The sequence below is a fragment of the Orbicella franksi genome, chromosome 4 (assembly GCF_964199315.1).
Source record: "Orbicella franksi chromosome 4, jaOrbFran1.1, whole genome shotgun sequence".
NCBI lineage: Eukaryota > Metazoa > Cnidaria > Anthozoa > Scleractinia > Merulinidae > Orbicella > Orbicella franksi.
This window is the reverse complement of record NC_138148.1, coordinates 1,087,141-1,230,855: the sequence shown is the minus strand read 5'-3', so window position 1 is coordinate 1,230,855 and position 143,715 is coordinate 1,087,141. Positions and strand designations below refer to the sequence as shown.

Below are 143,715 nucleotides of genomic sequence, written 5' to 3'. Positions count from 1 at the left end.
TTGGGATCCGCGCGCACCTATGATATGAGACAATTTTTCTATTTTTAGAACAAATTGCGCCATCCTGACGTCATATATCCGCGCGGATCCACGCACATGTCAGGGGCTCTCGCGTGGATGTTGTCACGTTGCGTGATCAAAGGGTGAGAGTTGAGAGACCTTGAGGGATTATCTTGCGCATTTTTCACAGCGATGGCAGGGAATAAGGCAGGGAATACGAACCAGGGCGCCTATATGTAGTTTTATGCTCTGAGCTAACAGAAAAGGTGGGTTTTTCAGGGTCGAAAACAAGACTTCAATCTCGCGCTGGGAATGAATAATATGATCTGGTCGCGCTAGTTGTAAGCTTACGCGTATGTTTTTGCGTTTGTTCTGACTTAAGAATATAGCAAGAAAACTCTCTACTCTGGTACCGAGTTAATTTGTGAGTTTCTCAGACAATGGTTAATCATAACCAAAACCTGTTTTGATGGTTTCTTATTGCTTCTGCTTGTTTGGTGAGCTTGCAAAAGTTTTTGAAGGGAAATTCTGAAGCGTACAATTAGCTCATTTGCATAGTGCAGCGCGTGCACTTTCAAGTCCGAGTCGGTGTTTTTAATTGTCAACAAATCTTGACAAAGATTTCTTTCGTTATCTTTTGTGCTGAGATGCTGCAACAAAGTTCACGAACGCAAAAAATCCTACTAACATCATGTGGGTTTCTTCAACATAAGCATAGTGAAATTTTACACTGCGAAAATGAAAATAAACAAGGAGTTTTGATAACTCGATCAACAAAATCGAAATCGTTATTCGAAGTTGATTAAAGAAAGCGTCAACGTAACTTTGCTGATTATTTCTGCTGTATTCACATATTTTCAGCTTAGCTTTTAATATGTTCTCAAACATTTATCAATCTTAAACATATTAAAAAACCATAGAATTATTGTTTGAGTTCGATGTACGTTTTCACACGAAAGTGCCTCACAAGTACAATTTGTCATGTTTGCTGACTGTACAAAACAAGCATCGGCGGGCGCTCTCATTCATCGACAACAGTGAATTTGGTGGATTTTTACACGAATAAAACTGAGCAGTATCTACGGACGTAAAGTTATTGGGCCTTGATGAAACAGCAAGCGTTGCTTACAATTCAGGCGAAACTCAAACTGACCAAACTAGCAATTATTTTGTTTTACTTTTCAGTCGCGATAGACTGGCAAATTGCTCGCAAGCGTGTGACAAGAGGAGCTAGGAAACTATGAAGTCCTAAAGCTCTGCTATATCTAAATATATCCAGCTAGTTTTTTGCTGTGTCATGGAAAAGCTGTTTATCTTCAACATATGTGAAATTTAAAGTGGAGTAATGTACAGTTCATGTAAAAGAAGCATCCGTCGGAACACAACTTGGTCAGCGATATATATAAGCTTGAAGCGGAACATACCTAAATTCGACACTGTCTTACTTCACTCAAACTGAAGCAGCTTACGACGAAAATAGTAATGGGCCAAAAACATGAAAAATTTCGGAATTTCGGACGCCATTTCCCCCGCGCGACATCCGCAAAAATCCTCGCAGCATGTACGCGCGTGTGCCGCAGGCGATGGCGCAATTTGTTCTAAAAATAGAATTATTGTCCCATATCATGGAGACAACCCCAATACTAGAAATGGCGCGCGCTTGCGGTCTCCGTCCCCGATTATGGCTCCTGTCCCTACTCATTCTATGGTGGCTATTAATGTGTGAACATAAGTTAATACAGGATCATAATTTCTTGGTAGGATTATACTCTCTTGGTTAATGTCGTTAAGTTCGGATGGAAGGGCTCAAATATAACCCGAACCCGGGAGCTTTTTTAAGGGCGAAATATCTCGATTACAGCTAAGCAAAGGAACCATTTCGACACACTCCAGCAGTAATATCTTTCGTATCGGAACAGCAATAGCCGCCAACAATGGTGAGAAACGCCATCACCTGGTGACCTTTGTAGAGTCTCAGCACTATGGTCTCAGTGATTAACTTAAATCTTGCGTTCAAGTGATGTAACGCAATCCTAATCCAGTTTGTATCGAGAATTTTTGGGACGGATTTCCCTCCCCTCCCCACCACAACAGGGGCAAATTACATCATGGGCGCAAGCACGCAGTCATGTATTCGCCGTATAGATTCGAAGTGTGTATGATTTTTGCAAAGCTACATTTATTATGATATTATTATTATACCTTATTATCATCAAGAAAGAATGTTTTGCGGCTCGGCGACGGCAAATGGCCATGAGTTGTGGTAAGAAAACAAATCGTCCATGTAGCCCGGAAATGGCCATGATGTCCCTCCCCTCCGAGGGGCACAAACATGGCGACTTCATACAAAGCTCTGTAAATTTGAGTGAAACACATCTCCGAATAACGGGAGAATGAAAAACTGCACAGGCCTAAATCTTGGCGAGGTTGTTTTTATATCAGTCATCTTTCATATCCCAGTTTCTTGACTTAATTTATCGAATAGTTATGATTTTTATTTTTGATGGCGTGACACTGCAAACCAGCCACTTGCCACTATTTGCCACTATTCGAGACTGTTCGCCACTATTCGCACTATTCGTACTATTCGCTATTCGCTATTCGGGACTATTCCCTGTTCGCTATTCGCGACTATTCGCTATTCGCTATTCGGGTTTTCCAGACACCCCAAAACGGGTCCAGTGTTTTGTGGTCAGAATGGTAAATTCATTTTTTTCATTTGTGAAAGCAAGATGTAAATTGGAGCAATGTAAACAAATATAAACACTGAAAAAATTTAAAAACATTTGGCAAAGCACTGTCTTGCAGGGTCGCTGGTCAAAACTTTATTTTTTCAAGGAATGGTTACTACAAGTGTTGGCGATCTGAAATTGAGTTCTAAGTGTCGCCAACAGTTCAAATGCCTTTCCTGGAAAATGTTTTGTCCAGTACAAGTTAGTACTTCATTAATTAAAAACACTTTTAACGCAGGCTTCAACCTCACGTGCAGATCGTTATCTGTCATTCGATCAAACTTAGTTTTCTATCGCACCATTTAAACGCCACCAAAGTAGACCAAACATGCAAAGTACTCGCTGAACGCACTGCTCTAATCTTTGATTACTACTAGTTTTATACAATATACTCCTTTATCACCACATCCATCGCAGAATCACAATAACAGAATTAAAAACTAAACCTTAAATCAATTGCTATTGGAAGCGGATTGTTGGAAGCAACAGTTTAAACGCTCGCGTGTCAGTGTTTCGTTACCGTGATAATATACAAATTAGTTGGAATTTCAAAGAAAATTCTCAGATTTTGGTGGCGTTTTTCAAAGCGCCCGCTGAAAAACCCAGGCAAATGTTTGTATCTCGAGCAAGAAGAATATCTCGACACTTTATAGCCATAAAATGAGCTCGATTCGAGCCCGGCCACATAACGAAAAGTCTTTTTGCAATTATAGACTAAAACTTGCTTTACAACAGCTTTATCAAAGGATGTGCTTTTCACAGTGACAGTTATCATCTGCAACCGAAAAACAGACAAATATAGAGTGTCAAAAACTTCTTTTAATATTAGTATCTAATTCCCGAAGATATAATTTTAACTATTAATGCGAGGACGTTTTTGCAACGCTATTTTTTGCCAATTTATTCGGCCATTTTTTGGCCAGAAAGAGCGTGAAATCCATTTTCGCAAATATTCCTGAAAGTAGGCCGTATTTAGGAAACTGAACCCTAAAACCTTTGAAAACTCATAAATGCCTCTCTATAAACTCGAAAAAAGGTAAGTTAAATTTTGACCGTGGCCACGCTTTGCTCGATTTTTCTGTGCACTTGCTCTTAATAATCAAGTATAAATATTACATCCTGAATTAGAATTGGAATTCCCAGTTTTGATGTCTATTTACATTCTGATGATGATCTTAAAGACTTAGTGTACATTTTTACCTGGATATTTATTGACTCACAGGTCATTTGTACGTTTTTCCGTATCGATTTTACGTTTTTCCGTTTCGAAATTTTCTGTTACTCTTCGCGTATTGCGAATCGAATTGAAAATCGAAAAGTTGATAACTGAGAAAGAAAAATGACTCTTTAGAGGCTATTTGAATTTTTTGACTTTCGCGTTGAGAAGTTCCAGAAATTTCAGAGACCAGTTGATTAGAAAACAGCTGCCATACTTGCAGTTCTTCGTGGAGATTTTTAGCCATCTGCACTGCTGTCGATAGTGCTACACCTGAACAACAGCCAGTGAGGTATAAATACGTTCACTATGTAAGGTGTACAATCATTGACGTCACAAGGCAGATTTGATTCAGATATGAGTTACCTTGGTGAAAATGCAAGACAATTCTGACTCAGCTAGTGTTTCCAAACGCGGAAAACTACTCTTCTTGCAACCTCGGCAGAGGAATAGAACCCCTTTATTTGTTGTCCTCTTCTTCACAATTTCCTTTATTATCGTCTTTCCTAGGACGCTAATATTAAAACGTGAAATTGGAAAAACTGAATTGTCGAAACTGAAATCTAGAAATTTATGTCGACAGGTGGTAAAGTTCTGCATTCCACTTGGTAGTAAGGAAACACTGCTGGCTCAGAGAAGGGACTTCAAAGCAAGAAAGTAAACGAAAAAGAACTCTTCAAAGGTGAGTAAATTTTATTTGGACATTATCATATTAACAATAATCACGTGCATCGATGTCATCATGTGGGCCTGTATCAGTTTGCAAAATTCTATTTTTTTGTTTCAAAAGCAGAAACAAAAGAATGTTTCGTAAACAATAAAAATGAAATGCAATTCATTCATTTTCCTACAAATAACATGGGGCAGAATTTCTAGAGCAATCACCGCTGTAGGTATATCTCCCGTTTCACGGAGGTAGAGTTTCATTCCTCCAAACTTTAGCAGAAAAAGTAATACTTAATTTCTACATGCAGCATTCTTAGCATAACATGATCTTTACAAAGCTCAGCGACCAGAAGAATTTTAAGTGTACCAGTCGATTCAACTTTTGAACCGTTAACGGCATTTGGCAGTTTTAAATCAACTCACATCACTGAATGCCTTGTCGATCAGATGCCAGTATCATTCAGGTGAAGACTTCAACGATTTGGCATCAGTTTAAGTTCAAACCCAAAGATGCAGCGGCCACTGGCTGGTAACTTCTTTGTCTTTGTTCTCTAAATTGAATTATGGTAAACCAGAAATACTAATTTCCGTAGCCGTTCATTTTTCTCGCCGTTTGCTCGCACTACATTTCTTTCTTTGTGAGTTCGAAAAGTTTATTCCAACCAGCGAAAGGTCAAGGACGAAAAGCTTTGGCAAACGATCGTTTACTGGCTAGCGAAAAATGGAAACGACTACACCCTGACTATAAATAGTCTTGTGTTAAAATATTCTGACGTTGGTCTCCCGGAGATCTTCGCAGTCTCTCATCGACTGATCTTCTATCTATCTAATGCTAGCCATGTAGACAAGCCGATCGACTTTTTTCTACCTCTTACTCACGAAATCAGTCTGATGGTTCATCCTGTTCTCATAACTTTGCTTTTACAGTTCAACTATCTGAGCCAAAGTACTCTTCCTTACAGTTTTCTCTCCCATAATGGGTTGTGGCAGACATCGTCTGTATAGTCCAGGCCCTCTAGTATGGATGCTGATTAAAATCCATCTGATCCTAGGTCTTTTTGGTGTCTATAGTTCTTTCTTTGGAAAGAAAAGTCCAACAAGGTCACAAACAGCACTTGTAATAACCCAAATTTACCAATGATATTTAAAGAGGAAACCCCATCAGCCTTAGCTGGTTTTCATGAAGGTTCTCTATTTTGGTCGAATTGGAATTTGAAGATGATGGTTTTGGTGAAGGGAGGAAAGCTTGAGAGCACATGCATGGAGAAAAACGCTCGGAGCAAGGCGAGAGCCAACACCAAACACAGCACATATGGCACCAGGTGGCGATCAAACCCAGGCTACATTGCTGAGAGGCGAACACTCTCGCCACTGCACCATCCCTGCTCCCCTCTATGTACAATCCGTGATTTTAAATTCCCTCATGCACGAGGTACACTTGCAATTGAAATTTATAAATATGACGGCACGCATCATCTGAATCATGTTTTGCGCACGCGTAATGCTTTAAAGCCAAAAGATCCTCCACGAAGAACCTTGATATATGCTGTGAAAGGCTTTTTGCAATATGTAAACAAGATCGTCCCACTATGCATGCTGATTCGAAGATAGTGTCTCGATAACGTCTCCAATGGCAAATGTCAGATCTATGCATGACCTTCCTTACCGAAGCCTGTTTGTTTCTTTCAGTCTCACATTCCTCCCCAATGCTTTTGGAATTCTTGTCAAAAGGACCCGAGTGAACACTTCGACATTATTGACAGTGGAGTGATTGCTCTCCAGTTCATGCGCTCCGTGACATTGCCTTTCTTTACGTGAGATTGTTGACATAATAGGGCCTCTCTGTCAGTCTTTCGATTTCCTGTTTTCTTGTCAAATGTCTTCAAATAAATAAACGGATACGTTTGTTGTTGTTTCAATATCTGTTTCAGCAGTGACCAGAATCTCATCAAAGTCAAGGTCTTACTTTTCTTAGGCTTCTTGAATACCTACCTGTCTTTAACCCTCTTTAACGTAGTTGTGTCTATGTCTAACTCTGCCGTATTGTCTCCAATATGCGGGGAGGATTTCATAGGTTTATGTTTAGTAACTGAATCTCTGATTTATGCACTCCATCGTCTCATTTGTCATGAATCGTATATAAAATAACATGCCATCTTTATCTCCCTTTTCTATCATCCTTCTCTGTTGCAAGACGCGTTTGGGAGTTAGTGCTTCCAAATCAGCAGAAAGTTGTCCAGTGCTGCTACTCAGCGATTCTACCAGCCATTTTTGCAAGGATGAGATATCTGTACTCTATTTGTACTCTATTTTAAGATTTTTGAAGATCGTTTTAAGATCTTCCGCTACATGTGGCTGCCTGCCGTAGTCTTTCACAAACAACAGACATGTGAGCTGCTTTTGGTTAACCGACTCCAATCTGCTCGGACAAACTCAGGCCTACATGCTATCCAATCTTATCGTCTTCGGTGGTTCTCTTAGGTTACTAAACCAAAGTCCCAATGAAATAACCAATTCCAGTGAAGAAGCGAGCTCGAGGAAAAAAGCTCACTGTGTCAAAGAACTGAAAAGACATCCCAACATTTTGCTAAACTTCGGTTCCTCGGAAATCACAGCATTCTTTTCAGAAACTAATACGTCTAGTCACGGAAGTCATTCTGTCGGTGATCGTACTTACACAACATTCCCATCTCATAATGGTTATCTCCCAAGCAAGCAGATTATTTGTTGATCTTGGTGTGTTGATCAATGTCATCTTATCCAAGAAAGTGACTGAGTTGCTGATCTAGCATCTCTTTCACATACTTCATGACGTTTCCTGTAATCATTCGGCCATGTGCTCCTGTAATGCTAATGGTAAAACGGACCCGAAGGGGCCAAGTCCTGTACAGTTTCGATATCTTACGGCTCTCACTCTCTACCATCACTACCTTTCTTGTATACTATCTGAACCTCACAGACATTTAAGTTGGCCCTATAAGGTGTGTGTGGATGACGTCACTGGGAGGAACTTTCAGGAAGCTCGGTCGGAAGCTAAGTTCGAGACGTTTCTAAGAATCAGAATAAACGGCTTTATAATATTATACGCGTAATTGAGTTAAACATACCAACAACCATAACCACCTCAGTAGGAAGCGTTGTTTATTGTGTAAAACTCATTCATTGAAATACGGACCGACAAGATACCGAAGCAGATTCAATGTTTAGCTATCACAAGCTTTCGACTGCTGTCACAGCGTCTTCCTCAAGTAAATGTGGCGGGAATCTATTTGTCACGCGAGCTTGGGTGAAACAGGTCACGTACCAAAATTCCATGTACGGGGCCGGAAGTTCAAATCTGCGGTCTCGATTGAGCATCAGGGACTGGCACAGAATTTCCAAGGCATCACGAATTCTCCTTCTGAAGTTGTTTTCTTCTCTAGCTATGGCAGCCGCCTTACTCTCTTCCAGATTGTGGCCTCTGTCCCTAAGGTACGGAAGCCCCAAAGGAACATCCACTTATGAAAAATGGGAGTTCGTTTTTCGAGATTAAGAATTTGCTTTTTCGAAAATGGGAGTTTGTTTTTCGAAAATGTGAGTTTGTTTTACGAAAATGCGAGTTTGTTTTACAAAAATGCGAGTTTGTTTTTTTCGAAAATGGGAGTTTGTTTTAGGGAAATGGGAGTTTGTTTTTCGGAAATGGGAGTTTGTTTTACGAAAATGCGAGTTATTTTTTTTTAAAAATTGGCGTTTGTTTTGCGAAAATTGGGGTTTGTTTTTCGAAAATGGGAGTTTGTTTTGCGAAAATTGGGGTTTGTTTTTCGAAAATGGGAGTTTGTTTTGCGAAAATTGGGGTTTGTTTTTCGAAAATGGGAGTTTGTTTTTCGAAAATACGAGTTTGTTTTTCGAAAATGGGAGTTTGTTTTCTCGAAAATGGGAGGGTTTTTTGATGATGAAAATGATTGACAGGCCAAACACGACTCCTATTGGTCAAGATAGAGCTAGCCAATGGCGTAATGTACTTTTCGATCCTTATTTGTTTGAAGATCGACCTCGTTATTTTGTGTGTCTGACGGCGTTTCAGTGTAAAATAGGGTTGACTAGCCTTGACGACTTCTACGGTTCGTGATATTTGTACATTTGCCGTTCTCTGTTCGGTCACTCGAACCGGCTTTTTCTTTTTGTCGCTTCACTCGTGTTTATAATGATAAAAATGATCGAGAGACCAAACACTACTTGTATTGGTCAAGATAGAGCTAGCCAATGGCGTAATGTACTTTTCGATCCTTATTTGTTTGAAGCTCGACCTCGTTATTTTGTGTGTCTTTGACGGCATTTCAGTGTAACATAGGGTTGACTAGCCTTCACGACTTCTACGGTTCGTGAGATCTGTACATTTGCCGTTCTCTGTTCGGTCACTCGACCCGGCTTTGTTTAGGTCGCTTCCCTCGTGTTTATGAAGGGCACTTCATGTTGTGTTATAAGGAGGAATTTTAAGTAGCGTTGAGCCGTTAGATCGTGCTATGGCATATTTTTATAGGTCATTGGTCTGCATGATTTCCGCTGTTATCTGCATGTCACTTCGTCGAGTTTGACACCTCTGTAATTTGCCATGTGTTTATACATTGTTTTGGCTCATTTCTATGGCAAGCTATGTTTTTAAATCTCCAAGTATTTGCTTTTAAGGACCAAAATACGAAATTTACCGTGAACATGTTGCTTACTTGCATTCTATATTGTCGGACGCCGGGCCCGGCTGTGATTAAAACTGTTTGTAAGTACAGTAGTAGATTGTTATCACGGATATCATATTTGCCCTCGTACGTTTTTCTTCGGAGACGCCGTAGCTTTACGTCAAGAAAGCTATACGTTTGTCTTTAGACATTTCAATGTTTTTTTGCAGCTATCTGATCGAGCTTATGTTTCTCAAGCTCGATGTATATGTCTAATCCTCCTTTGGTCGTTCTGGCACCACATGATTCAAATGTAGCTGTTTACGCGAAAACAAATGAGGATCGAAAAGTACATTACGCCATTGGCTAGCTCTATCTTGACCAATAGGAGTCCTGTTTGGCCTGTCAATCATTTTTATCATCACTCCCATTTTCGCAAAACAAACTCCCAGTTTCGAAAAAACAAACTCACATTTTCGCAAACCAAACTCCCATTCTCGTAAAACAAACTCCCATTTTCAAAAAACAAACTCCCATTTTCGTAAAACAAACTCCCATTTTCGAAACACAAACTCCCATTTTCGTAAAACAAACCCCATTTGTGTAAAAAAAACTCCCATTTTCGAAACACAAACTCCCATTTTCCAAACACAAACTCCCATTTTCGTAAAACAAACTCCCATTTTCATAAAACAAACTCCCATTTTCGAAACACAAACTCCCATTTTCGAAACACAAACTCCCATTTTCGAAAACAAACTTCCATTTTCGTAAAACAAACTACAATTTTCGAAAAACAAACTCCCATGTTCGTAAAACAAACTCCCATTTTCGAAAACCAAACTCCCATTTTCGTAAAACTAACTCCCATTTTCGAAAAACAAATCCCCATTTTCGAAAAACAAACTCCCATTTACAAAAACAAAATTGCCATTTTTAAGAAGTGGATGTCCCTTTGGGGCTTCCGTACTAAGGTGTTCTCCAACCGCGGAAAGTGTCAATCTAGTATTGTTGGAATGTTCCTGTAAGCGGATATTAAAAGGTCGGGCGGTTTGTACAATACAGTTCACAATCAGCACACTCTAATTTCTAGATGACGTCACACTTCCTTCCGTTGTTTGTGGGATCTTTAGAATATACAAGCTATGATTTGAGATCTATCTTGATCTATACTGGATAGCTCTTTTCACAATCAGCACACTCTAATTTGTAGATGATGTCACACTTCTTTCCATCGCATGTGGGATCTTTAGAATGTGTAAGCTGTGATCCGAGATCTATATTGATCTATACTGGATAGATCTTTCCACAATCAGAACACTCTTATTTGTAGACGACACCACACTTCTTCCATCGGTTGTGAGATCTTTAGGATGTATAAGCTGTGATCGGAGATCTATATTGATCTTTATTGGGTCAAAATGAGCATTAGTTTGAGCGAATTTTTTTAGCCGACAATTTCTTAGCTCGCTTCTCTATAAATTCTCTCTAATCTTGTAAATCATCGTTACGATGAGCGTACATTTCATATTGTTGTGGTGGAGCCTTCCCCAAAGCATTCTAGAGTAATTACTAATTGTTTAAAATGGGTGAGCTACCTTTAGCAGTGGTGGTTGTTCCTATCAGCAGAGAGTGACTGTCTGGAGCAGCTGTATTAAGAACATTACAGAGAGCTATTTAGTGGTTTGAGAGGCGATTTCACAAGACATAGCGACAGTTACGGTGATTTTGTATCAGTGGTGACTTAAGTTTTATATTAGTAATATTAGTAGCGGGAAAAACGTTAGTTTTTAAAAAGCTAGTTTAAAAGTAAAATGTATTGTTTAGAATTGGCTGCCGCCCGGTCTTGTAACTACAGCTTAAAAGTCTTTTACTACCTATCGTTCAAAACATTAGTCGGGTTTATGGAAGTGTTTCCTACTCTAGCTTGTCTTTTGGTTAAGGTCTATAGTAACAACATAAGAGAATGTATGACAACCTTGTTCCCAGGGCCACTCTCCTTTCGAAGAGCGAGAAAAAAACTCGGCCTGATCACAAGTTACTTTGATCAAACAGAAGGCGATTGTAAAGATTGTAGGACAAAAGGACTGTGTGGTAGCAATATCCTCAGATCTCAAGGCAATTTAAGACTGAAAGGTACGTTTTAAGGCTTTAAGGCTGTATCGTTGTCATCCTAAAACCTTCCACGGCTCTAAGACTGTCGGACTAAAATATACCAACAGGGAAATACCTATAAAGTAAGTATGTAACCTTTATTAATGTGTCTAATACCCTTAGCTCATTAGCTCTATAACGTTACAAGTAGTCAAATTAACATGTCAATTTTCAACATAATTTGCACAGAAATTGAACAAAGCAAATCGAAGATTATAGCTAATCATCTGCAACATCTTAACATTGCCAAAGAAATGGGGGACAGGGCTGGAGAAGGAAGTGCTTTCAAACAAGCCATAGAGTACCACATGCTCGATCTTACCATTGCCAAAGAAGTGGGCGACAGGGCTGGAGAAGGACGTGCCTACGGCAGTCTCGGCAATGCTTATCAGAGCCTCGGTGATTTCAAACAAGCCATAGAGTACCACATGCTCGATCTTACCATTGCCAAAGAAGTGGGCGACAGGGCTGGAGAAGGACGTGCCTATGGCAATCTCGGTAATGCTTATAAGAGCCTCGGTGATTTCAAACAAGCCATAGAGTACCACATGCTCGATCTTACCATTGCCAAAGAAGTGGGCGACAGGGCTGGAGAAGGACGTGCCTACGGCAGTCTCGGCATTGCTTATAAGTGCCTCGGTGATTTCAAACAAGCCATAGAGTACCACATGCTCGATCTTACCCTTGCCAAAGAAGTGGGTGACAGGGCTGGAGAAGGACGTGCCTACGGCAATCTCGGCATTGCTTATCAGAAGCTCGGTGATTTGAAACAAGCCATAGAGTATCACATGCTCCATCTTACCATTGCCAAAGAAGTGGGCGACAGGGCTGGAGAAGGACGTGCCTACGGATATCTCGACAATGCTTATCAGAAGCCCGGTGATTTGAAACAAGCCATAGAGTACCACATGCTCCATCTTACCATTGCCAAAGAAGTGGGCGACAGGGCTGGAGAAGGACGTGCCTACCACAATCTCGGCATTGCTTATCAGGGCCTCGGTGATTTCAAACAAGCCATAGAGTACCACATCCTCCATCTTACCATCGCCAAAGAAGTGGGCGACAGGGCTGGAGAAGGAATTGCCTACGGCAATCTCGGCATTGCTTATCGGTGCGTCGGTGATTTCAAACAAGCCATAGAGTACCACATGCTCCATCTTACCATTGCCAAAGAAGTGGGCGACAGGGCTGGAGAAGGAGGGACCTACGGCAATCTCGGCAATGCTTATCAGAGCCTCGGTGATTTCAAACAAGCCATAGAGTACCACATGCTCGATCTTACCGTTGCCAAAGAAGTGGGCGACAGGGCTGGAGAAGGACGTGCCTACCACAATCTCGGCATTGCTTATCAGAGCCTCGGTGATTTCAAACAAGCCATAGAGTACCACATGCTCCATCTTACCCTTGCCAAAGAAGTGGGCGACAGGGCTGGAGAAGGACGTGCCTACGGCAATCTCGGCAATGCTTATCAGAGCCTCGGTGATTTCAAACAAGCCATAGAGTACCACATGCTCCATCTTACCATTGCCAAAGAAGTGGGCGACAGGGCTGGAGAAGGAGGTGCCTACGGCAATCTCGGCAATGCTTATCAGAACCTCGGTGATTTCAAACAAGCCATAGAGTACCACATGCTCCATCTTACCATTGCCAAAGAAGTGGGCGACAGGGCTGGAGAAGGACGTGCCTACGGCAATCTCGGCAATGCTTATCAGAGCCTCGGTGATTTCAAACAAGCCATAGAGTACCACATGCTCCATCTTACCATTGCCAAAGAAGTGGGCGACAGGGCTGGAGAAGGACGTGCCTACGGCAATCTCGGCAATGCTTATCAGAGCCTCGGTGATTTCAAACAAGCCATAGAGTACCACATCCTCCATCTTACCATTGCCAAAGAAGTGGGCGACAGGGCTGGAGAAGGAGCTGCCTACGGCAATCTCGGCAATGCTTATCAGAGCCTCGGTGATTTCAAACAAGCCATAGAGTACCACATCCTCCATCTTACCATTGCCAAAGAAGTGGGCGACAGGGCTGGAGAAGGACGTGCCTACGGCAATCTCGGCAGTGCTTATAAGAGCCTCGGTGATTTCAAACAAGCCATAGAGTACCACATGCTCGATCTTACCATTGCCAAAGAAGTGTGCAACAGGGCTGGAGAAGGAGTTGCCTACGGCAATCTCGGCATTGCTTATAAGAGCCTCGGTGATTTCAAACAAGCCATAGAGTACCACATGCTCCATCTTACCATTGCCAAAGAAGTGGGCGACAGGGCTGGAGAAGGAGTTGCCTACGGCAATCTCGGCATTGCTTATAAGAGCCTCGGTGATTTCAAACAAGCCATAGAGTACCACATCCTCCATCTTACCATTGCCAAAGAAGTGGGCGACAGGGCTGGAGAAGGACGTGCCTACGGCAATCTCGGCATTGCTTATAAGAGCCTCGGTGATTTCAAACAAGCCATAGAGTACCACATGCTCCATCTTACCATTGCCAAAGAAGTGGGCGACAGGGCTGGAGAAGGAGGTGCCTACGGCAGTCTCGGCAATGCTTATCAGAGCCTCGGTGATTTGAAACAAGCCATAGAGTACCACATGCTCGATCTTACCATTGCCAAAGAAGTGGGCGACAGGGCTGGAGAAGGAGGTGCCTACGGCAATCTCGGCATTGCTTATGAGAGCCTCGGTGATTTCAAACAAGCCATAGAGTACCACATGCTCCATCTTACCATTGCCAAAGAAGTCGGCGACAGGGCTGGAGAAGGAAATGCCTACGGTAATCTCGGCCTTGCTTATCAGTGCGTCGGTGATTTCAAACAAGCCATAGAGTACTACATGCTTGTTCTTACCATTGCCAAAGTAGTGGGCGACAGGGCTAAAGAAGGAGCTGCCTACGGCAATCTCGGCAATGCTTATGCCCGTCTCCGGGATTTCAGGAAAGCGACTTGGTACTGTGAGCAATCTCTTCAAATTGCGAAAAAAACCGGAGATAAGGCTTCAGAAGGGCTTGCGTATGGTTCCCTTGGCAGCATTCGACTAGACCTTGGTGATGTGTCAGGAGGAGTACAGTACTGCTCACAGTCTCTCGAGATTGCCCAGAGAGTAGGAGACAAAATTGCCGAAGAATATGCGTATTGTAAACTTGGTAGAGCTTACCAACGTCAAGGTGATTTAGAGCGAAGCATAGAATGCCACAAGAAGCATCTTAACATCGCCAGAGAAGTTGGAGACAAGTGTGGTGAAGGATGTGCGTGTTATTCACTAGGCTGTGATTTTGAATTGTCGGGTCGTTTGCATGAGGCTCTGGATCATTATCGTTCCAGTGTAAAAGTGCACAATGACATAAGACATCTTCAAGTCGAAGATGTGTGGAAAGTAAGCTTTCGTGATATGCGTCATCCTGTGTACACAGCTTTGTGGAGATTACTGGTAAGGCTTTCAAAGATTGACGAGGCTTTATGTGCGGCTGAGCAAGGACGAGCACAGGCCTTGATGGACCTCATGAAGATACAGTATGACCTTCAACTACTACATTCTGAGTTTCCTGGTGATGAAGAAAAGTTTTCAAACTTGGCAAGCCCTACGTCCACTCAAACGGTTTTTGTGGCACTCCAGGGTAAAACAATCAATTTGTGGGTCCTATGCAAGGGAAACAATGTCCAGTTTCGACAAAACACGGTAGAAGAGAGAGATGCAGTTTGCTTTATAGAGCGGTTGAGGAAAAGTGTTCTGAAAGAAAACCAGATTCGTGGTCGTTCTTTAGATAAGCTGAGAAAAGAATCTCCACCAAGCCATTCATCTGATCAAACAGCACAGTTGACACCAGCCACAACCAGTTCTTTGCGTGTTTTGTACCGCAGTATTTTTCAGCCCATCAGAAGCATGTTAAAAGGGGATGAAATAGTCATTGTTCCAGATGGTCCACTACACCTTACTCCTTTCGCTGCGTTTTTGGATGAAGCTTCAAGATACCTGAGTGAATCTTTCAGGATCCGTATAATCCCCTCGCTGACCAGCTTACAGCTGTTTGAAGATTGTGCTGGGAGCTACCACAGTAACACTGGGGTGTTGCTTGTTGGCGATCCATGTTTGGAGCAGGTTACAAACATCTTTGGTGAGCCCATTTTGCCACAGCTGCCACATGCCATGAATGAAGTAAAGATGATTGGCGAGATTCTAAACACCACCCCCCTAACAGGAAGGGAAGCAACTAAGGAAGAGGTGCTTAAAAGAATCACCTCTGTTGCCTTGGTCCACATCGCAGCACATGGCGATAGCGAACATGGTGAAATTGCTTTGGCTCCAAACTCAACACAGAAGTATATCAGTCGAGCAGAGTACATGAAGCATCACATGCTGAAAATAGCTGACGTGCAAGCTGTTCAGCTACGAGCAAGGCTTGTTGTTCTTAGTTGCTGCCATAGTGGCCAAGGAGAGATCAAAGCTGAGGGTGTGATTGGTATTGCTCGAGCTTTCCTGGGTGCTGGGGCTCGTTCTGTTCTAGTGTCTCTCTGGGCAATTGATGACAAGGCCACTTTGGAGTTTATGAAATTCTTCTATCGAAACATTCGTGATGGAAACAGCGCCAGTGTGTCTCTCAACCGGGCTATGAAAAGTCTCAGAGAATCAGAAAAGTTTAGTGAGGTGAAACACTGGGCCCCGTTTGTACTCATTGGCGATGACGTCACACTGGATTTTGGAGCACTGTAAGTAAAATATGTTTGAAAGCTCAACCGTTGTTAACCCCTGCTATTAGAGATATGTGAGCTTTTCTGTATTTCTGTGTTCCTTTCTTGTACACCCTGACATGTCAAAAAGCTGGTCACTGTTTCTAAAAGAAAAATTCAACTTTTGAGGCAATGCCAAAAATATATATACTTCCCAGTACGTTAAGAAGAGTATTTTTCTATTTATGTTGTATTAATAATGCTTTCTGCGACGTTTGACGCGCGTTTGTCCTCTTGTAAAAGTAAGGAGATAATAATGTAAGAATAAGATAGGTTTTCGATAGTCCCGCAATATATTCGAAACGCTGGATGCGTTACTTTTGAATAATGAATAAGATATCGGAGAAAGCTTTCCATTCTTTTCAATATTGTCCTCCCAATCTAGTCGCATAGTGAACATCACTCTGAATACTCCGCGATCTGTTGGTGCAAAACATTCAAAAGCAACGAGATAAAAGAGAAGAAAAAGAAGGAAATGAATGCAAGCAATTATGGCTGCAAGTGTGCCCACTCATTCCACTTCATTTCTTTTTCAGGACTGAGATCTGAGCAGCCACGAGGAAAGAAATATTCACCAGCAACCAAGGAATAAAAACGGTCACTGACACTGTTCACTTACATTTTTTGTTCCCTGATGTTTTCTTTGCCTTGCGCTTCTTACAGTTTTAAAATCACTAATCAGAAACGATAACTTACACATGACATCAACTGGTGAGATGGGAATGATTATAGAGCTCGGGGGGCAAACAAGAAACAAAAGAAAAACCTGTTAGTCTCGAGATTAGTGTGATAAGAGGAAAAATCAGTACACTAAGAGTGAATTATAGCGAAATCGAACGGTTTACAATGTGAATTATTCTTTACGGAAGTAACAGCTGAAACAGCCTTCTGTATGTCTTGAAACTGATTTTCTAACTTTCTAACTCTTATCCATTATTTAGCCATATTCTGCCTGGGGTGCAGTGTTTGTGATTTCTTTTATAACGTAAAACGTATTTAAGCAGTGCTGAAACACCAATTTTTCTCACGTGATTGTTCATGCCACGATAACAAAGTTTTGAAGGGTTGTTGTACCCATATTTGCCTTTTTACTTTAGTTTCTTCTAGAGTCTTTGCAGTTTTTTTTGCGTCCTGAAAGTATTTGGAGTGGCGGATGAATTTAATATGTAAGATCTTCCCGGTACAAGTTATACTTTCCGAGTCACTAGCCTTCCTGAGGATCCGGCATCGTGAAAACCCAGGCAGAATCTATGAAAATAGTGTTAGAGAAACAGCAAGCGTTAATGTTAATCGCTTTCGCAAGCAAAATGAAAGAATGTCTTTATCATTTAGAAATTTTTTGAAATTAAAAGAACCACCGTGATAGTGTCGCTTAGCTTTTCACGTTTACACAATAGTTGTTTTGTTTTAGTTTTTATTAGTTTTGGATAGCGAAGAGATCGTCATTATTTCTTAGGTTCACTCCCTTTGATCAAAAAGAAAGCGAAACACACTGACCTTTAGGCTTTGGCCTTCCGCTACACAATTACAATGATTTATTTGATTGTTACAAGCATCTGCCGATCAAGAATCGGACTCCAAAGTCATCTCAGAAAATGTTTAAGGAAATGTACAGTTACTAACACACGCTAAAATTATGGACTAGATTGTCCGATAATGCAAATATAATAATATAATACAAGAATTATAAACTATGTTTGTAGGGAATAGGAACAGAATTTTAAAGCATGTAAAGAAATAGTAATGACACTTTTTTCTTTACTGGTTTTTCCTGTGGTTTCATATATTTATGATTGTCAAGATAGTCTTATACAATAAGTACTTATATAGCTCTCCCGTTTTTTTACGGATCATAAGATATGAAGTAGTATTTCGTTGTCAGAATGGGCCAATGTACATGTACATGTACATGTACAATGTACAACTTGGTCTATATCCGGTGATCCAACTAATGCTCAAGGGTTGATCATGTGAGAATTTTAAATAAAGGGGCCGCTTTAGCGTGCTTGGAGAAGCAACCAAAGCTTAGCAAAATAAGTAAACTATCACTTACTGGTGAATAAATTCTTTCAGAAGGAATTCTTCTCAAAGTTGGGCAAAACATGGTGTGCTCTTCATTCTCGTTGAAATTAAACAAGCTCCTCGACAAAGGCCCGGCATCTCTTTGTTTATCTGCTCGAAGATCGAAGGAGGCAAGTTTCATTTTTCTTTTTGGCTTTTCCATTATTTTTCAATAAATTTGGACAAAGAAATGAAATGCGATATCACTAGCCATATTCAAGTTTGACAGTGGCCCGGCCAGTTCACAAATATGACAAATTAACGTAGCTGAGGGAATTTATCAAGTGTTGTTATAAATACGTTTAAGTTGTGATCTGAACTAACATTATCTTTAACCGTCTGGTCACTAACTCGGTGCTGTTCAATAATGTTAAATGCTTTCGGTGCCTTTAAGTTGGAGATGCTCATTCAATTTGTGTAAGCCTCTGCTTGAACAATCGACCGGCCATGGAACAAAGGAGAATTTGAAACGATACACGGTTAGACAATGACCAAGCCACAACCAAGCCCTTTGTAGAGAACAGCAAGGTAGTGAAGTGCTGACTAATTTCCAAGTCTTGATGATGACAGCATAACGGCGGGCAGACTGAGAGATTCAGAACAGAGCCATTTTAAAACTTTTTTTATTTGAAAGCTTAAGCCCCGACCAAACGATCGCAACATTTCAACGCAACATATCGCAACATTGTTGGGAGCAACGTGTTGCGTGCGTTTGGCCACCCTGTTGCAACGTGTTGCGACATGTCGGGTGTTGTTGGCTCAAATTTGAACCTGGTCAAATTTTTCATGCAACATTTGTGGATGTTGCATGATGTTGTAGCCGTTTGGCCAGGTTCGTTCAACAATGTTGCACCCGGACATGCGCACTTGTTCGATTTTCATTACCCAACATGTCGCAACACGTCGCAACAGGGTGGCCAAATGCACGCAACATGTTGCGATATGTTGCGTTCAAATGTTGCGATCGTTTGGCCGGAGTTTGCAAATGCTGGGCCAACAAAATTGGGATATGTTTTGTTGAAATGTTGCGATCGTTTGGCCGGGGCTTTACATTAGAATGTGAAGGTTAACCAAGAAGAACTTTACCCTTCCGTCTAAGTGACTGTTTTCTGACATTGCCGCACTGTGTATAGCGTATATCGAAATGCTATAGTTATTGAATAATTACTTAGCTTTTCTGACTGTGGACATGTTTGTGGAAGCTCCTCACAGCCTTAATTAAAGAAACAGGACGTTAAAAGTTCTTGCTAAGCTCAGTGATAGCATTACATTTACAGAACATTAGGAGGCGACGAGCTGTTCAATAAATTTCTTTTGTGAAGAAACTTGAATTTTTTCAGATGTATGTTAGCTGTTTGTTAACCCAAACATGTCCACAGCATGATAATAAAAGGGTTAAGACGAAATCCGATAGAAAATCGAGTAATTTCAGTTTTTAGTGGACAAAAGCCTTGTCACTTAAGGTATTTTACAGTCGTTTTTACATTTTTTGGTAGCCAAAGATATAAATAGTTGACTGAAATAACACCGAAAACAATTTCCAAAGGAAACTCGAGAAAATATGCTTCAAAATTCAGTGAAATTGTGCAGTTACAGGTAAGATTTCATCATCATCAGTTTTATTTCACCAGTACTTTGAAAATTTGTTTTTGACATTTGGTGTTGTTAGAAATGATTTATTTTGAGAAGATATCTACATAGTTGCACAGAAGCTTGCGAAACGATGCCAATGATCTCGGTACAAAGTTTTTGTCCACTTGTTACTCGAACTTCCGGTGGATTCCTTCGTTATATAAGTAAAAGGTAGAATTGATTGTAATTTAACATGGACAATCAGTTATAATCAATCATATATAGTTATAGATAAAATAAACCGTTGCTAATTGTCAGGATTAAATTAAATTGTTGATAAATTAAATTGTCCAACTCTCTGTTTCACGCGAATGTGGAGAATTAAGCGCTTTTTGACCAAGGGTAATGGTACGACCATGTAGCGAACAACAATTTGAGATAAAACTTTGAAAAAGACGCAAAAATTATTTGACTGTCAAAATTATTCAAAATACATTAGACCAAGTTGCAAAAAAATCTGTCGACTTCGTTTCATGTTTGTCTGGTTTCATGGAAGCTGCGAAATTTATAAGAGATTCGAATGAGTTAAAAAAGGCGTTATAAAAATTCTTACAGAGTGCAAAGAGGCCTTGGTACGAGTTAAGCGCTTCCGCGTGTTGCAGGATCAGTGTGGAGAGCGGCTTTCCCTGTAAGTTCGCGTAAGAGATAATGACAAAAGTAAACCACTCAATCCATTTTTTTTTCATTCCTTTATTCACTTTCATCCTAATTAACAAGATTGTATGCTTCTTGTGATAAAAGCCAAAAAATGGATGGCGCGAAGGCCTAAGGTCGAGTTTAGCTCTAGTTTTTTGTTAAATCCCAGCAGGATCTAGAAATAGCCAATTTTATGACACCGATTATGCTCACGTGGACAGCCCAAGGGGCTTTACAAGCATTTTTATCTTCCACGAAAACATCCACACGACGCGCGCGGTGAACTCATAAGAAGAAGTGGGTAGCATCTCTAAAAAATAACGTGAGCGGCATTATCTTGAACATAATGCCTATATGGAGAATTCACTGACTTAACTCTTTTACCCTTGATTCCTTCTTGGTATTATTTATCGGGTGAATATCATGCAGTAAATGTCACGGACAAGTATAACGCTAGTAGTTATAATGACCTTTTGCTCCGACCACTATATTTCTAAGTTATACCTAGGGTGGGATCCTCATGGTAACAGTTTCATTAGACGTGGAAATTGTGAACGTTTTCGTTTTTGCTGCAATTTGAGTGCGCTTGTATCTCGATTTCAACACTCGCACGTTCAGGCATTGTGTAATTTTTTGGGGGAAAGAGGATCACCCCCTTCAGTCCTTAGGGACTTTGCAATAACTAACAGTCACTCCGTCTGATGTAACCGTTTTATTTCATTTGTGAATAAGAGGAAAAAAGACCGACTCCCCGTGCTTACCGGTAAGTCAACTGTTTGAAAATTCTTAACAAAACACAACGGGCTTCCCGCAGCTTCTACCGAACATTGGAAAACTGTTTGATTCTTGAACCTGGAATGATTTTGAGAAACAGACTTTGCTAACTGAACGAAGGATTTCCAAACGTTTACTTAATGTACGTATTATCTTCCCTCCAGGCCGATTAACCTGACCATGCGGGATATGAATTATTCCACGAACGCTCGTTGGATATGAGATGATAGATAGCCAACGCCGATTTGGTGATAATCATCTCATATCCAACAAGCGCGAGTGGAATAATTGCTTTATTGAAAACGTCCTAAAAATAAAGAAAACTGAACTAAAATAAAAGCAAAAAACCCCAAATAGTTACGCCTATGCCGACCATATTTTAGAAATAAACAATAGCCTCCATTTGTGTCTATGCACAATTCTAATACATGTTTTAAAGAGTGGACGAAGGACATGAGAGTTAATCTTCCGTACAGGCATTTTTCCCAACGTCATCTCTCGCCCGTTTATAATAAACATGGCTACCAGTTCGTCGGGTGGATAATGTTGTAACGTGCGTTGTGTGTATGTTTTATGTTGAAGATGAAAATCCTCGTAAACCCGCTTGGGCAATCCACGTGACTTAAATCCGCGTCATAGGATTAGCTACTTCAGACCCTCCTGGGATTTCGGAAACCTTGAGAGATCTAAAAATAACTAGAGAGGGATTACCTTGGAAACAAGGCCTGTGTGGAAGATAAATTCTCTAACTCTTCATCCGCTCTTCATCTTATAAAATAAAGAATGTTTTAAATCTGCATGAGTAAATAAATAATGAATATTCTGCTTTTTATAGTTTTCTGTAGTTGAAGGAGCTAGGTCACGGTCGCGCATGCGCGTGTTGTCACGAAACAGTTTGAAAGTTTTAGCCTCAAAATTTCAAAATCGTCGGCGAGGACGTATTCGTAACTTTATCGGAAAATATCTTTCCCATCCTTGAGTGGTCTATTCTTTTGATAGCGGTTATAAGTCAATTGATTGTGCTAGAGTATTTACATGTAGATTTTGGCTCGTGTTCGATGTTTTGTGAGTGAATTTTCGTGTATGTTGTGATGCAGTGTGATGTCTTCTCGAGGCGGTCGGCGATCTGCAAGTGGTCGGAAGAGGATTTACACTTCAGTTTCTGAGGGAGTAACGTTTTGGCTTTTATTCTTCGTCAGTATCTGCGATGATTTATGGCGAATATTGGAGTGATTCAGCGTTCGCTGGCCACCTTCTTTCCCTAGAACGACGAACGCAAGTACCTTTCGTTTATCTCTCACGCGCAGTTTGCCACTTTGCTTGTATCGTTTATCTAGTCATTTTACATGTTTCCTATTCTTTTGCCTCTCAAATAAAGGAAAGTAAGTCGTAGAGGAAAATACGAGACGAGAGAAGATACTGAAAGATAGCCCTTCCGCAAAATGATCCGCACATGCGCAGGTCGTGACGTAGTTCCTTTAATAATAAGTTCCTGTTAAATACATTGTTAATAAATACAATAATACACCAAAGGATAGTTAGCTTTATCATTCAGATTTCCGTAATGTCAGACAGGGACCGCGCAGGGAGAGGGCCTGGAGAGGGGGTGGCTTTAATGTTGCCAATTAATGTTACACCAACGATAATTGGAATTTTTTAAAGAGGACAGCCAAAACGGAGGTCTTCGAAAACTCTGAAGCCGAAATTCAGATGCTTGCACGTTCTCATCCGTCTACCCTAATACGTTCTGGAATCGATGCGTTTTCGAAACCTCATCAAACGTGTTCACACCATCGTTTCAGTAACCGTCACTTACGAATGTGCAAACATCTGAATTTCGACTTCAGAGTTTTCGAAGACCTCCGTTTTGGCTGTCCTCTTTAAGACGATATAGGGCTCCGTTTTCAATTGTCTCCTGACTGTAGACAGCGTTTGCAAACGTTTACGTTTTCGCTGAAGAGGATGAGCGTCTGGAACGAATTAGTGTGGACAAGGCCTGAGATTTTAGAACAAACATATCCCACGAAAACACGGAATTATTACAGGCAAATATATACTCTAAATCCGTGGAATACAGCGCTTTGACCACCAAGAATTTGCTGCATTTGGTAAGTTATTTTTTGATTGATACACCGTTTACACAGCGTTAGTTAAATCCCGCTGAAAGAAAATCGTTGGGTCCCTGGTTTATTTACAAGGTTATTTATAAAAGGGGAGTTACAAGACAGTAAATTTCTTTGGGCAAAGTCAGATTTTATTTTGAATTTACAGGTCGGATAACCTGTCGGAGAGATGAGCTCGACGCTGGCGTCGTCTTTGAATGCATCCAGCAATGACGTCTTTAATTGTTTGTTCACCGAGGAGCGTGTTAAATTCATTGAGGTCCGCCAATCGATTAAACTGTTCATTTCGATAGTGAAAGTTGAAAGTGCTGTACCAGTTGTGGCGATCCTCGAACAGTAAAAAGTCTGCATAGTTCTTTTCTTCGGTTGTTTCTCGAAGTATGCCTGTTAGGATTGAATAGAGTTAGTTATTAAAATATTTCAAATAAAACTGTCCTTCTGACAAGTAAATAAAGTCTGTTTTCGCGCCAGATATTACAAGTAAACATACCATGGTTGAAAATTTCAACTCGCAAGAGGTAGCCCTGTTGCCGTGTTATATCGTTTAGATAAATGTTACTTATTTTTTATTATTTATTTCAATATATGTGGTTCGCTTTCGTCGGCGTAGTTAACTTTATTTTCAGTTTATCCCCAGTCAATAATTACCATTAACTAGAGATAAACTGAGAAAAAAAATACCTATTTGAAGAAAATGGACTACTTATAGTAGAAATAAAAAATAACTGAGCAGTGAAAATTAACTGCAACATGTACAAAGCGTGCAGTAACTCAGAACAACCGAGAATCCATCCGAGTGGAAGCGAGGAGAGCTGGAACCTAGTAAAACCAGCGCCTTAAACTACTTGGACTCCCTGCACTTACCCTGTTCGAGGCGGTCGGGCTGGAAAACGAAAAAACGGCGAATGGAAAAAATAAAGTTGCGGTCTTTGTTTCCACTAACCATTTTTCCTACTAACCCAGTTATTTGTGCAGGTCTCCGAATAACCGAGCAGCTGGAACTGGTTACGTTGCCTTTATGTTGATATGACGGGATTTATGTTAATGAAAATTTCACCTTGGTCAAGCATTTTGATGGCGTTAGAGACGATATAAAAGTTCGAAGGAATATCAGTCTTTTGTCCTCCTTTTTGTACTCTTCTACTGTTTTTGATCGCTTGTAGTGATTTTTAGGCCCTTGGGAGTCTTGAAATCAAGTGTGTAGCTCATTTGGTACAAAGAAACACACTTTTCGCATAAACAAAGTTTTCATAAATCCAGCTTTATATAGACACAACAACAATAACGACAAAGAATCAAGTTGGTGCGATACCTGGTTTGAGTTCTATTTGCCAGCACAAAATGAATAACGATTGGACAAGTTGGATCTTGTGGATCTTGAAACACGTAAAATTCTTTCATTCCATGCCTTTGGTACTGCAATTCTGCTTCAATTGGAGGAAATTTTAATTTGTTCTTTATCGCCCATTGTTCTGCTAATAGGAGTTCCTGATATGATACACAAAAATATATATATTTCATATTATGGCCCTCTAGAGGCCTTATGTGCCACGAGGCACAAAGAAGCTAGGTAACAGGTAACAGGTATTATGGCCTCTAGGCAACCATTGGGATCGTTAAGTAACGCTCTCCTTATGTAAGGATAATCGTTACGTGACAACCCAAGTAACGGATGCGAAGAATGCCAAACTAACAAGAATCTAAAACAGTGGAGAAGCCCTGCTTATGGCCCCGTCAATTCAAAGTACGCTCATCCCCACCCACCCGCTCCCCCATCCCTCCGGGCATTGGTCGTGCATTACTCATCTTTTTGAAAAAATGTCTGCCAATGCCCGGGACAAGGTCAAAAACTTTATTTTGGTCGTTGATGATAGAAGAATAATCTTGTCCTAATTATTATAAACCTTTGGAAAGTAACAAAACTTAACAAATAATGCAACAATTAGCATTCCATCCCGTCCAGGATTGAAGCCCTAACATACTTTTGTGGCTGGTTTTGGTTTTCTTCTAACACTGAAATTAAAGCATAGATGTCGCAAAACGGAGGCCACAAAACATCCAGCCAACCAATACGATTAATGCTCGTTACACAAAAATATTATGGCTTAATTTTACTGAACAACACAAACAGAATCACCGAAGTAAACGGCGTTTCAGTGGGTCGACCTCGTTTTGAAATACATCTTTACCTCGAAGCAAAATTCAACATCTCTTTTCCTCACACTGAAGTCAAAGGAGAGAAACACATCCACATCCCTCTCAGGCCTCAAAAGGGGAGGGTACGGGGAATTGAACACAAGCCCATTGTCAACCAAGTAGATGCGACGAGATGTGAGCGCAGACTCGTCAGCGGTTTGTACTTCCTCATCAACTTTGCCTGTGATATACATTGAGAAGATTAATATTCGAGCAGCATTCCACATCAGCGCTCATCGGCACTATTAAGTAACCTCAGGGGGTGGTTGGGGGGGCCTAGAAGAAGTTCGTGAATACCGCCCATAACAACGTCACTTGATACAGTCTCTTGCAAGCGAAACAAGCCGAGCTTGCGCTCCTCTTCCTCGTATTCAGGTTTCGAGGGTTGCTGAGAACAATGGTGCTGACGTCATTACTTGCAGACCGCGAAGAAAATTGTGTACCAGACCTGCTCGACCAGCTCGAGTCTTAAACACAGCAAGCTTATCCACAAGAGTTTCAAAGAACCGCCCAAAGAAACCTCCATCATCATCGTCATCGTGTTTCTCTTTAGTTTCATCGTTGCTGTCGCTGTTGTTGTTGTTGTTGTTGTTAGGACCGTCAGTGACATAATTGTCATCTTCATCGTCGCTGTCACTGTCCTCAGCGTCGTCGTCATCATCTTTCCCGTCGACTGCATCTCCTGTATGAGACAGTGAGATAAAAGGTGAATTGACATGCCTGTAATGAATACTTGGCCTGAAATTCAAGTTCAGAAACAGGCACGTAATCTGGAAAATCAATTGGTGATGAGTGAAACTAGGAAATAATTTCTCGTGCATTTGGTCTACATTCTTGTTAGAATTTTGGCAAAACGCAAGTGAAATTATTTCTTAATTTCAAGAGTATACAATTTTATTACCTTTAATATCATGTGTGTTAAATAACGTTTGCAATCGTGGGTTTTGGACTTGTTTATTGAACCGAGAAATTTCACGCCAAACGTTATCATGGCAATTTTGTAATTTCACACGTGAAATTATACTGATTAGCGCTGAAATTTCGCGCCAACATTAAGGAGTAAATTGCCACGCATGATTTTCTATTAGAACAGTAAGAGGGGTGGTAGCCTAAACACCGTATTGTTCAACTCCTAGTGGTCGAATGGCGTCGAGTGGTCTAGTGGCTTCCAGTGGTCGATTGGCGTCGAGTGGTCGGCGTTAAAACGCTGGCCATAGTCATTTTGTTGTGTTATTGGGTTAGACATTTGCATTGCCTCAAACTGCGCACGGTTTCTCCCTGATGACAAGATTACAAGATACATCCTTAAATATAAAACTCACATCACCAATGTTGTAAAACGCTTGACTTAAGTTTCTAATCAGCGGGGATGTACCTGGTAAACGAGGGTTCTGCGCGAGATTCACTTTGGCGCATAGTTTGTATGTCAAATTTTTAGCTTAAAAGAATGAAGTTTAAGGGTGCCGCTCTCCATTTTGCCAGACCGACCGGCAGAGACCAGTGGATTCCCCGAGGAAAACTGGAACGACACTTTTCGATCAAACTGGGCCAACCAGGAATAGTTCTTACCATTTTTTATTCCTTTCCCGAATTTCCTACATAATTGAAATCTACTGAGGAGATGTAGGGCAATGAACTGGTTTTTCAAAATGGACCGGCAAATATTTCGGTCCAACCGGTGAAGTGGACCACCTCCAGAGGTCGGGTGGTCCGTATATTCCGGTCTGACCAAACCGAAACGGACCTTTTTATTTGACTACCCACCGGAATCTCCGGAATATTTGGCATAATGGAAAGCACCCTAAATGACATACGTAGCTCTTCTCTCAGATCTCCTTCGTTACTCATCTCGTCTACTGTATCACTGGGAAGTTTTCTCTCACGAAGTACACGCTGGAGTAGTACGGTAAAGGCACTGCCCCATATGCCTGCGGGCAAACCAGTAATGTTAACTTAACAATGTCCTCTCAAGCTTCGTTTTTCATGTCCCTTAGCTTTTCAGATCTTAGGAGGGTTTTTTCCTTTATTTTTTCCCGCGCGAATAACACAGTAGTTTTAGACAGATAAAGGAACAGCCCTGCGGAGAGCCTCACGCGATTCGAAATGGACAATCAACAAACGAAGCCGAAAAGGAACTTAATTTGTTTAACCGACCGAGATATTCATTTGAGCATGTTCATTCGAGGACGCCTCTAAAATCAGTCCATATTTGTGACAAGGTGCAGATCACCAAAGTTTGAAACACTAAACTAATGAGTGAGAGAGAAATTAATCCGTTTTCATTCCTCCACTTCCAGCAATTTGATCTTAAATTTTAAGGGATTAAGGGATTTTGATTGTTTAAAACAAGTTGGGACTGACAAATTACAGCACATGAAGATATAAATTAATAAAGAAACAAGATATAAAATGAATAATTTCAATATTAAGGCTAATGGTCTGAAATTAGGTTGACAGTATCCCTGAATGACTCTAAAAGAGCCACTACCTGTAAATGTGAATCCGACGACAGGTCAGAAAATTCGAATTTTCTTTTATTGTGTCAAAAAGACCCTTTTGGTGAACTATTTTCAGAAATATACTTAGGGCCATTTCTGAGGTATGATGTTAACAATTATTGCTTACATGTGTGATACACAATGTCAAAGAAAAATTTTTTATGAAACATGTCGAATTATGTTCATAAAGATGACGTTCTCGCTCGGTCGTGTAAAAATAGCGCAAATAGTCAAAATACCCTTTATAGTTTTTCGTCTAGAGCGCTTAATTTTTACGGGCCAGACTAGCCATTAAGACATGGTATGCCCATAGCATAGCTCTTTCTTTAGAACCTCTTATTTGTCGAGAGATTCGTATACTAGAAGAGTTATGACCTTCTAAAACTAGTTGAAATTTTACACGTAAATTAAATTGCGACAGTTGTATTTTTCAAACGGCCTGAAGTAGACAAAACGTATTTACTTCAAGATGGCGTTTAGGTCAGGGGAATGATCAAAGTGTAAATTACAAATTGTTTGAGTATGAAATCCAGGTAAGTTCCCTTCTTTCTGTACTGGCCTGATGAAAATGTGCAATTTCACACAAATTCCATCGGCCATCTTGGTTGATTGAGTGGTATTTCGAATTTTCCCAGATATATTTCGCAAAAATGTGAACTCGCTGGAACTTTTAAAGTATATTTCTGAAAATAGTTCACCAAAAGGGTCTTTCTGACGCAATAAACGAAAATCCGAATTTTCCGACCTGTCCTCGGATTCTCCATATTTACAGGCAGTGGCTCTTAACTGTCCTATTTATACCTGAGTAACAAATCGTAATACCAGTTCGATAGCTCACTGCTAGTGCACATGCATAGGACTATAGAAATATTGCTCCTTCTTCAGAGAACTGTTTCAAATCTGCAAGGAAGGATTGTTATTTTTATTTTTAGCGACTCTTCGTTTAATCCATAATTACGTCCTTTCAAACCTGTATTTATATTTTTGTTTTCTTTTTTGGGGGCATTTGCTACCGGTCTTATAAAAAAGGTGTAAGAATCGAGTCATATTTCAGTGCAGTGGATGTATCCTACTCTAAGAGACTATGATCTAAGAAAACATATTCCCGTACCCCATGGTAAACTTTTCAAGCTGTTTTGAGCTTCAGGTGTCTTTCTAAAAAATAGCTTCGTAGTATGACCACGCGCTAAAATTAGATTTATGGTGGCTCAAGACAGTTTCCAGCGTTTAGATTTTGCTGGGTCGTTATGACCACTCTTTACCACTTGAGGCTACAATCATGGTATCAAAAAACTGCCCAATCATTGGTGAACACGATGTTATCATTTTTGTGATGCAATGTGTTACCATAGCAACGGTATGAACTGCTAAAAATACCCTTAATTACAGCTTTAGGGGCTTATAGTTCAAAAACGGCACGGTAAATTTTTTTTTATATTATTAAATTTTAATAAGCATGATAAGACACAACTTTTGGCAAAGTTTTAAAAAAATCTGTACACAGGGTTCGGAGCCACCTTAATTTTTTGAAAATTTAAGGTGGCTCTGAACCCTATGTATACACTTTTTTTAAACTTTGCCAAAAGTTGCGTCTTATCACGCTTATTAAAATTTGATAATATAAAAAAATTTCACCTTGTAAGTAGTGAAGTGGCGGTTCTGGATATGATGTCACTAGTTTACCGCAGAAAAACTTGCTTCCAAAGAATTCTGTTTTCATGAAAGTACCATATCTTGGGATGCCTATTTCGTACGGCGAAAACTCGAGCCATTCTGTAAGTAAAAGTCGAAATTTTAAAATGTTTCCCGGTTGGTCTAATGCATAGATTAAAATCATAGAATAAAAATTTTATGACGAATTTTATTTGCTGCATCTTTTCGCTAACTCCCAAGTAAAGTCGGCATCCAGGGAAAGTTCATTTAAAAATGGTTGTTGTAAAAATTTCCACCTTATGTTTTTACTAACCCACGGATATTCTTTAAAGTTACTCGGCAACCTGGTTACCAAGGTCCACTCCTTTCAAGGAAAAGAGGTGCCTGGAACTCTATTTCCTTGTGCCACGTGAGTTTATTTTTAGTTTGCTAATTTTCGCTGTCATTTCAGTTAAAACTTGATATAATAACTATTTTAGCGCGAATAGCGAGTTAATCTTCGTCTTATTTGTATATGTTTTTCATGCACGGACTGGAATATCGTGTACAAATATGACATAGTGAAAATGTGTAACAAGAAACTTTTTTAGAGTGATTTTCACTCGAGTGTCGAAAGCAATCAAGTGGCATTTGCTTTAGTCTTGCATTACTACGCTAAGTGATTGGCTTAAAAACTCGCGCCGCTTTGACACCCAATCAGAATTTCAAAACCAATATTGGTTTTGGAATTCTGATTGGGTGACGACTTACATCTTTCAGAATCGTCTCGCCGACCAGGTAACCAAAAAAGTCAGTGAAACTAATAGGCTGTCCTCGGCGTTTCTTGTCCATGATAATTTTGAGATGTCTGTACATCCAAGATGGCGTAACCATCAGCCACATCCAATTCTCATCAATGTTTTCTCTCAAGGTGTCTCGAACCACTCTTGGATGTACATGGGGCCAGTCAGGATGAGAATACAACGTGGACAAGTACCTTATAGAGATCGTAAAACCATCATTTATAAACACGAGAGAGACAAAACAGACCGGCCTTCATTTTAACAGTAGAGCGGAAACAAAGGCGCTCATGAAATATATTTTGTTTTCAAATGCGGGATTAGATCTCGAATTTGCCTTTAAAATGTGAATACTTTACCTAAATTTTAATTACTAGACATGAGAAATCTAAAGTGCGAAGTAGTGCACAGTGGTGCTTTGGGACCCTAGAGTCTCTGTAAGATCCCCAGGCTTAATAAAGTCATGTTGCCATAAACTAGGTTGCACGTTAGTTATTCAGTGGAAAACAGAATGATGAAGTGGCTAGGTTCCTAGGACATCGAGCAGGCCACGTGCGGGCTTTAATTTTAAGAAAGCAATTTTCCATCAGTCCTGTGCACAAACGTGGTATTTCGGATCATTTCACATGGGAGGCTGCCATGAAACTTTGTCTAATGCCGGTTTACATTTGTCCCATGAGCTTCAGTATCAAGAGATGATCACAGTTCTTCTTCGTTACTTTCTAACATGTAGACTACTTACCAAGCTGAACCTGACAACCCTGTTGTGTACATTGCGCAGTCTAACACGCCCATGTCCCTCAGAGCACAGAACACACCGCTGAGTGACACCACGGCACGAAAACCTCCACCGGACCCCAGAATGGCGACATTAGGCATCTGAGAATCAATCAAATACAATGTTCTGCAAAGACCTTCCTATCGACCATTATTTATTGCGTATCGAGTAGTTTATTGCGGCCACTTTCGGTGCATTCTGAAATGGCGTCTCGAGAAGCTGGCATTCGCAGATGGCATGTACAATATTTGTTTTTCTTTGCAATACATACCTTTTAAGGCTGTCACTGCCTATTGCTTAAGCGTTATGTTCCATAGATGTCTTAAAAAATTTCCCACTAGTGTGCAAATCCCCCCTCCTAAATTCGTCGCATGAAAAATTGGATAACAATCGTCAACGCCCGGGAAGGAGGGACTGGCATGTGAAAAGGTCGGGGATAATCGTCGCCCCAGGGATGTAATTTACAGATTTTCGTCTCACTTAAGGTGTTGTGACTTTCCAGGAGCGAAGCCACGTGTAGATTATGCCTTAACAGGAGCTTGAACCACTCGAACGCACATTGCAATTCAAAGAAACCAGGTTACAGTAAAATCAATAGTTAGCGTTTATTGGAAGGAGCGATGAATCAACAATATAGAAATCAGGATAACAAAATAGAGATGAACTTGTGATGTGAAGTCGTAGTGACGGTTATGATTGTGTGGTTCGAACTAAAAGCAAAACGATACAAAAGGCTTATGTAAGCTAATACTAGTTAAGATACAAAACATAAATCAAGGATACCGATGGAACATAAATCTTAAACTATAACGACACGATTACAACTAAAACATATGTAGCAAAGACTTACTTTGATCTTGCTCCTGCGAGGGTAGCAATGGTAGAAACGATAGCTTAACACGATAGCGATGATAGCGATAGCATAAAATAACAACGAAAACGTAGATGGCGTAACTAAACTGATAAAAATGTGGTGTCTCTAATTACTTGATTCCAAAGGTTATATTGCGAAACTTGCATTGATCACAGCAATCACAGCATGAATAGCAAAACTTAAAAAATGTAAATAATCGTTAATAAGTAATAGTTATTTAAACAAAACAAGGAAGAAAACGAGTTACGAAAGTAACATTCCGGCCCCTTTAAAGGCGGTAACAACAGGCAAACGTCTTTAACTAAAACACTATAATAAAGTCCTTATAATAAAAAGAAGAAAAAACAAAACAAAGTTCAGTTCATTTCTGATTAGCGGCCTCCAATAGAACAACTTTATCTATTGGTCTGGTGAGAACGGATGTTCTCGTCTTCACTTTTAGACTCCGTACTAAGCCGTCATCTCGGCTCTCATGAACCTCTAGTACTCTTCCAAGTGGCCACGAACCGCGGGGAGTAGATTCATCAAGGACCAGGACCACATCATTGACGGCGAAGTTTCTACTGGCTTTGTTCCACTTCTGTCTCTCTTGTAGAGCTGGCAGGTATTCGCGCATCCAGCGACGCCAGAACACGTCAGTTAGGTACTGAACATGACGCCATCTGCGGCGCGAAAAGCTGTCGTCTTTGACAAATGCTCCCGGTGGCAATGTGGGACCCGACCGCAAGAGTAGCAGGTGATTGGGTGTTAGGGCCTCTGGATCCCTGGGGTCATCTGAAACCTTGGTTAATGGGCGTCCATTGATGATGGATTCCACTTCGCATAGCAAGGTATGCAGCCCTTCGTCGTCCAGCGGTTGGTCTTGCAGAAGTGCTTTCATCACCTTACGGGTTGTCCGGATACATCTTTCCCAGACGCCGCCGTGACGCGAACCAGCTGGAGGGTTGAAAACCCATTCGATGTTCTTAGCTAGCAGGAAGTCATGAATCTTCTGCTGATTCCAATCTTGGATGGCTTCTCGCAGTTCCTTCTCGCCTCTGACAAAGTTACTGCCATTGTCAGATCGTATGCGTTGAGGTTGGCCTCTTCTCGCGATAAAATGCCTTAAAGCATGGATGAAAGAATCGGTGTCTAGGCTATGAGCAACTTCGATGTGAACCGCGCGAACTGCCAGACAGGTAAATAGGACACCATATCTCTTTACTGTACTCCGTCCACGACGTACAAGCAGGGGACCAAAACAATCGACTCCAACATGGCTGAAGGGAGGTTCGGATGGGCAAACTCTGTCCTCGGGCAAATTTGCCATCTTCTGTTGTCCCACGGATGCCTGTGTCCTCTTGCAGTGGAAGCATCCGTTCAGAACTCGGCGTAGGGAGATTCTCGCTTGAACAATCCAATATCTCTCTCTAATCATTGACAGCGTATGCTCAAGACCAGAGTGACCACACCGTAGATGATAATGACGAATGATGAGGTCGGACACGTGATGCTGCTTTGGTAGTATGACTGGATGTTTAGCATCTTCACTGATCGTTGAGCGTTGGAGGCGACCTCCTACACATATGAGACCTCTCAAAAGGATTGGGTCCAATTTGCATATGTGGCTTGATTTCTTCACGCTCTTTATCTTCAGGGGGTTTGTGGCTTCAGAGGCAGAGCCCTGTAAAGATAGCAACTCGTTGTTGAAACAGCGACTTTGGACGACCTTGATGATTTCTCTTTCGGCTTCCTCTAGCTCATGGACCTTCAAGGCATCAATCTTCTGATCGTGGTGGGACTGCAGCAGGTCTCCTTTCTGTCTTCTGGTGACGGCATTTCGCAGCCGATTTCTGTATCGGAGTATCCACGCCACGAACCTCTTTAACGAGTACCACGACGAAAATCGCTTGAAAACTTCCACAACATCGTAATCTGGAGGACAGGTCATGGTTGCAAACGTGGCAGCAACTTCTTCTAAAGGTTTCTGTTTGATCTCCTCGTAGATCGCAGCGGGCATCTGGGGCCAATTTTCTTCGGACAGCCAAAGGAATTCTGGACCCTTTGTCCAGCGGTTACTTCTGATGATAGCCTCGGCTGATAAGCCTCTTGAGGCGTCGTCAGCGGGGTTCGTCTTTGTTCCAACGTAATGCCATTGGCTTGGGATGGATTGCTCGCGGATAGCAGCGACTCGGTTAGCCACGAAGGTTTTGTACCTTCTTTCACTGTTAGCGATGTAGCGCAGGACACAAGTGCTGTCCATCCAGTAGAAGGAGTCGTTGATAGGGAGTTCTATCTCTTGGCGTATCATTCTGTCCAGCCTCGTGGAGAGCACAGCGGCAGACAGTTCCATTCTTGGGATGGTTACTGGCTTTAAAGGTGATAAGCGAGATTTTGCCATAACAAACGAACAGTGAACTTCGTGCTGGGCATTTACGAACCTGAGGTAGGAAACAGCACCATAGGCCACCTGAGAGAAGTGGTGGAGTTGGCAGGAACTGATATCGCCAAAATTCGGAGGCTTAAAGCACCTATCGATAGAGAACTGCTCCAGTCTAGGTAGCTCTTCCAACCAACTCTTCCAGCATATTAGATCCTCTTCAGGTATTAAGTCGTCCCAACCAAGTTGCTTCCTGCAGAGGTTTTGAAGGAGAATCTTTGCAGAAAGATGGAAGGGAGCCACAAAGCCGAGTGGATCGTAGATCGAGCTGATCACGGAGAGGATTCCTCTTCTGGTGGGTGGTTTATCTTTGGTAGCAATTTTAAAGCCAAACGTGTCTGAAGTCACGTGCCATTGTACCCCAAGGGCTCTCTCTGTAAGGGTGTGGTCGAAGTCCAAATCTCTGACGGACGCTGCCCGATCCAACTCAGGGACAGATTCAACGACCTTGCGCTTGTTTGACAGCCACTTGGTTAGCAGGAAACCTCCTCGTTTCAAGAGTTGTGATAACTCGCTCGATAGATGGATAGCATCTTCTTCTGAATCAACGGATTTTAAGCAGTCATCCACGTAGAAGTTTCGCTCGACCGTTCTTACAGCCTCACTGCTGAAATCTGCTTGATTATCGGCCGCGGTCTTTTTCAAAGCAAAGTTGGCACAGCTAGGGGAAGATACAGCCCAAATAGATGGACGGTCATCATGTATTCTTCTGGCTCTAGATCCAGATTTCCATCAGGCCACCAGAGGAAACGTAACGCACTGCGGTCTTCGGGGTTCACACGAATCTGGTGGAACATCGCTTCCACGTCTGACATAAATGCTACCGGATCCTGGCGATATCTTGTCAATACTCCGACGAGGGAATTTGTAAGATCCGGCCCCTGTAAGAGTTCATCATTGAGAGACTTGCCGTGGTACTTGGCGGAACAGTCAAACACGACACGTACCTTTCCCGGTTTGGCTGGATGTTGGACGGCGTGGTGGGGGAGATACCATGTCTTGCCTTGTGCTTCGGCTGGTTGGGCTTTAGTTGCGTATCCCTTTTTCAAGAGGTCTTCGATGCAATCTTTATACTTGGACCTCAGCTCTGGGTCTCTTGATAGGCGCCGTTTTAGCAGCTTAAGGCGATGGTCGACAACTGACCTATTGTTCTCCAAACAAGGGGGGTCGTTCTTCCGGGGTAGGGCAAGCTGATAGTGGCCATTCTCCAGATTGATAGAGTCCCTCATTAACTCCATGGCGTGCTTATCGTTCGCTGACATCAATCTAGCTTCACTGTATGCTGAGTCGTTGAATTGCAATGTGCGTTGAAACACGTGTTGTTCACTTCAAGTTATGCAATAAGCTATCACGTTCCACAACACGCGCGTGGAAATCCTACACCGGTTATGGCCAACAAAGAAAGCGAACAAACCACAGATAGTGAACATGAATCACTTCCAACTATTTCTAGAGTCAGGCTAGAAAATGTTACTCTCGACTGGGACGGAGTTCGATCCGAAAAACTCCTACAGCTTAAAAGAAGCAGAAGTTCTAAGAAGGGAATTCTTACTAAGGCCCAAAACGAAATAAAAGGGTTGATGCTGAATTCTAACAATTACAATCTAGTAAAGGACAGAATCGAAGAATTCAAACAACTCTTACAAGAGTTTAAGGAAGCCCATGCCGCTTATCATTCTCAACTTCGTGACGAAAACGAAATTAAAGAGTCGAATGATTATTATGACGCCGCAGTTCTCTTAGGAACGGATTTGGCACGCGATGTCGGTAATTGGATCTCGTCAACAGCTACTGAAACAAGGTTACTACAGGAAGAGTTACGCCCTGAGGATTCAATTAGCAACGCCGGTTCTCGTGCCAGTTCAAAGTCATCTCACCGCTCGAGAAAAGGTTCGTCGACTGGTTCCCGTGCAAGTTCTCGCGCAAGTTCCCACGCGAGTTCAATTTCAGCCGCTAAGACGAAGGCCGCCGCTAAACGAGCAGTTTTACAAGCCGAAGCCTAGAACCTTGAAAGGTTCCAAGCCCTCCAAAAGGAAGAGCTAAGCATCCAGCAACGAAGAAGAGCTTTAGAACTCCAAACAGAGATCGGAAAGGCACAAGCTGAGGAGCTGATATACGCAGAAGCAGAGGCAGATCACTTGGCAACCCCTAGATCTTTAGATCCAGCTGCCAACCGGCCTACATACTCCGAAAGCGCAGTAAACGGTTGCTCATCAGAATCCCGACCGCCAATAAACGAGCCGACATTGGATAAGACCGATAGTAGGCCCCAGAATTTTACTGAAGTTCCTAAAGTTAGCAAACCTCTCAATCCGAATGCCGACAGTTGGCCATGCGATGACCTGAAGCCAGTAGTTAAGCCGTCTTCTTTGCTTACTGTTAAAGAGGAACCTGCGAAAGAAGCTTGTGGCCCGCCCGACACGTTTCTTGAAAGGTTGTTAGCTACTCAAAGCCAGCAGAATTCCGTGATGCAACAGTTACTCCAGCGACAACAAGAGAGCACACTTGCCCTGACGCTCCCTCAGCCAGAGGTGCCTACTTTTAGCGGAGACCCTATTGAGTACTGGGGATTCATACGAGCCTTCCAAAACGTAATCGAAAGCAAAACCACCAGTGATAGCGCAAGATTATACTACCTGGTACAATATACATCCGGAGAAGTACAAGAGTTAGTGTCCAGCTGTTTATCAATGAAACCTGAGGAAGGATATCAGGAAGCTAGAAGTCTACTTAAGAAACGATACGGTCAAAGCTACCGGATTGCTACTGCCTACGTTAACAAGTTAACAAAGGGACCACCCATTAAAGCAGAGGATAGCTCCGCACTACGGCGGTTCTCGATTCTGCTCACTAGCTGCAAGAATACTCTTAAGGAAATCGGCTATCTTAACAAAGTGGAGAATCCAGATACCCTAAAAATGATCGTTAACAGGCTGCCATATGGATTGAAACTGAAGTGGCGTGACGTCGCTGACAGGATCACCGAAACGGAAGAACGGGAAATTACCATAGAAGACATAGATAATTTCGTTACCTCAAAGGCTCGAGCTGCCACACACGCCATCTTTGGAAATGTTACGAAGGACAACCCAGTACCTCCTGGAGGATCGAAGTTCAGAAGCAAGCCACCCCTTAAGGCGTCCAACTTCGCCATCGACGCGGTCTCACCGCAGGAAACCCACACACCAGTTAATGGTAACAACCAGAAATGTCCTCTCTGTAATGCCCGACATTGGCTGTTCCGTTGCGATGAGTTTAAGAAGAAGTCTCTGAAAGACAGATTTAATTTCGTCCGCTCTAAGAACATTTGCGATAACTGCCTTGTGCCTGGCCACTTCTCCAACTCTTGTCCGAAAGAGAGCTTCTGTCGCGTAACTGGTTGCAATGTCCACACCAAACACTCCTCCTTCTTGCATCCCAAGAATAATGGACCAGCTGCTAATATCGCTTCCGGAGCCAGCGGAGCCAGTGGTACAGGGGCTACACAGCAAGTGGACAATCAGAAGGTTCACAACGGCTTTGTCGATGGAAGAAATGAAACTCTAGGTCCACACAACGAACAAATTCGAACTGATGTGACTTTCCAGGAGCGAAGCCACGTGTAGATTATGCCTTAACAGGAGCTTGAACCACTCGAACGCACATTGCAATTCAAAGAAACCAGGTTACAGTAAAATCAATAGTTAGCGTTTATTGGAAGGAGCGATGAATCAACAATATAGAAATCAGGATAACAAAATAGAGATGAACTTGTGATGTGAAGTCGTAGTGACGGTTATGATTGTGTGGTTCGAACTAAAAGCAAAACGATACAAAAGGCTTATGTAAGCTAATACTAGTTAAGATACAAAACATAAATCAAGGATACCGATGGAACATAAATCTTAAACTATAACGACACGATTACAACTAAAACATATGTAGCAAAGACTTACTTTGATCTTGCTCCTGCGAGGGTAGCAATGGTAGAAACGATAGCTTAACACGATAGCGATGATAGCGATAGCATAAAATAACAACGAAAACGTAGATGGCGTAACTAAACTGATAAAAATGTGGTGTCTCTAATTACTTGATTCCAAAGGTTATATTGCGAAACTTGCATTGATCACAGCAATCACAGCATGAATAGCAAAACTTAAAAAATGTAAATAATCGTTAATAAGTAATAGTTATTTAAACAAAACAAGGAAGAAAACGAGTTACGAAAGTAACAGGTGTGCGGGACGAAACAGCACTATTTTAAGCTGTGAAGATATCTTTTAGGGTGCGGGTCGACGGAAAAAACGCTGTGTCGTGTCCTTTTCAAATTGGTATCTTTTAGGAGTCAAAAAAAAAAAAAATCGCGCTATGCACAGATTGGTCTCCTTTAGGAGTTTAATTTAAATTTTACGACGTGCTTCCCCGACCTTTTGACATTAAACATTGGAGTCCCTTGCCCTCTGGCATCAACTTACAAAACAGTTGGAATGTGAACTGCTTGACGAGTCGCTGACGAGGACCGTAAGGAGGCTGAGTCACCTGTTTAAGCCACATTTAAAGCTAATTCAAATCTCTCGAATTGTGTCACCGTAGAATCGGCAAAATTTTATCCATGGCCAACTTTTTCTAGACGTCAATCACTGTAATCTAGTGGTTTGGGAAAACTCAAAAGTCTGCGGGTAGGACTTTCTTAGTTATGAATCCTCCCACACTCACTCATATTGTTGCTATCCAAAAACATAGCAGCATTTTTCCATGATAAGCATTTTGATAAGCAGGCATGCTTAGCCATTCAGTCGCAGCAATGGTGGTATTATTAAACCCATTTCTACGTTTTCACTTACTTCATCTATTGTTTGTGGTCCGCGATCACCAAAAAATATCCTCATGGCTTCAAACACAAATTCTTTCCTTCTCAGAATAAATTTCTTCTCCTCCTTGCAAAGGTCTGTACTATAACGCATATCTGTCGGAGCGGTGCTACAAAAACAACGTAATTAAAATTTTGGACACTTGCTGTACCGTTGTTGAGCATAGACTATTTAGCATCGAAATAGTCCTTTAATAGAAATATTTTCTTTTGGCCGGGATATCTGTAAAGAATCATCATCTATGTGTGTCGACTCAAATTAGTATGCCAAACACGACTTTTCCGACCCAAAAAGCAAAGAAAATTTGAAACCTTACCAATATTCCACCTTTATTTCCACGTCAACTGTGGACACCTACGTTGAAAGTTAAAATCAGTCAGCTTTGAATTACACTTACACAAAACCTGGAATGGCGGGAAAAGAAACCCACAACTCTACCTTACGAAATGTGAACGTCTTCGCGCAAGTCTTGCTTATTTCCAAAGTTCCAAGATCGAAAGTTTCTGTCTCCACGAAATCATCACTTAATATGTCCGACTCCATCAGTGTTATTTCTGAAAAATAAAAAAAAACGGAAGCTCTGTAAAGTTGGTCGCCGACCAATAAAAGAACCATCTTTGCTGGCTGAGTTCACCATCTTAGTTTTGAACGCCTGAAAGAGCCTGGGTCGAGAGTCTCAAGAAGGTTAACCGTAATACATGCCAAAATTTAGCCGTTAGGCGGAAAATTGGAAAATTTTAACTGTTAGTCGCAAAATGGATAGATTTAGATACGAAAGTGAAAGTCTCGAGATCTGTTATCAAGACCCAGATTTTGTGTCTTGTTTTGTGACTTGTGAGCTATATTAGTCTACAATTCTTTTAATAATACCTTTTTCCGTCCGGGAGTGCTCCTAAGACCTTAAATATGTTTTACGGTAATCAAAATATTTATTTTTATTTTTTTACGCAACGCTACGCTCTTTGTAGAAAGGACCCTCTCTCAACAGAGAGCAAGCATAGCGTTACGAGGTTAAAAGGGGCCAGACTGGACTATAAGCGTTCTCAGGAGCAATGACAGGCGCCGTATTTCTAAATTAGCCACTTACGTAACAAGTTCAACTGTTCCGCATCGAGATAAAAATAGAAAGCTTCATCCCATACTGGACTGTTAGTGTTACGTTGAACTTTTGTTCTTCGTTTGCCGTTTGGTGACGTTGGAATTAACAACTTGACATACGGATCTGGGGTATCAACTATCGAAGAAACAGGAAAATATAATAGATATATTAGAGCGTTAAAAATAAAAATTACAGCAGCGTTTTCTAGTAAAAAGAAGATTAAAAACTATGAGCGCGTGACAGCCTGACTACTGTCTTCAACGGATAATTAGAGAATGCAAGAGAGAACGTGAGCAAGTCAAATTGAAGAATATCAAATAAAAGCAAGGAAAGAATCGTTGTCACTCAGAATAACGTTACTTAAACTGTGGAAATGTTTGTTTTTTAAATTTCTTAAAAGATTTAAGACTGAAATCACGAAGCCACAATCAAGACAGTATTATCTGAAAATAATAACGAACAAGAAATAGAATATCAACCAAAACTTCATTAATTCCATCCGTTGGTTACTGAATTATGTAAAAGTAATCGTATAAATGCGAGCGCCACTTGGAAATTCTCTCAAAATTTACGAACTTTAGGGTGAGTCCAATTTGAAAGAATTTCAATAGTACAAATCGGGGAAATCCCTAATTGTTTGAGCTTCGTACGATTACTACCAGGAAAGATCTTAGTCAACTTTCTGGTTGAAGATATATGATATTTGTTTTCTAGATTGACTGAACAAGAGTCAAGACTATACTTACGGAAGTCATCAAATGAACCTAGTGTGATATTGTGTCCTCGGAGTACTGTGATTTTCAGTAATAAACATGGACAATACGAAGCCTGCAAATTAAACAGCAAAAAGAGTTTGTTAAGACTTAGACATCAGGGTTACAAGAAATCTCTTTGCTTGATTGCTATTACTTATTCGACGTTTTGACTCTGTCTAGCTCTCTATGGACTTCATATTAATGCCTATACCAATCACAGAGGTGATATTTATCTAGGAAATAAATGGCAACGAATTTTACATGGTTGGGTCGATGAAAGTGCTAAATGTCTTAAATTGAAACTGAAGTCGGACTCGGGCCAGACTGGACCAGATTGCCGTGGCCCCCTTTAGATTTCTTAGCATGAAACAACTATGGGTATTACTTCCCTTGAATGGAGAGAGACAGTAAGAGCTGAGTGTCGTGTTCAAGAATACAACGACCGGAGTCCATTAAGCTACTCATTTTTAACCACGCCTGCCTACTATTGACAATGTTAAGGACGTGTTCTATTGGGGTCAACCCAGTTTCAACCGCAGCCGGTTTGGGTTGATACGTTTAACGTTTCTCAGTAGAACACTTTTCCAACCATTTTCGGTTGAAACGCGTTAACTCCTGGCACTAGTCCTTACGCGAGCTACAATCGCGCGAAATAATCACGCAAATGCTTTTTCAACCGTTTTAACCTGGTTTGAGGCCGGTTGAAAAAGTTGATCAATCAAACCAACCGAAAACGATTTTTCTCGAATAGACCACGAGAAAACCCAATCAACCACCAGAAACGGTTGATCCCAGTAGAACACGACCTAAATGTTTATAAGAGTGAAATTAAACTACATGGTAGCGAGTGATTTGCGAGAAACAAAAAAATGGAAAAACTTGATCTTGAAACGTGCTTTTGTTAGCGAACTCATCACTCGCCTCCAAATTCCGCGCGGCACAATTAGTCTTTTCGATTGCGTGAGAAAAGAAAAACCCTTCATAGTTCTATAATCAAATTATTGTTAGGACGATTTTAAGCTTGAAGAAATTGTACGTGTAAACATTTAGGAGAAGAATCTGGCTGCTTTATATCGTCGTTTAGCGATCTTGTAGTCGTGATCGCCTCGTTTGCCTCCAGAGATGAAGGGCCTGGCCCTCTCTCATCTGAAACAAATGTCTCAATAAAATCAGAAACAGTTTAGTTTCAGAGCTTTCCTGATGCGCACCACAGGAGTAATGGAGCAGCCGATTACTCTCAGCTCCAGCATCCTGGCTCAGTGGTTTATATCTCGCGAGGCATATAATAACAGCTTTATATAAGTGACACAACAAAAAAAGGTTAAAATTATTTACAATTAAATAAGTAAAAAAATATCAAACTTGATCGAGGTCCTCAATATTTATTTTGTTTACGGTGTTTATTTATGGTGCATTTCTCCTTTGCACGGGACCTCCTCCAATTTTTTTCTCTTTGGACTCATTGAAGAACGCCGTCTGATTATTGACTTCATTGGGAGCCTAGGAAGCTTGGGCCCGGCCGTCCACACTACGGACACCGGAAGAATTTAAAAACGCAACGATCACTGGTCGTTTTATATTTTTGTTTGAGGAAATCTCGGCCAGGGAAATCACGTGGTTCTCCTAATCCTATCGTGTTCGAAAAGCTCCGTTTTAAAATTTTTCCGTCCACACGAAAACTCAAAGCCGGCGTTTTCAATTTCCTCCGGTTGGAAGAGCGTTTTCGAAAATCTCCGTTTTCGTGACGGATTACTCTGGACCGCAGGCCTAACCGTAGAAATAAAGCTGTATGCGTTTTTAAATTTCTCCGGCGTAGTGTGGACGGAGTCTGGAGCAAACCACAACGTCAATGAGCACTACCAGACAAAACGTTTCATGAGCAAAACAAAGGCTGCACAAGTGTGTTCAGTAAACCTTTGTACATTTCATAGCCATCCTCTGCAAAACAGCGACGCAAAATGGCCGCGAACGCGAAAGATGATTCGAACTACTGATTTTTCGTATTTCCATTTAGAACTGAATGCTGTCATTACATATTTAGCCTGAACGAGGTTGGCATCCTGGACAAATTCAATTTTACAAGGCGTTGTCCTCGGCGTCACCGTCGTCATTGTTAAGATCCCTATATTTGCATCTCGGATGCTGGTGGAAGGTCGATACACTTGTTTAACGACTGAGGTCTGTCATCCTAAGTGGCTGCTTTGTGCTTTGCTCATGTTTTATCCCAAGACCAGTCGAACGCAGGTGAGTAATTAGTGTATCGTGTAAAAACCGTAAAAAATTACATAAATTGCAGCCCTTTACCAAGTTTCTTTTTTAATTCAGCGATGAAGTTGTCGAGCATTTCGGTAGGAAGTTTTTCCCTCCTGTTGAAGCAATCTCGTTTACGTTACTTCGCCGATGGAATACCATTTTACCTTCCCCATTACTACACGGCAATCGTTTGCATCTTCTTCTTCAGTATAGCTTAAGGTTTTGAACACTAAAAGGCCATCGTCATCAATAACGTCCTTGAACATGGCGAGTTGATACTCGGGGCTTTCCCACTCCAAACCAAGTAATTATTGCAGTATTTCTCTTTCCATAGCTTCCAGCTCTCGGGGATCTCGCTACTTAATTGACCTCCGAGTCTGAATCTTGCAGAGACAATGATCTCTGGTGGAATAACATTGAAAATTGTGATGCTTTAGGCGGCGAGGCACCGGAAGTTGTTTTCGCTCGTAGGCATTCGTAGACGATGGACGCTGTCGACGAATTTGAACTACCCTTTTGCTGCAACATGTAATATTAGATGGCAGAGGGGACCTTAAACGAACCTCATCAATTAAGGCTCAATCTGGTTACTTTAACTCAAGATACACTAGGTGAACGCGTATTTTAATGTAAACCTGCATGTATAGCATAAATTAAAAGCCGTTTCAGAACATAAGCGTGCATATGAAGACTGTTTGGCGAATTAGCATATTATAACCATAACTTAAGGTACGTCGGCCATTTTGAATAATCAAATCCAGCCGATGTCAGAAACTCGTTTGTCCAGTTTGCCTATGACGTCAGTGCTTTCTCATTGGCTCTCAGCAAAGCCTTTTGTCCTTTCGCTTTATAAGTACGACACCACCCGGATGGTCGGGCGGCCAGTTAACTCCACCGCAATATAGACATCTCTCTTAATCTCTTTTAAAACAATACCTCCTGGGTATATCCAGTTTTCTTCCTCAACCATCCCCCTAAATACTCCCCCAATATCCCCTCACAGCCTACACTTTATCGATCCCCCACATATACCTACACAGCATACATTTCATTAAACCCCAACATATACCTACACAGCATACATTTCATTAAACCCCAACATATACCTACACAGCATACATTTCATTAATCCCCCACATATGCCTACACAGCCTACATCTCATTAAACCCCAACATATACCTACACAGCATACATCTCATTAAACCCCAACATATACCTACACAGCATACATCTCATTAAACCCCAACATATACCTACACAGCATACATTTCATTAAACCCCAACATATACCTACACAGCATACATCTCATTAATCCCCCACATATACCTACACAGCCTACATCTCATTAAACCCCAACATATACCTACACAGCATACATCTCATTAATCCCCTAAATATACCCACTCAGCCTACTTCTCATCAATCCCCCCAAATATATCTACACAGCCTACATTTCATTGATTCCCCCACATATACCTACACAGCTTACATCTCATTAATCCCCCACATATACCTACACAGCTTTCATCGTATTAATTCCCAACATATACCCAGACAGCAATACATCTCATTAATCCCCTATATATACCTGCACAGCCTACATCTCATTTATCCCCACATATGCGTACACAGCTTTTATCGTATTAATTCCCAACACACACCTACACAGTGCACATCTCATGAATCTCTAACATTTACCTTCACAGTTTGCATTTCATTAAATCGTTGCTAGAGTCATTTCTCGTTATATTCAGTGGTTATCAACTCATGTAGAACCAAGTGGTCTTAAGATATCTAGGAACAAGTAAATTGACTATCGCTATTCAAATTATCCGTTCACTTGAAGTCTGGGAACAGGCTCCCGGTTGGGGTAATGGGTTTAGTGCGAGCTTATAGAGCCGAGAGCGGAATGGTGACGAGGGGAAGCGCAATTCGCGAAATTCTTTTTTTTCGCGCTTATTGGCTCGCTTCTCTCGCCGGATTTTTTTCCGTCCCCGCTGGATTTTTTTTTCCGCTTTCGCTGAGAGCCTGTTCGCAGGCTAGTTCATTTGCCGTGCACTCAGCCGTTCGAGCGGATACCGTAAGGAACGTTTTCGCGTGAGAGGTCACATATTTGCCGATGCATTTTTGTGGTTGAATCGGCAAAGTTCTTTTAACGACGCTTTTAGGGTGGAGAAGTAAAATTGGCGATCTACTTACATCTTTTTATGTGACGCGTGATTAGTGAAAAAAATTCTCCGTGATGCGTGATTTTATAGAAAAATTCAGCGTGATGCGTGATTGGTACCCAACCTGCGCCACCCTCTGGGAGGGCATGTATAACCGAATGCAATATACTTTTTAAAGTATATTGCGTGGTTTAAAAACCATCTCATGTTTTAGACGCCTTCGCCCACAGAAACATTTACTGAGATAATATGATTCACTGGTCTAGAGAATTTTTTTCTTCATATAAGAAATATTTAACAATCATCTTTATCTTTATCTTGGATCAATTGCAAGGTTAACAAGGCAACAAGTACAAAAATTAAGAAAAACGAAATAGAGAAATTTTGGACAAAGTTCACAAAAGACAGACTTTTCGGTACAACTGTACTTTACTGAAAGTTCATTGTTTTCGAATTTATTGCTTCCTTTCACGGTACAAGGAGTAATTAATTTGCTGGTATCCACATAAACACTCAGGCCCTCGAGAGAGAAACTCTGTGATTTGCAACAGGAGCATTGTAAGACAAAGATTTACGGCATAATCACATGACTCCAAGCGCCTCGGCCGTCTTTAACTCTACGACGAATTACTCGATCGGTTGGCACTTGATTTAAAGCTTTAATTAAGTTATTTTCTCGTTGTTTCGGTGGTTTTCTACTGGTTTTCAATACAACTAGGTCTGGAAATGTCTACACGAGAATGTTTCACTGTTTGGGGAACAGAGTTCAGCTCCCGGCTTCTGTTTAATACAGTAGACGAAAACTGAGTTCCATTATGCCAAAGCACGATGAAAGCCAACAAAGAGATGTCAAAAAGCTGCCAAAAGCTAATAAAAAGGAGATTGATAAATTGGCTGCGAATTACAGCTCACTGATCACTTCAATGCTAATTGAAAACTTGCATACTATCAGACGAGAAATGATAATTTGCATGCTTGTTCCTTGTTTACATGGCTCAAGTTTTCATAAACTTCAATAGGCACAATTTAATTTTCACTCCTATTTAGCATTCTTATCTCTTCCTCCTACAGTGAAAAGACAACTTAAAGTAAGACAAAACTGACATTCTAACTCACACCTTATTTAACATGCAAACCGGCCCCTGTCCCGTCCCGATCGCCTCGCTCATTCTTCTGTTTCGCGCTCGCCGAATGTTTCTTTTCCCTCCTCGCCAGGAGCCTGTTCGCAGGCTAACCTTATTAGGCCCGAGTCAAACACCGCACTTCACATGAGCCGAACCCAATTTAACCAAATAGGCTCATGTAGTTCGGCGTTTGACCCAAATAAGTTCGACTGATTTTATTTGGAGCGGCTGAGGCGTTCTTCACGCCGGGCCAGCCGCGAATAATGCCTGACGACCGACTTTGGGTCAAACGCCGATCTTCACCTGAGTCGAACCAAACGCATAATCAAGTATAACCAAAGTCGTGTTCATGTATGAATGGTGTAGCGGTTCGGTTCGACTGAATTAAGTTCGACGTTTGACTCAAACAGGCGTTCTTAATTATTTGAGTCGACCCAAATTGCCATTAGGCTCGGCTCATGCGAAGTGCGGCGTTTGACGGAGGCCTAACATGTTTTTTGTTCATTCGGCATTGAAGAGAGAGAAGGCGGCTCGTCATTGTTTTACCAATACTAGAGCCACCTTAAACCTTTACTAATACTAACCTTAAGCCTAAACATTGTCTTAGTGTAGTATTTTAGCCTAAAACATTGTCTTCGTGTAGTATTTAGGTCTAAGGTTAGCATTAGGAAGGGGCTAGGGTTGTTCCAGTATTGGTAAAACAATGACCCGTGACCTGTGTTTAAGACCCGCCGAGTGAAGCGTACCCCTCAAGACTACTTTAATGAATTGACTATTTGAATATTAAACCCGCTAGTCGTTTAAAGAATGCAATAGTGAATTAATTATTTAAATGTTGAACTCGCTAGTCATTTCAAAAAATCAATATTAAATTGATTTTTTGAACGTTAAACCCATTAGCCGTATATTTGGAACGACTAGTGGGTTCAATTTTCGAATAATCAATTCGTTATTGCATTCTTGAAACGACTGGCTGGTTCAATATTCAAATAATCAATTCATTAATGTAATCTTGAGGGGTACGCTTCACTTGGTTTGACTGTAACATCTCGTAAAACAAGTAAACACCTATACTGCTAAAGAAAATACACCGAAGGAAGGTTTCGTGATGAAAAGCTGCCTACGGATCATAAGCTTTAGGCGGCTTTTTCATCACGAATCGTTACGTAATTCTTTTGTTTTAATTCAATCTCTCACCTTGTGGATTAGAGGGCAAACTTTCTTCTTGAGGTTGCATGACTAGCACTTTTCGATGCTCTTCTCTGCGATCTGCGGGTTTCACAGTTCCATTTGGACTTGATACATGAAAATTATTATTGTTAAAACGTAGAGGTAATGCGTCTTTGATGAAGAAATGAGAAATTTTCCGCTTTGATGGACTAGACCCCATACGGTTGAGTTGCTTCATAGAGTTTTTAAATGAATTATTAGCTGAGAAGACATTTGAACCACTAAATCAGGCACCGTTGTAAATAGTTTGACTGTCGCAGAACACTCAACTGCAAACCGTCGCAAAGTACTCAACTGATGCACTGAAAGTTTGCTAAACAACTTACAGCGATGATGACGTCAGAAAGGTCTATAAGAAATAACAAGTATTTGAATACCATGCTTGGTTGCGTGTTGCTAAAAACAAACAGCAATGCCGATGACGAGCGGCGTTTTCACTCACGTAGCCAGCATTCATCCAAAGTTATTGGAGAAAAAGAAAGTGTTAGTGTTTATATTGGAACGACCGGAACAGAAATATGGCTGCCGTGACGTCATGTGAAATGGCTCTAGACGTGGTTAACCCAGTATAATGGTAAAAACAAAAAACTATCTTGATAGGTCTCTTTTATATCATGCCATAGAAATGAAAGGCAAATGTGCACAAGACACGCTGTTGTGATAAACACGAGAAAACAAAGCACGTGTTATAAAGTACGATATGATTTTAAACTTCCATAACGTCTTCATAAATGACCTTTGAGGTAAATAACAAGTAAATTTAAATGTACTAACGAAAGAAAACGAAATTACCAGTTCGCTAAAGACTTAGAATACTGTATAGAACAAGAAAATAAAGTGACCAGCACAATAAATCTGACCTACGCGTAGCGCACGAGGGAGGTTTTGGGTGTGATACCGTCGATTATACAACGGCTTTTCTATATTCTGATTGGCTGTATTTTCTATGGTATGGTACAAATAAAGATGTTTTTGCATACTTGTAATATCCCGACTTTAAATGAAGTTTTCACTTCAGTTCAGTTCATTCAAAGACGGCTGATTTCAAAGATGCGCTGAAAGGATGCAAAGTCACATCAGTCACTCAGGAGGCGCGAATTCATAGACTCGTTTAAAAAGACGCAAATTCACATCACTCACTGAAAAGGTTCCAATTCACAGACTCGTGTAAAAAGGCGCAAATTTACATCACTCACTAAAAAGTTGCGAAATCAAAGTGCGCTAAAAAGTTGCGAATTCACATCGGCTCACTGGAAGGTTCCAATTTACAGACTCTTTTAAAAAGGCGCATATTCACATCACTCACTGAAAAGGTGCGAATTCACCGACTCGTTTAAAAAAGCGCATATTTACATCACTCACTGGAACTGGTGCCAATTCACAGACTCATTTAAAAACGCGTAAATTTACGGGCACATTCAAAAAAGCGCAAATTTACGGACACGTTAAAAAGCGCAAATTTACGGACATGTTAAAAAGCGCAAATTTACGGGTATGTTTAAAAGCGCAAATTTACGGACACGTTTAAAAGTGCAAATATACGGGCATGTTAAAAAAGCGTAAATTTACGGACACGTTTAAAAGTGCAAATTTACGGACACGTTAAAAAGCGCAACTTTACGCACAAATTATTAAGTGCCAGTTTACGGACACGTTAAAAAGTGCAAATTTACGCGCATGTTAAAAGGCGCAAATTTACGGACACGTTAAAAAAGCGCAAATTTACGGACACGTTAAAAAAGGCGCAAATTTTCATCACTCACTGAGAAGGTGCGAACTTACAGACTCTACAGACTCGTTTGAAAAGGTGCGAATTCTGAAAAGGCACTAGCTGTAAAGGCGCGAATTCCGGGTAAAAGAGCAATTCTACATCATTCATTGAAAAGGTGCCAATAGGCCATTTTCGAGTTATCTTGTGCCTCTGTTTCAAAACGAGCCCTAGTGCAAAACCTTTCCAATGAAAATAAGTTGATTTGGTTGAAAATGGACTTTTAGATGGAACTCATTTTCATAGGAATGGTTTCGCACAGAGACTCGTCTTGACACTGAGGCAAAAGGCAACTCGGAAATGGCCAATGCACAAGCTCGTTTAAAAAGACGTAAATTTACATCAGTCACTGAAAAGATACACATTCATACTGACCATGTATCGATTTATTAAGTGTTGTTATAATATATTAATATTATCATTTTTCTTTACTCTTACTTTTGTGGAAAATGTAGAACATATTTAGAGTCGTCTGTATTTATTTGTGATCCTGATTGGTCCATGTGATTGTCTAAATGAAGGTTTGCCTCTATACCTTGGGTTTCTTGTTCATAACTCGGCCTCACTCTGGTTGACTTGCGGAAGAACACAAAAGTAAATCCTAGATGTATAACTGTGCCCAGCAGAGATAAAACAATCACACAGACAGTGATAACTTTAGAAATCCTTTGATCCCACCTCGAATCGCTTGTCTTTGACCACGAGAAAAACAGCGAAACCATAAGAACGTTTTCAGTTGTAAAACACAGGTAAAACAGTGATGAAGAAACAATGGATCTGCCAAGTTTTATGTCGAAAAATTTGGAATTTAGATCTTTGACTTTGAATCCCAAATACACAAAAATGTAGCAAGGCATGAGAAGACAGGCAATCCACCATACTTCCTTCTCGTTGAAGTATTCATGGTTTCTGTAAAAGTAGATGGAAATACAAACAAACTCATGGAAAGCCAACACTGCTGAAGTGACCCATTTAAAACCCACAAGGAAAGTTACGATTGACAGCCCACGTGCGGCAATGAGACAAGCGTTGTAAAATGTGATGGCAGTGAAATGGGTTAGTGTTGCCTGTTTAACAAAACTGCTATATTCGAACAGAGTTAATACCCAAACAAGGTTTACAAATGTTACAGTAATGGAAATAATCTGCAAGGCGGAGATTTTCTCATCTTGAATAATCGTCACGTAAATCTGAAGAATCATTTGTGGCATGTTTTCCAACAGGCCTTCTACAAAATGGTACACTTTTTCCGCTCTGTAGTCCTGTAGAAGTTTCTCATCTTCGACAAGCCAGCCGTGATAACTCCAAACGTCATCATAATTGCGTAAACAGACAAGAAGCAGTTTGATCTTTAGAAACCCTGATCCGCATGGATTGGCAAAGAATAGAAATTGCTTGACCAGTGTGGTAGCTGTTTCTTGTCTACATCTTTGTAAAAAGTACGCTAGAGTTAACAGGGCCGATGGCAACACCGCAAACGCGACGCAAAAGCTGAACCAGATGAATTGGCGATGTTGATAGTAACTTGTTGCTATCAATATGTCTGTTGCTACGTCCGTGCAAGTCAGGACAGCTCCAAACGAATACTTGATTAACTCATACTGGCCAAGTCGTACATCATTGCCTGACATGTCGCCATCAAACTACCGTCCAGTGATTTGAACTGAGATGCCAGTTAAGCAATTTAACTACTACATCCTATGTTGTGATCGTCACCTTTTAGTTCTCTGCTTGTCATCCTCGTAATTACGAGAAAAATAATTCGCAGTTTGCGTGACAGAATCAACAAACAATTTTGGATTCAATTTTGATATTGGCGCAGCAGTTGATCGTTGTCCTGTATCGCAATAGTTATCTCGATCCTTCACCAATCTTGATCAAAGGTTTGTTCCAATCATCGCTTAGTCATCCAGTGTGCTATCTTGTCCTTCCATTTTATAATTCATAGGACTTGAGATTCTGGGCAAATATCACGGCAAGGCCATTCCTAAATCTCTTTTCGTCAGTATGTATACGCTTAGTGCGAGAGTTCAGACCAGGACAAAAAAATACTTATAAACCTTTTGATTTGGAAAAACAGATCTGTCAAAAGAAACCGATCTGACAACGGAAAAATTGTGCACATGCAAATTTTGATCGTTCGGACGTCAAAGTATTTGTTTACCATCAGTAGTTTTCAATAAACAAAACCCCCACCGGGTGGGAGGCGGGGGTGCGGAATTGCCCTTGCCAAATATCAACGCTCTTTTACCTTGGTTTGCTACAAAGGCATTTAGAATATCCATTATCCATTAGGTTACTTTCGTGGTCAAAAATTGAAGTATTGGTTACTTTAGCCCCAAAGTCAGTCATCTCCTAGTGACTCTCCCGGTAATGCTGAGCGAGGGGATGACTGACATTTTAATTTTCCACATCACGCAACAAAGATACACAAAAGAGTACTCACACGGATCGGGTCGGGAGAAGAAGTCGACTACATTTCAACATGGCCGACGAAAGATGCTTTGTGGCCTTCACGAATGGTGAAAAAAGGTTCATGTTTTGAATGGGATTTTAGCCTGGATGCAATGCAGAATGAGTCAAAAGGAACTTCTGTTGCCAAACTACGATGCATCTAACGTACAGCAAGCCGGAAGAAAATTAAGTAATCCGTCTCAAAGAAGATCGAAAACTTTGCAAATGGACGTCATGCATTAAAATTATGAACATGTTCAAAGCTTCGAGACGAAGGCGATCAACACGAAGAAGGACTGAAACGTATAGCTCTGGTCCAGCTGTTTTAGGAAGCGAACGAAGTTCTGTGGAAGACAACACTATTGAAAAGACTGGTCCCCAAAAATGTTGTGTTAGAGGTATCCTTTTAAGACTAAGTAAGCTCATGACAAGTTTAAAATTTTTGGTCTACAATCTCAGCTAAACGTCCTAATTTTTGTCTGTTATTCAAAATATAGAGCCCATATCGTAGTCTTTCAATAATCAACATTATTATACATTGTAGTCACCATCTGTCTTCTCATTGGCTAAAAGCCTACAATTAATTCTGGGAAACAGCACAACCTACAGATTATTCATTAATCTGCTAGCAGATTAGTGAATAATCAGTAAGTTTCGCATACAATGCATGATTTCCAAGAGCAATGTCAAGTTCACTTGAGAACATGGCTTGTCAAAAATAAACTGTGTTCGGTTCGATAATGCGTTTGTCGTTATTATTCAATAAAACAATTATGAGATTAGGTTTTTGTAATAGCCGCAATAATCAAGGTCTTGGTTAGTGTTATCAGCCGAAGCCGAAGGCTTTGGCTGATAACACTTACCTCGACCTTGATTATTCTGACTATCACAAAAACCTCATCCAATAATTGTTTATTGTTATACCTCCCAACTCAAATAGGTTTTCTGATTGGAGGAAAATGTGTCACATGTCATGGGTCAAAACCCACTAACTCCCTAGGGCGAACAAAACTCACTAACTCCCTTGGGAAACAACAACATGAACTTTCGACTCACATGTGATCTTTCTTTCATTGCAGCATTTTCTGAAAGAAATACAAAATCTGTTCTCTGTGTTACTGTCAAGATCTAAAACCACTTGTTAAAGTTTGTGAGAACTTGAATAAGCTGTGGAAACACTGGCTTGTCGACTCTTGTTCTCACAGGATTTGTCATTCTCACAAACTTCCACTTGTGTTTGTATTTAACAATTAGATATTTATGAGCTTGAGATTTCTATGAGGTGACAGTTGATGAAGCTGAAGGCCGAAATTATCAATTATCATGTCATAGAAATCAAGAGCGAATAATCTAATCATTTTAGTAGAATTCTAACAGTTTTTATTTTTAAACATTAATCAAAATTTGTAAATAGAGTGGTTTTCAATTGAGTGTCAAAAGTAATCAGGCAATTACTTAGGTTTTGGTTTTGGTTTTGGTTTTACTACGGTTTGAGATTTGCTGAGGAGTCTAATTGCTAAGTAATTGGTTTGGTTTTGGTTTTACGAAACTTAATTGAAAAGCGCTCTAGTCTGTTATACACATCATCAAGTGCTATTGACACATATCATTCCTTTACTAGGAATAGAAATTCCAGGGTTTTATTATGACCCAGAGAAAAAACGTTACTTTAAAATCACCAAAGATCATCCAGGGAAGAAATTGGTTTTATGTCACTGTGGAGGGTGGAAAGATGCAACAACTGTCAATCATAACAGAGTAATACCCAGCAATATTAAAGTCACCAAAGTGAGTATTATAATATTTCTTTCTGTATCCTCTAAGAGTCAGTATGGCAGGCAGGGTATTGTAATAAAAATTTAAAAAATAAATTAAAACAAAAATTGAACTAATAAGGTAGAAAAATGTCAAGTGTCATTTTGTGAAAAATCACAACTGTTTTGGGGCAGCGACTAGGAGTATTTCTACTTCTCCCTGTATGAGATGCTAAGCCATCCCAGGAAAAACCCCAGCAATTAAATTTGCCAGTACCCATTTATACACGTGAGTAAGAGGTGCTATAAGAGTTAAAGTGTCTTTCCCAAGAACACAACTTACACAATGACCCCATCTAGGATTAAACCCAGACAACTCGATTTGGAGACCAACATGCTAACCATTAGGCTTCTCAGGGGGAGAGTAGTTATAAATACTCAATCTTAGTGGTTTGTAATGTGTGCCTTGTTAATTTGAATACTAGAGGTTGTATGGTAATAATTCTTATTCTGATTCATATTTGGACAGTAAATGCACATTAATTTGATGAAAAGATGGCCATTGCAGTCCAAGGACTGGTAGTAATGGAAACAATGGGAACAATACGTATGGGTTATTGACCAAGTGTGAGGTCAAGATGGCTGGATATTGGCCAAGTTCTTTTTGTTTGCATGTTTATGGACTGAGACGGAGTCGACGTCCATAAACTTGCAAAAAAAAAAACGAGGCCAATATCCAGCCATCTTGACTGAACAAGCTTGGTCAATAAAGGACTTATTATATGGCTTTCAGGGAAATTTTTCTTGCGGGACACGGCGGGTAGTCCCGAGCGGGCAAGATAGCTCCATCTTGCCCGCTTGTGTAGCCAATCACAGCGCAGGATTTGATTCATCTTGCCCGCTGACGGAGCTGGCCATATAATAATAATGATTAACACAATGAGAACAATGATGAAGTAGACAGACCAACTCATTTACCGTGGGCTCATGCCTTCTAATCCCCAGCAGTGGTTAAATCGCTGATATTGTAATATAATTGTTTAGTACAGTATGACTTTGCTTTATGCATTACAATTTCAGAAACCATCAAGGATATCTATAGCCATCAACCTAAAGCACAGAGAATATTCCTGCCACTCACAGACACCCAGTCGGTAAGTGAAAAACCTGTTACACATAGTCAATAAGGTGTGCGGTATTTCCACAGATTAGTGCATTAAACGCTGTGCCTTGATTAGTATTAGCATGAAGTTGAAAGTCCCCATTGGTTTCCTCAATAGAATGCCAGCTCAAAAAAATGTGTTTGCAGGGTCCAAAATTAACTTTTTGACATTGGCACCAACTGGCAACTTGATTAAAACTCTTAGTCACCAGCAAGTGATTTGCGATCACCAATTTACAAACAAAAACAAAATGATAAAACATGAAGAATGCTTGTTTTGGACATTTGAGACGCTTCCCATGTAACCTGCACAATACAAACGTAAATAAAAATAATACTCTTTTTGATCCTTTTCACAGGAATATGCTAGAAAAGCTTACTCGCGTGCTGAAATTCAAGCAGAAGTTAACTCTTGATCCTAGTTCTAATGACTTCTTTGAAATGGATAGATTTTCAGTTTCAAAAATAGAGGTAACTGGTAGACAGTCTTCTATTCTGCAAGTGCTAGTTACTGTTACCAGTAAGTAACTATTGGTAGAAGCGTACAAGCTGGGAGTGGGGTGGGGCTGCAGCCCCTCCAGCTATGGAAATTATGTAATTTGTTTGGGCAGCACGCTCATGGTTCAGGCCGCAACACTTATTTGACAACATTACAAAATAATGCTGTTTCATGCAATATGAGTGCATTTGTATCCCGATTTCAATACTCACGCATCTGAGTTCACACATTTTCAGGCAGGAAGGTCACACCCCCCACCCCACCTCAATGTCCGAAGTTGCCCGTATGGGATGGATAGCATAACTCTTTCACACAGAGAGATGTGGCTAGCCTAACAAACATAATTTTGAATACAGGAAATTGCCAAACTTTGAGTCACAATACAGTTCCTTTTGTCAACTCCCCAAAAAAGGCTAAACATAAAGTGGAAGACCAACTCAGCTGCTCTGACTTTCACTAAAATTTTGTAAACATACCAATTGTCATCTGATTCTCTGGCTGAGGATCATAGCCCTACAGCTGGTATATAATTCAGTCTGATAAGGTGTGCCAATCATGCCAGCAAATAATGTGGTTTATGCCAATTTCCTGGAATAACATAAGTTTCACACCCTTCAGGTTGACAACTTCAATCTCAGCCCTACTCGCAGCTACAGACCAATTTCTTGTACCTAGCCAAAATTTTGAGCTTTTTTAATTTACAGCCTTTTAATCCTACACTTTGGAAAAGTCAATACTAATTAAACTAGAACCAGTTTAGAAAAGCAATTCAAAGTCCATGTAGGTGACCCTACTTCTTCGATTCTCCAGTTTAAAAAAACTGTTTGTATTTTAAAACAATAAATTGCTGGCTACAGCATTTTGTTGCCGAAACACATCCTACATGTAGGACTAAGACTGCCAAAAAAAATGAAAATTGACAAAGTCTTTGGAATTCAATTGTGTACAGTCAGTCGTATTTGAAAGTCATATTACTTTCAGGATAACAATAACATACCTTTGAATTCAAAAAGGTTGTTGACAGGTTTAGTTTGACAGACTGTACAAATAATAGCTATTGACTCATCAGAATGTGAATAGTAATTTATGTCATTTAAAGGACCCTGGTCAGCCTCTGCCATTTTCAATGCCGTGGAAATTATTGATTTTGCATGGTGAAGCTAAATCTTGATGCTTTACTGTAAGTTATGTTCCTGAAAGTATGTTTAACATTTTATTCTCTTTAGTAGTATCACAATGATTTCCTTCGTTTTGACATGCTCCGAATTAAATATAATAGCCAAACTCTCACATGTGAACAAAAACAAAGGCGTGGCTGACTAAGGCCGTTTAAGATATTTTCCAGATATCCACATGCAGTTCACTAACATTGTGTTCATGTCATATTTATTACTAGCCAGATGCTTGTCATGAGAGGATCTTGACTCTCTACGATACCAAACCTACAGGAAATCAAATGTAAGCTTGTGGTGTATTCCTTTATGTAGTTAATTAATACCACAGTGTATTGTCAAGTTGCAGTCTTAGCTGAAGTGAAACTGCCCCAGTATCACGATCTTGTTTATGATAATTTGCAAGATTTATATATACTTTTTTTTTATTTTGTTCTAATTAAAGCTTTTGAGGGGCTTTTGACAGATTTAAATTATTGAAAGGTGAAAAGGTTTTGGCATGCTAAGTGTTCTTTCAATCTATAGTTTGCCCAATTCTGTTGTCACATTATTTTATTATCTTCATCTACAATTTGAATTTTACTAAAGGATTGACTGTCTCCCTGTCTTTTGTTTTACGACTCAAGCTCCCTTATAATTTTTCAGAGTCCAATTCCATGACCTTTTAAAAGACCAATACAATAATCTTGATGTTGTACATAATATGGCTATGATGAAAAATCAGGTAAGTGAGCAGTTTATTCTTTTTTTTTTTACATGCACATTACTTATCTTCCTCTGCTTTGTGAATACAGTTCTCACACCCCTAGCCTCAGGCCTGGTTATACACAAGACAGACATCAATATTATAATCAGCCACAATTGCCATTCTTAGTCAATAACAATATCATTGTCATCAATAACGAAGTTCATGTTGTTCAGCTGTGGTTAGTTAGTGTAAGTTGTTGCTAGTTGTTGATTATCATCGGATAGTAAAATGAAAAATTTATTGATGACAGAGTTATTCATCATCAAACAAGACTTGTCAGCATATTGTCTTTTTTTTCAACCTATGTAACAGCAGATGTAGAGATCCCTTCACTTGGTCATCTGATTATTTTCAATAATCAGTTAATAAGAAGTTTAGACAATTCCTAACACTCCTTTAGACATTTGTGTGTTTAAAACAAAAAATGTTCTAACTTGTCTTTTAGAAAATAACTGGCCTTCTTTGGAGTCCACACAGAGAAACAAAAAACATTTACATGTATCCTTTGAAATACTGAATAAGTAGTAGAATAACTTGAACTGTTATTTAGCATTAAGATAACATCTATACAATAATTATTGTACCCTCAATTAAGAACCTGTGCAGCATTGTTTAAACAGACAGATCAAGGGGTCATGGCCTGGGTTTAAGCCTGGCAGCTTGCACGGTTCATTGTGTTGTGTTCGTGGGCAAGTCATATTAAAATCACAATCTGTACCTCAGATTAGTACTGAAGAATCATTAACTAAAGGCAAGCTTGATAATGGTTTGTAACCGGCAGTCATGGGTAACAGTGCTATGTTATGCTCTGACGTCGTAGATTTTACCATAAATGTTGCCCACTCAGATACTTTGGTAAGAAAACAACTTTATTTTAAGTAGTCATGTGGCCCCAAAGTAGTTAATGAGAGTACATGATTTTAAGGAAAACTTCCAGGTATATAACAAATCTCATCACATTGGGATCCTTGATAACATTGGCCAAAAAAGTAAAGTTTATTGAATTTAAAGATTGTATTGTAATATTAGAAAATTTGGCTCACTTAATATGTCTTTCCATTAAAACCCATGATCTGTAACCTTAAAGACATGAAAGAATTTTCTTAACATTGAACCTTATAGAGTATCTTTACTTGGACATGGAAATATGTCTGGAGAAACCATGATCTTTAAAGTGGATGGTGCTTCACAACGTAAGCTTTAAAACACATTCATTTTGGCTATCACCAGAGGTCTGCAATTTGTCCAAAGGGCCATGGCTACATGACTGCCTGTCTGAAGCAAAGATTGGAGCAGGTCATGTCGGGACTAATTTGTGGCAAAGTACATGTTTAGGGTTGTCTAATATTGGCCAAATTTATACTAGAGGTGAATTATCTGATGCCAAATTTATATTATTCATACCCAGTGTAAATCCGACCGTTCCAAATGCATTGTTGTGCCACACAGCACTATTGATAATAGAAGCTATTTAATTGTCTACTTTTCAGTTTCTGTGAGTGTTGCATCACAAGAATCACAAGATTAGAATCATGGGATCGTGTCTACTGAAGACATCCACGGTCAAGTGTCAATCAATAGCCTCGATCGATACCCTTGACCGACACTCTATTGACACCCCGGTCAACACTCATCGAAACTTGATCAACATTCAATCAACACTCAATCGACTTCTTGGTCGACAGTCAGTTGAGAGTCAACTAATTTTGTATCAACGCATGTGAGTTGGTTGACACTTGGCCGACTATTGGCCTACTGTTGATCGAGTGTCAATCAAGTGTTGATTCAGATGTCGATCAAGTGTCAACTAAGTATCTATCAGGATGTGGATCAAGTGGTGGGCAATTGAGATGTCAATTATGTGTTGATCAAGGGTATTGATTGACACTTAACCACGGATGCATTTAGGACACATGATCCAAATGATGTTGAGCTTGATGTCTCCTTTATGCCCGTGCTGGAATTTAACGATTCTTATTAATATTTTTTTTCTGATTTGACTGTAATTGCTTTCCAAATGATTGACATTACATGAACTCTAGAAAAGGATAAGGCCAGCCAGCTATGACACAATAGTGTAAATTGCACTGCAGACTTGAAAAATAAGTAATCTCTTTTTCTGCTTTAATTCATCTCATTCAATCAGGTATAGTTGGCAGATGCAATGTGCATAGCAATACAGTGTGGACTAATTCATGGAGCAGAAACCCTCTCTACAGTAACATGATAAGTATTGGTATGTGAGCCCACTGCAGGCTCTTCATGGGGTGACAACCCAAAGTTTAAGTTGAAGGATCTCCTGAGATATATTAAAACTCAGAACAATAATTATATTATTTTAAATCTATTTTTCCAGGGGCCAGCAAAGTAGCTCTCACATTAGATGTGACCACAAAAAGACGTGTAATTCATGTGAAGTGTGTTAGTGATGTGTTTGCACAGGAGTTCTCGTGGAGTGTAAGTTGAAGCCGGGAATCTGTGTTCTAATGGAGTCACGTTTTATGGCCAAGTTGTTAGTGTGCACTTCACCACTTATCACCAGAAAAATTGTTACTACTGTGTTTCCCCTTCACATTGAATGTTATAGATTTTATGACTTCATGGTACCCAATAAAACATTGAGTTTCCGTTCCCTACATTACATTTCCCAAGCCTGCCCCTTTTACCTCGTGAACATGTGCATTGTGCAAGCATCTTGAAAGTCCTTGCATTTAAAAATCAAGATGCAGGGCCTTGAAATTATATAGCTTTTAGGTACAGTGGATCCTTGAAAAAAAAGAAGAGCTTGACGAAACCGAAGCCACCATGGTGCAAGAACTAAGCATCTAGCACCACATTCTATTGGTATCGTGTAGTGGTTAGAGTCCTTGAAACATTGCAATCGTGTCCTGGAATGTCCTTGAAAAGTCCTTGAGTTTGTAGGCCAAAAAACAGGATGGGCCCTGCTTTACTAGTATTTTCACAATAGCTTGATCAATTTGTTTCTAATTGATAATAACTGCAAATTCACCCTTTTTGATTTTTTTCTGATTTATCTCATTATTTTGCAGAACCCTGTTCTTTTCAATGGATCTCGCGATGGCTGTATACGTACATGTGATGTGCGTACATTAGGACACAACTGGCCAGTCATGTGTCTTAAACAGGGAAAGCTGGCGTCAATAACATGCTTACGTGCACTGCACAATGAAAACCATTTGTTGGCCAGTGGTTTGGATGGATCGGTATGAAGTTGATTGATGTTTACTGGCAATTAGGCATCCTTTGTTAGTGAAATATCTAGGCTTCCGTAGGACGCACATGCTTCAGCTTGTTAACAGTGACAGTTTTGTCATGACTAAACTTTAACTAACATAGTAATTTCTTTATCAGCTGAAAATGTGGGACTTAAGAGCGAAGGCCTGTGTGTTGGATTATAGAGGGCACGTTAACGAGATTACGCACGGGCTACCCTTCTATGTGGACCCCACTGACTCAGTAATCTTTGCCGGTAAGGATCTTCAGTTGCCTATTCGTTATACATTTCAAACTTAACGAATGTGAGATAATTTATCACTGAAGACACTGCATACCTAATGTACTAGATAACGTGCCCTATCTTAACACATATTTGCAACCCTGCTTCACTGTGCAATAGTACTGCAATAATTTGCATGCATTGCAGACCTATAATGCTACAGTAGTTTATCAATGTGACTTTTCTTTGAATCCTTGCAGCTGGTCAAGATTCCGTGACTCGTATCTGGAGCATTGGAAGTGGTGAACTGCTTCACTCGATCCCATTCCCTGAGAGTGTAGACAAATCACTCAGCCATATTCCTGCTCTTTACTACTCAGAGGGGTGGGGTGGGAAAGGCGGGATGCCTGGACTGTTGTATGGAGCAGGAGACTCAATCTATTCTTATTCATACTGAAGTGAAGAAAGTGAAGTCTACATTACAGGTCGTCAATGATGGAAGACAAAGCGACTTGTGTACTGGATGAACTAATCGCTCAGTGCATTCTTGAAAAAGTGACCTCTGTCAGTGGTGAAGTATAAAATTAATGGAAAACAAACCCAGTTCCCAAAAACAGAAGGGAATTAAATATTTAAAGCAAAAATTTGTACTCTCTCATGTAAGAACCTCATGGTGTCAAATAATGAGAAGTCTTATGCAGTTCTTCACATAGCCTTGAACAGATAAAATATTAAATTCAATTGCAAGGTAATAAATAAATTAATAAATAAATTAATAAATAGTAATGCGATTGAGTGGTTTCGTGCTCTCTTGCTTTGACAATTTAGATGAGATGATAAAGTAGTGATTACAATGAATGATTTACAAATTGACAAAGCCGGGAAGTGAAAGACATTTTGAAATCCAACCTTGTTCCAGGCTCTCTCTCCTCTGCCTCCCAATGGTCGTCGAGGCAGAGGAGAGAGAGCTTGGGAACGAGGTTGTTTGAAACCATTAAGTGAAGTGATTACTTCGTGCGTCATTAAAGAGGTCTAGTGACTAATTGTATCAGTTACAACTTGCAAGTTTGGAAGTCTTTCCAAACCCCCTTTTAGAATAGAACAGTAATAAAACAGCAACGACAACCCACTTAGTAGATAATGGAAGTATGGGTGGGGAAGTTTTCAAAAAGGTTCGTTGCCTTTCCAAAAGTTCATAGTCCAAAATGTCAAAGTTTACCGCTTCAAATATTCAATTCCAGTTGTCATCAAGTTCAAAATTGGCTTTACCACTGGCCCAGGACAGTTATTTTATCTTATTTCATTGGCATCTCTGAACCTAGTAAAGAAGGCCCTAAACAGGACACTAATATTGTATTGTAACAGCCTTTTCATCTCATGGCGGCGGAACAAGGATGATGACAGATGACGGTTTGTAAGGTATAGTGATGATCCTTAGAACAGGATTTGACTGGGAGGTATTTAAAGGTAGGAAGGAGGGCACTTGAATTGAACTGAATCATCACTGAGCAATAAGTTATAAATATTGTTGTTGAACAGATTTTTATTTTACATGTACACAAGAATCTGTGCGAATGAGTTCCGTGATTATTTAATTTACAAGTTATTTTAATTTGTAACATCCATTTTTTTTTTGTTTGAAAGTAACAGTACTCGCATGCCCAGCATTATATAACCATCAAGACATCTTATTGAAACGGTGAATGCCAAAAAGAAAAAAAAATTGCTTCAAAATTAGCTTTATCTAACGGTGATAGATAACCATAGAACAGTCTATAACCATCAAGATATCTTATTGAAACGGTGAATGCCAGAAAATAATAAAAAAAATGCTTCAAAGTCAGCTTTATCTAACGGTGATAGATAACCACAAAACAGTCTATAACCATCAAGATATCTTATTGAAACGGTGATGCCAAAAAAGTAAAAAAAAAAAATGTAATTGCTTTAAAATCAGTTTTATCTAACAATGATGATTACATAACCATCAAGATATCCCATAGTGCATAGTGGCATCATAGAGGTATTCTTATTGAAATGGTGAATGCCAAAGAAGTGAAAAAAAAAAAGTTGCGTAGTGAAGTTATAATTGCTTCAAAATCAGCTTTATCTAACAGTGTTAGATTCTCACATGACAATGCGAGAACTGACACTGTTAGTCTAAACCATCAAGAAATCCCACAGTACACAGTGGCCATCATAAAAGGCCCTTGTCATAATGATCGGTGCTACAAAGTAGAAAAAGCTCGTGGCGACATGGGGTTGAGTGGAAGTGACAAGGGCCGAGGAGGAAGGATGGAGTGAGAATGGAGGACGAGAGAAAGGGGTCAAGGATGGGGACTGGGACGGAGCAAGGCGAGAGAAGGGAAGGGGTAGACGGTAAAGGATGAGGGGGGGAGGGGAAGGCACAGGGGTGCGGGAAGTAGAGGGAATCGACACCTCCCATGGACTCACTCTGTTACTTCCACCTACCCACCCCCACTCCCACTCAACACCCATGTTGAATAACCAAACACTCATTCTTCTCTGAAGCACTTTCCATCTTTGACTAGAACTTTATGTGACTGCCACTGAGTACCATGGGATAAACTGACAATTACATTAGCCATTGGTATTTACCAATAGTTAATGTAATTGTCGAAGACCAGGCAATGTACACCTGGATTGCTTAAACTTTAAAATGCCAGAAAAAAATATTGGCCAAAAAAAAAAAATGTATATGAAAGTCGAGACACTCCCCCCCCCCCCCCCCACCCTCCCAGAAGCTCCCAGGATGAATATTTGTTTCCAGTCTCCTCATATGATTGCCACTAAGCACTATGGGAAAATTGACAATTACGTTCACACTGTCAGTTCCATCATTGATAAGGACAGTCAAAGACAGATAGTATTTAAAGTATTTACAAAATAGTTTAAATGCTGGGCAAGGAGCAAAAAATATTAGAGAGATTAAGCTTGACGTTGCGTCAAACGGCAAACGGCAAAAAGTTTCATTTTTGCCGTCTGTCTTCAGCTGTCTGTACAGTAGAGTGAACATATTTGTCTTCGCGGGGAATAGTAGCAGACATTTTTCTTTTTTGTGTGTGATTTCGTTAAAGATTACAAAAAAAGAATAAAAAAATGAGAGGTAATCTTTGCCATTAGCCGGGTGCCGTAAACGTCATGCCTAAACTCTATTGGCAAAAAAAATACAATGTATTAAATTTAAAGAAACACGTGGTCAAAGACCGGACCACGTGCACGAGTATTAAAAAATATATTTGCAAAATAGTTGAAATGCCATTTAAAAGTATTGACCAAATTAACTTATGTGAAATTACATTGAGTTGAAAAAAAGTTGATCAGTAGGAAAAACAAATGATAATAACAGACTGCTTCAATATCCAGAATATAAAATTAGTTGACAAGTAAGATGGTATCTGGTATGTCTGTAGAAAAAAACACAATTTGTATAACATCTTGTTGATAGAGCGTTTTCAATTGAGTGTCGAAAGTAATCAGGCAATTACTTTGGTTTTGGTTTTACTACAGTTGGAAATTGGCTGAGTAGTCTAATTGGTAAGTAATTGGTTTGGTTTTTCTTTTGCGAGACTCAATTGAAAAGCGCTCTAGCCATGAATAACTCGGCAAACACTGCGCGGGTTCAAAGCTGATCAACTCAGAAATGTAGTAGCGATGAGTTTTTGGTGAATGAAAGTTCAGAAGTGTGCACAAAAACAAATCGCACTCTTTGAAGGAAGGTTAATTTTAATTAAATCAGTTTGCCCTATTCGTATCGCCAACCAAAACTGCAGAAAACTACTCGAGAACAATATGGCCGTTCGCGGGATGTACGACCCCCGATAAAGAGGATAAATAGACCCTCGGTAACTTCAACTCCTTTATGAAGTCACACATCATCCGGGACTTACAGTTAATCTAGCTGTGAGGTGGTAAAGCTATTTAAGTTCACTGCAAATTTAATATTAACCTTCCATGTAAGCAACAAATGAAGCTTATAAAAGGCATGCCGTATAAATAGCTTACATACCGTGGAAAACGAACTCCCTTGGGGTATTGGCCACACTTATTTTGTGTTTGACATCGTCCCTGCAATAAGATTGTTGGTGAATGTTTTACCAAAGAAAGTTTTCAAACCATTATTGAAATTTTGAGGTCAAGAGGGTCCAGCTTTATTTTGTAAGAAAATTTCAAGCATTCCATCATTCATTTTGACTATACATAACATTTGTTCAAACGTCGCATATGAAGCAAACGGTAATTAATCCGTGCCAGCCGTAATTAGAGAAAGAAAAAACATCGTAGAACATTTTAGCTCTTTTACTCCCTCGAAGCTTACTCTATCTGTCTAACATTTTATAATACGGTCCTAGTTTCTCGAAGGCTGGATAACGCTATCTGACTCACCGGATAAATCACCACCAGTAAATAAGAATCACACTATCGGCTAAAGAGTGATTTATCCAGTGGATAGTTTGTACACCTTTCAAACAACCCGGACCAGGAGAATAGTTTCCAATCTCGTCTCGTCTCCTAGTAAGCTACCTTAGTCTCTGCATAGCAACCTCTTGCATGGCAGGCTGCGCCGATTTGATGATTCCTTTATGCAATGAGGACTCAACTCTTAATGTATGATGGTATATATAAGCGGAAAATTTTTGAAATCGATTCGAGGGAGCTTTCACTCTACGCACTAGACCACTGCAACTTCATAAATAATAGTGTGGACTCCCGCCTACTTATTGAAAATAAATAAATAGCCTCCAATTAGCGCAAAAAATATGCTCGAATATTTGTCCGCGGACATTATCTGTTCCGAGAAGCGAACATTTTTCCGAGAGCGTAGCTCGAGGAAAACTGCCACATGGATATTCTCCAGTTTTAGCTGGGGAACATTCAGTCACGTGACGTGTTAGACCAATCGCATGCAAGAGGAAATATTTGGTGGGTTATTACAAACAATATCTTATTTATGTTCACCTCATAAACGGGCGGCAGAGAGTGATAACTGCCTTGAGAAAAAATTCAGGCCTATAGACGACGCAGTGCTCTAGCTTCTCGGCAAAGCTGAAAAAGCAAAACGGTAATAAATGGTAAACCTTGAAAATTTAAGGTGAATCCCCTAGGAAAAATGTTTGTAAAACTTGGCAAGGGTCAACGAACTCGTTTTTAAGTTATAAGCTCTTGAAGCTAAATTCAAGGGTCTTTTAACCGGTTGCACTGTTGCTATGGTTACCTATTAACCATGAAGATTACCATTACTGGTTTCCCAATGGCTGGGCATTTATATGATACCAATATTGCAGCATCACTTGATAAAAAACAGAAGCTTCTTCCGTCCAAGTATAGCTGATGGAAAAGCAGAGGAAACTGCTGCAAGCGTCCTTAGTACAGAATGCAATGACCCTTACAACACTCGGCATGCGGCGTCCAGCTTGAGTGCACTAACCATCAGACAAGGCACCCTTCTGCCGCTATGAATAATCTGACAAAATCTCTTTAACATTGACTAAAACCATACAATTTCTTGTTTTGTTTTAGCAAATTCATTGATGTGGAGTCAATTCTTTGTTTATTAAAGTCAATCGAATAAGCGAAATAAAAGGGAAGAGTTGATTTTCTTGAGCTTGAAATTCAATGGTAGCTAGAGGAGTGGACATTCGTTTCGTTTTGTCGCTCGTTTATGTAGTACGTACATGTAAGGTCCACTACTACATCCGAATATAGTCGAAAACACGCAAAGAAAGAACTTGGCCAATAACTCAGCCATCTTGAATATACCTGCAGCACCATGAGGCCAGTAACTGAGATGATTTTACATCTTTTTAAACTTATATTATAACCGCAAATCTCGCTAACTCACCTGTTTTTGAGAAGCTGATAAAATTTCTTCGCCAATTTGAGGCATTTTAGCGCCGCGCCGTTACCGCCGTCACCTCCGTGAAGTACCAGGAGGAACTTGGGAGTCGTAAGGTGGTTTTCGATGAAAAGCTTCATTTTTCTATAAAACATAAAAGGTCGAATCAGCTCTAAGACCTCTAACCTTCTTTCGAAAGAGCATAGAATGTACACTGACGGAAGAAAATATTGGGCGCTTTCTGATTCGATGAAAAATTCCGGTTTGAATTTTCGGGAATTTCCAGTGACGAATGGATCGGCCGGGAACATACAATATTTTCCGAAATTTCAGTCCAGGAAAGAGAATCCTTGCGAGGTAACCAAAATTTTCCAAAAACACATTCTTACCACGAATTCTCGTTCCATTTGACTTTCGTCCTGAACTTTCGGTTGAATGGCTCGCTTTTTTCGAAAATTATAATAATAATAATGTTCAACAATTTTTGGATTTATTGTAAGTTTCTCAGGAAAATTCCAAACCTCGTTTCGAAATTTTCGAAAGTTTTGGTTAATCTATTCCGACTTTGTACAGCACAAATATATGTCTGTAAATAAATTGAACTGAAATTGAAGAGACCTTTCTGATTTACATCAAACTGTTAAGCTCAGCCTTGCACTCTGATACCATGCACCTTACTCATATGACACACAGAGACATAGTTTCAATACCGTGATTTAGGAGCACAAATCGATTTTCGTTACAGTGAATTTCTGTTCCGTGGATCCCCTATTCTTACTCATTTTGCGAACTCTATCTCAGTTACAAACTACCTCCAGGTAAATCTTCATGTTTCTGACGCTTCAATTCCGACTTCTCGATCAGTTGTGTGATGGGAGAAATTTTGACCACCCGCGCAAATTCACGATCACTGAAATTTCTAGGAACACAACGCTTTGTGTCGAAAAAAACTTAAACGGGTTAAATACATCTCCACAAATAAGCTTTGCATTCCCATAAACGCTTTTAAATTGTAAAAGAACGACACTAAAGTATCATTGAGAGCTTTCAGATATTCGGTTTGTGTACTTACAGGCAGAGTTTTTTGACAGATTTCTTGACCTTTGTCTTAGGAATTCTTGAGGTGTTCACCACAAAGACTTCATTTCCATTGATGTCCAGATGTTCTAAATACATTCAACAAAACAGAACATGAAAGCAAACATCAGAGACTTAATTAGCCTTTGGCATTTCGTGTGGTCAGGCCAACCAATGAACGTGCTAGGCGTTCGGTTTGCCAGAAAACAGTCTTAGTACCTGTCTTATATATGAGCTCGAGCTGAGATTTCTATCGCGTGATGTTTGACGAGGATGCAGCGCGAGTCAACTGCCACGCATAGAAATCGAGACCGGATAATCAAATTGTTTAAATAAAAAACTACTAGAACTTCCAAATTTTATCTAAATCCACGGCAGTTGAATAAAATAAAAAATTAGCCCCAATCGAAAGGCCGGCTACAAAAGGGTCCCTTCGGCTGACTAGTCTCAAAGAACCATATAAAGATATTCTAGATAGTCAAAACTTTTATAATGTAACTGCAATTATGACAGGCTCAATATTTGGTCATTTATTTTAATGTAAAATTACGCCTCAAGGGTTCTTCGTCCTGTGGCCAAAGTTTAGGATCAGGTTCGCTTGCAACTTAATCCTACCAGAAAAAGGTAAAGCTATTGCGAGTTACTGTGCCATGGATACTGTATTGCCTGTTTGGTGTTTCCATTTCTATTCCTTTTTTACCGTGCTACAGAAAATACAGCCCGTCGGAATATAGGAAAGCCATTGTTTTCTAGTTTTCTAAGGCGTCTTTGTATACAGAGGAAGCACAAGTGGATCGTGGGATGTACCACAGTATTCAACAAGAAAGTAAGAATTCAGTGATATTATAGCTCATAACTTACCAGTCTTGGTGATCAACTGAGGATCCACATCCTTCGTGTTATCCTCGAACGCCACCCTACAGGAATTGATCTCTGGAAGAAAAGTGCAAGAAATGATTGAAGGTTAACTGGCAACACTGTCGGTCTATATGAAACATATGACTGAGTGACTGATTCACTGACTGACTGACTGACTGACTGACTGACTGACTGACCGACCGACCGACCGACCGGCCGACCGCCCGGCCGACCGACCGACCGACCGACCGACTGACTGACTGACTGACTGACTGACTGACTGAATGACTGACTAGCTGGCTGGCTGGCTGGCTGCCTGACCGACCGACTGACTGACTGACTACCTAGCTGGCTGGCTGGCTGACTGACTGGCTGACTGACTGACTGACTGACTGACCGACTGACTGACTGACTAGCTAGCTGGCTGGCCGGCTGGCTTGTTGACTGACTGGCTGGCTGGCTGGCGGGCTGGCTTGTTGACTGGCTGGCTGGCCGACCGACTGTGTGACTGACTGACCGACTAACTAACCGACTGACTGCTGACTGACTGGCTAGCTGAACAACAACAACAACAATAACTTTATTAATTTGTCAAATACATTCTAGCCGAGGATAAAAAACCCTCTACTAATAGGGGACACATAATGGCAGACTGACTGACTGACTGACTGACTGACTGACGGACTGACTGACTGACTGCCTGCCTAGCTGACTGACTTACTGACTGACTGATCACAGTACGTGCCGTGATCTCAATAAGCGCTTGGACGTATAAGAGTACTTACCATATTTGGTAGCTGGTTTCACCACAGACGATCTTTTTCCGGCTCTCCTAAACCAGGAGGACTTTCGTTTGGTTTCTTTTCCTGCAGGGGGTTTCTGAGTGGGATCCTCAGTTGAAGATGGTGTTTCCCTCTCACGTTCGTTTGCTTCAGATTTTGCCGTGTCCTTGGCACTGGCGTCCACGTCTTTTCCACCCGCGACAGATTGTTCCTGGTGATCGTTATCCGGAACTGGATCCGGCGTGGAGGTGAAAACGCCATGAGTTGTCAATTTCGCCGCGCTGCTATCAATGCCAGTTTCCTCAGCTCCACTTTCCTCGTGAGAAGTGGGATCCTTAGTGCAAGAAAAAAGAATCTATGAGGCTCACATTCTTTTGATTTCTTTCTTTTGTGGAACCAACTCAAGTCAACCAACTGCCTCGTGAACTTACATTAATAACTTCCCCAAATGTTTTTAAACAAAATGTTACGACGCGACGACTTAAACCGGACCACTTAGAAAACAAATTAACCTCCAATCTCTTTCGTTAAGGCAAGTAAGGCCTGCTTGACTTTGTAGTACATTTTGTACGTCCGCTTTATAAAAGTCCGGGTACGTCAGTAGCCTCGTTTACGTTCTGTTACGTCAGGTCTAGGCGCTCCGCCATGTGCTCGATGTAGCGTTTTATTTGTTTTGTTCATTAAAGCTTCAGCTTAAGAGACTTGAATACATCAGCACTATCGACTCATCTGTGTTATATGCACTCTTTAGATTCAGTCCTTGATTGCGACTTATCATAATTATGAATTTTATTCGAAGACTTTAGAAACCTTCGGCGACAACTAAATCGAAACCATTGAAAAGCGTACCAAAGATTGAATCGAAAATAACCAATCAACAGATAGCAAAGTTTCCTGAGAAGTCAGCAACACATCACACCTTTGTTGGGTTTCCAATTTTGCTTTAGATCTATTGTTTGTATTCAATGTTATTGGTTTATTTAAAAAAACAATCGTTATCCTTTGCTTTGAGTTATGTTCTGATTGGTTAATTAATCAACACTTTTCCAAATACCCCTGTTCCTGTAGTCGGACTGTAAAAGCTACTTTTTTCATAACGCACTTTTATTTTGATTCAATTCAAGTATACCTTTACCTATATGAGAAATGGGGCTTTAGGCTTTTTTTTGTTTGTTTTAAACAATATGTAAGACAGCGGTTTCTAGGAATTGTTGAAAGTTACCTGTCAGTTATTCTCGTCCTTAACAAGAGCGAATAAAGTTTGTTTGTTGTTGTTGTTAATACACGAACCGCTAACGCCAAGGTCATTTACCTGTTCTTGTACTGTAGCTATTGAAGTGCTGCTAACAGTAATGAAGATATTCGCCAGGCTGGCCTGCGCTTCTAAGATGACATTTTTGACATAAACATCTAATTCAAGTTCGTTGATCTCATCATTTTCCTGGAAACTCAGATTCTCGTTCATACTCTAAAAAAGAGATTATAAAACAAGCTTAGATGCTGTATCTCTTATAAAAGTATTTGCGACAACTAAGGGTACGGTTTTGAACCGCTTTGGCCTGAAATAAAACACAGATTCTCAATTTGATTATTTTAGACTGAAATGGGGTGTCGTTTTCCCTCTGGAATGGATTTGTTTACATAAAACTCCATTAAGGACATAGCGCGCAAGCGTATTTATCATCTGTTAAGGCATGGCTTCTCCCTTGGTTAAGAACCCTCTCGAATTTTTTTTATTTTTGTTGTAGAAGCAATGCCATCCATTGTACAGCGATAACTAAAGTGAACAACAATGGCAACTAAGCGTCCTTAAATGGATTAAGGTATAATTACAGTGGCCATGTTAGTAAGTAATGAGGTCGTACTGTTATTCAACTGGGGTTTTTTGCTGACTTGAGCTCAAAATTAACTGTCGCTTATTCTCGTCCTTTAAATACAAAATTTCTCTTTGTCCATGAACAGCAACGTCATTATTGAACAAAATTATTTGTGTTTGGGAATGTAGGAAATTTCTATTTTGCTAACAAGATATAAAGGACGCTCGCGCGAAAATTTTCCAGTCGATAGATTATTTTAAAAAATTTTTTACTGCAGTCAGATAATGAGTTACTTGTGTCAGAAATGCAAAAAAAAAAAAAAATTGGGGGTCACCGACTTCGTTTCAGAGATAAATTAATTAAAGCGTGTGGAAAACTACCCTGATTTTGAAAAATTGGCGCGCGTAATTCAGCTGAGTCAATGCGTACGGAGACAAACGATCTTAGTCATTTTGTAGAAGTGCGTCTGTTGCGTAAATAATTCCAAATGTTGCCAACGTTTTCACAAAACTTAACCCTTCAAGAGGCATTTGAAACCGCCGCACAGATAAACGAAGAGCGAAAAATAACGAAATTCGATGTTGTATTTGGCAAAAAATTCAAATTTGTAATCGATAGATTTTCTTCATTTTTCTTTAAACGAAGAAAATCTGTAGAAAATGGTCCGTCAAAAGAAAAATATGGGTCACCAAACGTCCAAGATAGTTAAATCCAGGCAAAGCTATAGCAATGGCCATCTGCCCGATGACTGTTCATTTTATTACTTAGCGCGCGCATTGATGCATGACGCGGCGTGTGAATTTGCGTGCGCAGTAAGGATGCGTAGAAAAAATTTGGGCGAACGTCCTCAAGAGACAAATTACGTCACGTGACCTGTTTAGCTCATTATCTCTTAAATCCTTGCCAACCATCATCCGACCAGAATCATTAAAGGGACAGCCATATAAATACCATAACGTTTCGGTATATATTCATTATCTGCCATCTCAGCGCTCCATTTTCAATTTTCTTTTTTAGTCCAATCAAACGGAGAGCTAGCAGGTCATGTGAAGCCAAATACATGATAAATTAAAACTAATCCTTGTCAGCTGAGGTCGTGCATTAGAGACATGTTTCTTTTCTTGTTTAAAAGTATCGATTTTTGGGCCAGGGTCTGAAATAGGATGTCGAAAATCAGGTCTCCATCCCCGATTTAATAATGCTACTGGGGAAAGTCCAACATTTTCCCTGAGATAGGGAATGGATTCCCCGGGACCTAGACAATTTATTTTCCTTGAATGACTTGAATTTTCGGTATAGGTAGTAAGCACACGCGTCATTCCACTACAAAACAATACCTGGCTATTTTGCCTCATGTTTCTCCCATGCGCTTGAGACTAACAACTTCCACAAAATCTATTGCGAAAAGTTAAAGACTTTAAGATTTCTAACGTTACAATATCCGTTCTATATTCCGCCCTCGCTTTACGTTCGTTGCTATAGCCAAACCAAAATGGTGTAAATAAGTCGTCCATTATTTCCGGTAGAGGCGAAGTGTTCAGTAACCTTGTTTGAGAAAATTTGTTTCACTGCAGCTGAAAGTTTTCCATTCAGAGATATTTTCAGTTCATCGTTCGTGAGTTTTCAGTCCCTCAGTTATTATTATTATTATTATTATTATTATTATTATTATTATTATTATTATTATTATTATTCAGCGAGTGTAAAAGCTTTTACCGCTGTAGAATCAGGTAGTTGAAGCTTTAAGCCGTGTGTTGCAACCATTTATGAATTAATGGAAGAGTTTACTCCCTGGCTCGCGTGCAAGTACAGACTTTGTTTTAATGGTTCAATTTTAGGCGCGTGCGTAAAAGCGTCAACCTATAGAAAGTCGAACTGTAGAGCAAAGTCTGCCGTTTCGACAGTCATTTCTGAACGATTTTCTGCACTATAAACGTCGAGGTTTTTTGTTCTGGGATCCATTACAACAGTCTTCATTTCATCCGATACGACAATAAAATCCTTCGGACAAGTATAATAGCTCAGCAACTCGGCCGGTGTTGAGGAACTTTTGTAAAAAGTAAACAAATAAACCTCTTGAGCCAGTGTGAAGAAATCAACGTGAACTTACCCGAAAAGCTTCTGAACTTTTGCGCAGAAAAAGACAAATAATCAAACCTGGTGCCCGGGATCTCTCTTCTGACTGAGCGCGCGAAAAAAAATCGGCCTGATCTCAGCTTACCACTTCGGAAATTTTGTTCGTTCGAACTATGTTACATACATGTATGTACGGTATCACGAATGTTAATTGTCGCCAGGCTCGATTTCGTTTGCTACTGGCAATGTACAACCCTGAAGTGAACAGTTTTACCCTGTCAGAATCTAGTAATTTCAACTGTTTATCCCAGGTATTTTTAGAAGTATTTCTGCATCAAAGTAACATCACTGCGCACGCTACTGTCATAGCGACTTACAAGTATCCAACTCGAAATTTACTTGCAGATTAAAAATATAAATCTTAAGTTCAATTTCTTCTTACAACTTAAAAATGCGCTGAGGCAGACAACTTAAAAAAGAAAACGTCGACAGAATCCACATGTTTGCGAAAATTGCAGATTTTAGGTTTTCCAACGTTACAATACACGTTTTATTTTCGTTCCCAGCTTTACGCCCTCCCTAAAGCAGATTAAATTTTAAACAAAACTGTTTTCGCTTTCTCGCGTGCGGAAAATTAGGTCGACCTTTCTCTCAAATTTCGAAGTGACCGTCAGTGTTTCTACACTATCATGGCCATGCCTTCGGAAACTGTTTTTTTTTACTCTTAAATTTTATCCTTGTAATTCTCCATCCTTCGGCTAAATTCTTTTAAATGGAACGATGCTTAACTCCGTCACTTTTTGCTCTGACTGATTCCCAAATCAAATGCTGTCAAGCAGTTTCGCAATCAGGCGCGGGTTGTGCAAAAATATTAATTTGAGGAGCCCATGGCTATGAGCGCTTGTTTATTTAATTTTTCTTCAGCTAGCGCGATCCATTCGACTCGAGATGGAAAATATCGGGAAACACCTACCTCTATGTCTTCTATAGCTGGTTTTTATTCTTCAGTTCTTCTCTTCTATGCTCTGTCGACTGCCAACGATTTGCACACACGAATTAAAATTACGTCACGGTGACGTAACAGAAGACTAATGATGTTGACGAAATTTGTCAAATGGAATGGTCAGCGGCTCCTAGTATCACAAATAAGGCAAATAATTGACAGAGCTTTCAAAGATGAATTTCTCAGCAAGACTGATGGCCTGTTGCATGCATGAGGTTGAGCTGTCCATTCAAATACGAAATGCTTCGAGATCATTCAGTTGGACAATTTCCTTGTCCGGCAATCCGTGATTATCAACTTCCATCATCGAGTTCGCGCTCAAAATCGAAGCTAACTCCGTCAAAACGTTCCAAAATCACTGTTTTTTCATGACGTGTGCGGGTTAATTTTTTTTCGTTGCGATATTAATAGGAGTTGTGCCATCTTAGCAACTCCCGCTATCTTGATAGTACGAGTTAGAAGTGACATTCACGACTCTCTTGGCCATCGATAAGCTAGTCATATTAATCCCAACGCATGCAGTTCAACCTCTGATTTCGAGCGCAATTGCTTCGTGTAACATTTTGCACTAGAGATGCGAGGAAGACACTTAAAACAGGCTAGAATAATATAAGCTTGTTTTTTTCAAGCTGAAGCAAACCCACAATAGCAAAACAAAACTCAGATCGTAGGAGATAGATGCTGTTTATTCAGTAATGCTTTCCCGTTTTTAATTTACTAATTGATTTATTCTCTCGCCACAATTTCCATGTCTTGTTTCTTCTTGTCTTCATGGTGTTGCGTTATTTTCAATACTCGGTTTGTCTTCTTTCAGGAGCGACAGGAGAACTTACGGAATGTACATTAGCTCAAAAATTATTGATAATATTTCCAGTATTCTTATGCTATCCCTGAGGCAGATAAATTATAAAACAACGCGTCCTATTTCGTACCCGCGCGCTAGGAAAAAGGTTTACTTCTCTCTCGAGTCTTAAGTTTCGCTCGGTGGTTCCGTGTAACTTAACTCATGTCTTCAGAAATCTCAGTTTACACTTATTTTTTCCTTGTACTAATCCTTCTTTCTGCAAAATCCTTTTTTAATGGAAAGATGCTCAACTTTATTAGTTTTTGCCCAAATAATTCCCAAAGCAAAGTCTCTTCTGACAAAGCGGTTTCACAATCCGGCGCGCGTTGTACAAATTCATTAGTTTTAGGAGCCCATGACCATGAGAACCTGTTAATTTTAAGTTTAGATTTTCTTCAACTAAAGCTAGCGATCCATTCGACTCTCGATGAAAAACGTTGGGAAACACTTACCTCCATGTCTTCTATGTATAGCCTTTGTTTATTCTTCAGTTCTCTCCTAACTATGTTCTGTCGACTGCCAACGATTTGCACACACGAATAAATAAAATTTACATCACCGTGACGTAACAGGCGAGCTAATGATGCTGAAGAATTTCGTCAAATGGAATGGTCAGCAGCTATTAGTATCACAAATAATTGACAGAGCTTTTAAAGATGAAATGTCTTACCGGTAACCAAACTGGTGGCCCTGTGGGTGCATGTGCAAGGGCTGGCAATTCAAATACGAATGCTTATAGGTTTAATAACCTGGAATGCATTCAGTTGGACAGTTTTGCAATCCGACAATATTTACTTCCATTATCAAGTTCGTAACTTACTCCGTCAAAACGTTCCAAAATCCCTGTTTTTACATGACGCGTATACCGCGGGTGAACCATCGTTATGCCGGTTTCTTCATAAGCTAGTGGCCTTTTACACAAGAGATGAGAAAATTAACGACACTTTTTTAACAAATAAGCTAGGAAAATCTAAGCTTGTTTTCAAACTAAAACAAAGCAAAACTCAGATCGCGGGCGATAGATGTTGTTTATTCAATAATGTTTGAAATTCTTTATCCTTTCCCGTTTTACGTTTTGCTATTTGATCTAGACTCATGTCTTGTCTTCAGTCATGGTGTTGGAGCGACAGGAGAAGTTACGAAATGTACATTGGCTCAAAAATTGATGTAATTTTTCCGGTATTCTTACGCTATCTCTAAAGTGAATGAATTATAAATAAAAAAAACATATATATTTCGTATCCGCGCGCTAGGAAAAGAGGTTTACCTCTCTCTTGAGTTTCAAACTTTCGGTTGGTGTTTTCACGTAATCATAGCTCATGTCTTCAGAAACCTCCGTTTACGTTAAATTTTTTCCTTGTAACCTTCCTCCCTTTTGCGAAATCCTTTTGCTTCCCGGGAGGGGGTAGTCTACAAAGTTTTATACGCGTAGGCTCCGCCCCAAGGTCCACCCCCTTATCCTTTTGTATACCATTTTGATAAAAAAAAAGACTACCCCTTTCGTAGACCTTTTTATTGAAAAACGTATTTCAATAGCTGCCGACGCCTGCGCTGTCTTGTTGCTACGAGTTTTTACAGGAGACCGTACTCCGTCTAGAAGATTTTTTGAAACTTTCTTCTCTGTGACAGATGATCTAGAATGAAATGGTCAGCGGATACTGTGTGCCGTGCTTTACTCGGCGCTCGTCACGCATTCGGTATATTTAGCAGCCATTGCGACATGTGATCAGGCGGTCTTATCTACGCCATTCGTTTATCCCTCTCCCTTCAAGCTACCGTTAAAAAAAGTCAGAGTACATCGTTTAGGGGCGCGGCACCGTTTCCTTCCGTCTATGGGGGGAGGGGGAGCGGAGGAAATGCCAGTGTCCCGGGATTTCTGGGAATGAGTCGGATTCTGTCGGCCAGCAAACTTCCTGTTTGGGTGTTACTACGATTGGAGATTCTTCTCGAAATCATAGGTTCGTTTCTCACTGTCTTACGCAAATAGTGGTTCATATACAATGGCATCATTTCCTGGCTGATCCGCAAAGGTAAGGAACTGCTTGCTGTGCGTTGAGGTAAATAGTGGGGGTGGGGGAAGACTCTAAACAGTGCATGCTTGCAATGTTTATCTTCTCTAGTCTCTCACTCTCTCTTGGTTGTTGCTCAGAATTGATCTCATCACGGGGATGTAAGAGAAATAAACCTTAACAATACTCGACTACCGAAAAAGAGAATATCGAAGACGATAAAGCGATTTAAATGACTCCTCAGAACCGTTCTTTCGCTCAATCGATCTTTCGCGTTTGGATCGAGTCAGTGACAAGTCCCCGGTATAGTCAAACGAACGTTCGGAAATTCAATCGAACCCAATCTAAATCAATCCACGGATTGAGTTCGGCAATCGAACCAATTCAAATCGAACACCAAACTATGTGTGAGTTCGATTTCCGAACCAATCGAACTCAATGGAACAAATCGAACCGAACCGAACTAAATCCATTAGATTGTGTGCGATTGGGTTTGGTAGCCGAACTCAATCGAACACAATCCAATAGATTGCATGCAATTGCTTGGTAAGTAAATTCGCTTGAACATGTCATGTGGTCTTGAAAACAGAAATATTGGCAAACTTGAAATGCATGGTTCAAAAATATTGTTCAAATTGTCATGATTGTTCAACTGTCTATGTTGATAACTAGAACTGCCAACTTCAAATGGACGAGAATGCAGTAGAATTGTGGAGACAGCTATTTTTCTCCCAGCCAATTAAGCCTGCTACATTCTTAGGCTGTGTCAAAACCAGTTACATTTCTACATTGTAACATAATTCTTTGTGAACCATTTAATTATTAAAAGGCCTCTTTTAAGCCACCTTCTGTTGTGAGAGTGGGGGTCGTGGTGGTTAGGTAAGTGGGCTCGCTCATCTCCAAATCAAGTGGGCCGGGTTTGAGTCCTGGCTGGGGACATCATGTTCTGTTCTTGGACAAGATGCTTTACTCGCGGGCCCCATTTGTATGGTCTTGGGTATGTCACTGACAACCATCCCTCCGAGGCAACTTTATCGAACGTTTAAATATGAAAATGTAGTCCCTGTAGGCCAGGTTAAAGTTGACCCTGGATAAGGATCGCACAGGTGGGTCTCTGGCACAGTTCACAAGCAGGAAAAATAGCAAATCAGGGATCACAGAAATCAATTTTTCATTTTCCCCAATAATGGAAATAAGCAGGTAAGGTACCTCGTTTAATAACCTGCTCTTACGCTAGAAAGAGTGTTTGAAGAAAGCAAACTCATGAAATGCTAATAAAGGCTTATGCGATGGCGCATGCAAATCGCACACCTAAATCAGTTTCGATAGACGACTTTAACCATTCGGAGGACTCATGTCTCAAAATCACAAAGAATAGAGTGGTAAAATCACGAATATCAGCTAGTAATTCAGCTTCTTCTGGGTCATGTAAAACCTTGAGGTCTACATGTAGGATCGCGAAGAATTCACATTTCTGACGGAAAATGAAATCTGCTAATCACGCATCATGAGAATACCCCCGTACGACCCTGCTGCGTGATTATTCATAACCCTTATTGAATAATCAAATATGCAAATACCCCTTTTTTTTCAGTTTCCCTCAGTCATTTGTTTAAGATTTTCCTGAGTTAATTTTCACTTCTTTGATACAAATTTCTGCTTTAGAATTGTCGTACACATACATATTGTGTAGTTCCCTAGTTCAGACCAATTTTAAATTGTTATAAACATAATTTTGTGAAGTGCTTTTGTTGATGGTGTTATTGATAATATGAAGAAAAACTAGCTTCTAAAAAGCATACTCAATTGAAGACTAGAGTGAAAAAACCATACCCTATTTATGACCAAAATAGCCAAAGTCAGTAACCTATTTATGGCCAAAACAGCTGAAAAACCATACCCTTTGGGGTTGCACATACCTATATAGCGTGAATAAGGGAGTACCCCCCAGGCATTAGACTTATGTGTAGTGCAATGAAAAGCATGAATTTGCTAAAATAACAGGGCACTTAATAATTATTATTATACTGTTAGACTCTTATTTTGCTTGAAGTACTTTTTAACAGAAATTAGTAAAGAAATTTAAGGGCTGAAATTTTTAAATAAAATATGGTGGTAAAATTTGTTAGAAACATGTAAAAAAGAAACCCTAGGGTCTCACGTATTGTAAATTTGCCATAGCTTAAGGGAACACATTTTTGTACTCTTTCGACTCTTTTCAAAGTGAATTTAATAGGGGAACAACATTTCTCCTCAGAGCCTTCCAGTAGAGATACATGTTCTCTTGATCCTTTGAAAATTTCGCATTTTCTCCCTAGTTTGCAATGACTAAATGCCATTGTTCCCTTAAAATTTTTGTACCAAGGTTCCTGCTAAATAATAGAGATACATGTATCCCTTGGTCCCTCAAATTAATCCCAAAAATTTCGCTTGTTCCCTTGAAATAACTTATCATCTTGCCATGTTATCCCAGATCCTTGGGAGGTCCTCTCCCCATATAGCGTCTGCAATTAATGAGACTTATGACTGAGGGATAATCGGGTAAAGAGAGTAGAGGACTGGACAGGAGTGAGAATGATTTACTCATATCATTATGCTCCAAATAACATTAATAATAATAATAATAATAATAGTAATAATAATAATAATCTTTATTTGTACTCACTCTTGCTTAAGACAAAATTTAATTTCAATGAAAATATTTAAAGTAAAAATTAGAGTACTAGCTCCCTGGAATAACATTATTTTTTTTTATGAAATTAGGAATTTGTCATGGCTAGCGCTTTACCAACTGCTCTTTCCACCAAGGAGACAACAAACTATGCAAGGTTGTGTCGTCTACTGGTTGACATTGCAACCCAGGCCCTCAGGGATAAATTTGATGCCATCCATTCACCAGCAAACCTACATGCAGTTTTGGCAGGAAATATAACCACCTTGCAAACTCTCAGAGCAAAGAAAATTATCAATCCAATACAATGGGGAACACTTTTTCCTCCCATCCCTGGGAAAGTCTCATCACGTGACTTTGACACAACTCTGCTGGTAGTTCTGTTAAGAAACCTTTGCAGTTTAATTCCTCCAGTGACTGGCTGGGATGCATTACCTGCTGCAACAGATCTAAGCTGTGAAGCTGACATTGCTCGTGTTAAGTATTTCAGAAACACTGTGTACGGTCATGCTGTGACTGCTTCTGTTGATGATGCAACATTCAATGACTACTGGCGTGACATCCAGGACACTTTGGTCAGACTGGGAGGTGTTACATACAAAGCTGCTATTGACACTCTTAGAAATGAGTGCATGGACCCTGAGGTTCAAGGCCACTACATGGCTCTCCTCAACCAATGGAAAAAGGATGAAGATAATGTTAAAGACCTACTGAATGAAATGATGAAAAAGATAGATGCTTTGACTGCATCAAAAGAACTGGTCACCCATTCTGACCAAGGTAAGACTTTGTGGAAGTTGATTGTGAAAAAATTCTACTGGGAAATCCTAGAGATCAAGGGGAAACAACTGGCTACTCATTAGTTTTGGTACCAAAAATTGCAGCATATATCAAACAGTTAACAGTGGCATTGTAATTAGGACCACAAAACAGTGACTTGCTGGCTTCAATTTGTATTACCAGTACATTACTATTTTCCATCAAATATTGGCCTTTTTTCTAATGTAGTGAATTACTAAAACCTGCAAGAGAAATATCATATTATTAATAATTAAATATGATAGGAGATCAATCAGAAAATGCAAGAAACCATTAATTTTATACATTTGAAATCACTTCACTCAATTTTATAAGTTTAGATTTGTTTCCTCTTGCTTTATTAAGGTGAGTGCCCAAAACCTGAGATGATGCTAAGACTTGACATGTGCAAAGAAAACTACCATGAGAATGAAACACTGGAATATTACTGTCAACAATGCAAAGTTTGCATTTGCCACAAGTGTGGACAGACAGGCCATGATCATCACGAGAAAGTTGACATACGGCATGCAGCTGATGAACGAAAAGTCTCAATGGTGAATGTTCTGGATGAATGCAAGGCAGAAGTTCTTGTTGTCAAAAGCAAAATAAATGAACAAGTCAAATTGAGGAATAAAAGCAGAGAAAAAATTGCAACCACTAAGAATAAGGTCACTGAAACTGTGGAATTGTTTATTCAAGATTTAAGGAATCATGAAGCCACCATCAAGGCAGAATTAACTGAAATTAATCACGCACAAGAAAAAGAATATCAAGCAAAACTGGAAGAATTCCACTCATTTGTTACTGAATTAGAAAGATCTGTTGATTCTGGTGAGGATGTCTTTCAAAGGGATATCAGTCTTGAGATTCTACAAGAAGAAAGTGTTGTCTTTGGAGGCCTTAGAGAGCTTTTAAATCGAAGTCAGACAATCCAACTCTACAAGCCAGAGCATGTAAATTATGTTGTCAACAGAGAAAATGTAAGTGCTTCAGGGCACTTGCTTTCACTGGGGCAAGTTGTTGCAAGTAAGACTGACTATTCTCGATCAGTAGCTGAAGGAAAAGGTTTGAAAGAAGCAGAATGTGGTGCTGAAGCTCACTTCACAGTCACTACGCGAGATTCAGAGGGAAATAAGTTTTATCACGAAGATGATGAAGTGACTGTCACTGTCAGCTCTCCATCAGGAGAAGAGAAAGTGGATGTCAGAAATGGCCAAGATGGTGATTACACAGTGAATTACAAGCCAAGGAGAGTTGGTCAACACAACATTGAAGTCAAGGTTAATGGATTGCCACTGACTGACAGTCCCTGGATTGTCAATGTGACGCCACATCCTTACAAAGTGATGAGGTCAAAGGGATCACATGCACAAACACAAGGAGCATTCATCATACCATGGAGCATTGCTGAGAATGAAAGAACAGGGACCATTGCTGTGGCAGGTTATGAAAATAAGTGCATTCAGTTATTTGATAAGGACTTTAGATACCAAAGAACATTATGTACTGTGGCTGGATCTAATTCTGGCAGTGCGACAATAGGTCATCCCATGTTTGTGGCGTTTTTAAAGAATGATGGTATAATATTCAGTCATGAAGAGTCTGTACATTTAGAGAAAATGTCTGTTATTACCGATCAGGGTCATTTTATTGAACACTTCAGTGAGCACCTGATTATTCCACTTGGTGTGTTTGTTAAACCAGACGGTGATGGTGATGTGATTGTGTGTGATGGAGGTGACCAAAAAGTCAAGGTCCTCTCACCTGATGGGTTAGGATTACTGCAGTCCATCCGAGCCCCGAGTCGTACTGAGTCCCCAGAGTTTGCTTGTTATCATCATGACATGTTCTTTGTGTCATATCTATGGGCTCATAGCGTCAAGGTTTTCAGTAAGGAGGGTGTGTTTCTTCATGATATTGGCGGTCAAGGGTCCAGTGAAGTACAGCTGACTCATCCTGTGGGACTTGCTGTTGACGCTTTTGATAACTTGATTGTATGTGACACGGGCAACGAAAACCTAAAAGTGTTCACACTGGATGGAAAATTTCTTACCTTGATTGAAGAGGGCATCAAGAAACCATGGTTTGTGATTGCCAGTAAGAGTGGTGATCTACTGGTTACTGACCATTTTAGACATTCTGTTCATGTTTTGCAATAAGCATTTCATACTGTCTGGAAAGATGCAAATTCAGTTTTATGATGCCTTAATTAATAGCACAGAAAAATAAGCCTGCCAGAATAGCCTTTGAAGATCGTAACAAAAAGAAGTTTTATATATAAACAATAGCCTCTGACATTATCTGTTTTGAGAAGCAAACAGTTTTCTGAGAGCATGCATTCAAAAGCGTGTTTTATTGTTTTTCACCACATTACCTCCAGTCAACATTTTTGTTAGAGATTGTGAAAAACATTTTCTTTGAAGAAATTTGTGATGGAGTTCTCTGTGAAGCAGCAGAAAGTTTTGAAGACTAGGCATGTACCGGTAGCCCTTCATTGGTATGAAATTGTGTCAGTTTGTCGATCTGTGTGCTTTGTTGTTTCTACTCGTGGCATGTAAATCTATACCATAAAGCGAATGAAGAAGCGTAAGCCATGTATTACACTGTGATAAAACACTCACAAGAAATGTGTAAAACACCTGTCTGCAGCTCGTGTTTTCCACATTTCTCTCGTGTTCTCAAATGCCCGTCGTGTTTTATCACAGTGTAATACATGGCTTAGGCTTCTTTATTTGTTAAATAAGTAAATGTGTGTTGAAAGTTGCAAAATTATGCAAGTAAGTTTTTTTTATAGTCAACAGATGGACAAAAAATAACCTCAAGGTTCTTAATCAGACTTTTAACGTGATTTATATATCTCGGCAAACTTTGAAGACTTGTGATGGCACTGATAATTTTTCTATCTGTGCACCTTTGCCTGATGTATTAACAAGAGAAGCACTTTTGTCTTATTTGTGCAATCAGTCTATGTATGTATTACAGACCTGTAATTATAGATGATTTCTCTTTTCCTGTATACGATATAAGGAGGCAGTGTGACCAAGTGGTTAGAGGACTAGACTTAAAATCCAGAGGTCGCAGGTTCAAGTCCCATTGTGATAACTAGCTGGTGTTGTGGTGTTGTTATCAGTAGTCCCAAATTCAACCCATTGGCCATGCTAGTAAATAGCCAGCTGGTTTGCCTCCTGCCAGTTGGGATGTTAATTATGCAGTTTAATCATGTAATGTTTATAAATAAAAAAAAATTATTTCAATATTTCTTGAGGAGGAGTGGTTAAGATATATTAGTAATTTGTTTATTATTATTGTGGGCCAAATTGTTAGATAATTGTCTAATGTCAAACTATCCTTGAGAATTATTAAATTGACGTCAGTTTTTTATTGGTCTGTCCTCTTATTGATGATAAATTGCATCATAACATTGTCAAAGTGGCTATGGAACCACGAGCGGCAGGCAAGTGCGTCTGCAGTAAACTTTGACAATGTTATGATGAAATTTATTAATTATCATCAATAAGAGGACAGACGCATTAAAAACTGACGTCAATTTGTTTTTTACAATAACAAGACCCCAAAATGGTCAAATGCCAGGACTAAATGGGGGGAAAAGACACCGTAAACTTGCCGTAAACAAAGATAAGTGAATTTTATTCAAAATGACACGAACATTGTCGATAGCTTTTCTCGCTTTTTCATTGGCTACTTAAAAAAGTCCATAAAATCTCATTGGTTTAAAAGTTGACAGTTTGACAGCTGAGAGTTGAACTTGAAAGCTTACATAAATTAAAATTTTATCCGTCTGTACTCTTATTGATGATAAAAATGAGCCAATCAGCGTGCGAGAAATTAGACAGTTATTGTAAAAAGTGTTTTTCCCCTAGTTACCTGTGACATCAAGGTGATCCCAAAAATATCACTAATGACTGGGAAACATTGAAGGATAATGGTATTGATCGAGTAAAAGTTCAATTACTGTGAACTACCTCCTAGGAAAGACCGGAAACCCAGGCAACATACGGGTTCGACATACGGGTGTCCATATATAATACGGGTAAAAATCGATTATTCCCACTCTCTCAAGGCGGCGGGGGCTCATTTCCCGAGAATCGGCTGGAAATTGCGCCTATCCTAGCCTCACCCAGTGTACCCTGCAGATTTTTTTATTCTCCAGCCACCCACCCCCCCCCCCCCCCCTCGCCCCTTCTCCCCGTCTGTGTTACTTTTTCAACCAAAAGACGGTGATAAGTCAGGGAGTAAGCAAGTGAAACCGAGAAATAACGACCTTTCAACAACAGATCATAAAAGCCTGGGCAAAGAGAGCCCTTCGATCATCTTCTCTTGTCAGCAACCTACGCTAAAAATGCCTTTTTTCCAGTATGTTCACTAGAATTATTCTCCCAGCGATAATAAAACACTCTTTGCTCAGCAGAGAAGGAGGTTGACACTGGCACAAACAAGGCATCTAACCAAGAACATTTGTTTTTTCTTGCCTGAAGCGAATACTGAAGGTTAAATAGGGAAGACTGTGTCAACAATTATACTTACAAACGACGATCGACCGAATACTTTGAAACTTTAGAGGGGTAAATTTCCGGGGGTTCCGAGGGGTACTCCCAAAAAACTGGGTGGGGTGTGAGACCCGCTTTCCAAAACCCTTACACTGTTTAAGACCAAAATCTGTGATTTTCCCTACCCTATTTATGACCTGACAAAAAATCTGATACCCTATTTATGACCAAAGGCTGAAAAATCATACCCTTTGGGGCCGCACATACCTGTATAAGCTTAAATAGCCCATATAAAGGAGTACCCCTACCCCGGAGTAAACCCAATGAAAGCTTCTTTCAAGTTCCGAGCTGACGTTACTAGTATTACACGAATGCCTGAGCGTGAGCCAGTTAGAGGTCCGGGTGCATCTGCTCCCCTAAAACTCCTTGATTTTAAGGCCGGAAGTTAACATGAAGGCCATATTTTTGCTGGGTATTATGGTTTGAATGCAAATATCTCGTTCACGTTTCAAGCAGTGAAAAATCTCTCTGCTCATTTCACATAGCTACGTTTTGGGCTGTTTTGTAAATTTTTTGGTGATTTTTGGGTATATTTGGGGATAAATAGTTTTTCTCAAAGGATTAGTAAAATTTATGGAAATAGGAAATTTTGCAGGTTTGATGTTGTTTTAAAATTAGAATTTGAAGTTAGAAATTGGTAGATGTACACCAAACAGTTGCCCACCAACCAGGGGTGCCCTTTTGGGGGCAATCAACTGTCTAGTGGTGTTCCAAACCCCTTTTTATCCTTTTAATCCCTCTTAAAACTTCCTAAAATTTCACTTAAATTGACGTTTACCCCCGCCTCAAGGGTGCAACCTCGTTCCCAGGGTCTCTCATCTTACCACCCCCTTGGGGCCAGGAGGCGGTAAGATGAGAGACCCTGGGAACGAGGTTGATAAGGGTGGTGCTAAATAATTACAACTTCCAGCGCTGAACAAAATTAATCCCTATTAAGCGTCCAGCACAACAAAACCCTTTAATTTGGCCCATTCAATAATCCATGGAAAATTCTCCTTACATTTTCCGGCTTCGGTTTTGTGCTGAATTTAAAACACCGATATTATCTATATCCAGATTCGTTTCTCAGGGCTTTGCTGTAATGACGTTTTATTAATCTGGTGCAGAGTTTAGGATTAAAATTATTTGCTGGAGTTTCTCGGGAACTTCGGCAGTTTTTTCAAGTTCTTTTCTTTCTTCTTCTGACCTGAGTGAGATTAGCTCACAGAATCAGCGCGTGCAGAATTAATTGTTTTTCTTTTTATTAGAATTTGCAAAACAATCTTCCAAGCGCTCCCAAGATTTTTTTTTTGTACAAATGATAAGTTCATTTTGCCAACGCTTTGACTTATTACAAATCCTCGTCCTCAGGGCGTACTCAACACTGTTTTAATAAGAGCAGTTCAATCAGTTCAATAGCTCGACATTGTTATTACTGTTTCCTTGTTAACCCCAATTACGTTGCCTATTTGTACGCAGTGTTTTTTTTTTCTTTGTGGCCTCGATTGAAAAAAAAAAATCCTGCGAGACGCGCGTATTCTAATTTCGTCTTTTTTTCGACGTGCGCGAAACCAGTATGGATTTACAGATTAATTTAACGAAATATCATTGCGTAAAATTTATCTCCTTTACACCCACACTACTTTTATTTTGTGTCGGCCGACACACAAGACGACGCAGTTCATGGTGAATTTGATCACCCGCGAAAATCGCGGGCGAATTTCGTCGCTAGGTTCAGCTGCTGCGGAGACACGAAGCGACAGTTTCGCAAGTCAACAGCTAATTTGATCGGCGATTTTTCACTTGTCAAGGTGTGTGATCTGAAATATTTGATCACGGGTCGCGCCGATCAGATTCGCTGGCGAAAATCGAATTGAAGTTAGAGTGGCAATCACACTTGGCGAGTTTTTGCAAATCGCCTAGTGAGCCTGGCCGTGCGGTGTTTCTTGCGCAGCGCACATTTTTGGCCCTGGCCCTCCAAAATCGGGACGAGGGAAAAAAAATTCTTGTTAGCTACACTGGCTAACTTTGAAGGTTATACTGCTAAATTAATGATGGTAAATCTTACCTCCATCCTTCGGTTGAATCCTGACAGACAGAATGCAAGCTATCCTCTGTGTGAGTGATGTCTACTCTGTGTTGCAACGTAACAATACCGTAACTAGCTTTTAACAAGCTAATCATACGTTCTAATTAATGCTTTCCAAGAAGGTAACAATTTGGTCGGATCTCTCAGTATTTTTGAACATCGCAGAAAAGAGGTTGCAGTAATCATTAAAATTATTTAACATTGATTTCGACATCCTTATATTAGAAATGTCCAGATTTAGTAAGGTACGGACCATTATTTTTTTTTGAGGAGGTGGGGGTGGAACGTTGGGCAATTACCAAAAAATGTTCCTGCACATTAAAAACCGCTGAAAAAAAATCGTGCTGGGGGAGCCATACGGAAAATAATTTGAGCAATTCACGGACAAACTTAAGGTGAGAAAAAATTTAATGCCCCAGAAAACTGCCCAACCCCCACCTCTCAAAAAACAATTAAAAGTCCAGGATACGCGGATCGAGGCGCTTTTCCGTGCGGATGCACACTGCGCGCAACCGCGCATGATAGTGTCCCGAACTCAAAATATAGCTACTAGGAACGCAATGCGGATAGGAAGAGAAATGATCACAAAAAGAAGCTTGGTTATCATCCATCTTTTTATAGTCGTGTGATACCCATCTCATTCTGGTGATACCCGTTTGCTATCTAAATTGCTAAAAACCAATAACGTTACCATATTATTCACACCTATTTAATCTGTCGGCCAGAAACTATTGTTCCCATTAGATCATTTATCACAGAAGGTCCATAGCAGTAATTTTCTTTCAGGCTGGTGTAGATAAAAATCTTATTCACTATGCACAGGTGGACCTATTGACGTCAATGGATCAGTATATTTACGTCGTTTTATCCAAAGTGGCACCTCCCTGTGCACAGATAATTCGATAGAAGCAGTCATCGATCATCACTCATGGGCGCTGGCCACCGGTACCAATAAAAATTGTCTCCAGGAAATCTTCACTGAGCGACGGCATATTTTAGGGACGTTTGAGAAATCATGATTTCTTATCGTTGTACTCGGACTTGTAGCGTGGCCACGTATGTTCCCTATACCTTTATACTTACGAACTTCTTTCCTGATCGTTAAATAAATATGTTATAGTAAGGTGCTGCTGGCTTTCCGTGAATGTCCTTGAGCTTTGAAGTCTTCGTTTCTTCAGCTTTGTTTTGAAATTGCGGGCGGCCGATACTGCTTTAAAATATTTTTAAAAAATTAGAAAAGAAATAAAAGCTGTGCATATTGGTAGGTTCAAATGAAAGACGGTATCATTATATGAGGGCTCGAGAATTGGAATTAAATTTCCATTCTCGAGCCGGGACAGAACGATATAATCTTTCAGTAGAACACCCAGAGCATTTCTGTTTTCCATTTTCATTCCTCCACTAGAACGAAAACTAACAAAACTTAGCCCTGCCAAAGTCGCGAAATTTTATAACACTCGACATAATGATAAATGCCCATTCGAACTGGTGAATTTTGTTTAAATATGTCAGAAACCCTCACTGAAGTGAGACAAGTGACAGAGGATCACATTTCTTTGTATGTTGTGTTTGCTCATGTCAGTGTTAATTTTTTTGAAAAGTAAACACGAGGGTTTCTAACCTAACAGAAAATACTCGGATGTGCCTTGTACCTTGAAGTAGATTTTGCGGAGTGTTGGCACTATTATTATTGGAATATCACATTTTTCTGCGGTTTTTGAGCGAAACGTGATACAAAAGGATGAAGTATGACGTACCGTGAAACCGCTTTGGCGCCATTTTTTCTCGCGGTTAACCTTCCAACGTGCATGACCGCGAAGAGGGATACCATTTACGTACGTAACTTCGACACCCATTGAAATCCGACCTACTGATGTTCAAGTCTAATTGGCGATTAAAGGTCGTCACGGCTTTGATTCGGAGTAGGCTAATCTTTTGTTTATGCCACCTCGAGTCGAAACAAGAATTTTCTTTCACGAGAACTGAATTGGCAGTTTGTATTTGCATTCGAGAATGGAAGACATCGATAAGACCAGATGAGCTTTCGTCAAACGAACTCGCGTGGACTGGAGTAAACAAATCGATATTTTCCCTCTGCGATTTATCAGAAGCACACGGTTATATTGCGATTTAGTCAGCAGATTTACCAATCGGCCATGCAATGCCATGAGCGACCGTCAGAAAACATGGAGGTCGACGTCTTCGGGCGCCACATTCGTGGAGGAAATTCTTCACAAGTATAATTGCAATTCCGAAACAGAGAATTTCTTCGCGAGGATGTCCAGTCAAACTTTGGCGGAGCGGCTAGCAGCACTGAAGGGGCACGTTTTCTCCAATACAAACACAGAATATGCCAACTACGATCAAACCAATAACGGTGAAGGAAGGAAAATTGACTTGTCAAACAATACCCCTCCCTTGAGGCAGTGTGTGTTAACTAATGCTGACGCTAAACACAATCCAAGTGGTTTTCGAGTTGACTCAAGCAAACCCTCTAAGAACAGTGATCAAAGCGAACACGTTCAGCGAGAGAATTGTGCTGCTCATGCGAAAAAGGAAGAAGACATATTGGATCCAGGTCCTGCTGAAAGAAACTCAAATTTGGCGCTCGGCGACCAAAGTCTCGGGGGGGAAGATGACTGTGTCTTAGCGAGTCGATTTCCAGCGTTGAGTTGCGGCGATAACGTCAGTGATGGCAAGGATATAATATGTCTGGATCATTCTAAGCAATTAACATCTACTCCGCTAGTTGTAATAACGCCTGCCGTTATGGATAAGTGTGCCGACGAAGCCACTGTTGACATGGGGAGCACGAACGGTGGTGTGAATGGAGAGCTTTTTGCGACCATGTCTGCAAAGGACACAAGCGACACATGTTCTTTGTCAAGCTTTGGGTCCTGCTCAGAGAACGAAATTCTCACCGATGACGAACCTTCAGATGATGAAATGAGGCAACCAGTAGAAGACAAATCAGAAAAGGTAAGATTGTAAGCCTAACTTTCTTTTATTTACCAATTGTTTTTGCTCTGCAGAGATCATCAATCATGGCGGGTTCGCGTAACTTTTTGTGAATTTTAACAGCCTCAGCCTATTGTTTGCCTTTTTGGAAAGAGCTGTGAATGAAATACGCGGTATTGTTTGATGGAGTGATTTTTTCCGGCTTGGAAAAGCCCATTCTAACTTCATAAAGCAGTAGTAGTTTACTTACGTTATTTTAGTGTTTATTTGCTTTGGCAGCCTGGATCAAGGAAGGAGGCTTCGTTTGTTGATGTTCCATTTAGAATGTGTTTATTTCGATATGCATTGCCCGAATAATATTATTATTAGTTCAAAGTGTCTGGAGTTTCTTTTGGCGATGGTTTGTTTTGGGTCGCTCCCTGGCGTCCAAGACAAATTGCTATGGCTGCACTAGTCAGTTATCTTCCGACATGTAGACTAAATTCTTGCCCACTAATCAAGCCGTATATCTTTCGTCGCTGTGAAGATAAAGCATGATCTATTCTCAATAGTGGCTTGATTTAGTTATCTCTTCTTTGACGTGACACCAATTGTGAAAATATTTTCACATGGCAACTGATAGGTCAGTGCACAGTTGGGAGAATAACACACTTGTGAAATCAAAAATGTCAACAAAGCCGGTCAAAAAGTGTGCGGCTTAGTTTGTGCAAATGCCTTTAATCTTTAATTCGGTATAGTGACCTCTACAGAGTAGGGATCAATACATTCTCCCGAGTTTGGAAAATCATGAACTCACTAAATTTCAAAAGAAGTAATTCATAAAATAGTGTTTATCACTTGGAAGCTGAACATAACAGTTACTGTTATCGCATCTGAGATAGAGAAGATATGGAAAAATAAATAGAGCACGGAAGGTGAAAAAAAAAAAAATAGAAAAACCTGTACATGGAAAGGAATTTTAGTTAAAGTGTTAAGTGAATTTCTCCAGTATTTTTCTGAAGGTCATGTTCAGAAAGGTATTTGGTAGAGATTAATTTTTAGGATTATATCATTTGCACATGCCACATGGATTCAAAATGGCAAATAAAGAATGAGAAAATATTATCACGAACAATACAGAAAACAAAGCACTTTCTATTAGACTAGCAAAGTAATTGGCATTTAATGCAGTTTTGCATAACTTGTGCCACTTTGTCGTGTCCAGTCAGAAGTAAACCAAAACTGATCATGTCTTACTGGCACGTCTTGCTGTGTTTTGCATCAGCTACACGTATTTGGTTCAAGTTTTTGTTGTTTCACTGGTGTCATGAAAGTTCCAATATAATTGTGTGACAGTTTATCTTATTTTTAAGTTGCATAATTCAGGGAATCTAGGAATAATAAAAATCGGAAGCACGTGCCTGACAGTGTCAATTAGTTCAGTCGATGATTACCAGTTAATTAGCACCAGATTGTAAACGCGTTCCATCTCATCAACAAAACATGTAAGTTTGCCTGTCAGGTAATATTCTGTGATTAAAGAAACTGTTTAGAAAAGGTTGTGAGCCAATCAAAGTAGGTTTTGCTGAGTGAGAAACATATCAGCTTGATAAGTGATAATTTCCAGTTAGAAACTATTTCACAACATCAGTCTGCAAGACAAAGAAAACAATGAGTTGAAGGCATGGATAAATTTAAAATTGAAGCATACTTTAGTTGAGTTTGTCCTCCTATTGCCATATTGGCTAACATAACAGCACATAATATTTAGGTGGGAGCAAGTGAAAACTGAAATTTACAGACCCACCAGGCTAGTGGATTTCAAAGGTCTTTTTTTCTGCCTTTAATCACCACAAGGAGAAGTATACCAAGCCGAATGGTCTGATATATATGCCTGCATCAAATATGTGTTAGCTAAGATGTAACACTTTCTAGCTATAGTGTTGGTTGGACAGGACATTTTCTGGTTTTGTACTTGTCATAATCTTGACAATCTGGACTGGAGGCTTTTTGGTACATGCTGTACTGCTGAATAGTGACAGAATCAGGCGAAAAGAAGTTTACAATTGATCCATACAAAGGATTGAGTGGAGGTACCTCATGGCATGAGCTATGAAAGACGTGAAATAAACTGGGCTACGGGAGATGTAGTAGCCTCATGGTTAGTGGGCTCATCTCCGGATCGAGCGGTCCAGGTTTGAACCCTGGCCAGGGACATCGTGTTCTTGGGCAAGATACTTTACTCTCGCAGTGCCTCTCTCCACCCTCTCCCGGGTGTATAAATGGGTACCAGCAAACTGAATGCTGGGGGTAACCCTTTGATGGACTAGCATCCCACCCAGGGAGGAGTACATGTAGATATACTCCTAGTCACTTTGTGTTACAGAAGCCGGGATAAGCTCCTGCCTGATGGGCTACTTGGCTCATATGCAGTGTGACGGATAAGAAGCCTTGCATTACGCACGTATCAAGTTAATAATTATTAATAAGCTCTACAGTATTTTCTAAATGAAACCCGATTGTTGTATTCGGAGAAGGAGAAAATGCACACGAGGTGTAGATTTAGCTAGAGGAGATATTTTGGAGATACTTTAGATATTTACTGTGTTACCCATCCTAGAAGGATTATAAGGATTATAACGTAAGTTCTTCTTTTTTGTTGTTCTTTCAATTTATATCATTTTCTCTCGTTTGGTTATTTCGTTGCATAATCCACATTTATGTAATTTTAGTTCTCACCGCATACTTCAATTCAACAAATAAACCGACAATCAAGAACCAGAAGTTGTGTGGTTGATCACGGCGATCTCCAGATCGATACTTACCAACAAGGACTTGGTTCGGGAATGCGGCATGCAGACTTTACCTTACCTTTACACTTAGTGTAGAAATTAGCATGGAATTGAAATCGGTCCACCCTCATTCTACACAAAGAGAAGGATAGCTAAGCGTACTTGTAATAATGGGAAAAACCATGAGCTAAATTTATGATTTCCTGTAACCATGCCATAATTTCTTAACTGTAAACTGCCAGATAAATGTGAGTGTACCTGCAAACCGGCAGTCAAAATTGGCTTAAACCGCCAAACCACCAGAGTATAATAGACCCTCAAAGTTGTTAGTAAGAGCAAGAATTCCAAATTTGGAAAGCATACTCGACAATGTCAAAATGTAGTTGCCGTGGAAAAATCAAATTCTTAGTACAATGAAATGCCATTTCAAATTGTTCCCTGATGAGTTTCAGGTTTACTTACCATGCTTCATTTTGCAGCTTTAAATAATTAATTAGGGAAAAAGTCATAAACGATGTAAGTTAGCAGGTTGACTTTCTTCTCTCGCCCAGTCTTCATTGGGTTTAGAATAAAGTGAGCATTATCTAACTTCATTATTCACCACTCTCTTGCAATCTGCAATGATGGCATCATTTACACCACAGTAATAGTCTGAGTAAGTAGCATAAAATAATCAATTTTGTGCAGTCAACAGTGCATACATACATTAATTAAAAGATAGCTTTTGTTCGTTGTATTTTATTCATCAGAGTTTTTTGTTGTGGAATGTTACAAATATGGTGAAAATCTTTAAGTGTTGGAGTAAAATTTATAAAAAGCCCTTAGTTGTAAGTATACAATATATTATTTTAGTTTATACATTATTATGATATAATTTTTAATTTCAGTAAAGGCTGTATATTTATTTATTGAAACTTCTTAGTGTTAAATGTTTAGAAAGAGAGAACAGATATAAAATTAATTACATGTATTAGTATTGTTCGTGTCTTCTACAATTTTTTATTTTATTTTATTTTATTTTATTTTATTTTATTTTATTTTATTTTATTTTATTTTATTTTATTTTATTTTATTTTATTTTATTTTATTTTATTTTATTTTATTTTATTTTATTTTATTTTATTTTATTTTATTTTATTTTATTTTATATAAATATTGCTTTGTGCCAGGTTAGTACTGTCTAGTAATTTACATTTATTTATTGCCATTCCATAACTATTTCAACACACACATTGTTTTGTAAATGGGGAAATTTTTAATTTCAGGTCGATAATTTAATAACTGCTTTAAAATATGGCATTTACTTTTACTGTATTCCAGTATAATCCCTGTGCAATCAGTTTGTATATAATTGTCACTGGTGAGATACTATTATTTGTAAACATCTAGATTATTCAGATTTCCTTTGGCAAGAATCTGTGGATGTTCATATTAATTTAATATTTGAATTCAAATTTTACTTGTTCATGTCAAAATCATAGGCTAGACAATATTCACTTTGTGAAATGTTTTTAATCATGGGGCTGCAGCACTTGTTTCATTGATTTTCTGTTTAAGTCTCAGGAGACCAAAGTGTTTTATAAGAATGTAAGTGAGAGACATGAATAATTTGATGTTATTATGGTTATTATTCAAATACTGTTTCCTGTGGCTGAATTTATATGCGCCATCCATGCATGACACCTTAAAGAGGTTGGTTGGGACTAAGTCTTTTTAACAGCTGAAATACCACTTAGCTATTGCGATTTAAATGTTACAATTCCCTTAAGAGGTGAGCTTCAATGATAATAAATGGAGAGATATGTACATGCTTGAAATCAATCTGCTGATAAGGATGGAAAGATTAACTTTGAAGAAATGTATTATGTACAGAGTCAAACTGATAATGTTTGGATGTAAGCGATTTTTTGATTTAATGCAGTATTTATTTTATAAAAGCTTTCTTCTGGATTCATATCAAAACTCATGTAAATGTATACATGTACAAAATTCAGAGATAGGTAAGTTACAATAATTGCTTTGTAAAGGGTTCTTTTACTGACAACTTAGTCACTCATACAGTCATGTAATTTAATATCTTGTGCATATATACTAACAGATCAGATGGATAACTTATATCTTCTCTAACTGTTATCTTTCAATGTTGATATGGAAAATCAGTCGTTCAGGAATCTTTTTTTAATGGTCTTTGGAATTTGAGAAATTATCAAGATCACTTCAAAATGATCTTCAGTCCAGTAAAATTCATAAATTTTCAATAAATGCAGGACAACTGACCTAGTAAATTCTTCAGTAAATGATTCTCAAAGATCTTTGGAAGTAATGGAATTTTTTTTTTACCTATGTTCAAAATTACAGAAAATAGTAGAGCTTCAGTTGGAAATAATTGAAGACATGTACTTATAAATAGGTAGCTTTCTTCTGCATTTTTTTCTGAAAGTGTTAAAAAATGGAAATGAAATTCAGAAGAGTACCAGACAACAAGAACAAAAAATGTTTCCTCCAAGATTAGCTTAAACTACATCAGGTTTTTTTGCTGGGTGTTGATTAAATTTATTAATTTACTATTGGACTGGCCATCTCCATGATAAGTATGAAATAAAACTACTCTTTTATTTGTCTCTTGGGTCACTGGATAGTGTAATTCTTTTATCACAGTCGGGTTTGTGATGTCTTATTGGTTGTATAACTCTATGTTTTCCTCCGGAATGTCTTTGGTCTACAGCCTTAGTGTTGAAAACAATGTTTATTATACAGTCATGCTGGTATACAGTCTTTGATGAACATTAACTATATGTAGCTAATTTCCTGTTCTACTATAGGTGTAAGCCAGAAAGGTACTACATGCAGCTAGTTGAGTGTAATAGTGTAAACAATCCCACCAAGTTTTCCTAGGTTTCTGTTGATGTACCCATTGGTGAAGCCCTTGGGCTTGTAGTTCAATACTAGTTCTGATTAACACACTTACCACAATGTAAAACAGAGGTGTGTATTTTTAATGTAATTATTAGACTTTGCATGTTTAACAGAGCTTTCATGCTGTTCACAGCATATTTACTTTCAGATACATTTTAAATTGTGTCCGTTTGTCCTTGTATTTATTCTATGTTCAAGCTATCTACAGGGACTTTTTTACATGACAATATTTTTTCTAGCATTTCATGTCAGAGGCATTGTATTTATTTCATGACTGTAAGTACCTGCAATTGTAGAAATTTACAATCATGGGAATGTTTTCCTTCTTATGATAAAAATGTTTTGCTCAAGATTTCATGGTTAATGATGTTGTGTTTTTTATGGTAAAATATGAGATTGTACAACATACATGTATTTTGAATCTCAATAGTAACACCTGCTCATCTGCAAACAATCCAGTTGCTTGAACAGGCAAGTTCTCTTTTTGACTCTTTGTTGGGATTAAATATTCGCTTTGGAAAGTGTCATTCTAAACACCTGATTGCTCTATCTTTTTTTCGCTGAACACACTGTTCAATATACAATGTATGCCAGGGAAAATGTCCTGAGTATAACATAAGTTGAATTCTGCATAAAGCAAACAGGTTGTATCCTGCAGAGCTTTCCAATTTTAATTTTGAAACATAAAAGGCTTGCATGAAAAGCCTTCAGATAGTTGATAAGCAAATGTACAAATATGGTAAGATTTTATTTGAAACTTTTAAAATATTAATGGCTTTAAAACAGCAAGGAATGATTCTTCACAATTGATTCAACTGTGTTTTAGTTTCATGCAGTGAATATGAGTTTTCCTAATCACAAACACTGATCTTTATCAAAGTTACATGCAAGACATGCTCACCACTCATGGTAAGCCAAAAAGTTCTTGTTTCAATGTGTTATACCCCTCTTTAGTTGATAATTATTTGAATCTGTCTTAAGTTACCTATAAAATAAGTTGGGAGATTGTTATTTTTCCAGGTCCAGATATCAATATTCATTTTCTTTAAATGACTTTGATATGTTTCAGATTTGAAACATACCTAATTTCTTTTTAAGATTCAAAACATTCACAGGATTACATTTCACCCTGTACTCTACATACTTTTCATACGCAGTCATAAATGTTGTCAACCAAAGGTGTCAGTTTTTTAAATTACTAAAAACTGTAATTTTGTCATCATGATGATATATTCTAGACATTACAAGAATTTGTTGTTTGTCATTGGTATCACTCTATTGTCAATAGATAACTTAATTTTATGATTTTGGAGGAGCCACACTCAATTTTTGGCAAATTTGTTTGACATAAATTTCTTTTACTTATAATTATTATAACCACATGTAATAAGCCACCACGTTTCCTTTTTCAGGAAATAAAACTTTCATTCACAATATTATTTTGAAAAATTGTGACAATGCGAAGTTCGATGTTGCAAAAATTTCGTGCCAAGTAAGGTACTGTACATTGTAGTCATCTTCACCTGCCCAGCTTAGAATTTATCAGATGCCTTCATCTTGCCTGAGAGTATAAACAGATTAAGTAATCCAACTATAGGTACATCTATCTACAGTCAGAGAACAAAATTGTGCCATTGTGGATAAAATTCTGTTTTGGAGAGGTGACTGTGCAGGTAGGTTTTCTGACCCAAGTTGCTTCCTCAACTGCGAAAGTGGCAAATTTGTCCAAACCAGCACTTGCTGCTGATACTGAAGCAAATGGAATCACATGTATTCAGTGTACTCATTAACAAGAATATATTGTGCTTGTGTTGCCTCGCAGATCCACACACGCTGGAAGAAAATTCGAAGTATGATCCATTGGTCGCCATTTGTACAGAACTTTAAAAAGAAATACCCATGGGTGCAGCTCGCCGGACACCAAGGTTAGCTTCTGTCCTGTTATTCCCGTTAATCTGATTCTAAAATCTGATTGGTTTTTAGCAGGCCCTGATTTAACATTTTATTGGACAGTTTATGAGTCATGCTTGGGATCATTGTATGTACCTTTTTGCGTGCTGTATGAGGTCAGTTGCACTCTGGTCTTGAATTGGGTATGTTGGGTTTGCATTGGATACGTGTTTAGAAGGGTCAGGTCTGAAATAGGTTATTGAGTTTTGGGTTGGGTCTGAAATTTGGTAGAGTAAACTGCAAATTTTGGTCTGAAATAGGGCAAGGGTTTCAAGAAGCTCACCACACACACACACCCAATTTTTCTGGGAGTATCCCAACCCTCCCCAAGAGACACAAAAATTGTCAGTATGAAGTAACATACTTGTACTTGTAGCTGGATTCAACTTGCCAAGATTCCTTCTTTCACTTTCTTATTTGTAGGTTGCTTTAAACCAGGTGAAAATGGTACAATTCTGAAGAAGTCAACTGACAAAGAGAGGGAATGTCTTGTAAAGCTTATGAAAGATATCTTGAGGCCTTATATCCCTGAATATAAGAGAGAAGTCAACAAAGGTGGAGAACGTATCCTTGGTACTACAAATATCAGTTTTATTTCCTAATATTAGTCATGCACTATGATATATTTACACACCATAAACCCCTCTCTTGTCCAAACAGGTAATGTTTGACAACCACGCATTGTTTGGTCATCAAATATGCTGGTGTTGAACTGAGTGGCCAAACAGTATCATTATAACTTGATGATGCCTGCTAATGCATGAATCATTTGTTAAGCATAATTTGCTTTCCCGTCCCTCCCGGATAGGAATGCCAGTCCATGACCAGTGTTCCAAGTGCCTAACACATCACCAGTACTTATTTTCAATGTATACTCGTGCAAGGAGATACACAGGTTAAGATTTATCTGTTTCATCCTCACACACCTCACACACTATCACTCAAAGCCAGACCCCTTGCCTCTGGGTGCAAGAAATCATATTATTATAGGCCACTGCTACTTCTTCTACTTGTGTATGGTATATGGCCAAAAATTATTGATCTTCCATTATCTGAGTAGTTAAAAGAAAACTTTGAGGGATTTGCCAGCATCACTGTATACGCGAATAGTAAATTAACTCTTCCAACTACGACTTTTTTCGTAATTTGAGACCTTTCAATCCATCTTTAGCATGGTATTGAGAACTGTGTTCAAGTCCGTCTTCCTTTGATTAATCAGTATTTCTTTATAAGCCAGCTAACTTCTGTTTTAAGCTGAACGTGATGCTGGTTTTTCCTTGACAAATGTTTAAGGTTATCTTGAAATGCAGGATTTACTCCAAGACTTTGAAAGCCCTTGTGTAATGGACTGTAAAATGGGAACAAGGTATGTTGCACTGTGTTACATTTTCGTATGCCATGTACAACACTTATTTGACCTGTATATATGGTAATGAAAAGAAATCATCTGATCTTCTTGATGTACTTTTTGTTTCAGAACATACTTAGAAGATGAATTAGCAAAGGCAAAGTCAAAACCTAGAAAAGTGAGTGTTAAATCATGCAAGAAAGAAACTTCATTGCACTGTTATCAATTAGTTTCTAGGTTGCTTATCAGCTGAAATATTGATTTAAAAAGGAACAAGTGCGTAGTTAAAGCAAAACTACACAATATGTAACAGGCATATTATTTTTATAACTACAATCATCTGATGAGTACGAACCATAAACTTATATTGAAACAGAGTCAAATGATAAATAACTTTGGAATTAATATGTGTATCTTTTTACCAAGTGTGCAGCATTTTGATCATTGGAAAAAAAGGATTCTTTTCTAATTAATCGCCATAGCGATATTTTAAGCAATACTCATAGCACTTCCTTGGGGAATTTTTTGCTCCAGTACAAGACTCAGTTTCCCAATCGGCTGTCATGGCTGACTTAAAGGCTGATAACAGAGATTCACTTACCTGCCAATACTGTTTAATAGAAGGTAACTACAAGTTTTCTTCTCATAGGACCTATTTCAGAAAATGATAGAGGTGGATTCCAGTGAACCTACTGAGGAGGAGAAAAGAGAGGGAGGAATAACAAAACCTCGTTATATGAAGTGGAGAGAGCAGCTCTCTTCAACATCAAGTCTGGGCTTTAGGATTGAAGGAATTAAGGTTAGATCAGCCTCTAACTTCTCCTTACAGAATCAATATTGTGAACTGAAGTGTAAATGAGTATTAAAAATTATTTTATGTATATTTGCCACCAAATTCTTAGAGTAACGTGTAAAAACAGTGAAACTAATCATTATTATTACTTTGGTTAACATGGTTTTGTACTCATCGACACAAACATCTTTATATCTCAGCACAAATTTGTTTTTAATTCCCCCATAGAAAGGTGATCAAAAACCCAACAAAGATTTTAAGAAAACAAGAACAAAAGAGGATGTACATGAAGTTTTTACCGAATTTATTGGTAATGACGAGCAATTAAGAGTAAGTGTTATTTATTTCTATGCACTGGAAGTTTTTGATTTTCTACTTTTGTTCTTCTCAATTCCTTATGATCTCAGTTTTTACTGTAATATGCACTTAACATGCGGGTCTAGAAAATATTCCTACCCACACCAAGGATGGCCATCGGAAATTTGAAGGAGGTGGTTGGTCTCAATAGCCAAATTTGTAAAGGGAAAGTATGAAGCTAAATTGGGAATTCCCGGTGGAGAGGGGGGCACAACACAAGTAACCATCCTTGGGGGAGTTATGGATATTTTCTAGAACCAGATAATACATGACTGTATAATTTTTAATAGGTTCTATGATGTAGGCCTGTTGTCAAACAGACAGACACCTTGATTTGAACTTGAGTTGCCTGGCTACATCAGTCACTGGCAATACATTTCACTTCTTTATGTTTTTCTTTGTACAGAAAAAGTATCTAAGAAGACTCAAGGCCATAAGAGCAACTCTGGAGTCCTCACCATTCTTTCGCACCCACGAGGTGAGTGGTGAAAATAATAACTGCGTTATAATTAAAAATAACTTTAGTAGATTATGCATGTAATATTGATAATAAATCTTACAACATTTGCTACCCTACTGAGAAATGTAGCTAGAGTCAAATCTGTAAGATCCACAGTGAAAATTCTAATTCAACTAGTGTTTGCAATTTTCTTTAGCTGCCTTCAGTGTTTTGTGTTACTTTATAACAAAATTGTACTAAGTGTTTTTTGCTACTACCCTAATGATCAAACAGTGAATGTGAATTTCGCAGATTTGTAGTGAACATATTTAAGTGTGCAGTCAGTGTGTAAACAAAGGCATGTCTTAATAGTCTGGGCTTTTAGAGTTTGTGGTAAATTTCATGTAATGGGTCTATTCTTTGCTTGCCTGATGTGCAACTTGAGGGTTTTTGGAAACATTTTTCAATAAATTGGAGTTGCAGTAGTCCAGTAGAGAGATGGAATAATATAGTGTAGTTGTTATTTTAAGTTTAATTGCAAATTAATCAATATATGCTAGTGAATACTTTTTGGTAGCAAGGGGCTAGTAAAAGAAAAATTTTCAACTACTGCATACCATTTACAGTTTGTACCCTGGAAATGGGAGGTTATTAGGTGCAAAGTAACCAAGAAAATGTTTCAATATCCACAGCTGGTGCAGTAGTAGTTCTGCTTGACCTAACAAATTGCTTTCAACTAACCAATGTAATTGCTGTATTCCAGGTGGTTGGTAGCTCTCTGTTATTTGTTCATGACGAAGATGGCCGAGCCAGTGTGTGGATGATTGATTTTGGAAAGACTGTGCCACTTCAGGACGGCATGTGGTTAGATCACAGAACACCATGGGAGGAAGGAAACCACGAGGATGGCTATTTATGGGGGCTTGACAACATGGTGGATATCTGGTCACAAAGATGATCTTCACCTAGTAGGAACTAATTCATTTTTTATTGGAAGCCCCTTTTTTAAATAGAAAGAGAAAACAGAACAAACTATTTGGACCAATTTTACTTAATGCTTATAACAGTGCAATCAAAATAATGTTGACAGGTGAATGTTGGCTTCAATCTGCATGTACAAACCTGCACAGTGGGGCGATCTTCCTTTGTCCGTGAACTTTAAACTCCATGTTTGCATACATGTTAAGTTATCAAAATACATCTTTTAGTCTCGCTAGCTGAATCAAGTAAACCCATATCATTATACATGCAGTGAATATTTAACAATCCTGCCCTTTAGTAAATGTGACAAGTATAAATTAAAGTAATATGTTTAATGACTGAGATATTTTCTTTTAATTTCATACAAAGAAGTAAAATTAGTGGATTGGCAACTGGTTGCCTATTCCTCTTACACAGCTTTACAGCCATGATCTATAACTGCTGCAAATGCACTGGTTTCTCATATTTTCTTGTAAGCATGGTATAATGACTATATGTAAGTGTACCATGCTCCTTTCAGACATACTTTGTTCTATATTTTGAGGGGTTAAAATTTCTCAGTACTAGATTTATGAAGATCGCCCTATAGTGTGAAATAAATAATGCTATTTAAGGTCATCTTTGAATTACTTTGTTGTCTTCCAAATCACTATACATGTAAGTAGATACAGTATGTTTTAAATGTCATTCCATTTTGTGGCTCACATGGCATGTAACAAGTTTCAATTTGTGGCACTGAAATCCAAGATTTTTTGCCAAATGCATAATTAGGGCTCAGCTGAGATAAACATACTTTGTACAAAGGACAAATTGTAGCATTGAAGCTTCTCAGAGTGATTAACATTCAATTTCCCCTAAGAATATAGTTATATAGCCTTTTTGAGAGAGGTTACACTTGTCCCACAAAAGCATAAAAGCATATATGGCAACTAAAACTAGCCATTAAGAATGCCTTTTGGCTTTGTTGCACAAGCTTCTATGCTTCTGTGGGACAACCTTTCTCTAAACAGCTGTAAAAACACTTTCACTTAGAAAGGCAATAAGAATAAAGAAAATCTTAGTGGTAGTTGTAATTGTACCTTTATGATGCAATTCGGCAAAGAATTTGTTTAAGTTGCTTAATTTGAGATTGTCATACATATACAGTGGAGTCCCAATTTCTCAAAATGTCATTTTTTCAAACCTCCCTATAACTTTAACCAAAAGTTGTTTCCCTCTGACCTCAGTCGAACACTGTAATTTTACCTCCGATTTCTAGAACTATGTGATTTTTTGAACCAATTTTCATTTCTCTTGGAGGTTCAAAATATTGGGATTCCACTGTATGTACAAATTGGTATTAAGAATACAATCATCTTCACATGTAACCCCAGGTGTGAAGTCATACCATGCAGTTGAACGTTTTAGAAAATATTCCAGAGCCTGTCATGTAGAATTCTGTTTTAGTGTATTATAATAACAATAAATTATTAGACAAGCCTGACGTTTCTATGAGCAAATAGTTAACTATCACTCATAGAAAAGGAGGGCAAGTAGTGTAATTGTTATAGTAGGCACTCTAAAGGATTACAGCACAAAACCTACAATTTTGTGTATTTTTAAAATTTTAAGATTCAGAATAACTTTTAGTTTCAAGAGCAGCATGCAGGATCATTGTCTATCAGCAAATAGAAAACAGTGGGACAGCAAATCAGATTTTCAGATTCCCAATAGAGAATATCTGAGTGGCTACTAATAATTATTATAAGGAACTTGAATTGCTCTACTGTTAACACTTCCAATGGTATGTGGGATTTATAGTTTTAAATGTAGTGAATTTAAATTTTAGAGTTTCGAAACTTCACCTCTCTCTACAAACGATTTGCTGTAAAGAGAAAATATCCATTCATTGAACATTGAAACAGTCTGTTGGTTTCAATCAGTGGGTTTGAAGAACAGCAATAAATCATACATGATAAGGACTGGATATTCTCCCAGTATGGTCCTGAGTAAGCTTGGCTTGTAAGAGTGTGATGTTCATTGATATCATCTTTCATATGATCTTACATGTAGCAATGCATGGTCTTGTTTATTATTTCCTAAGACCTTTTCTTTTTCTACCTTCAAACATTACTGAGGAGTTATTTTCGATTGAAAGTTGATTTTGTACATCATAGAAAAACTTACCAGAAGAAAGGTGCAACATTACTCCTTAACAGAGGTGGAGTGAATTTTCATCCAACAAAACTCAAACTTGCAGTCTAAAGTAATGGCTATATTGCTGATAATAACTGCTGACCACATTTGCAAAAGACCATGCAATTCTTTCACACAGACAAGGAATTTGTAAATACTATGCTACAAAGTGAAAGGTAATATTCAGTTACATTGTATATATTATTCCGTTAACTTCAAAATTCAGGGCTTTTTTTAGTCCATTTTTTGTTACCTCAATTGAATGTTTAGTTACTGCCATCATGTAACTTGTACCATTAAACATTTTGTATAAAATTGCTTTGTCTCACTTTTTTATCGTGATTATGGTAGCTGTCATTATATTGCGTGGATAATACATGGACTGTGATGCCATGGCCAGTTTTAAGAGGCTAAATATAATTTAGACAAATTAAGTCTTGAGGCAATGCGGTCAGTGGTCACCCCGTTTGCATACGTGTCCTGTGGGATGACCTAATAGTTTACAGCTCGCCTCATGATCTGCATACATTTTGTCACATGGCAGCTGATCTTTGTGGATCATTTGCATGTTGAGCTGATCTTTGCAGATCTCTGGCTGTGGATGTTTTAGCAACAGCTTATCTTTCTGTGAATTGTTGCAGATTCTTGCCCCCAGCCCTCCCAACCTCATGGTTCAGGGGTGCTTCCTACAGACTAATAAAAGCAATAAACAGTAATATTAACCTGATTTTCAGTCTGTACTGTAAGATATGGATCCTTGTTTGGCCAACCAATCTATGGCCACATGTTTAAGAAACTGACGTGACCTCTAATTGACCAATTAGAGTAGCAGGTGGAAAAAGTCACCATGTTCTTAAAACTTCAACGGACTTGAAAGGATTTGAAATTGCCACGGGATACCATGTTTGTGTAGAACAGAGCTTCAAAAAGTTTAAAACAGCCTCTTTATGTCCTATCTGGCATCCCCATACCCACTCAGAGACCCTCCTTCTACTCCACCCACAATTGCAACTTATGCACCTTACCCCTCCCTTAGAATGGCCTGCAAGTAGGTTTCCATGAGTTGCAGCACAAGTGGTAAAGCTACATGAAAAGGCTGGCATGCAGACCAAGCCAACAAGAATGAAAGCCTCTCATTTCTTGTGCTAGGCCTTTGCTCACCAACCCATCTCACATCTTCGCTGCTTGTGCTGCAGCACACGAGAGCCTGCTCACAGGCTTCTGTTACTGCAAACAAAGAAACAAGAATCTAACCCTGGCTGATCAAATGATGGATGATGCTATCCACAAGGGCTCATTTGTTATAAATGTTGAACAGTGCTATCCATATTTCACTCTCAGTGCAATTCAATTAATAAACTTAATGAAAGTTGCCTGGTGGATAGTGATTTAAGTTCTAATCACAGGAACTGGGTACATAATAGTCACACAAGGTATAAAATATAACTTCAGAGGAACATAGAAACTGAAAAGAACTTAGGATGGTTAAAACTGGGCCAGATTGAAATAAAAATGCTAAACTTTCTGCTAAAAATCTATGCCAAATTTTCCCAGATGGACCGTTGTGACATAGCTACTTAAGTGTATAGGTACTTTAGTGTAATGCACTCTGAACAACTGGGGTGAGATAAATCAGTTTCCTGTTGACAGCTTTACCTGATTTTGATTTATCATGCGGATCACATTGCCCACCCTTTGAACAACCAACGCCTGGACATAGCATATGTAAGCCCAGTTCTTTCCCAGGAAAATAACAGAACAACTGCTTGGAATTTGCAATTTCAAATTTTATTGGCAAGCATAATCAACACCCAGTGTCTTCTTACATAATCAGTACATAAGAATATACACATTCAAATATTGAACAAGAGAACGAAAAAAAAAAAACAGAGGAAATACGCGAGCAAAAACTGATGCGCACTAGCACACAGAAACAGGTAACAATAAACTAAGAGACATAATAGCAATGTAGAATTACGTACAAAGAATGAGCCTATAAAAAATACTCAAGAAACATTAAAAAACACTGACTGGAGCTTGGAGAAAAGACCTAAAACTAAATACAATTTGCTTTCACCATAGCCAATTGTACAACACAATGTAAAATCTGGGCTTAGTTATCATGATGGGGGCCTACTACCCTGTAAAGTAGTACTGTATCAGCAGTACAATGTCAGGATGAAAGTTGTTCAGAAAAGTCCGATTCTTGCAAAAGCCAACTGATGTACTTCAGGGAAGGGGAGCGCAGAGAGTTATCTGTATCTGTGACTACACGTAAACAAAATTTAAGTTAAAGAAAATTTACACAAAATTGACTATTGTTATCACTTTTAGCCAGTATCCAGTGATGGCAATAAAACAAAGCATTTGGAAGTAATAAAAGACTTTTTACACACAAAGGGTATTGTGTGTAAAGCCAATACTATAAGTCATCAAGTTGATTTAGCGCCTCGATCACCAGGCCATCATCATCACTTGCTGAGCCCTCTGACACATCACAGCTGCTACTACCACAGATCAAAGATCCCGACGATGTGAGTGGAGAAGCTGTGAAATAAGAGAAGCATTCTGTTCAATAAATTTGTATGGGAGGACAACTTGTCTGTCCTCTAGAGCTCGCACATGGTCTGTAGAGAGTGTGAAAAGAAATTGAGTGTGATAGGAGAGGGTGTTGTTTCCTCTGCCTCAATAACATCATTTTCACCAATAGGCTATTCTTATTATTTGTCTATTTCTTGTTGTTGAACTTGCCAAGGTTCTCTGTTCTGATGTGTAGCTCAACAATGGACTAACCACTGATAATGTATTTTCTTTGTTTAGAAGCCTCTGTTTTTCTGTAGAAAACAGTTTAGTTTAAAAAAAAAAAGGCTTCATCAAATTTTATGACTTTTTGAACCAAAACTCTTTAGGGTGGTTTGCCAACATTTAAACTGACTTTGTTTTAAATTTGTGATTACTGGTATTGTCTGGCTCTGATGCAAATGTTATTTTTAACACATCATTGGTGCATCAGCCATCATCTCAATTTCCACAGGACTCATTCCACTCTCCCATCACAAATTATATGGATATGCATCAAACTGAACCAAACCTGAAGAGTTTTGATTAAAAACGTAACAGCGATAAAAATGATAAAAAAGATAATATATTTTTAAAATTATTGGACCTTATGTCATATAATTCAGGGACTAATCATGCCACTTGATAAGAACAAATCCTTGCCTGATTCATCCCCCTGAATTTACTTTTGTCCTCCAGTTCCTATTAAAAATCACTACCCTAAATGAAATAAACTACTTTACTATAAAGACACGAGTGTTTTACTGGAAAATACACCTCTCATAAAGTTCATACAAAACCACATCTGGGACTCGGGCGGCGTATTTTCCATATATCACTAGTGAAGATATCGATTACTTCACTGATATCATTTTTGAGCCTTAAACTGTCCTTAAATTTGTGAAAAGTGAACTGATCAACATGGCACGAGTGTGGGACAAAGAAAAAATCTGAGTCCCTGACAGTAATTGGACCCATGACCTTCTGAACACCAGGCGGACACTCAAACATCTTCGGATATTCCTCGAAAGTTTTCGGCAATCTTCGGTCATCTTCAGAAATCTTCGGTACTCTTCTGAATTTTTCGGAAATTGATCAGAAACGTTCGTGTCGCCCTCGAACAAGTTTTGGAGAATATTCCAAAATCTCAAGGAAGTGGTCGGAAATCTTCGGAAAATCGTCAAAAACGTTGTTATCAGTATGTCTATATAATAAACAACGTGAATACATGGTTGCTTGTAGATATGGAATATATCTTCTCATGTTCAACTTTCTATCTCACTCGTTCACTGCGCTCACTCATGATATATCGAGTTGAGCACTCAAAAATATATTCCATATCTACGCGCGTCCATGTATTATCCCCCTATGAGATGTATTATTCCCTATGAATGAGATGTAATTTTATTTATAATATGAATAAATTAAATTTTATTTAAGACAATCAGGCCTAACCTATACTTATCATGGCACCAGCAGACACTCTCCTTGTTATGCTTATAGAAAATTGTCTTTGGGCTTGCTTTACTCTGAAAAGATAAATAATAGTTCTAGAGTTAAGTCTTACAAAAGCTTCTGGCGGTTTCTTCCATGAACGTTGATCAGGCAAATAGCTGACATAAACACTCACAAACTCATTCCAGCAACTTGATGAAGAGCTCGAGTGCTTTGCAGTTTGGGACCTCCAGCTGAAATTATTAAAATTTGAAAGCGGTGATTTTCAAACTGAAGATCAAATAAGCTTATTCTGATGCACGTGCGAAAAATTAAAAGCTTGTCTTTACTTCAAATTTTGTTTGGATATGTCATACCTTGTGATGCAATCCGTCCACATTGAGAACTTGTCGCCTTCAAAAGGAAACAAAAATTTAAACATATGAACGTGTCATAAACAAAGATGACAAACAATTTACCTGTAAAATCACACGAGAAGCTCCTCGTAAAGATCGACCAGCTAAAGACGCCATTTTGTTTTTCTAACCGTACCAGCTCATCCCGGTCGTTATTGGAGTTGAGGACTGGATCGAGTAGTCCCAGTAAACATAATTTACCGGGCGCCATCTTTGATTTTGATCTCAAACAAAAAAGAGAAAACTACCTGTTTTTAACAATGCTTGAGATATCTGAAGATGTCGATTTGGCCTACGCACTCAGCTTGCAAGAGGAACTCGATCAAGAACAGAAAAACGGGGAATCAAACTATTTTAAAGCCGCAATTCCTTTTACTTCTAGTAAGAACGTAGCCCCTGTTTCAGTTGTGGATGAATCGTGGGAACTTATTGATCCTATTCCCGATATACGGCAGTTATTTCTTCAATTTAACGACGTCTACTTTAAAGGACTTTTAGGCTCCGTTGAAGTGAAGTGGAGCCCACGAATGACATTGTAAGTGAGGCTAGCTTATTCTATTGTGTTTTGTTAATTAATGTAAGGTTTGCTAGCGAAGCTGCAAAATTTTGGCGGCAAATACAAATTTAAGAGATTCATGTACGTCACTTGCATGCATAATCTTAACTGCATTTAGGCATATCTTAAACCCTTTTTCCTTGTCTAATTTACTTTTTGTTGTTCTTACCTCACCCTCTTGGCCTTCCCAATCTCTTAAATATCCATAAGGAGTTCAGGGGTGCTTACCATTTACAGAAACCATCCGGTTGGAAATTTCAGGCAAAAATATTAACCAGTTGAATGTGACGTTGCGGGAGAGGGAATCACTATTAAGTATATCCACATCAGCTAGAGAGACTTAAAAGAGCAGAAAAATAGCATCACCTCAAATCACAGCCCATATTTTCAGAAGCTTCCCAAACGGAATTGCACAAACCATTTGATTTTCCAACTGGAATTTCTGGTTTTCCCATGTAAATGGTAAGTACCCCAGGTCCCACCTTTTCTAGAATCTTTGCTTAAAGTCACTATAATTTTAGGTTTTCTTTAGAAAAAATAACAGGTGGCAGGCATGTGACTATTTGATAAATATAATTTTAAAGCTGTGTTCATTTATCTCAACTTTGTCCATCAACATCCGGATTTCCCCCCCCCCCCCTCTCCCCCACCCTGCCCCCACTCTTCCCTATATTATCCAGTTGCCTATTTGATATTAAGAAGGAAATCTGTGAATATTTGGTCCTGTACATACTGTAAATGAAGCTGCAGTATATTGAGTATATCATATGTATATGGTAGCAATGATTTAATCTTGGTTTCATTCATGATATATTATGCTCAGGGAAGTCTAAAAGTGTTATTACATGTTCTTGATCCATTAGATGTGCTGGACTGTGTTGTTATGAGGGCCGTGGAGGACTCTGTTCTATAAGACTCAGTGCACCATTACTCAAGTTGCGTCCAAGAAAAGATCTTGTACAAACGTTACTGGTAATTTTCATGATGTCTGTCTTTTTCCCATTTGTTCAGGACTAGTTCTGGGCTTGTGGTATCAAAATACTATGTTGTGTTGATGCATTTATATGTAGGTTGTGCTGTCATCATTTGAAATCATCAGAAGTGTTGCTTCGTTAGTGTAATCCATCAGTCAGGGTTGGCCAGGGGTTTTGGGTATACACTAACAGTATACAGGGAGATTTTATATCAAGTATATGGTATTTTGACGCCAAAATTGGGCCTTTTATGGGTATAAAGTATACCTTGTTTTTCCAAATTTTGGTGATTCACATGAATTTGAGGGGAAATTTTAGGTATAACGGGTTTTTCTTTTCAGGTATATAATTGGGTATACCACTTCGCCTCATGGCTGATCCTGACCAGAGCATGTATAACTTGACAGCCACAAAATTCAAATAAATAAGATTGTCATATCAGAGAAGGGGAAGAATTCAAGGTACAATAATATTTTTGAATTTAAGGGTGTTCTGCAGACTTACCCTGAAAATGCTTTTATCATTAAACAGACCAGAAGTTTCTTACCTGTAATAGTACTATGGAGGTTTCCTTAAGTTTGTAAATTATGTAGTACTAATGTCAATAATTTGTCTCTTCTCAGCACGAGATGATACATGCTTTATTGTTTGTAACACAGAACAACAAGGTAAATGGCTTATTTGTTTCTTGATAGACTATGAGTAGTCGGTTTTTGTTCCTGAAATCCTTTGGGCATGGAATTTGGTTGATATTATGCAAATTTGAGAAAGAAACGAGGAGATAATGGGAAGAGGCAAATTCATGATGACATGATCAAAATTCCAAACATGCAGTTTGTGGCTTTGCTGCTCACCACTCAATCATCTGTTTTAGAAACTTGAGTTCTTGCACACTAGGAAAAGACTCTCTTGAGAGCCCTCTAGAGATCTGCCCCTGAGCACATTCTTTTGTTACTTACTGCTAAAACATGACTTGATCTGACTGACAAGAAGGTTTATTAAGTGTTTGTCAAATCTTACTGGCTAGAAAAGCCAGATGCTTAAATTAGAGTGCAAGGAAATGACACTCAACTGGTTTAATGTTACTTGTCTTGAGCAAAGGACTACTCAGTCACAACTGCTTTGAACAAACATTTATGTAGCACAATCACCATGATGATAGTGTCCCTGTAAGTCCTGTGGATGGTCAACAGGCTGCTTTAGAACTGACATAAATGCAAGTTTTACTTCTTTATCTTAAAGGATCACGATGCTCATGGGCCAGAATTCCTAAAACACATGCAAAGAATCAATGCAGAAAGCGGAGCAAAGATCACTGTAAGTGCTCCATGAACTCTCATACTTAGGTATCCATGGTCAGCCTGTAGTTTGTGGACCATAAAACTTATATTACACATGATTAAAAAATGTATTTTGTAGTTCTTACAATCATTTACTAGCCAGGTATCTTCTGCATTTTAGTCAATATCCTAATAATTATTGATTTTGATACATTTTATTTATTTATGCAGGTTTATCACAACTTTCATGATGAGGTGAGCCATAACAATTTAGCAAAGAAGTCAAGTTTAATTTAAAAACTTTCTTCTACTCTATAAGCACCTCAAATTGAACAATTCCTAGTAGTTTTTCAGACCATGAGGTTACCAGATTGTCTTAAAATTGGTATGTAGAGGAGATCTTTCAACATACATGTAGGTGACTTCCCAGATCAGCATGTATTGATTCTGACCAGTTATTACTGAGAGAAATCAGTGCAACCATACTTGCCAAGGGACAGGAATTTTTTCCTCTTACACTATGAAACTGCTTATGGAGTTTGCTACTCTCTGTAGTAGGATACTAGTTCAATACTGGCTACAACCCAGAATTCTTGTCAGTTTTGCCCTCTGTCTTATAATTTTCAGTATGTCAGTTCTTTTGAGTAGAGATTGGCCCAGTGAGGGAGAATTGTTTTGGCCATGAACACAATGTAATGATCCCAGCCAGGACATGAATAGACAGATTCAGCTAACATGTTTACATCCTCGTTGCCACCCAATTAAGATCATGTGATGATTAATTTGGAATGTTACAATTGTTCTGTTTGTACAATACTCCTATGCAATCAGTTGAAGGGTTTCATGCGAAAAGGGTGTATTTGACATTTTGGGCCAATTTTTATTTTTTGCAGGATTGAGCTAATTTTTGGCAGACTGACTTGTTTTGACATGAAAAGCATCATTGCATAATTGTTTTTGTTGATTTGCACTTTGTTTTCGAGAAATAACATGTGCAAAAAAACTTACTTTTCCGTGCGGCATTTTTTGGAGCGAATCCTTCCAAGGTGGATTTTGACGTGGCGCAAACTTAAATGGTTACTTTTAGCAGCTTCAACAGCACGGTTTTTTTTAAATAGATGTTTTGATTTTTGAAAGAAGTAGAGAAATAGACTGGAAAAAAAAATTAACTGACCTCATATCGAACCAGTGTCACAACAAAACAAGCTCGCATCCAGCCAGTTCAGCGCCTTATTCGCTTGCGCTAACGAAGCAACAGTAGGAGAACTGCGTAATTATATGAATAATAAAACTAGCGGCAAATACCACGCTTCAGTGACTTCATCATTTAGCAAAACAAAGGTTTCTCTTGTTTTTCACTCAACAAAAGATATCCAAAAGATACCCTTGGAAAACTGAGCATTTTGCATATGTTATTTCTCGAAAACAAAGCGCAAATCAACAAAAACAATTACGCAACGATGCTTTTCATGTCAAAACAAGTCAGTCTGCCAAAAATTAGCTCGATCCTGCAAAAAAAAAAAATCAGCCCAAAATGTCACATATGCCCTTTTTGCATGAAACCGTTCAGTTGTGAGTGACAAATTGAACAATTTTTATCTCCCAAATGAATCGTTACATGGTCTGAATTGGTTGGCAACAAGGATGTAAACCATGTTAGCCAAATCCGTCTATTCAGAGCTCCTAACCTGAAATTCCTCATATTAAAGTTAAGCTGTTGTATTTTCTTCCAGGTAAATGTATACCGCCAACACTGGTGGCAGTGTGATGGCCCTTGCCGTAAGAGGCCACCTTATTATGGGATGGTCAGGAGAGCTATGAACCGAGCCCCCTCTCCAAGAGACACATGGTGGGCAGACCATGAACGAACATGTGGTGGGAAATACACAAAAATCAAAGAACCCGAAAACTATGGTGCCAAAAAGAACTCGAAATCAAAACAAGGAAAAAGTGATGCAGAAGCAGGAGCTGTGAAGGGCAAGAGTCATGCACTGGGTGGAAGTGATTCTGGAACATTGCCAAGATTTTTTAAACGAAAAATAAGAGATAGTGATGCTGGTAATAGCAATTCTGACAGTGATTTTGAAACAGGAAAAAAGAAAAAGAAGCCCTTGAGTGATGACCGTGATGAGGTTCCATTAAGTAATGGTGAAGCAAGTAAACCAAAGATAAGCCAGCCAGGTTCATCAAAGAGGGCTGCTGATGTAATACCATTCTCTGGTCCTGGTAGAACATTAAATTCAAGCACTGGAGTGCGTAACACTGATAATGAACCTTTGTCTAAACAAAAGGACTTGCAGATATTTTCAAAGCAAAAGTCAAATGGAACTAAGAAACCAGCCATTGTTATAAAAACACCATCACCAACTAAACCCAAAACAAATACCTCTCCGACTCTCACAATTGTGGATGCTTTCCAGAGAGCAAGGGACAAAAGCAAAGGCTGCAACAGTAAAAATGATTTCTTAACAAGTCCTAAGTTGGGATCTCAGAGAAAACCAATTGAGTTGTTACAAGACTCTCCAAGTTCACCTGTTCAGGAAGTTACCATGTCAAGTTGGGATTCTAATTCAAGTGAATCAGTGCAGTGCCCTGTATGTCAAGCATTAATTCTAAAGTCCAAGATTAATCAACATCTTGATTCGTGTTTGGAATTTTGATCATGTCATCATGAATTTGCCAGTCAGCTGTTGGGTTTACAAGGAAAAGGTTTTTACATATAAAATATACATATATGAACCAGAGTATTTTTAATGTATTTTAAAGTGGCTAGGGTCTGGAACAACAGTCACTAAGGAAGTTTTAGATAGATGTTTTTTTATAACGAAGAATAAACTTATGTAGTATAATGATGTGACAGATGGAATTTTAATACAGTCACACTCCATCAAAGTGTTTTGCATTACATGTAGTCTTTATCATCATCATTCATGTACTTTTTGCTTCACAGGTTAACCTTTCACAAGAAGGACTGTCACAGTAATATTATACTAACTTCAGTAATCTAGGAAACTAATTTTTCCCTCTGCATTAAGTGATAATTTAGCTCTGCTTCTTCTAACAAGCAGAGATTGTGTAGGGCAATGTTAATGCACCTGTCAGCATTCGCCATTTGTACACATTGCATGGCTATGATGTTCAGTAATCTTTCCACAGGCATCAATCCCATTTATTGGAGTAGCACAACACAGAAAAGGTGTACTTTGGCAAATTGTACTGATGGAGTGTGACCCCTAATTGTTTGTTTAATACAAACTGTTGAGTAGTTACATATTTTTATGAGATTTGACAAGAGAGCGATGTATATTTTCAATAAAATGAAAGATTTTATATTCCTGAGAGCCTCTGTAGTACTGTACTGTTTTGATGTTTTTCTTTAAACAAAGCACTGGATGTTGCTACAGAAATAATTGTTGGCTAGCAACAGCATTATTGTGGTTTGGTATGGTGACTGTGGAACATCAAGTGGACAAATGTCTGTGTTTGAACACAGGCATTAGCTCTTTTGACAACTTTTAATACTCACTATTAATAGATCAATAACAACTATTAAATTATATAAATTTAGTGATAGACCAAAGTTGTACCAAACCAATAAAAACGCTGTCCTGCCTGTGACAATATTGTTTTTATCCACATGCGTGATATCATATTTGAAATCATTTCTACAGTAAATTGTTGGTGTATGATTGCAGGCGACCCAGACATTGAATACGATTAATACATGGCATTATGCAGTTGGCGATTGCGTTACAATTTTAGCCGTTTATAAGAAAATGTATGAGAATGCTTTGAAAATTACTCTTAATGCTACTTGTCGAAAATGATTTGAATAAAATGGTTTACCTTATGTTTGCATTGCGTTATTTTGATGTCTCTGAGTTCCTGGAGGTGGTTTAGAGCCATTTAGGCGAGTCTTACTTTCTGGCGGTTTGCGTTGGGGGAAGCAAACCGCCAGAAAGTAAAACTCGCCAAAATGGCTCTAAACCACCTTCAGAAACCCAGAGACATCAGAATAATGCAATGCAAACATAAGGTAAGCCAGTTTATTCAAATTATTTTCTACATGTAGCATTTAGAGTAATTTTCGAAGCATTCTCATACATTGTCTCAGCCTGTTGTCTTATAAACGGCTAAAATTGTAATGCAATCACCAACAGCATAACGTCACATATTAATCGTATTCAACGTCTGGGCCACCTGTGGTATGATCAAAACATCTTTGGATCTTCCTTGCAAGTCTTCAGCAATCTTCTTCGGTTATCTTCAGAAATCTTCAAAAGTTTACAGAAACTGCACTCGCACCACACAATAATGCTGATAGGAATTTAATAGCTTATGATTGCTCTCTTTTGAAGTACAAAATGAAAGCATTTTTTACCAGCAGTAAAATTGTTTTCTATAAATCAGTTGTTGTTTACTTGTCATTTAAGTTTCTCGTTGTAGCGCGCTGTTGTTCTCATGAACTACATAATCATGATCGCCAAATTGTCTAACACAGCAAACTAATTGCATGTCTCTAAGAAGTTGTTGAAGCCTGTTATTCAGATTTGCTAACACTTCTTCGTCCTGTGTGGCAAAGGTCAGCTGCCTTAATTGTTCTAACAAATCCCGGCATTTTTCTCCTGCATCCGCACTGGAAAGGGCTACATTAATGTCATTGGGAATGGTATTTGTGTCATCAGGAATGGTATTTGTGTCATCCAGAATGGTATTTGTGTCATCAGGAATGGTATTTGTTTCACTAGGAATGCTATTTGTGTCATCAGGAATGGTATTTGTGTCATCAGGAATGGTATTTGTTTCATTAGGAATGGTATTTGTTTCATTAGGAATGGTATTTGTGTCATCAGGAAGGACATTCATGTCATCTGCGATGACCTCAATGGGTAACTCGTCTAACGAAGTATTGAGAGTTTCACTGGCAGATGACGGTTGATCTACTGGTATGCTGGTCTCTTGACTTGAGTCACGATTCTTTAGTTTGCCTCGAAGTATGTGTGAGCGGATGTCATTAGCAGTTGGATAAAATCGCCTGTTGGTGGGTTGAGGTAATTCCTTGTCCTTGAATAGCACGTTTTTAACAAAGAATTCCAGCTGATGTTTGACTTGGTTTGTGTTGGTCAACCCTTCTGCTACCAACTCATGTATCCTGTTGATAATCCTCTTATCGACTCGCTGACACATCCCGTCTTCCTATCAAAGAACACCACAAGAGTTACTAAAAACTGTGTTTTGATGCTTGCTTGCTAGTAGCCTTGAACTTTCATCGAAACCTGATTAAGGAACAAGGAGATTCATCCATCAAGAAATGTGGTATTGATGGTTAATACAGATGATATTCCTTGAAAAAGCAAAATAAGAAATCTCAAGCCTAGGCTAACTTTTGATATATAATTATTTCAGAGTAGATACCCTGGTTAACAGTTGAATTATAATACAACAGTCTGCAAAATAGCTTCAAATTAGCCTGTGTTACTAGGCAATGTGTTAAGCAGCAGATTTCACATCCCTCCTTAATCCCTCTTGAAATTTTCATTTAAGTTCTTGACCCATTCTGGGAACCTGTTTTTTTCCAAAAAATAATCACATAAGCCACATACCATTTTGCAGTCTACAAATATCACTAGTTTGTGGTCTACAAATATCTTCCCTTTTTCCTCAAATATTTTAACTTGTATATAATTATAAGCATGCTTAACAATAATATTGATAACAAAGTCTTAGAAGTATAAGAACTGTCTCAAATTGAAAGGAATGTGTGGGATTTTGCATGAAGAAGTGAGAGTTTGAACTAAGGCATGAAGAAACTGTTTGGCGATTCAGTTTCAACTAGTGTCTTGTTTGTTTGTTTTTGTTTGTTTCTTTTTGTTTTCCCGTTTGTTTTCGTGGTTGTTTGCTTATTTTTTGTTTGTTTGCGTGTTCATACCTGGCCAATCAAATGATTCTGGTGATCTGAAGGAGAAGGAAATTGAAAGTATATTCTTCTTTCTGGATTAGCATTTCCTTCTTTCAGTGCTTCCCTCAACATCTTTGATGCTATGTTCTTATTGCTTTTGCTACCATGTGTAATCTATTGATAACAACAACATGTTATGTGTTGCGGTTAAAAATTGTCTAAAGTGGATTTAAAGACATTTCTTACACCAGTTCTATTATTATTTTCCTTTGTCTGCCTGGTTGCCCTTTCATTATTGGAAGCAAAAACGATGCCTTTGCATTTCAGTAGAGCAAAGTTCCATAAAGGGTGGTTTTTGCCAGCACATAAACAACATACCCAAATGCAGTAAGGTACTGTTAAGTAGTGCCTTTGGTTAGGAAATTGTCCTAATCAAACGCTGCAGTTATGTGCATCATATTGTGTCAGCATAAATTACTTACGCTCGTGTGTTTATGAGAACCAGCCCTTATATGACCAGCAAATGGACAATAAAACTTCAACTGAATCAAAATTGACAGGGTGGATCCATTAAAATTTGTAATAAAGAGACAATACCGTAACAAGCATTCGCATTGGTTTAACAGCATGGCTGAGATTACAAAGCACAGAGCTCTTTAACGCTCACACCTTATTCCACCATTTTTGTGCAGGTACACGTAGTGTCAGATTGCTACAGATCTTGTATTTTACAAACCAAGATACATTTTATGTGTCATTACAGCTCCAACCAAAATTAACAAGAAGATATGCACATGGTATGTGTTTTTATTGCCGCAATTCAGAAAAAAGAAGAAAGACAACACTGTCGGCTCATCAGTAAAGCACAGCACTTGCATACAATTCATAACACCATTCAACTGAAGAATGAAACTTGTTTGAAGCCAGTTTATCTACAAAATGAAAACGTAAGTACATCTTTGATCACAAAACAAATAAATATGCCTTTACCGTGCTTTGAGTTATCATAAAGCATGCAAGTGACACCAAGAGCAGTCAAGAAGCTGGAAAGCTGTACAGGTTTAATAAAACAGGATGTGGAAATGATGTTGAAGTTATATTATTTAATATAGTTTATAGATGTTTATTTTCCATCACAAAGGAAAAGGGTGGTAGAACATCACCTTAAATCGTGGAAATGCTAAAATATCTCTCAGCTTTATCTTTGCAGGACAATTTAGTTTCTGTTTGCTTTGGGTGTTTCTACGTTTCTTAACAACGTTGACCTCAGTCTGTGAAGGAAAACATTTTCCAATGATTAAAACAAGCAATTGAGGACTTTAAGGGTGCTATAAGACCTTCAACAATCTTTGCAGGAACTTGGCAGGGACCTGAAAGGTCTGCAAGAATCTGCAAGATCTTTGAGAATTTGAATGAGGAACCTATTGAGTAACAGATTTTTGTCAAGACCTCAAAACCCCTAACAATCTTTAGAAGACGTCCAGTGGTTCCCAGCATTCTAGTGACGTCTAGAAAAATGTGGTTCACTTATTCTTCCCAAAAGGCAAACTTGTGTACGAATTAGATTAAAATCCTCACTTCATAAAAATATTTTTGCCAAATCATGCCAAAAGGGTGCTAGCAAATTTAAGGTGGCCGAACACAGTTTTGAAGTGCCTATGCCTAATTCACCATTACTTTTAAACTATTTATGCTTTGGCGCCCGTTTTTTGCAAGAGTCAAGGTTAACCTCAGAAGGGTTTATTCTCGCATTTTGGCTAAGGTGTGTGCTGTTACCATGGTAACGGGGCTGGTTAAAAACAAGGCTTAAGAAATGGTTTTTGTTTATTTAAAAAAATCCAGTCATTAGATTTTTTTCATCATTTGCCCACTACGAATTGACTTTCAATCCCTTCTGTCAACACTGTTCTAATAAAATTCTGACATAGATGATTTTCGTAATTCGCCTTAAGTAATTTTCACCGCATGTTCTGAATTATTTAAAATTCCTTATGTCAAAATTCAGATTTTTTGTGATAGATCATTCACATGGTTTCTGAATTATTTTTTTGCCAAATTTCTTGAAATTTTAACGACTGGATTGTTAGAAATTGGCAAGTTTCTGCAAAAGCAATCGGTCTCAATTTTTCGAGCAACTGCGCATGCGCTGCATTTAACTGGGTTCTTTCGGTAACAAAGAAAAAGCTGAGAATTGCTGGGTTCTTTGCATCGTTACCTTTTCTAATATATCTTTGCAATAAAAGACTAAAGCCATCAATACACTACATCCAAAAATTATATAGAGAAAAATAGCACAGATACTGCGGGTGTTGAGTAAATAAAATGATCGCTCTATTGACGGCATGTTTGTTCTTGCAATCCTTGTGCGCGCGCTGAATTGCATCAGCAAAAGCGCGCGCAAAAACTGTGTTCGGCCACCTTAAACTAATTTACAGTTGCTATCACTGTTCTATTACTACGTAGCATTATAGGCAAGCAATGCATACAGAAGCTTTCTATTGTTGACATCTTCAAAAGGCTGTAAAGAAGGTCAAAATGAGAGTATGTTGGTGTTTTTATTTCATCATGCAATTGGAGATTTTATTTACCTCTGCTTCCTCTCTCCTCTTACGTTTAAGAGCCGTGTTCCTGTCCACGCCATGCTGGCAGTCATAAACTTTTGAGCCCAAAATTATGAATGGAACTCCATTAAAACTTATTTTAGCTCCGTCTACAAACTGGGAGTCTTCCCAAAATATTCTGTGCGGTCCTTTGGTGTAATCTAGGTGAGAAGCAAGTGGCGACTGAATAAGATTTTTATACCGTGCAGCCTGCTGCATGCTGATATTAAAAACAGCCTGGCAAATTTATTATGAATCCCACTCACCGACAGATCCAAAGTCTTTTGTTGCCTTACAGCATGCAAACTTTGCTGTTGATTGTATTTCTAAATCCTCTATCAGTTTGTTGGCTTCCTCCACAGAAAATACGTATCCAAAATTCCCCCCTAAATGAACCGCCATCTTGTTTTTCCTTGGAACTGGGTACGGGTTGGAGCGTTGGAGCAGGGTTGGAGACTGGGTCGCAAAGAATGCTGGGAAAACAAGGCGGTAGACGGACATAACGTTAATTGCAGGAATGGCTCCGAGAAGGCTCCGAGCCTTTTGATAATAAACCGCTGACCAAAACTATATATGCTGACATACTTGCTTACATCATATACTTTCACCACCTTTCATGTTCGTCCATACACCTTCATTCACTGATATACTCGTTCATAAACCTTCATGCACCTTCGTACAGCTTCATCGACCTTCATACACTTAAATTCACCTTCATACACCTTACATGCACCTTAATTCACCTTCATCCACCTTTATACACCTTAATTCACCTTCATACACCTTCGTACACCTTCGTACACCTTCATCCACCCCCTTAATACACCTTCATACACCCTCATACACCTTCATACACCTTCATACACCTTTATCACCTTCATACACCTTCATAGAACTTCGTACACCTTGATACACCATCATTCACCGTCATCCACCTTCATTCACCTTCATACAACTTCATTCACCTTCATTCACCTTCATAGACCTTCATAGACCTTCGTACACCTTCATACACCTTCATTCACCTTCATACACCTGCATCCACCTTCATAGACCTTCATTGACCGTCATTGACCTTCATTTACCTTCATTTAAGAGCTGTTTCTGTTGTTTTGACCGGTATTAAACCCTCACTATTTACAAGGACACAATTTGAAGACATCAAATATAATAAGAAATGACAAAAAATTAAGGGAATTACAGTGGAATCCGGTCACCAATGGCCATGAAAATTTGGCCGTATTAACTTTCATGACTGATATAATTAAATTGAGTTGCGTCTCGGCAGATATACCGTTAACTTTCGAAAGTAACGACCCTCGTTACTTTCGGAATTAGCGGCCTTTAGGGCTCGTTACTTTCGGGCAGCACAAAATGTCATATGAAGTTGGTACGACTGAGTTCTTTACAAAACGAAAGACGTAAACTCGTCAAAAACAGTTTTTTAAACATCAAACTTCAAAAGTTCTTCGTTCCCGTTTAAATCTATGTTGCTGCCACGTGGGTGGGCTCTTCCTTCCTAGACCGTGTTGTAAGCGGTCAGCAGGAAAGCTAGTCAGATACTGTAACCTGTTTGAGCCAACTTCATGACACACTGCTACGGTTAGTCTGCTGTAACCATTATTTCAGTGTGTTGGTCGAGTTTTTAAATTTGAAGAAACGTTCCTTTTAATACGCTCCTATTGAAAATGATACAAAGTTGTCGATTTTATTTAAAGAAAAGTTCCTATTAGCACGTCCCTGTAGGTGGCCACAGTAACGTGGGTTTTCTTATATATTTGTGACAGGCCAACTTGCATGAATTTGTAACTTTTATTTGAAATTGTGAAGTATCGCTAAATGACGTGCTGTAATTCTGGATTTTAAGAGTGATTTTCTGAGAGTGTCGAGAATCGGAAGACAGTCACGAAAAATCGATTTTTCTTTTATTTTGCCAAAACATACCTTTGGGTGAACTTATTCAAGGAAAAATAGTTTAAAGTTCCAACGATTTATTTTACGGCCAAAATTTAAGAAAGTTCGAAATTTGCATATAATGGCGGTTTTCGCGGCTTAAAATGTTCAGAATTTCACGCTTCTTTACGAAAACAGCGGGGGCGTAAAAACAATCCTATGAAAACAAAACTTGGCACAAATATTATTTCATTCGTATACTTTAAAATCGGGTAATAAGTTTCTTGAAGTTTTGTTTGAAGCTTTTTAACGAAGGGTATTTGCACAGCCGCTATTTTAGTCTCTTGGCAAGCAACAAATAAAGGCCAACTTTGACTAGTATAAATGGCCTCTGTTATATATCATTTGGTCAAAATATCTACATTCTAGGAAACCTTGGTTACTGTTTTTTTTACCTGAAAAGTTGTAGCTCTGGGAATTAAAATGTTCCCCGTAAGTGAAATAAAATGTTACGGCATGTAAGCGAGTTCAATTTAATGCAAATCACAAGGTTATTCTTTAGAAGTCAACGGTTTAAAACAGGAAACAACGACTCACCGTTACTTACGTTCCTTCTGCTGCTATAGAAATGATTTTAACTTCTCAGTGTCCTTGTGAGTTGTTGTAAAATATTTCCAGTAAAACAGCGAGCATAAATGGCCATAAAATTCGACAAGGTCGACAATGGTTATATTTGAGATGAGACCGCACTGAGTGGCACACGCAGTCCTCGCTGTTCGAATAGCGGATAGTGCGAATAGTACGAATAGTCTCGAGTAGAGCGAATAATGGCGAACAGTCTCGAATAGTGGCGAATAGTGATGAATAGTGGACAAATAGTGCCAAATAGTGGCCAAATTGAGGGAATTTGGTACCCAATTTTCCCACTAAAAAGCATAGATGCTTATCAGTACAAAAGGTGTTTCTAAACGTAATTTCTTCTGTTTTCACCGCTGCAAAAGCGTAAATACGTCTTTATTAGGTTATCCTTGTGTTTTCTGTTTTCTTACTGTCGGCCTAGCCTAAGTCCTGGGAAGAAAAGGTAATAAATTCACTGAAATTCTCATGCTTGTTTGGATAATTAATTAACGCAAGATGTAACTTAGATGTTGTTGTTTTTATAACCGGTTATCAGAGCAGCTCGTTTGTGTCTTTTCAGTTGATAAACTAGTCACAGAGCACTTACCTCACATTCGTATTTTATTGTTTTTTTTTTTTTGTTTTTTCACGTGATCAGTTTCAACGAACCCAGATCAGTGCTGAACTAAAGCGGTGACTATTGACGACTATTCGCCACTATTCGTGACTGTTCACCACTATTCGCTATTCGAGTTTTTTTAGACACCCTGCTAAAGGTCAGGAAATGGCCAGGAAAAAGACATTTTCCCTATGAAAAAGGATTTGTTAAAAACTTGTCAGTCATAATGAATGGGTGGAAAGGAGGGCTGCCTCTGAGGGTAGGCTAGAAACCGTTACTATGTTTGTTGTTTATTTGGTTAGAGAAATTTTATTTTTATCAAGGGAAAGTCTGAGAAAAGCATTGTTCTGGACTTCTAGTTTTGTCTCTAACTCAAATCCTTGCATTGTGGATAACAAATCATGTTTGGAATTCAAGACAGAATTGATGTTAAATACATTTATCAAAATTATTTTTGACATGCTTATATTTTTTGCTATTACACAATTTTACAGTCCCAGTGTTGTAACCGAATAGTCCGAGCACGCCTTCCGTGCCTATCATGGTAAACACCTGACACCTTTAATTAGTTTTCAGGGCTTGGCTCGGTAAAATGCCAACACACCGGAGAATAAGACACGTTGTGCATTTAAAACGCGGCGATGAATTTCAAGCTCCCGAAGACATATATTCAGTCTTGCCTTGGGGTTTTAAGCGATATCACAAAGGACTTCAAGAGTCAACTTCTTGAAAACTATTCAACGAATTTCATTTGAAATACCTGTACTTTTTTAGAAGAAAATAACTGGCGACTGAGTGCGTGCTTTATTCGATATATTTTTTTTTTTATTGATATCATTGTATGCTCTATTGTTTGACGCACAAAAATCTCAATAAAATATTCTGATGCAGCAAACACTTTTCTCGTGGGTGGAATGAATTTTAATCGTGTATGTAACGAAGTCTCAAAGGACATCCCGTTCATTTTAGTGTCAGAAAGCGTCGTGTGTTGTGAAGGTGAACTAGTATCATCGTCGATGTGCTCCCCTTCGCAGATAAGTACACGCTTTCGTTTTTTCATTTCATGACCTTGTTCGCTTTTCGCCTCGTTTCGCTACGCTTGCCCTTTTCCAGAGTTTAGTGGTTTAGTATAACCAGTTCGTTGAACAATTTTTTACGTCCAAACAGTGAAGAAATTGTTGAATACTGGGAGGGTGTGAAACTTTCGGAATTAAAGAACTACCAAGTTTGTTTAGACAAGCACATCAGAATAGCAGGTTTGAAAGTTTCTTACTGAATATCACATTTCAGAAATACTAACTCTCTTGTTCGTCGTATTTGTAACTGTTTAATGTTGTCCACTGCGGGTCTGAACTACAGGTCACATTCCACAGGTCAGAGTACAGAGTCACTGTGCTACAGATAAATAAACAGCACCAAGATTCAGTCTCCTAGCCCTAATTAGCCCTAGCACTCTGCGAAAATGTTGTTTTAGATCGAGGGGAAACTTTTGGCATAGCTATTCATCAGTAGAGTAAGGATTTCTACTCTTGACCTGTGGAATGTGACCTGTGTTGTAGACCCGGCTTGTTGTCCATTGCTCCGATGCTCTGAGCTGCTAAGGGTATGAAGATCTGACTGACTTAATATCAACAGTTTTAAAGTTACGTCAATAATATTCCCTGAGAATTTAAATTCTTTTCTCGTGCAGGAACAGTTTGTTTCCATACAATCGCTGAGCTTACTGCTCGTGAATGTTTTAATTGGAGTTTAATTTAGTCGGTTTTACTTTGAGAGCGACTTTGTTGAGATGTTATACAGCCATCCTTGTCCTTTGCCACACGATTGATTTCTGACACATTTTCGGGTAAGTAAAAATATTTGGCTAGAATTTCAGACATAAAGGCAGATTTGAGTTATAATTGCATTGTGGCTTTTGTTCGTTTATCCTCATGTTTTCATAATTGTTCACATTTTCGTGAAATCAGAAATTACTTGACGAATGCAACCAATTTTGAGCAAACTTGCGTTGAATTCTGGCGAGAAAATAATCCTAAGAGAACATTAAGAAATTTGTTAATGCAGGCGATATTGCCCTATGTTATATGGCCGGTTTCTAACTACTAAACTGATTGACCGACTGATAAGACCTCAAACTCAAAGGTTATATATTTTTGACAGTTTCCTTTCTCCTTCTGGCATTAGACGAACATAGGGGAACCCAAAGGAAATGTAACCATTATGAGCAGCCGTGTTCAGCTTTGAAGCTCCGTTCTCTCCTTATCAGTTTCTTCATGTTGCGATCAACTCCAATTTCAGGTAAATTCTAGGTTTTACTTTATCTTTATTTTACAAGTATGATCTGACCTTGTTGGAAAGTCTGATTTAAAAATTCTGACTATGATAGCTATCACGATAAATTGATTGTTATGGTTCAGTTTGACCCTTGCTACAATTTTATGATTTTTTTTGTTCTAGTGTATGGTAATTTAAATTAAAATGTAACAGAAACCTTTTTGGATTGCAGGTTGTAGTTCTTGGGCTCTAAGGCAACCTGGTAGTTGACTTCAGGAAATAACTGATTTCAGATAAGTACATCGTAGTTTTGTCATTTGTTCGTCGTTTTCCTGGTAAACGATTTAATTCAAAACAAGATTGATCGAAATAGAATATACCACCAGAATCCCAGACCTAACACGTTTGTACTCAGTAAATTTTCTAAGCGAAAAGAAAGCCAGTCACCACTGTAAAATGCATTTCTCTAGTCTCTTGATCTCAGGCTAGCGAATACAATGTAATATGCCTGAAAATAGCAACATTGTACAACTACAAGACTGCTCTATTGAATAAAAGGAGATTTACTTCATTTATTGACATTTGCTCTCTTTTTTCCAAGGTTGAACACAGAGTGCACGTGCATTGAAAGAAAATGCAGCCATTTTGGATTGTAGTGTTTTACCCTTCGCTTCGATGCAAGCAGACGACATCTGAAAGATTTTATAGTCAAATAAGCTCGTTGTCATTTTCTTAACCGTTCTGTCTTATAACATTTACAGTATCAGTCCAAGAATGAAAATAATTGATTTTCTTTTATCATGTTGAGTACATCCTGAGGGAAATAACCAAATGAACTGTCTTCATGTAGCAAAAAAAAAAAAAAAAAATTTTATACTGCTTCGTGCGTTCAAACGCTGCTTTAAATGTCTCTGTGAACCGCTAGCTCTGCATTGTTTTGACCAAATTCCTAAGCCTAACGCAATTTTTAAAAGTCAGTGTATCAAAGCTTCCTCTTTTCTTTTTCATGCAGGGTTTAAAAAAGATATGCTGAGAGAAAACAAGTCCATTTTGTACGACAGTGCGTGACTCTTATGTTCTTTGGTACAAAGTAAGTATTGCAAACATCTTGGTTCAGATAGACCAGATATTATCTTCGCAGTTTTCTATTCATTAACTGAGAAATGTTGTCTAAATGTACCACCAAAGCTCAGCAGTAACGTTCATAAAATATTTTTTGCCGGTGTAAGAAATTTATCTCCAACTTGCCTCACTTGGTTTCTGGAAAATTTATGAAACGAAATACTGAAAATTTGCCAATGCAAGAAAAGCAACTTCGTTAGCTCTTGGACTCAGTGGTTTCAATCAGTAGTTCACTGCTTGCTAATGGCTGGAAACGCTTTTTCTCTGCAATAAGTCCAGCACCTCAAATTTTCCGTTTTTTTCGGTTTCAGTCCAAAGTTAATAAAATCTCCTTCCATGTCAATACATTTCAAAGTATCTTGCAGAGAAAATGTTTAACCATTTTAATGTCCTCGGCAGAACCAGGAAGTTTGTTTGAGATTTGCCAGCCAACAAAAATTTAGTGTTTTACCATACAGTATTGATACCTGCTTTAAGAAGTCACTGCAGAATTGTCTGTTATTAAATTTATAAACACGTCTCGAATTTGTTGATGAAAAAATAGTTCGTTTTACGTTTAATCTCCCTTTTTGCACGGTGAACTCGGATATTGAAGAGAAAGTGTGGCCATTTTGGATTGCAGTGTGTAATTCTTGAACGCTGATGCACTATGACATATTGGGAAAATCTTAATTCAGAAAAGTTCACCCTTTCCTTATTTTACTTGAATTTGTCGTCGACCACTTTAATAACTGTGTCATTTAAAGTATCCCGTAGAGAAATCTAATCGGGAGTAGTGAAGGATGAAATTTTGATCCTGTGGTGAACGTGGGACAAAGAATTGAACATCTCAGTCCGTGACGGGATTCGAACCCATAAACTCTTAGATACCGGTTGGGCAACGAGGAATTGTTCTGATGTCCGAACGAATTCTTAAAAGTAACACGATTGCGAGAGATTTGTTAATCAATTTCAATAAAGTAATGCCTTAAAAAAGCACTGTAAATGTGTATTTAGGGGCAGATATTCGAAATTAACACAACTGGAGATCTGAAAATCGTTGAAAAGTAATTTAATTTGTTGTTTTTTGCTCTTTTTATCACCAGGTTGAATGCAAACATCGTTGCAATAGAACGTGTAGCCATGCTGGATCAAAGTGTGTAAGCTCTGGAAGCCTGGTTCAAGTTGACAGCCATTGAAAACACCTTTTTTCAGGTAAGTCGTTTTCTTCTCTGTTTACCATTGAACGGTTTCAGTCCAAAGAGTCATCAGAGTCTGACCATATAAATACCTTCCTGACCCTTGTTATAAGTATCTTAGTTGGAGAGAAAATATCGGAATCAGGATATATTGTAACTAGTAAGAAGAATTTTACTTGAAGATTGGAGACTTGTCCAGTGACATAATGGAATCAAAGTTAACAGAATAAAACAACATGCTGGTGTTACTTATTATAACTTTCGTAAGAACATTGTGAAAACAGTAAGTGTTAAGTGATACAATCAATATTAACCAGCTATTTTGTTGATATTTCCTTTCTTTCTAGGTTAAATGCCCTTTCAAAGAAATATGTAGTATATATCTTACTTCAGATAAGTCGTTCTCTTGTTTCTCTATTCGTTTACCATGAACGGATTCAGTCTAAGAGTGATCACAATATAACCTCATCGTACCTCGTTGCGTTGTCAAGTATGTTACAAAGGCAATGTTACCAAATTCATAAACTAAGAACTAAAGAAATGTATGACAATCAATTGGGAAAATTAATATTTTGAGTACGAGACTGAAGTGGAAGGTTGAACATCGCAATTTATTATTTTAAGGGACAACTTGAAACGGCCGAATATTCTCCGCAATGCAAAATTGAAGTGCTTTTTCCTGACATTTTGAATTCAAATTTAACAGAATAAAAACGTGGTGCTGGTACTAGTAATTGTTACAAATTTATTTTGATATAAACATTGTGAAAAACAAAGATTCTAAAGTAGCATTTCAGCTTATCTCGGCTTGGCTTTGCGAACGAAGCTTTAAGGAAGTGATCCATTTATGCTGCAGACAGAGAACAATGTACGACAATTTACGAGAGCAATTCCAGTTTAATAGTACAATGATAATTTGCAGTGCGAACAATGCTTTCCTTATACGACGCCGCAAATGAACTTTAAAGGCGATTCATTTAGAGAAGGAATTGCTCAAAATCAAATGTGTTTTAAAATAGTATTGTCAGGCATTCAAGAACAAACAGCAACTTAACTTATAACGACTGATAGAGCTCATGACTTTATCGGCATGACAATTCTAATTGCGCTTTGATAAACACGATCAATTTTTGGTCATCAATGTTCGAAGCTTGACCAAAATCTATATAAACATCCACTACTTTTTCGTCTGTGTAACTGGTATAAATATAGTGTTAAACATGGAGGTGAATGAAAAAATATCATCGCCTAGGGCAAATTAGTGTCTTGCTACACCATTTAATATGGAAAATTAACGTTTAGAACAGAGAAAACAAAATTAATTTTTCAGGTGGTTGAAAATATTTACGAGCGTTGTTTGGCTTCGATACGTACTTGCATGTGTCCGGGCACAAGTGGGCTCAAGCCTTGAGAGAAATGTCATGTTTTCGATGTAGCGATGTTTCACTGACATAGATTTCAAAGTGTAGTTTGAGTATTTTCTTTTTCGCAAGAAAACAACAGTTTGTTGCATGTCAATAAAGTTTTTGTGTCAGTATTCAAGCAAACAACAAACAAATAACATTCCAGCTAGAATAAATGTGTGACGCTAGTCTCGCAGGGTAGCTGAAATGATAAATTGAAGTAATGGTCGATACATTTTAAAACAAACAACAGAAAAAAATGGACCCAGATAAAAATAGATAAATAAAACAAGTACACAGGTCAAAGGATGTCAAAACTACTGTTTACACATATGAAATGTAATAATGAAATGGAAAATAGATAAAATAGAATCGAAAACTTTAGAAAGCTTTGAATTTACATAGTATGTTAATTGCTGCACGCGCAGTCTCCCGCTTCCTTGGAATTTCGTTTTCCGTAAATAATAAACAATCTTCAATCTAAGCAGGAGCCATAACCGGGGACCGAGACCGTAAGTCTCGGGATCTGCGCGCACCTAATGATATGGGGCACTTTGGCTATTTTTAGAACAAATTGCACCACCCTGACGACATACATCCGCGCGGATGTCGTGGGTTCTCGCGTGGATGTTGTCTAAAGAATAAAGTTTATGTAAGAAATCTCTCTACTCTGGTATCGAGGAAATTTGTGAATTTCTCAAACAGTGCTTAATCATAACCAAAACCTGTTTTTGATAGTTTCTTATTATTTCTGCTCGTTTGGCAAGGTCGCAAAAATTTTTGGAAGGAAAGTCTGACGCGTACAAGTAACTCCAGGGCGTGCACTTTAAAGTCCGAGTCGGTGTTTTCAATTGTAGCTAATTGGCAACAAATCTTGACGAAGATTTCTTTCGTTATCTTTTGTGCTGAGATTCTGCAACAATTTTCACCGACGCCAAAAGGCTACTATCATGTGTGTTTCTTCAACGTAGTGAAATTTTCCACAGCTGCGAAAATAAAATAGATAAGGAGCTTTGATAACTCAGCCAACAAAATCGAAATCGTTATTCGAGTTGATTAAAGAAAGCGTCATCGTAACTTTGCTGATTATTCCTGTTGTATTCACATATTTTCAGCTAAGCAGTTTAATATGTTCTGAAACATTTATCAACCTTGAACATATTTAAAAACTAGAGATGTTATTGCGGAAGTCCAATTTGTCATGTTTACTGACTGTACAAAACACTCATCGGCGGGCGCTCTTATTCATCGACAACAGACAATTTATTGAATTTTCACACAAACAAAGCCTAGCCGTATCTACAGACGTAAACTTATTGGGCCTTGATGAAATGTCAAGTGTTGCTTACAATTCTGGCGAAATGCAAACTTGCAATTTTTTACTACTTTTCGGTGGCGATAGACTCTGGCGAAACCCACCCAAGCGTGTGGCAAGAGGAGGGAAACTTTGAAGTCCTAGAACGCTGCAATATCCAAATATTTCCAACTAGTTTTTTGCTGTGTTACGGAAAAGCTGTTCATCTTCAGCATATGTGAAATTTAGAGTGGAGTAATGTGGAACTCTTGTAAAAGAAGCAGCGAAACACGACTTGGTCTGAGTGACATAAAACGGGACATACCTAAATTCGACACTGCCTTACTTCAGTCGAATTGGAGCAGCTTACGACAAAAATACTGAAGCAATATTCCAACAGACATAAACGTATTGAGTTGTGGGCCAAAAGCATAAAATATGTCGGGAATTTCGGATGCCATTTCCCCCGCGCTACAACCGCAAAAATCCTCGAAGCACGTACGCGCGCTTTCCGCACACGATGATGCAATTTGTTCTAAAAATAGGAAAATTGTCCCGCATCATAGGGACAGCCCCAATACTAGAAATGGCGCTTGCTTACGGTCTTCGTCCCCGATTATGGCTCCTGATCTAAGCTCATTTTAGCAACTCAGTGTATAATTTTCACATCGATTCGACATAGGGAAGATTAGTACAAAGTTATTGCATTGAAAAACGTTATTATCAGAAGTTAGAAACTAGTCTCACTTAGTGCAGGAACCTTGATTTTACAAGAAGTATTTACAAGCAATATTACTGAGGAAAGGTTTCAAGACATAATTATCATTAAGGTTTAATTTTTGCTTTGAAACTTTTGAACAAACCTTTTGAATTCTAATCATATTCGTCTATCCTTTTCATCTTTTATATGGAGTTCTTAAAAATGAAACAAATTTCAGAACAAGCAAAGGGTGAAGGTTAACTGAGTGTCTCTTTCCATGTTCATCAAATTATAAATGCGGTATAGCAATAAAACTTATATGCAGTATGTGGTGATTAATCATCTAGGAATGTTAATTTTCGTGCAATAACTTGTCAGGTAAAAATGATATCGTGCTTTTGAAAAGGACCTCCATCTTGGATTTCAAAATTTTGCAAATATGTCAAAAAGTTTGAAAATACTAAAAAATATGGCGATTCAAATTTTTTTTTTAATTAAGACTTTGTAAAAACCAAAAAAATCTCTAAAACATAGACTTGAGCTTAGAAAAGTACACCAAAATTCATAAAACGCCTTTGAGTGTGCTTGTTTGCCACAGGAACGTCAGGAAAAGCAATGAACTAATTGACACAACAAAACGTTCCCTGATTGTTTTAACAAGGAGTTACCAAGTTTAGTTATTTATATTGACCTGCGTCAGTTTCCATTGTTTTCACTTTATCAAGATACTGGAAAGAACATTGACCTAAATCCTGTTTCGAGACGCATTGGCAATAATTAAAGTGAGATAAAAAAGTACTTAAACACAATACATTTGAACATAGTTAATAGAGGGAAATGGTTAATTTCTTTGTTGTATGTTTTTGTTGGCTGTTTGGGGCGGGGGCGGGGGGGGGGGGGGGTTGACCCTGCACAAAATCTGGAAAAATACAAAAAGTGGTTATGTGTGCTCATACAACTAACCAATAGAAACATTGCGATTACGTAATCCATGCACAGTTTGGGAGCATACAACAAAAAGATGTGCAGGGTCAAAGACCTTCCAACATAACTCTTAGCCTGTTTGTTTGCTTTTTTGATGTTTGCTGGGATTTTTAACTATTCCCTCTATTCACTATGATTTGAACAAATACAACTGTCTTAAGGATATGCTTGAAATTGTATCGATGACCTATAACAAACTGGAACCGAGAATCAAACACGTAATCGTGAGGAAATTTAGTCCTGGACATGTTGACAGGTCGTTAATAATTTGCAGCAGGAAATTATTTCACATCATTGCTGATAAAGGCTGTATTTTTACCCTGCATTTGTAAGTCTATTTCTTAGCTGGTCGGTAATAGCAGATCGAGTTTTGATGTTGTTTCCGAAGCAGTATTTGTTTTTCAACTCCATGGCAGGCAAGTGTACTATGGTTTCTGATAGTTAAATAAGCGACGCTTTGGTAAGCAGTGAAAACACAGGTCAATTTGCAAGGACCGACGTAACCTAATAAAAAAAGAAGTACCGGATCCTGTCCCTGTAAAGGATGTAATTGGACTTGGTGATGTCGGACTACTGACAAAAACGCTGGGCTGATAAAAAGGTTGAGAACGACATAATCAATTCATATATTTCGAAAAGCTTAAAAAAAAAACGTCCAGTGCCTTGAAAAGATTGCAGAGGGTTTGTTTTTGATTTTTCGGTTTTACGTTCTTTTATCAATAATATCAATACTTTTGAAGCATGAATCAGTGGTACCCTATTAAAAGTTAAAGGGACACAGTCAGCTGGAGCACATGCGCATTAGATACCATTTGATTTCATAGTTAATTTGCCTATCACAGAGAAACGATCCATACTGTTTTCAACCAAATATGATACAAAAACTATCATAGGATGAGCAAAAGCCCACTCAAAAACAGGTTTTTCAGTAAACGATTGAAAATCAAGCAAAACACTGCGAAGATTGAAGCGGATTTCTAGATGTACTCGACGAGTATCTTTGATTTCAGGTTGAGGTGAACTTTTTCAAAGTGAGAAAACTAGTGACCAGGTCAGCGCGGTCCCAAAGCCGACCGTGTCCCTTTAAGGATACCAAAAACACTAAAAACCATCTTTAACAAGAGGTGCTGTTTTCTGTAAGCGATAATTCAACCAAGTATTAACACAGCGGAGCAGGGCTTAAGTTTTGTATCACTCGACTTCAGTTTGCAGAGAAATATTAAGCCACGGCCCATCCAAGGCTGCGAAGAAGACAAGTGGAAATGAATATGTTAGTTTCTTTCTTAAGATTTGTTAAGTGCAGTTCAGAAAACCTGAAAAAAGACATTAAATGCAAGTCATTTCTTCCCTACTGGTTCAGATCTAGGCAGAGCGTGTTGTTGATCATAAGTAAGGAAACAAGGTCGTGTCAACATGCCAGCAGAAGTAAATGGTTGCTGCAAAGTTAAAGTTTACCTTTGAAAATGAAATTTACAATTTTAACTTTAAAATTTCTAGGTCCAAAAATGTTTTCTAACAAAAGAATTCACAAAGTCAATCAGTCTTCATAATGATTTCATGAAAACGTTTTATTGTGATCACTCTTGATCATTATGTAAGAATTAATAACCAACGGTTATTGCGCTTGACAACGGTACAGTAATCTGTTTATCATTAGTACAAATCTACCGGATTATACTAATGCACTACTGCATTCTGATTGGCTAAGGTATATCTTGTACGATCAGCCATTACTATTCAGTGGTTGAAGATTGTCTGCAAAATAGGGACATTTTTTCTCGTCTCACCGAAGTTTCGGAAAAGGATTTGGAAATATTGAATGGATAATGAAATTCTCCAGAAGGCGCAGTGAAACAAGGCCATTTGCTGTCACACCACTCGAAATTTTAGAAAAAAAAAACTGATAATCGCTCGGACAAAGCTGAAGGATGGACTCAAAAGACAGTTCATTCTGCGCTCGATAACACTATTGTGACGTTTTAAAGTGTAGAGATTTAACTGGCAATCATTTAGTAAGAGTTCTATATTAAAACGTCTAGTTTATTTTGCTTAGTATTTGTTTATTTTTTTCTGAAGCCAAAAGCTAGTGTTACCTTGTAAACATTTCATTATATATGTAAGCACCGTAAGTTTTATTTGGGAAGAAAATATAGAATAAGTAGGAGAGTATCGCAGCAGCACCCTCACTCCTACAGTTCATCGCACAATAATTCATGTTGATTCTGCGTGACACATTCTGATGAACTGTTAAGTGTCATTGTCAGTAAGGACCAGGCAGGGTCCACGGATCGAGGTCGGCCGATTCCGTCCAAACTTTCAGCATTTTTCCTCTATCAGATAAGATAACGACCGGTGGTATTTTTAGTAAGATAAAATAAATTTCATAGAATTTAGACCACCCCCCTAGTTTTTGGTGCTATTTTGGCCACGTGAGACGGGAAATTTGGGTAAACTTCCATGAATGATTTTACGTTTTTCGCATTAACCTTATTCATTTATACGAACTGTACATACTTCCCAGCCTATAAACAGCTCATGTCTCCAATATAAACGAATTTGGTTAAAAATAACTTACTTTGGAGTGGTTCCAAATATCATCACTTAGAGGCTATCGTAAATAAGAAGAATTTTGGCAATTTTCAAAGCTGGTTTTCTCTAAAGTGCGGCAGTTTATTTCCAGATCAAAACTAGTTTTTATTAGTCTGTCTTAGAGTCTTTACAAATACGCAAACTCTCATTTGGCAAGTTAAAATCCTGTCGCGTGAGCTCTCTCGCGACTTTAACCTAATTTCCTAATTTGCATAATTGTAGTTTTTCCGGGAAAAATTTCCTCTAGATTTGCGACATGTTAGAGGCGTTTATTGGCTTTTTTACTATGACTAAGAGAAAAATATAACTTTTTCAGATAAGTGGCTATACTTCAACCGCGTATTTTGTCATTTGGTGGGTCAAAATCCCCTCCCGTAAGCTTTCTTCAAATTTGACTAATTTGCATGTTGTCGATTTTTCCCCGGAAAACTTCGCGTATTTGTTGATATTACATACAAGCGATGATGACCCTACACCTAATGAAACAAATTTTCTTTAAGTTCTTGTTTTTGAAACTATTGTTGTTTCGATCTTGCAGACGTTGACAGTCCACAAGGAACATGACAGTTCGCGAATCGAATTCTGTCATTTTAATAACCACGGACATGCAAATTAGTATGCCAGACAGACTCAAGATTGTGTTTTGTAAGTTAGTGAACAGTTTTGGAGACTTCCAGAGTTATTTTTTCACTACATGTGATGGGAGGTAAACAAGATGCCGAAATGACAGTCAATTCGGTGGAAGAGGAAATGTAATTCGAACATTAAGTAACATGGCTGTGCAAATTAGTGAGTCGAAACTTAATACACTGTTACGTAATAGATTCCTGGCTGGGAAAGTGACAAAACGTTACTAAAGCTGAGCAATCCGTGTTTATTGCTGCTGAAATCTTCGTCCTATTTCTTTAAGCACAGCTTTTTCGTCGATGAAGAAAACCCGGATTGGTTTTATCCATGATAGCATTTAAGTATGGCAACGGACAGCTGGCGTTTAGCAATGCGTAAAAATCCTTGCAGTTCTCGTTTTACTGTGTTTACCATAGCATTCATTCAGTTTTCAGTCTTATATTGTTTACAATTTTACAAGTATTTATAAACCCTGTTATGTAAGGGTCCCTGCACTTATCTAAAAGGCCCCAATAGAGAAGATGGGGGTAGAAGCAATGAGATCCTCCCTACTAAAACCATGTGACGTTATTTTTGAAAACATGCGCAACTCTCAGAAAATTTTTCAATGGCCTCGACGAAAGTCTTTTTTCTTGACAGCGGTCCACTTGTCGTCAAGTGTAGCTGATTGCAGATTTCTTTCAGAACTGCCAGTTTGAGTGAGTCAAGGTTCTTGTTCTTTACAAGTTCGCAGATATTGCTATCACCCACGATGATTGGATGGCTTGGTTTACCCATATCATCCATCACCAAACTTCTAAGGGTGTCAAGGGCCATTTCCGACTCTGCGGCCTCGATGTCTTCCTCAGGGATTTCCTCCGCATCAATACCCCTATGACGCAGCGCCGCTGTCTGACGTGAAAACAGGCTGCTGATTTGCTGCGCAGTCCTCCACTCTTCGGGCTTAAACGTGAGCTCTCCGTCTTCATTTCTGAGGGTCTTCATCTCCCTCGCTACCTGCACAGGATCGGCCTTGTTTCCAGTTCTTGCACCCTCTTCAAATTTCTTCATCAAGAAGGCCTAGACGTTATCAGTCATTCTGGTGGGTCGTTTTGTTATCTTCAGAGCCCACCCCAATGGTCTAGGGTCATATCCTCTGACAGTGCTGCCATTATCCTCACCTTGCGATGAGGTTGATGGCACATCCGGAACAAACGTCACCCCCGTCGTAATTCCCGCCCATTTCCTCCTAACGCGGTCATACATGGACTCGCAGTCCACCTCAAGACGGTGCTTGCCCGTGTCCATATGGGTGTCTGCCTCTGCTTGGGTCTTGAACGTGAGGACGCATCCAGTCTCTTGGCAAGAGTAGATCTCGGACTGGTTCCTGACGCTCTCACCCACACTTCCCCTGTGTGTAGCTTGACCAAATGGCTTTATCACCCTTAGCCCAGTATCTCCTTGTGGTGTAACTCCAAGACCACTATAGGGGATGAGGCGTCCAGGGCCGATGTCGTACGCTTTCCACACACGGACGCCACACTCCTCATACTGGAAATTGTTCAACACGCTAATACCTGGTATCTTGCCATCTTTGTTTCTCTCCCTGGTCGTGTCCACCTCGACGACCGCTGCTCTGCACCCTTTGATACCACCATTTGATTCTAGTGCTGTTTTCATATCCTCAGCAGTGACGACGTCGTGCCTCTCGTTAACCCAGCGCTTTATGTGTGCCTTCATAGCAGCAGTCTTCCTATCGCAGATGTCCTTACCAGCCTGTGGCTCTGAGAAATCATATCGCACTGGCCTGACACCGGTTCTCACCCCCAATTCTCTAAGACTTAGCAACAGATGCCCATTGTGGTAACATCCAGCGTTATCTGATCGGAGGTAGGCTGTTGTCACAACTGGATACTCCTGTTTGACTTTGTGCAGCAAGTCCTCTATGATTGAAAGAACGGCAAAGCTATTTTGGGAGCAGTTGTTGAAAATGTGTACAAAACACTCGACTTCATGCTTGCTCTCCACTGTTGTTCTAGTGATTACTGCGCTGATATGCCAGCTTCTTCCCCTCTTGCCAAAAAAATCACTCATCTGTTCTCTGTATTGCACAGGCAGAAACTTCATGGCCCAGTCCATTATGACAAGACACGAGTTCTCGTCTAACTTCTGGAGGATATGTTGCTTGGCTTCGTCCTGGTTACTTGACCGTAGCAAGTGAGCCTTCCAAGCCTGTATGTTGCGCACACAATCTGTGTACTCAAACCTCAGCCTACCCCTCTCCTCTTCTGTCATGTCCGCTTTGTCTTGCATCTCTGCCACCTCTCTCAGTACTCCTTCCAGACTCTCACAGCGCTCACATTCGTAGCAGTGTTGGTGATCACATTCGCTCCTAAACTCCCATGCACTACTGTCACTTAGTGCGTGGACCGTGCAGTGATCACCGCAATGTTCACCTCGTCCGATATGTGTCTTGAAATCATTCTTCAAGTACCTTTTTCCATCCTTTAGTAATTTCTGAGTGGCAGTCACGCTGATGCCCTGATCTGCTAAGCCCTCCAACATCAAAAATACCTGGTAAAATGCCTCTGTACCCTCTGCAGTGGTGTTGTCAAGTCCCTGAAGGGATTTCTGCATAGAGGCCGAACACACCTCAATCATTCGGTAGAGAGAACGCTGGCTCGCTGGCTCGAACTCTTGTTCTTTACAATAGTCTAAATATTGTCTGATGATGCGTGAAGGGATGACGGTCCTTATGACCGCTGGTATGATAATCTTCTCTCCCGAGTCAAGCTTGAGAGTTTTTGTCCCGAACGCCACGTCCTGGACAAATTCTGGTCTGGAGATATATTCAATGAAATGATCCACCTTTTCGTGCTCAATTCTTGTACGGAAACTAGGAATTTCGAGGAGTGGTTGGCCCTTTCCGGCTTCTGTTGCATGCTGGCGAGCTTGATCAATGCGCCATTTGGAGAGCCCAGGGATCATCTCTTGAAGCTCAGCTCTTGAAAAGTCGTCTGCAAAGAGGGAAAGGATCTGCCGCTTTGTTTGCCAATGACCTGCTTGTCAATAGGCCTTGACTAAAATGTCGACAAGACCAGAGTTGGGATCAAAACGCTTGCGCTTGCCTTGGTTGTCTCTGTTTGGATCCAAAAGTGCCTCCGTTTGTAACGCCTTCCAAACCAATTCTTCTTGGCCGGGAGTGATGACTGACAATGAGGTCGCTATAGTCTCTTTAGCTTTGCGGATGTAATATCGCTGCTGGGTGTCAGAGACGTCGTCCCAGGTCGTGTTCAGGGTGGACATTACAGGGCTGTACCGGCCACCTGAGATGCTGTGGACAGCGTCGTTTAATTTCTGCCGTTTGCTGTTTTGTTCCTCCATCTCGTCAACCCATATGCTAATCTCTTCTTCTGGTATCGGGGCTTGGGACGAATGGGACTGCAAAGAGACTGTTTCTGACCCCTCACCAGTGCTTGAGACCTCTGCACACACCGTGGCTGGCATTATGCTCTCCTCACAAACAGTAATGACAGAGAAAGTGGCGGAATCAGACTCCTCGATATCGTCTCCAATCCCCAAGGTGTCTGAGTAAGGATCCTGAAGCGTAATAAAATGGATTAGCAAATTATGAACAAGATTATTAGTAATTCCTCAAAGATCTCCAATACATGTAACTGTGGAAACTCTATATGTGTTTCCTAGCCGATGCCAAAGGGCTTCCTCGCATTTTTGTTCTTGTTGGTGTCTTCAAGCACTGGTCATTATTTAAGAGCGGTTGAATCTTAGTTAGGACTGGGACCAAGTTGCCATTCAGAAACCGTTCTCGACGCGTGATCGGAAAACTCGGATAAACCGCTATCTTTATAACTAGGTCCAAAGCCTCTCGGAAATCGACCACGCCTAAACGATTCAAAACGGACACCCATTGAAGAAAAGACAGGAAAACCAACAAAGATACCTTTTATTCATGTTGCCAGTCGTTATAGATATCAGGGCACCTGTGGGGCACATCAAAAAATCCTCTGATTACTAAGCTATGAATGGGCAATGTGCAGTAGCTTACCTGCTCTCCAGACATGAAACAGCGAGCCTTACGGGATTTGTAGTGTGCTCCGCGGCAGTTGGAACACACAGCTGTCAATAAAAATGATAATGATAAATAGATTAACAACACTGACCACAATCACCATCACGATCACCATCAACGTGAGTCACCCTTACCGTCACCGTAACCATCGTCATCATGGTCATCGTCATCGTACCCAGCTTAACTAAGGACGGCTGCCCAGTCTTATTAACCCATTAAGGTTATTTCGGGCAGCCATGTACTCTTTTTATTTTAACTTAGTTTTGTTCATTTAATTTCTAGCTGAGTGCAAATAAAGTTGTTGTTGTTGTTGTCAATCTGGTTTGTGCACTTACGCAACACCAAATTAAAGTGCTGTAATTTCCTTTCATGACAGCCAAAGGAAGGAAGGCGAGTGAAATAATGGGCGGTGGGCGTCCCTTGCAGCCCCACCCACCTTCCCATTCCCTCTAGGCCCCCTCCTGGTTCCCCTCCTGGTTCCCCTCCTCCCCATTCTCTCCCATTTGAAGTCATTTTGCAGGCAGGGTGCCTGATTAGCAAATTACCACTTCAGTCCACCTCGAAGCACTACCATAACGCCCCACCCCCTCCCTCCCTTTTTCAGAAAAAGGTATAAGGATACGAGACAATATAACAGAATCGAGCAATGCCTTTGTTTATTTAAACGAGTCGACTAAAAGCTAACAGCTCGTTCAAACACAAAAAACAATGGCATGGGATTACGTCTGGCTTCCTTCCCTTGGCATATTCCAATAAAAATTAAAATTTATGTACTGACCATATGAACAAGCACAAAGTAAAATACGCACCTTCGAAATAAAGTTTTCGTTTGTATTTACCAGTCAAGCCCACCCCGCAATTCTGAGGATTATGGCTGCGGTCTGGCTGCACTCAGTTTGTACTTACCCGAGCCGATGGGAACTGTGGCATGGTGAAATTGATAAATTTCGTCCGACAAGGTGGCGTTTACGCGGCGCGGTTTCATTATAGTTTTCCGCGGTTCTCGATGACTTGGATACGAGCATATGTTGCTCTTTCTGCCAGCCCAGTCTGTAGTTAATTTTTTTCTATGTCTCGGGCATATTGTCATTGATGTTTTCTCGTCTTCGGTTGCAACAAAGTATCCAGCTCTATTCAGGATCAGGTCAACCTCATTAACGTTTTCGTCTCCGGTTCGCTGTTGCCTTGAGCTCACTCCCAGGCTTAGTAGATGTGCAGTAATGTCTAGCTTACATGCCAACAGGGGTACAATCTGCGACCCCGTGCCCTCCAAACTACAGGCAGAATCAGGAGAACTGAACGAGCAAGTCAAACTAACATTCATATTGCAAACGGCAACATCTGCTAAATTGGATCAGTGTAAAGAATCGACTACAGCTGTCTGCAGATGATAAGATAAGGAATGGAAAATTATCCTTCCTGACGGTGTACTTCTACCAAAAATTAGAACCGCTCAATATTTTAAAGAGTTTGACAAAATGCTCCGGTGCAGTATACTATACAAAGCCACTGTACTAATCTGAAAAAGAAATGTGTTGCTCTTAGTCTTAAGTACCTGGAATGCGTCGCAAATTAGTCAAGCGTGAAATATTTCCGGGAAAAACTACAATTATGCAAATTAGGAAATTAGGTTAAAGTCGTGAGAAAGCTCACGCGACAGGATTTTAATTTGCCAAATGAGAGTTTGCGTATTTTGAAAGACTTTAGGACAGACTAATAAGAAATACTTTTGATCTGGAAATAAACTGCCGCACTTTAGAGAAAACCAGCTTTAAAAATTGCCAAAATTCTTCTTACCCACGATAGCCACGAAGTGATGATATTTGGAAGCGCTCCAAAGTAAGTTATTTTTAGCCAAATTCGTTTATGTTGGAGATATGAGCTGTTTATAGGCTGGGAAGTATGTACAGTTCGTGTAAATGAATAAGGCTAATGCGAAAAACGTAAAATCATTCGTGGAAGTTTACCCAAACTTCCCTTCTCACGTGACCAAAATAGCACCAAAAACTAGGGGGTGGTCTAAATTCTATGAAATTTATTTTATCTTACTAAAAATACCACCGGTCGTTATCTTATCTGATAGGGAAAAAATGCTGAGAGTTTGGAGGGAATCGGCCGACCTCGATCCGTGGACCCTGCCTGGTCCCTAGTGACAATGACACTTAATATTTGATTCAATCAACAGGCAGCCTGAGGAATAGTAAAGAAAGTGAATAATGATACACCACAGCGAACAACTGGCTAAAAGGCAAATGCAGAAACACTTTCAAATAAATTCTCTTTGAGCTTGGAAATAAACTTTAAGAAAAGAACCTGTACTCCGATCCGTTTATAGTAAATCTGTCGATCCTCATAGTAAGTTACGATGGAATAGTTGATTAACAAATGAAGCGGACGTGAATATATATAATATCAAGTCTGTATGAGAGAAAAATAAAAAGATAGAGATTTTCGCAAATAACGAAAGTAAACTTAGCTGATGTAAGGAAGGTGCAAAGAGCAAATTAAAGACTAGACTCGAATAAACTCTTACACCTTCCTGTGATAAAATATTATTTAGAAAATACTTATAAGATTAAACTTGGAAATACAGTTAACAATAAAGATTAGCGAAAAAACTGAGCAACGACGTTTCGGTGTCATCCTGGCACCATTTTCAAGTTAAAAAATATTTGTGCGAAAAGTAAACTAATTTATACCAATGGTAGAGGTGCGAAATTGAATAAATTAAGATTAAGATAGCTGTTCACCTGCACCTCTACCATTGGTATAAATTAGTTTACTTTTCGCACAAATATTTTTTAACTTGAAAATGGTGCCAGGATGACACCGAAACGTCGTTGCTCAGTTTTTTCGCTAATCTTTATTGTTAACTGTATTTAGAAAATAACTGTAGAAAAAAATATGCCGCAGAACCAGAACGGTGAGTGCGGTTAAACCTGTGTCGTTGTCTTTTACTTTGCATTTAAATTCAGTTTAATCCAATGAACATTGCTCATTCCCAAAGCGGAGGGCAATGCCAGAAAAAAATCGTCAGAAAATAAAAAAAATCGTGAGATACCCCTACACGAGCCATTGTGCACAGTAGTTTATCTTCGGCCAAAAACCCCTCACCATCTTACAGGGGACGATTGTTCGAAGAGTCTTAATTCCTGTCCCCCAAAACCCCCACTCCCCTGAATGAAACAATCGCGAAGGAGGATTAAATCTCGTCCATAATCCTTTACTTTCCTAGAGAGAATATTTGGGGCAGAAGTTTAACTCTCATCCATAATCCTCAACTCGTCCTTTAAAGTTCAAAAAGGGGTTGTAATATGAGGTAGACTTCCTCCCAAAGTACTTTTCACAGAGCGATTTAAAGGTTAAGAAGTAGCGGTAAGACTAAACTACACTGTGTCGACACTATGGGCATAAATAAGAAGTCTAGTCTTTCAGCCATTTCCTAAACCTTGACGATCTTAAAGAAAATTACTTTGGGAGGAAGTTTTACTAAAAATGTAACCACTTTGGACTTTAAAGGAAAGATTAAGAGATTATCGCTAAGACATACACTTCCCTCCAGATCTCCTTCCTAGGAAAGTAGGGGATTATGGAAGAAATTTATTCCTCACGCGCGATTGTTTCATTCAGTAGAGTGGAGGTTTGAGGTACAGAAATTAATGCTCTTCAAACAATATTCCCCGGTAAGATAGTGGAGAATTTTGGCCAAAAGATAAACCACTGTGCGCAAAACATCGTGTAGGAGTATCTCTAACTGACGATTTTTTAAAGCATTGCGCTCCGCTTTGGGAATAGAAAATCTATCTTGGATTCACCTAAATTTCAATGCAAAGTAATTCTCCTTCCAAGCAAGGTAGAGGATAATCACTGTTAATAATAAAAGCATTTCCACCTTGTTTAATAGGATTTCTGGAGTCATTACCTGACTTGAATACATAAATAAATTAACCATGGAAAGAGTCATCTTGCTCCCTACTACCTCCTCTGGGGAGGAGGAAGGAGGGAAAAAGAGTCATCTTGCTCCCTACTACCTCCTCTGGGGAGGAGGAAGGAGGGAAAAAGAGTCATCTTGCTCCCTACTACCTCCTCTGGGGAGGAGGAAGGAGGGAAAAAGAGTCATCTTGCTCCCTACTACCGCCTCTGGGGAGGAGGAAGGAGGGAAAAGGAGTCATCTTGCTCCCTACTACCGCCTCTGGGGAGGAGGAAGGAGGGAAAAGGAGTCATCTTGCTCCCTACTACCGCCTCTGGGGAGGAGGAAGGAGGGAAAAGGAGTCATCTTGCTCCCTACTACCGCCTCTGGGGAGGAGGAAGGAGGGAAAAGGAGTCATCTTGCTCCCTACTACCGCCTCTGGGGAGGAGGAAGGAGGGAAAAGGAGTCATCTTGCTCCCTACTACCGCCTCTGGGGAGGAGGAAGGAGGGAAAAGGAGTCATCTTGCTCCCTACTAC

General features: G+C 39.2%; 10 protein-coding genes and 1 pseudogene across 12 annotated transcripts; 5 read left to right on the top strand and 6 right to left on the bottom strand.

The window, feature by feature from the left end:
- Positions 1–12,076: 12,076 nt before the first annotated feature.
- Positions 12,077–16,302, top strand: LOC145485775 (uncharacterized). Its single transcript, XM_081464400.1, has 2 exons — positions 12,077–14,318; positions 14,679–16,302. The coding sequence occupies exons 1-2, from the start codon at positions 12,089–12,091 to the stop codon at positions 16,121–16,123; spliced, it is 3,675 nt and encodes a 1,224-aa protein (XP_081320526.1). The 5' UTR covers positions 12,077–12,088; the 3' UTR covers positions 16,124–16,302.
- A 6,416-nt stretch (positions 16,303–22,718) lies between these two features.
- LOC145484559 (cytosolic phospholipase A2-like) lies at positions 22,719–42,520 on the bottom strand (annotated as a pseudogene). The gene is made up of 15 exons (XR_014049032.1): positions 42,479–42,520; positions 41,999–42,076; positions 41,262–41,343; positions 40,504–40,650; positions 39,855–39,970; positions 39,733–39,770; positions 39,390–39,525; positions 31,235–31,371; positions 30,415–30,689; positions 29,696–29,945; positions 27,377–27,490; positions 25,953–26,244; positions 25,556–25,748; positions 24,647–24,854; positions 22,719–23,768 (listed from the first exon to the last, which is right to left on the bottom strand). The product of XR_014049032.1 is annotated as a cytosolic phospholipase A2-like (transcript).
- A 6,417-nt stretch (positions 42,521–48,937) lies between these two features.
- On the bottom strand, positions 48,938–52,003 carry LOC145485774 (XK-related protein 6-like). Its single transcript, XM_081464399.1, has one exon. The coding sequence runs from the start codon at positions 51,444–51,446 to the stop codon at positions 50,250–50,252; it is 1,197 nt and encodes a 398-aa protein (XP_081320525.1). The 5' UTR covers positions 51,447–52,003; the 3' UTR covers positions 48,938–50,249.
- Positions 52,004–52,016: 13 nt separating this feature from the next.
- LOC145485773 (DDB1- and CUL4-associated factor 4-like) lies at positions 52,017–63,795 on the top strand. The gene is given in 14 exon segments (XM_081464398.1): positions 52,017–52,506; positions 52,508–52,667; positions 53,891–54,057; positions 55,104–55,177; positions 55,545–55,656; positions 57,081–57,142; positions 57,502–57,580; positions 58,050–58,102; positions 58,727–58,797; positions 59,751–59,840; positions 59,961–60,061; positions 60,655–60,828; positions 60,977–61,094; positions 61,322–63,795. Coding segments are annotated over 14 exon segments (1,587 nt in total). The 5' UTR covers positions 52,017–52,377; the 3' UTR covers positions 61,519–63,795.
- A 12,810-nt stretch (positions 63,796–76,605) lies between these two features.
- On the top strand, positions 76,606–85,037 carry LOC145485795 (uncharacterized). Its single transcript, XM_081464432.1, has 3 exons — positions 76,606–77,405; positions 80,148–80,835; positions 81,220–85,037. The coding sequence occupies exons 2-3, from the start codon at positions 80,157–80,159 to the stop codon at positions 83,013–83,015; spliced, it is 2,475 nt and encodes an 824-aa protein (XP_081320558.1). The 5' UTR covers positions 76,606–77,405; positions 80,148–80,156; the 3' UTR covers positions 83,016–85,037.
- Positions 85,038–89,117: 4,080 nt separating this feature from the next.
- On the top strand, positions 89,118–104,495 carry LOC145485800 (inositol-trisphosphate 3-kinase A-like). The gene is made up of 9 exons (XM_081464441.1): positions 89,118–90,471; positions 97,960–98,062; positions 98,511–98,651; positions 99,381–99,453; positions 99,565–99,613; positions 100,085–100,234; positions 100,457–100,558; positions 100,992–101,063; positions 101,788–104,495. Exons 1-9 carry the CDS (start codon positions 89,659–89,661, stop codon positions 101,980–101,982), a joined length of 1,698 nt encoding a protein of 565 aa, XP_081320567.1. The 5' UTR covers positions 89,118–89,658; the 3' UTR covers positions 101,983–104,495.
- A 1,457-nt stretch (positions 104,496–105,952) lies between these two features.
- Positions 105,953–108,752, bottom strand: LOC145485817 (uncharacterized). The gene is made up of 5 exons (XM_081464456.1): positions 108,653–108,752; positions 108,551–108,587; positions 108,370–108,427; positions 108,195–108,268; positions 105,953–106,727 (listed from the first exon to the last, which is right to left on the bottom strand). Exons 1-5 carry the CDS (start codon positions 108,704–108,706, stop codon positions 106,603–106,605), a joined length of 348 nt encoding a protein of 115 aa, XP_081320582.1. The 5' UTR covers positions 108,707–108,752; the 3' UTR covers positions 105,953–106,602.
- Positions 108,753–108,791: 39 nt separating this feature from the next.
- On the top strand, positions 108,792–114,735 carry LOC145485803 (DNA-dependent metalloprotease SPRTN-like). The gene is made up of 6 exons (XM_081464443.1): positions 108,792–109,124; positions 110,009–110,117; positions 110,743–110,787; positions 111,362–111,436; positions 111,631–111,654; positions 113,133–114,735. The coding sequence occupies exons 1-6, from the start codon at positions 108,850–108,852 to the stop codon at positions 114,057–114,059; spliced, it is 1,455 nt and encodes a 484-aa protein (XP_081320569.1). The 5' UTR covers positions 108,792–108,849; the 3' UTR covers positions 114,060–114,735.
- Positions 114,736–114,861: 126 nt separating this feature from the next.
- On the bottom strand, positions 114,862–121,145 carry LOC145485804 (uncharacterized). Of its 2 annotated transcripts, XM_081464445.1 has the most exons (6): positions 120,682–121,145; positions 120,165–120,651; positions 119,887–120,059; positions 118,462–118,569; positions 117,329–117,472; positions 114,862–116,595 (listed from the first exon to the last, which is right to left on the bottom strand). In XM_081464445.1, exons 2-6 carry the CDS (start codon positions 120,397–120,399, stop codon positions 115,828–115,830), a joined length of 1,428 nt encoding a protein of 475 aa, XP_081320571.1. In that variant the 5' UTR covers positions 120,400–120,651; positions 120,682–121,145; the 3' UTR covers positions 114,862–115,827. The 2 variants fall into 2 exon arrangements, with proteins under 2 accessions (XP_081320571.1, XP_081320570.1); XM_081464444.1 differs by having other exon boundaries at positions 120,165–121,145.
- A 13,102-nt stretch (positions 121,146–134,247) lies between these two features.
- Positions 134,248–138,250, bottom strand: LOC145485771 (uncharacterized). Its single transcript, XM_081464396.1, has one exon. It carries the CDS (start codon positions 138,164–138,166, stop codon positions 136,259–136,261), a length of 1,908 nt encoding a protein of 635 aa, XP_081320522.1. The 5' UTR covers positions 138,167–138,250; the 3' UTR covers positions 134,248–136,258.
- On the bottom strand, positions 138,245–139,857 carry LOC145485772 (uncharacterized). Its single transcript, XM_081464397.1, has 2 exons — positions 139,245–139,857; positions 138,245–138,778 (listed from the first exon to the last, which is right to left on the bottom strand). The coding sequence occupies exons 1-2, from the start codon at positions 139,257–139,259 to the stop codon at positions 138,245–138,247; spliced, it is 549 nt and encodes a 182-aa protein (XP_081320523.1). The 5' UTR covers positions 139,260–139,857.
- Between the last annotated feature and the right edge of the window lie 3,858 nt (positions 139,858–143,715).

Coding starts and splice junctions, on each gene's coding strand:
- LOC145485795 (XM_081464432.1), top strand. CDS start 80,157: ATGGCTAGCGCTTTACCAACTGCTCTTTCCACCAAGGAGACAACAAAC. Junction 80,836..81,219: donor GGTCACCCATTCTGACCAAG/GTAAGACTTTGT, acceptor TGCTTTATTAAG/GTGAGTGCCCAAAACCTGAG.
- LOC145485804 (XM_081464444.1), bottom strand. CDS start 120,399: ATGTCCGTCTACCGCCTTGTTTTCCCAGCATTCTTTGCGACCCAGTCT. Junction 120,060..120,164: donor AAAAGACTTTGGATCTGTCG/GTGAGTGGGATT, acceptor CTTCTCACCTAG/ATTACACCAAAGGACCGCAC. Junction 118,570..119,886: donor AGAGGAGAGAGGAAGCAGAG/GTAAATAAAATC, acceptor TTTCCTTCACAG/ACTGAGGTCAACGTTGTTAA.
- LOC145485775 (XM_081464400.1), top strand. CDS start 12,089: ATGCTCGATCTTACCCTTGCCAAAGAAGTGGGTGACAGGGCTGGAGAA. Junction 14,319..14,678: donor AGCTGCCTACGGCAATCTCG/GCAATGCTTATG, acceptor GTTATTCACTAG/GCTGTGATTTTGAATTGTCG.
- LOC145485771 (XM_081464396.1), bottom strand. CDS start 138,166: ATGATCCCTGGGCTCTCCAAATGGCGCATTGATCAAGCTCGCCAGCAT.
- LOC145485803 (XM_081464443.1), top strand. CDS start 108,850: ATGCTTGAGATATCTGAAGATGTCGATTTGGCCTACGCACTCAGCTTG. Junction 109,125..110,008: donor TGGAGCCCACGAATGACATT/GTAAGTGAGGCT, acceptor TTGATCCATTAG/ATGTGCTGGACTGTGTTGTT. Junction 110,788..111,361: donor TTGTAACACAGAACAACAAG/GTAAATGGCTTA, acceptor TTTATCTTAAAG/GATCACGATGCTCATGGGCC.
- LOC145485774 (XM_081464399.1), bottom strand. CDS start 51,446: ATGTCAGGCAATGATGTACGACTTGGCCAGTATGAGTTAATCAAGTAT.
- LOC145485817 (XM_081464456.1), bottom strand. CDS start 108,706: ATGGCGTCTTTAGCTGGTCGATCTTTACGAGGAGCTTCTCGTGTGATT. Junction 108,588..108,652: donor CTTCTCGTGTGATTTTACAG/GTAAATTGTTTG, acceptor TTCCTTTTGAAG/GCGACAAGTTCTCAATGTGG. Junction 106,728..108,194: donor TGGTGCCATGATAAGTATAG/GTTAGGCCTGAT, acceptor CTTATTTCACAG/CTTCTCCACTCACATCGTCG.
- LOC145485800 (XM_081464441.1), top strand. CDS start 89,659: ATGAGCGACCGTCAGAAAACATGGAGGTCGACGTCTTCGGGCGCCACA. Junction 90,472..97,959: donor TAGAAGACAAATCAGAAAAG/GTAAGATTGTAA, acceptor GTTGCCTCGCAG/ATCCACACACGCTGGAAGAA. Junction 100,559..100,991: donor GTAATGACGAGCAATTAAGA/GTAAGTGTTATT, acceptor TTCTTTGTACAG/AAAAAGTATCTAAGAAGACT.